Source organism: Dermacentor andersoni, chromosome 9 (genome assembly GCF_023375885.2).
Source record: "Dermacentor andersoni chromosome 9, qqDerAnde1_hic_scaffold, whole genome shotgun sequence".
Classification (NCBI taxonomy): Eukaryota; Metazoa; Arthropoda; class Arachnida; order Ixodida; family Ixodidae; genus Dermacentor; species Dermacentor andersoni.
This window is the reverse complement of record NC_092822.1, coordinates 85,401,467-85,543,814: the sequence shown is the minus strand read 5'-3', so window position 1 is coordinate 85,543,814 and position 142,348 is coordinate 85,401,467. Positions and strand designations below refer to the sequence as shown.

Genomic DNA, 142,348 nt, shown 5'->3' with positions numbered 1-142,348 from the left:
TAAAGGGCTACCAAAGGCAAATATTAAGTTAAGCTAAAGTGATAGATCAATGTTCGCGGACGCCTAAGGCATTAATATTATCGCGAACGATGCTTTAATAATCGAGAAATTGAGGTAAATGCAGGACACGATTTGCGACACACGATTTGCGACATACCAGGCCGCGGGACATTCAAGTATACTAGCCCGATGACGAAGGTACTCCTCATTTTATTTCTGTCGACTCAACTTCTCGTTCTAAAAAGATAATTGCAAATATTCCATTATCAGACAGAAGAAAATGGTACTTGTGCGGTTCTATTCGATGTTTCGAAACAATAACTCATTGACGTTACCCTTGACAACAATCCATTCTGTAACAACGAGGCGGGCGGCCGAAAGGTTTCGTTATCGCTCGACTCAGCACCGCCCGCGCCTTCGCGTTTCAGTAGCTTTCGTTATCGCGCAGTGCTGCGCTGGTTTTGCTGGCTCGCGAAACTCCCACAAAATGCAAGCAGCAGATACTTTCACGTATATGTGACGTCGCGGGATGCCCGAACGGTCCACGCCACTTGAGCAAAAGCAGCCGCAGCGGTGAGTCCAACGCTCTGTTCTGGCTTGGTTTCTGCATGGCCGCGCGCTTGCGTTTTGCACAAATGACCGTAGCGCCGTCTGTCGGGTGACGTTTTACTCACAGACGGCGGTAAAGGGCGGATATAGTATATGCAACGTCACCACTCTCCTGCTCGGGGGCGGGTGATTTGAATTGCGCTAAAGGCATCCGTACCCGTCAGACGCGATTTTCTCTTAAACGGAGCTTTGGCACGAAACAAGCACTGCAAGGTTTCTGCTATGGTATTTTAACAGTACACGACTTAATATTTGCCTTTAGTGTCCCTCAAAAGTCTCTCTATCGACGCTCTCCCGAAAGGGGTTGGCGGAAAACGTCACGGAGGCACTGCACGTGTGCTGCTCTGGTCATTATATGGCTGAATCAGCGGCGCAGGATAGTCCAGGACATCGCGTAACTCGGAAGACGATCAATTTTTCGTAAGTACCAGTTTCACTTGCTTCGACTGTTAATATTTCTATGCGCTCGGTCGCTTCGATTGTTTTAAGTCTGACGTCGTCTTGAGAGAGCCTGTGAGACGTGACACCTAAGGCTTACATAAGCTAAGGTGAACCACTTCCCTGATAAGACCACGGTATCACTATTCTTGGAAAATTGAGTTCGCGTAGCGCGGATAAACTGGTCATACAGGATCACAAACGACGCGTACACGGGCACTGTAACGCACCAGCTCTCGTGTACGTCGTTTGTGTTCCTGTAGGACCCGCTTGTTCGCGCTACACAAATTCAATTGTCACGAACAATGTTTGAATATTCTAATGAAGTCCATCAGCGAAGGACTCACGGTCACCCTGCCCTTTATGTCCGTGTCACGTGCAGCCCCTTCCTCCTTCTGATGGATCCATATGTTGTTGCCCTTTGTGCGGATTTTGGATTTCTATTGGATTTGGATTTCTTTCCAATTGGATTTCTTACACTAATAAGACTCTGTAATCACTGCGTGCGTTTTCGTTTTTATTCGCTGCAATGCATGCGGCCTCAACTCATCAAAAACAAAACAGAAAAACTGCTTCGCGGAGAAATAAAACCTTCAGTTCGTCAGTGGCGTGCACCGCGTATATACGCCAGTCCTCCATGAACCTCTGGGTGCCCGGTTCGTTCCTGTAACTATCGATATGCTTCACTGCAACATACAAGATACTTTATCCTCATAATTCCCCTGATTCCCGGAATCCTCACAATTCCCTGATTTTGCCAGGCTCCTCCAGGTCGCTAGACCATCCTCACAATTCCCCGATTCCCGCATGTCCTCAAGATTCCCTGATTTCGCCAGGTTTTCCAGGTCGCCATACCAAGCTATATAAACACCGTGCGAGTCATGCTGTTGCAACATCTGGCAACTGCAGCAACAGTGCACGGAAGTCTTCGCCTCCCTTCGGGGCACATGAAATGCATTAGCCGCGCGACGGTTCGCAGCTCGCATTTGCTAAACAATGAGAGACGGAGAAGTATTCAGAGAAAAGGAGACTGAGTCGCCGCGAAGGGCTATCGCCCATCCCCTTGTGCGACAGTCTCTCTGGCTGCATACAGGAAAAGTATACTCTCGAACAGCTCCGGAAACATTCGCACAACCATGCATGCTTTTGTCCTGTCAAATGCTCATGTGCTGCCACCTAAAGCACGTGGCATGTTGCAAATACGCGCGCAACTCTATGGTTCAAACCGCCATTCCTCGCGAGGCTCGGCAAACGCAAGGCGCGCTGGCGCGAGCTTTCGCACGGTGGCAAGCGTACGTGCAGTTTGGTCTCAACAGAAATACACGTAGCTTTATCACGACACACACAGGCAACATGAACTATAGCTCTGGGGACAATGTATATGCCGAAAGTAAATGAACTGGAGGCGAGCCAGCTGTGTGGTTAACGTCACAAGGAGACGACCAAAGGACTACACACATCCCTTCTCAAGCACGCCCGCGCTAACATACCTGAATTTTAGTCGTATCATAAACGTCCGCCTTTTTCACAGCAAGAATAAGCAAATAAAGTGGTTACTCGTGATCACAAACGAAAAAGAAAGTTGGCACTGCAAGGAGTATCGCCCCCAGATGTTAAAACTGCAGCGTCCTTCCCCTTGCACCCCTTCCCCCCTTCTCAATAACACTGCTACCCTAAATTCCAACTACTGCGGTGAATGTGCGACAATTTAACTTCTTGAATTCAACGCTCTGAAAGTGAGGGCGCAGTACATGTAAAACGTAAGGAAGCGGGCGTGATGCAGGAGCATATTTAACCGAAGGCCGCAACATTTGCTGGATGGTACGTGGTGTCCGAATCCATGCCCCCAACCAACGTTAGCCCAAGCGACGGCTCCCTTCGATAACACAAGCCAATCTCGAAGGCTATGCTTTAAACGGAGACGCGTCATAAACCACACGTTTTAAAACGTAATCTAATGCATCTGTTGTCTATCACGAGTTATACATACGCGGGATAAACAAGAATAAGAGTTATCTCCACAAGAGCAAGAGCGGTATGTGTGATGTCATGGATGTTATACATGCTGCGTCCGAGAACCGAGTCAGAGAGAGAGAGAGAATAAACATTTTTATTCGGTGAATGAAGCTTTGGAGAGGCGTCCTCATTCCAGGATGCCTTGAGCTCGGGCCGCGTCCTGGGCCCTCGCAATCAGCCGTTGCTGATCCTCGAGGTCGGAGCTGGCCAAGGCTCTCTAGCTCGTTAGTGGGGTAAGGGTTCGGAGGATTCAATGGTGCCGCTCTGCAACCCCCTACTATGTGCCTGAGGGACCCGGGCTCTGCGCAGAAGCGGCATTGCGGAGAGAATTTTGTAGGGTCTATGAGGTGATTTCTGGTACGCAGTATGCATTTTGTACCATGCATGGCGTGCCAGCACCGGATGCAGATAGTAGTTTAAACTTGCCATTAGAAGTTCTGTAGCAAATGTAAGCACCTTTACATTAATGCCCGTTTATCCAGTAAAATATATGCACGAGCGCGCTCCCTTCTCGCAGCAGACGAGACAGTCTTTCTCTTTTCGTTTCAAACAAGCACTGACAATAACATCAACCGACTGATAACGTGGCGCCACTACAGCGGACCGCTGACACCCATGTATTCTACTCCCATGCATGCATCCCGGCACCACTGGTACCACTGACGTGGCCGCAGGATAGAAATGCTGCTGGGCTGCCATTGAAAAAAATACGTATTCTTTATTGTCTATGGTCAAATCCTACCCGGCCAAGTACAAGCACAAGCCAATCATGCGAATAAAGCACAAAGCAAAACAAAGAATAAACAGGAAAGTTTCAGCTTTCCCATCAATCCGCCTCTCCTCCGTGAGCGCCTTAGCAACCTCCTGGACACCCCCGGCCCTTTTCGACACATCTTCGGTCGTGCTCTTTAAGCCCTGGAGGTCAGTTTTGGACGCCGTGACGCTCTTGCGGCGTCTTTTTACGGCCGAGGCTTCCATCGGGGGCGTCCGGCTGGCGCTGCGGGATACCGGGCGCGCGAAACCTCCGTGGCTTCCCTCGAGCAATGACCTGATGGCGGCTACGATCTGAGGCCTCTCCGCCGCCTCGTCTTCGGCCAGAGTGGACTTGCGCGCGCCGCCGCAGTCCTCGAGGTGGTGGTAGAGCATCACACTGTGGAGGACGGCCGCTCCGCACCGCGGGCACTGAACCGCGTTGTGGTCGCAGCGACCCGCGACGTGCTCCTTGAGCTCCGGCAGGGCGCCGACGAACGTGCAGCCGCTGGACGCGTTCGGGCAGCGAGCGCGCAGTCGATTGACGCCGCCGTGGACAGAGTCCAGCGTGTCGACCGCTTCGTCCGCGAAAGGGGTTTGGTCCAGCGGACAGCGGTGCTCCCGCTCGGCGAGCATCTCGAAGCACTGGCGGCAGAACACGTGACAACAGGGCGTCAGCCGCTTCGTGAACGTCGGCAGGACTCCGCACAAGGTGCAGCAGAACACCTTGGGCACCGCGTCCGCGAACTCCAGCGGCTGCCAGTCCAGGAGCTCGCCGAAGCCCGCCAGTTGTCGCCTGGAGGCACGCAAGCTCATCGCGACGTACGCTGATATATGCCACGATGACACACGGCAAAGGCGCGTCTCTGCAGCTGCAGACTTGCGCGAAGCTCTCCTCCAAGCCGAGAGCTCTACTACCGCTAGATATCGTAATGGAGGCGGCGACGCCAGCACGTTTCGCCCGCTCTTGCCGCCTCGTGCAGGACAATTTCGTCTTTCTAACTTCCATCCACAAGCGCATGTTCTATACTGGCCATTATAGCGCAGTCAGCGGGCGGCTAAATGTCCGCGGTGGTCCCACAAGTCGTCGTCGTATAACTCAGAAGACGATTACTTTTCCACAACCTCTTGTTCCGAATAATCTCATTTCTATGCTCTCGCTCGTATCGGCGGTTGTAAATCTGGCATAGTCTTGTAACAGCCTGTAAGACATAACACTCGAGATATGCCTAAATTAAGGTGAAGCACCTTCCTAAAGGAGGACGGTATCATTGCCAGGGAAAACCGAGTTTGCGCAACGCGAATATAGAGGACATCTGGGTACGCAAACAACATACACGGGCGCTGTGATGTCAGTTCGCGTGCTCCCCGTTTGTGTTCCTGTATTCTCCATCGCTCTTGAGGCACAGGCCTACAAGTGGTGACCTGGGACGAACATAACAGAGTTTTAGATTAGAGGACGCAAGCGGCTTGCGTACGCAAGAACCAGGGGCCACGGTACTGCGCATGCGCAGAGCCCTACATCTGGGTCTGCGCATGCGCAGTACCACCGCGCCTAGTTCTCGCGTACGTGGACGCCAATTTGAGTCCTCCCTGCTTGCTTGCCTTAATCGCATTCTCGGCGCCAGACATTGCCTTACCACTGCCTATCACCCGTGTGCCAACAGGCCGGTGAAACGTCTTCGACAACTGAAGGCCACCCTGACTACCCTAAAGCCCCTTAAACTTCGTAAATTAGCGACACGCTTTGAGGATTGCCGCCTCCTCTTCGCGCGCTTTGGCCGACGCCGCGTCGCTATTGGCCTCATAGCATCACGTGTGCCCTCGCGCGTTGCGTCAGCGCCATTTTCGCTCGAGAAGCGTCTACGGAGTGGCGAGGAGCGCATGTTAGCGCCGTTGCTACGCTCGAGCAGTGTAAGTGCCGCCACGGTCTGGAAGGGAGCATGAAAGAGAGGAGAAACGAGGAGTGAAGGCGGAGGAGGAGAGTGTCGCGTTTACAAAGTTTAAAGGGCTTTAAGCTACCCGCCTCAATTGCGCTGTTCCTGGGTTCACGCCTTGCCCCTTGTGCGTCTGGGTTTACGGGCCGTCCTCCGGGCAAACCTACAGTGCTCAGCAGCAGAGCTGGTGTGCGGTAGTTCTCTGCGTCTCTCCGGAGACTTGTTTACATCAACGCAGCTACCAGCCCAGCCACAAGAATCCCTACAACGCCACCTGGACCGTGCGAAAGACCTCCGGCGCGCTCCGCGCCGTCCTTCCCGCCACAATACAATCTTCGTGCACCCCGACCTGGCCAATTCAACACACGCTTTTCGTGCGCCGCGATACTGTCCGACCCCTGCTAACCCCGGCCTACGACGGACCAGTAGCGTCCTCCCCCGCACCCCGAAAACCGCCACCCTACAGAACGGCCGGGAAGGGACAGTCAGCTTAGGCCGCCTTAAGCCAGCTTACGCGGAGACCGCGATGGGAAGCCTAGCTTCGCCACCTGACCTTGTGCTAGAGTGCCACAGCCGGCCCTCAGTGCGGTTTCGACTTGCAGTCTAGGCGGAGGACCTTGTACCGCCCTCCCTCGGGCGGCGCCTAGAACCAACACCCTGTTGCTGGAACCCGGATAGGGCGCGCGCCCGCGTGAGAATAAAGACGGCGCCTGGCCGTGACACGTGAGGACACAGCTCGCGGTTCCGTTCTGGCGTCGATTCGGGTCGGCTGTCTCTCTCCTGCGCTCCTGAGGCATAAGCCTACGAAACCTACCCTTTTATACGCGTGAAGAAACCGAAGGGCTTTTTACGGACGTGGCATTTTCTGAAGTCGAAACAGGGATAGGTAACTACGTCCGAGATTGCCTCTACAAACACGGCGTGACCATTAGAAAATCCGAAATTGGAGGCGTCTTACAAACAATACTGTCCCTTCGATGATCACCTTATATATATATAAAAGAGATGAGAAAGGCAGAGAGGTTAACTGGAAGACACATATCCAGTTTGCTACCCTGCAACGATCAGCTTAATGATACATGAAAATATAGTCGGATTCTCAAGACATCACCAGGATGTTCTTGTGTGTCAACCCAACAAACAAAAACCTTGCAAGAACCCTCGGATCATGATGATCATGATGCTCTTTGAAGCGGGAAATAATCCCGGTCAGATCAGGCAGGCACGATCTGTTGCCAGACAATGCAAGCACTAATACAGGCGTTAGCACACACGTCACAAAAATCTCTACAAACGTTAAATATGGCCACTAAAGACAGATGGTACTAACGTGACTGTGCGCAAGCGCCAGTCACGTGGTACTTTTTAAGAGGTTAGCGAACAATACTGAATTGGCTGCATTCGCGAAGCACACACCATTTTCTTTTTTTTTTAATTGGAAAACGTTCCCTGAAACGCGCTCATCAGGACGCCTTTCACACACAAGCTGATCTAAAAAACAGATAAGCAGTGAAAACCATCCCGGTGTCGTTTAGCGCTACCAGCAGTGGTGGTGAGTAGTAGCAGAGTCCTTCAATGAAAAGCATTGAAGGACTCTGGTAGTAGAATAGTAGCAGTAGCGTAATATCATTAATTGCAAATCATCGCCCCACGGCTCCGGTGATACAGATCTCCGCTGCCGGACACGAGACCATGGGTTCGACTACCGCGTGCACTCACGCGTATTGTTTGACAGCGAAGCTGTTAAGGGCTAGCTCCCCCAAGATCGTGTCCGTGTAAACACAACACTATCATCATCACTACTGGCTCCGGCGTCGTCTTTTCCACAGCTGGCTCGTTGGTGCCCCTCGGATCTACCGCGCGCACGTACCACTACTCCCGCGTTCGTCGTCGTCATTAATTAATTAAGAAACAAAAAGACGTAACCAATTTTACAGCGAAGCCGTTAACGGCTATAGTTATCCCAGGGTCGTGTCCGTGTATAACACAAAACTCATCACGCGTGGGCCGATCCCGAAGATAGTGCAATGCCGAGCCGACCCGCGGCGGAGGTGCAGTCGGCCATTAATTAAGATGCCCACATACACAGCTTCGCTGGTCACCCTTCTGCACAGATTGGAAGGGAACAGAGATTATTTTCTTGCGGGGCGTAAAACCCAATCAGTTTTGCGTTTCTCGTACGACGGGCTCGGTAGTTCCAAACCTCGTTCCAGCCGGACCCGCCGTGGTTGCTCAGTGGCTATGGTATTGGGCTGCTAAGCACGAGGTCGCGGGATCGAATCCCGGCCACGGCGGCCGCATTTCGATGGGGGCGAAAACACCCGTGTACTTAGATTTAGGTGCACGTTAATGAACCCCAGGTGGTCGAAATTTCCGGAGTCCTCCACTACGGCGTGCCTCATAATCAGAAAGTGGTTTTGGCACGTAAAACCCCATAATTTTTTTTTTTTTTTTTCCGTTCCAGCCGGCAATCGTTAGCAAGGCGCGTGTTCTCCAGTTGCCCTCCGAGGCCACGCGCACGCATGGCACGCCGATCGAGACAACCTACGCGGTCGCCCGAGAAGTGACGTGCTCCAGATAGCCTCCGCTTTTCTGATGCAGTCGCTTCTTTTATTTTGGCTCTCGACGTCAGTCTGCCGGAGCGCGTGCCACGCGCGCAGCCTTGTACCGTGCTGTGTTTTCTTTCGTTCCTTCTTTTTTTCGCCCGACGAACATTTAAACTAGGCGCGCTGGCGCGCGCGGCCGCATGCCGGAAGGCGCGAAAGCGGGCAGCGTAACGGCGCAACCCAAAGGTAAGAAACCACCGCACAACCCAAAACAAAAGTAAGAAACCGCCGCACTCTCTCAGCACGCACACACAGACATACACGCTCGAAGGCGCGTCGATCTAGGCTCCATCAAGGCGCGCGCGTCAAAAGCGACGGCGCGAGAGCCGGCTGGCGGCCTCCGCTTCTTCCGACAGGCATCACACAAAACCCGCTTCCTCGTGCGCGTGCGTTAGTAGCGCGTGCATACGCCGGGCTGATGATCTTTCTCTCCCCCTTCAGTGGAAAAGAAAAGACATCGACAGCGCAGGCTCCGCACCGTCCGTCGCCCCTGGACGTTACTTTGCTTTTTTTGCTTTGTATGGGCTCCAGTGATTCTAAAGTGCGCTCTCCATTTCTTTAAAATCGTCTATTCAAAAATTCTGCGTCTGTAGGAGACCGCGCAGGAGGTTTCAGTCTCCTCGCGCGTTCATTTTCGAGCGCCGAGCGACAAGGAACGGCAGTGACATCCGCTGACTTACCTTCGCAGGTTTGCGATTCATTTCTGTGCTTGGTTACCTCTGCGTACGCGGTTGGCCGTGTGCGCGTCTTTGGTGGGAAAACGGCGGCTTCGAGAAGGTTGCAAGGTCTTTTCCTTGAAGAAAAGAGCGCAGAGGTGTTGGGTGGTGCCCACTGTTGAGATAGCAAGTCAAAAAACACCACAAGAGAGTTCACCACAGAGAAAACTTGGATCACCATTTGGAGTTGACGGGAGACGACGCCGTAGAAGAAGCAATACAAAAATGCAAAATTCGTGCGCGAATGAACGTTGCCAGACGAAGCTTTTGATTCTGCTAAGAGTACCAAAGGAAACATAATTTTAACACGCTCTTTAATTATCGGTCTAAAAGGCTAAACAATATCGCCATAGCTACAGCAACGTTAAATAAAGTTTTTGAAACGTAAAATTTTTTAGAAGAATTTTGAGAAAACGAAACAAAAACTGATTTCGAAAAAAAAAAACGGGTATGTTCGATTTTCGCCTGCTTCACGGATTCGGTACCGAAAACAAAAGGCAGTGCTGGCAGTGCTGGTGCAGCACGTAATTGACGCCTAGAGTGCGTATCCCTGCTTATGCAACACGTTGCACGCGCTTTTTAATTGAGCGCCGAAGTGCAGGTTCTGTCGTCTGCTCGGTTGAATCGCTCAGCGGCGTGGTACAGCCGGCCGCTTTTTCGGTTCAACGGGAGCTTCTTGTGCCTTTTACTGAAGTTTAGAAACACTTCAATGATGCTGCACTAAGAACGACGTCGTTTCCGTGTTCTAACTGCGCAGATAATCAAGCTGATTCAACAGGAGCTGAAAAAAAAAAAAAAAGAGTTCACAGTGAATTTCGATACGCTGGACACTACTTTCGTTATGTTGAAACCACCCGCATCAAGTTGGCGTGTCCGGTAGTGTTCACAGTGATTTCGCGTCTGACCATTGGCCAGAAGCGCGACATCGCTAGGGAACAGGGAAGAGAGACGTTGGGGGAGGAGGAGCTGATGTAGTGGCTGCCATCCCCATTGTAACGAGTAGGAGCGGCGATAGAGTTTCATACACTACTTACAGAGGGAACTCTGTCGCTAGTGTCTACGGGAGCTGCAATGGAAGCGGTTGAGCCAGCATGGGAATTACGGGAAGTACATGGATTTGCGTAAACTTCGTCCTGGCTTCAATTACAGCTTCGTGACTTTGTAGACTCGTCATTTTCAACAATCTATTACGTAACAAATTATTATATGAAGATTATTAAAATTGCGCGACGGCAGGATTCGAACACAGGACCTCTAGCGCAGCAGCTTGATGTCGAAACCATTACGCCACGGATACACGCACCAACAAGCGATGTGAAACGCCCTTCTGAATTTATCGCAGGCATGCCCATGCATGCCTATAGACGTTCGGCATGTTTCGATTTGGCCACCTCTACAAGCTAGATCATTACAATTAGTAGCGAGTGTGCGTGTTTGCAGCATGTTCTGCACATCGAAGAGTACAGATTGCTCTGAAACTTGTGACTATGAACGCATATAAAGTGTAATACACAAAGCCACAAGAACGTCTGAATCCAGAAGCACGAAGATCAGACAAATCCATGTACTTCTTGCCACATGACTTCCCATCATTCCCATGGTGGGTCAAGGAATGCAGCACAAGAGTTCCCTATATGGTAGCGGCCAGCACCACCAATGCCACCTAGCTCTTTTCTAGACAGCACTAGCACAAAGAACGACAGAAGCTGGGCTAGTTGGCAATGATTCATAATGCAAAGAAGGGGTAAGGCATGCAGACATGAACACAAGAGAAGTGGACAACACGAACGCCGAGCTTCACGGTGTTTGTGTTGTCCAGTTCTCTTCTCTTGTGTCCGTGTCTGCATGCCTTACCCCTTCTTTGCATTATGCTGGCATGTAGTTTGTGCAACGCTTCTATGCCATGATCATTCAGCTAACATGGGAATTGTGGGCACTACATGAAGTGGCTTCAGACATTCTTTGACCCTTTATTTTTCTAAATTTCAAATTTTTTTTCTAAACCCAAAAGTAACAAGTTTCTGTGCACATGCATATATTTGCAAATTGTTGCATGTGTAAAGGAATGTTTTGTTGAAGATGATCGATTTGCAAACCCACAAAGCCATTTGAAGAAAGGATGAAGTTTAGGCAGATCCATGTGCTAATCATCAGTCACATGCTCGCTTAACCCCCAAACTTGCAAACAATAGCGCTAGTATTCCCTCTAGCAGTTTTTGTAGCTAACTTTAAGGTTGGTGCAACTGGCAGTGCACTTTCGTCCTGCCTCGCACAAAGAAAAGTAACCAAATATTTCGTGAAGCACTGGTGGATGGAGGAAGGCACGTAGAGATGCATGGTGGTGGAGGGGGGGCAAGTAGTTGGTTCCCAACAGAAAAAAAAGCCAACTACCTTCCACTGGTACAAGCTGTACACATATTCATTTATGAGCTTTCGCCAACTGTATATGTATACTACTGTTCACAGGTTACTGCGGCACATTACTCAGCAACTAGCTTGAGGAACATCATGTCGCAAAGTCGGGGTGAAATCTCAAGCATCTCACTTTCCGAATGTTCGCTCTCTCTCTCTCGCGATTTGCTGGGTGCCAATTTCTTCAGCAATCATCATTGTAGGGAAGTGGGAGCGCAAATTGAACGCCATCTACTCAATGACGTAGGAAGAGAGACGAAGGTTTGGAAGGCGAGACGCTTGCATGATTCCACCTCTGCTCTCGTCAAAGGTTTCAAAAACTTGCACCTCCAAAGATCTACCCCCCAACTTCGCAATGTAGGCCGAGGGTGCAATGGCACATGCTTTTCGTCCAGTTCCTAGCCCAATACCTTGCTTGTGACTGTTTAGAACATTGAAATTGCCATTAATTATATTTAGTGGATTTGAAATTATTTTTAGCGGATATGGAAACATTACGCACAATATATAGATGGTCCTAGACAGTCTTGTGAAAACTGAAATAAGATGCGATGCCCTAGCTACTACAGTCATGCAAAGGCAGCTACTAAAGCAGGTCAGTAGGCCAATGTTATAATCGAATGAGTACAATGATGCAACAGTGACGGAGACAATCCTCACCGTTGCCTTAGTGGCTCCCCACTGAACCGCACACGTGGAATCCCTTTCACTTGCCTCACTAATCTGGCAAGCCACATGACTTTGCACCAGCAGTAACTGGATGGAGTAGCAAAAACGTCTTTCCTTAAAATTTAAATACTGACCTCTGCACCTAGGTTCGTCTCAAATCTCCATGATATAGGAGAGGAGTGTATTAAAATGGGGACCGTGAACCAACGCCCAGAGCTAGGCTATCCTGATCTGCAGACAATAAGTCCTCGAAGGCCTTCTTCAAATGTCTTCCGTGGCAGAGTACTTCCAAAGGAAATGTGTCACATCAGCCGTTTCTTCTATGCTGCTCAACTTTGAGCAGCCTAGCATTTCCACTCAATGGGCAAAAATGACAAAGCTCAGTGTCTTTCACTTGATCTACCCTTGGGCAATTGGCAGGTTTCATTTTCAATCGCAAAAAAAGAAAATATTTCGATATTTTCCTGTGCTACCTTTAATGCAACCAGTTCAAACTTTTTTTTTCTGAAATAGGACAGCAAGGTTATATGATGGAGCTTTCTTTAGCATTTTGTGTACGACACTCACATTTCACTGTGCCAATCTACATGCTAAAACCTTAGGCAAGCATGTGGCAAACATGTCGGTCAACCAGGTAAGATTTCAATGTACACACACAATAAAGGGACAGTAGTCAGGGGAGAATGCAAATGAGTAAGTTTTTACTAAAAATAGCATGAAGTACATCTTCTCTAAAGAAAAACGCTTTCAGTGTTGTCACAGAGGTAGTGACAAAGCCAATTTGGTGTTTCTGCAGCACCCAATGCATCATCAATCAACTACAACTAGCTTGAAACTTATTTACACAGCACTGCTGCATGAGAGCATACTCAAGCCAATGCAGCTTATAATAAGCCTGCATCATTAAAATACCTCAGATTTTTTATCAATACAAGAGACTGTATATACGAACAAAGATGCTTGCCACAACCACTTGAGCAATGTACGGCGCAAGGCATTTTAATTTCTTTTGTAAATCAGCTCGTAGTAACAGAGATAAGAAAAAGAAAAAGTTGTAATGTAGATATCATATCACATTGTCTGCCACTGGCAAAAGAAGAAAACCCTTGGAATCTGGAGGCTTCCTCAAGTGGAGGAGTGCAAGACGAAGCCCTTGGATAGGCCTTTGGACTTTGTTGATGCTCTTGTCACAAAAGGAACAGAAAATACTGCACCACCATTGTCTTCGCTCTCATTCAGCATTTACACCTATATTACACTGTGCCAAGATGTGAACGAAAGTGAAATACGAAAAATGACGCTCTTTCCTGTCCTTGTCGCATTTCACTTTGGTATGCACTTTAACACATCATAACCAGAAATAACACTTCCTCTCTTCACTGGGCCAGACTGATATACACACAATGTCACTGTACATAATGTCTGATCGTGGACTCCACCAGCTTAAGCTAGTTGGCGATGAGATTTAATGGGCTTCTTACCGTGTCACTCACAATGTCTTTCACGTGATAGGAAAGTTGACCTGACAAAACTGAACCCTGGGCATTCATCCCCGTAGATGTACATTGTTGTTCCGAGCTTACAGCACCTTCCCAACTTTGAGAGCCCTCAAATTGTCCAAGGGGAGACAATACCCAAGCCACTTTGGTTAGCGGCACAGCCAAAGCAGACTGCCACACTCTATGTCCTTTGCTAGAATAAAATTTGCCTCATTAGAAGAGAAGTAATATGAATGAGGAGTTGAAGTGCTGAAGGTAAGGTCCTGTGCGGGTGCAGAACAAGAAGTACTAGTGTTAATGGCTAAGCTATCCACTAGCTAACTACATCGTGAACAGTTACCTCACGAACAGTTACCATCGTGAACAGGTACCTCTCAGATACCTCACGCACATAGCAATAAAAAAAAAAGTTAGAAAGGAATTTCCAACATAACGCCGCTATCTCTCTGGCCAACCACAGGTTACCGACAAAGGTTGATAATACTGCTACACAGGGGCTGCCTTCTCGGTCAGTAACCTGCAGGGAGACTTTCATTCTAGCACAAAGTAATAACACTGAGTTCAAAGCAGTGCTGCAGCATTGAACGTCCCCTTGATAGCTTAGTGGGTGTGTAATGAAACTGAACACTAAGATATGCAGCCCTTGCATGAAAATACATATAATTTATCTTCAACAGAACCAGAAAAAGAAACACAGCCAGTTATGAGCTATCAACACATGGTTAACTATACAGGAGAAGTACACCACATGGCTTGTCAGTTAAAAAAAGTTTCATTGAAATCCAGGTAAAAGAAATTTTGTGAGAAATTGATGTTCTCATTGCAACATTATAAAAACAGCTGGATTTCAGATTTCTTACCCCAATAAAATTGTGGTGAAAAAAAAAATACAGTTGCACAAGAACTATCAACTCTCTGACCACATTAATTATATCACATTATCTACAAAACGAAATCTAGGAATTGGCATATGTATCTCTTATCAGGCCAAAACTCAGATATGCAGAAATAGTCTGGGATCCACACACCAAAAAAGACATCTCAGAAGTGGGAAAAGTGCAGAAACGTGCAGTGCATTTAATTTACAACAGATATCGAAATACTGACTCTCTATCTGCACTAATCGTAGTTAACCAAATTCAGCTCCTCCACATTAGGCGAAAAATTTCTCAATTACACTTTCTTCGCATCACTGCTTCATAGGAAATTTGGAATCTCTCCATACCCATACATCACGCACTCAGTTACATGGAAAACCTACCACAAACATAAATACACCTTAGCCCCTGCCTACTTTTCACAGATAAACCAATATAAATATTCATATTTCCCCTAAACAATCATGGAATAGAATTTCATTACCAGAAGAAGTGTTTGAAAACGAAAATTTTAGAAATGCCATTGCCAACACTGTATATTTGTCTCCTTCTATTCATGTTCTCCATACTCTGCCTGTCTGCTGTTAGTGACCATCACCGTACTTTACCAACTTGCACTACTGTTTCTTGGCGCTCTGAATATTGTGTGTTTTAGTTTTGCCCTTTCTGCTTGGACCACATGTGGTTTGCAGTATCGTGTAAACAAATAAACAAACGTTGAAGCATTTAGACAATCTCCACGCCTGTACAGTCATATTCTGTATAAACTGTCTGTGGTCGAAGGGGCTCCAAGACGGCATAGTGGTGCTGACATATGAAAAGTTGGTTTGATAAATACCAGTAATTAGAAAAATGCTTAGTTCTCCTTTTTTTATTATGTTGGCGTTGCCGTGTGGTCTTAGAGCCCCTTTGACCATGGGCCAGAGTGCTGTAGCTCAAACTACTTTAGGTACAAAGCAGTTACAGACACGATTTAGAGTAGCTAGTTTCATGGTGTGGGCCCACGAATGGACGGACACATCGAGAGCTGAAGAAGAAACTGACAACATCTATCACTGTAAGAAGCATGATCCCAGAAGGCGAATGCAAGTTTATCACCCATGCCCCGTGGAGTCATAACATGAAAAAAGTGTTAAACTACTTTCCACCACTGATTCAGCACTGCAGCAGAAATGAATGTGCCAAGTCGTTCTGTGGATTCCTCTTCATTACACTCAATGGTGTCAGCTCGACAAATGCAAGTGAAATTAATATATTTATTCTAAAGCTCAGCATTGCCAAGCTGTGCAAAAGTGCACAGTTAACCCCCTAACTAAACAGTGCTGAACTAATTAAGTTGCACAATTAGGAATTTGAAGAGGCAACACTAAGTTAGTGTAGTCTGGAGAAGCCCAGTCAAGCCTTGCCTTAGTGAAGTCACATCTGACGAGAAAATACCTTCATGATATATCCGATAAGTCGTCACATTTGTGCGTGTCATATCAAAGTTTGACAACGTTTCCTGAAGGCTTGATCTGCAGTTATTTGACCAAGAAGGGTTCGTTATTAGCAGGGCGAATGAAAAACAATCCTTTTTGAATCACCCGCCTGCACTGCAGCATCGGTAGGGTAGAACAACATCGGAAATTCAAAGTACATTTATGTGTTTTGGCTGTTTGTGCTCGGAAAAAGTTCCCAAAACTCCCTATACGTTGTTCCATATATAGCAGGCATCGCTGGAAAAGCTACGAAAGTACTGCAGTCGTAGCGGTCTCATTCCACACCTTTTGCAGAACAGTTTTGGATCTGCGACATTTTCTACGGGAGATTTACTTCACATACAACAACTACCACTTTTGGATGCAAGTTTAGATCAAATCACTTATTACTTGAGCGCATTTGTGTTTCCATTATAGGTGACACATCATACATTCTGGTCGCGACTGCAGGTGATGCGCTGTGGCCACTTGTCACAGAAACATGTCACTCCACTCGTTTCGTAATACTAAATAGTTTCAGATGTCTGATCCCTTTCAAGTAATAAATATGTCATATTTTGCAACACTGAGACTTATTTTTATAACGTATTAGACTGCACATACCTACATAATCACCTTTCATTTGTGGCACACAATTTCTTGGTTGCACATGCAAGCTGTGAGTGAACTCTCTAAGAGCCTTCGTAGCATTGTCTCCTACGTATTAAAGTATAGATTAGTGTTTTAGTTTCTTTCAAATGCAATACAATCCTAACTCATTGACAAAACTAGTACCAAGTAGACCCTACAAATATCTTGACTTCCTGAGAAGCTGGCTTGGAAACCTTGAAAAACATCTTTGATTTTTGCTTCCTTGCTGGCTTTACAAAACTCAGCTCATGGTGATACTGCTATTTCGGGCATTCCCCGAAAGTGTAATTTAACAACCCAGCTCAACCAAACACTACACTTAAATGCCCCTTCATAAGCACATGCCTCTTGCGACTGCAACAGAAAATGCATTTAAATATGCATTGTGATTACATGTGGCATGCTGGTCATGCCCTCTGTTGTTGGCATGAGTTTTCATAAATGCAATGACTCAACAAGACCAAAAAGAACTGCAAAAATCCAAGGCAAAAACTATGCAGATACTGGTTTCAACAGCAGGGCATTTATATTCAGAGTCCGCGAAGCGAGCCTGTGAAGCAATTACAGTCAAGACTCAACATTAAGGAACTTAGATATAATGAATTACTGGACATAACAAACTTAAGCCAAAATCTTCTTGCTGGTGGTATAAGCATATAGCGAATATATGCATAGAACAAAAGGAAGATATTTTCATGTCAGATATGACTTCATTGTAAGTGAGATCCGACTGACATTGTCTCTAAGTAGCCATGCAATTTCTGAAGGGGCAGCTGCACAATTTACACACCCCTGACTGTGAAAGACTAGGTGGCGAATCCAGAAGTCTGTCTGCATTTTCTTTCCTTTGAATTTTCACTTTGTTATTCAAAGCTTGCCCACAGGCAAAATTTTCGTGAAGTACTCAAGTGTTGGGTCTGGTGACAGTACATCGGATGTACCACGCACCAATTACACACCGTTTGTACTGAGAAGCAGAGCAATGCTCTTCAAGACAGCAATACAATAGCTTGTTGGACAAGCGCAAACCCTTTTTATCAAACAACACAGTGGTGCTGCTGCACACCACAAAAATTTGAAGGCTTCGCAGCATTCACTCATCATTCACAGAAAACTTCCATGAGCGACAAAAAAAAACAATAGTAAACATTTGTGAGCAAATATCACTTGCCGCGTGAACAGTAATAGCACAAAGTCCTATATGTAGGCACCGTCCCACAAATCAGCACTGCTCCTGTTCATCCGGACATGTGCCAAGTAGGTTGCTTCAGTACATAATCTTGCTTGAGGCGACGCAAACTCGCGTGAAGCTGACAAGACAGAAATATCACTTCTGCCCTCCATGGCTTCCACGTGATGCACAAAGTCGTAGCAAAGGCATCAGATGCATACTTTAGTTGCACATGACCTTCGTGATTGGATAAATGGTGTTTGGTCAGTGTGAATTAGACTATCATTAGGTGCTCTTGGACAGAAAATACGTACCGGTTGATCCAAGTAAGCTTCAGTGAATCTCATTTCAAGTATTTCTGTTCTTAAAGTGTTGCCGCTCACAATTATCTTGCACAGCCTCGCTGATCTCACAGAGCCCTAGCAGATGCCGTTCGTCACAATTGTCGCACGAGTCATCACATACCATAGCAGAGCAAAATGGAAAATGAAGAATGCACAAGTGAAATATAAAAGTACGCAATGTGTTTTGCCACAAGCTGTACTCTTAACAGATCACTGAAAGAGACGATTTCACTTTTTCAAGGCACACCTTCCAGAATGACACCTTGCTGTAGCCCACTGGCTCAGCTAACTGGCGCCAGCTGGAAGTGATTTATTCTCAAAACTTGTCAATCCAGAATAGAGCCTCAGTGCAGACCTATCGATATGAAAAATAAATACTATGTAACGAGTGGTGGAATGGGAAATGGTAGCTAACATTAGGAGACTGTTAGGTGGCATTACTGATAAGATTAGAAGTGAACAGCCAACAAGGGCTATCATAATCTGCTTGTGATTAGGGGAGCGAAACGGAGTTATACAGGTCTTACAATGCATAAAACAAAACTGGTGGTCTATTAGAGTTGCTGTACGGGTGCCGAAGGGAAGCAAACACAGTTTATAGAGGCAGAAGATAAGATGGAATGTTGAGATTAGAAAAACATGCAGAGCGGAGAGTGGCACTGCCTGAGCAAACCCAGATAGATGATAGGAACACATGGCTGAAGGTACAACAGCTGGCAATCTGAGAGGCAAACACGAGAGCTGCCTCCAACTGATTTTTACATGAAGAAAGCACTCGCATACATACAATAAATGGGAAGAGAGATCAATAGTATAACACGACATTCACAACCGTGGATGCAGCTACCGCAATTTTTATAACAATTAACATACACATGGATACTGCTGAACCTCGATAAAATAAACGCATATGTATATAGACAAACATCGAAAATATGGTCGGCCACGGTTTGTTTTGGAGAGTATTCTACTGCTACAAGGAAACCAAATTGCAAGTCTCAAGACAATGTTGGTTGAAGAGAAACAAACGTTTCCTCACCAAGCATCTCAAGATAGGTATCGTGCTATTAAAAATTCAAGGCAAAAGCAATTCGAAGCAGCACATTCTAGACACACCTGCACATTATGGCCAGTGTCGTCGATTGGCTTACTCACAGATAGTAAGCCAATATGACAATTTGATGTTGTCAAACTATATTTCACCCTCATCATCATCATCATCATCAGCCTGGTTACGCCCACTGCAGGGCAAAGGCCTCTCCCATACTTCTCCAACAACCCCGGTCATGTACTAATTGCGGCCATGTCGTCCCTGCAAACTTCTTAATCTCATCCGCCCACCTAACTTTCTGCCGCCCCCTGCTACGCTTCCCTTCCCTTGGGATCCAGTCCGTAACCCTTAAAGACCATCGGTTATCTTCCCTCCTCATTACATGTCCTGCCCATGCCCATTTCTTTTTCTTGATTTCAACTAAGATGTCATTAACTCGCGTTTGTTCCCTCACCCAATCTGCTCTTTTCTTATCCCTTAACGTTACACCTATCATTCTTCTTTCCATAGCTCGTTGCGTCGTCCTCAATTTGAGTAGAACCCTTTTCGTAAGCCTCCAGGTTTCTGCCCCGTAGGTGAGTACTGGTAAGACACAGCTATTATACACTTTTCTCTTGAGGGATAATGGCAACCTGCTGTTCATGATCTGAGAATGCCTGCCAAACGCACCCCAGCCCATTCTTATTCTTCTGATTATTTCCGTCTCATGATCCGGATCCGCCGTCACTACCTGCCCTAAGTAGATGTATTCCCTTACCACTTCCAGTGCCTCGCTACCTATCATAAATTGCTGTTCTCTTCCGAGACTGTTAAACATTACTTTAGTTTTCTGCAGATTAATTTTTAGACCCACTCTTCTGCTTTGCCTCTCCAGGTCAGTGAGCATGCATTGCAATTGGTCCCCTGAGTTACTAAGCAAGGCAATATCATCAGCGAATCGCAAGTTACTAAGGTATTCTCCATTAATTTTTATCCCCAATTCTTCCCAATCCAGGTCTCTGAATACCTCCTGTAAACACGCTGTGAATAGCATTGGAGAGATCGTATCTCCCTGCCTGACGCCTTTCTTTATTGGGATTTTGTTGCTTTCTTTATGGAGGACTACGGTGGCTGTGGAGCCGCTACAGATATTTTTCAGTATTTTTACATACGGCTCGTCTACACCCTGATTCCTTAATGCCTCCATGACTGCTGAGGTTTCGACAGAATCAAACGCTTTCTCATAATCAATGAAAGCTATATATAAGGGTTGGTTATATTCCGCACATTTCTCTATCACCTGATTGATAGTGTGAATATGATCTATTGTTGAGTAGCCTTTACGGAATCCTGCCTGGTCCTTTGCTTGACAGAAATCTAAGGTGTTCCTGATTCTATTTGCGATTACCTTAGTAAATATTTTGTAGGCAACGGACAGTAAGCTGATCGGTCTATAATTTTTCAAGTCTTTGGCGTCCCCTTTCTTATGGATTAGGATTATGTTAGCGTTCTTCCAAGATTCCGGTACGCTCGACGTCATGAGGCATTGCGTATACAGGGTGGCCAGTTTCTCTAGAACAATCTGACCACCATCCTTCAACAAATCTGCTGTTACCTGATCCTCCCCAGCTGCCTTCCCCCTTTGCATTTCTCCCAAGGCTTTCTTTACTTCTTCCGGCGTTACCTTTGGGACTTCGAATTCCTCTAGACTATTTTCTCTTCCATTATCGTCGTGGGTGCCACTGGTACTGTATAAATCTCTATAGAACTCCTCAGCCACTTGAACTATCTCATCCATATTAGTAATGATATTGCCGGCTTTGTCTCTTAACGCATACATCTGATTCTTGCCAATTCCTAGTTTCTTCTTCACTGTTTTTAGGCTTCCGCCGTTCCTGAGAGCATGTTCAATTCTATCCATATTATACTTCCTTATGTCAGCTGTCTTACGCTTGTTGACACATTTCACCCTCAATAATGACGAAAAGTATGTGTTTAATTTAGCATTGTGCACATGCCATGTATCAGCACAGCAAGCCACCGGTGGGCTATAAAAATCAATAAGAGCCCTTTGCCGGCCCACGGGAAACACGATGCTTACATTGCTTTTGCATATATATGCAATCACTAACTTTTTTTTGCCAGCACCAACATGTACACTTTTGATAATAACAGGATAAAATTGAAACATTTCGTGTTTGATGTAACTTTGTCACAACGAGGTTCAACAGTTGTGGCCAGCACAAAGTCATGAACAGGCATTCCCTTAGACATTTCGATGCAAACTGTCCATTATGATTTCACCTTACCATAAAAGCACAGTCGTCAACACAGTTCAAGCACCGCTCACAAGCTCAGCACCGGCCATTGCGGTGCTTTCGGATGTGCGCCAACAAGTTGTCCTTGCGGGTGAACGTCCTCGGGCAGAGGTGGCAAGGGAAGTTCTCCGAGGCACCGTGCACGGTCCGGACGTGGCGCAAGAGGTTCTGCTCGCTCGCAAACTTTCTGACGCAGAGGAAGCAGTCAAAGAAGCCGGTGCCGGTGTGCTTTTGTAGATGCACCATCAAGCGGTCACGATGCGGAAATGAGACTCGGCAATAGTGGCACTTGAACCAGTTTCGGTTAGCAGGGTCAGCGTGTAATGCTCTCTTGTGCTCCGCAAGCTCAGAACCACAGGGGCATGTGAAGAGGCAGATGTCGCACCTGAAGGCCTCAGCGCCGTTCTCCACGCCGACTTCGTCCGCAACCCCGTCGATGGCCTGGCTTGTGGTGGGAGCAGTGGCTTGTGGCTGTATATCGAAAGTGTTGCCGTGTCTGGTGGCTTTTTTTTTTTTTTTTTTCCAGGCACAGGAAGACAAAGAGAAATAAAGAAGGGTATCATTATAAATGAGTAGCACCAAAAAAGCACCAGCATATATGTGAAACCGTCAGGTGCATTTCTGCACACACCTAGTCTGGCCTAGCCAAGGAGGTGAACCTTGGGCTAAAGTTGTAATTAAGGTGCCAACATGCGGATTCGCGACATCATTCCTGCCCAGTCCCCGCACAGTCCAAGCTTTCAAAAACAACGTATAAGCTTTAACAGTGCCTCTAGTGGGAATGCAGACATCTCAAGGCAAGATAGATACATTGGAAAGCCTGCCTACGAAGTTTCACATATCGTCCATTACAAATTGCAACAAATTTTACACTCAGTGGAAAACGCAGATCAGTGTTGGTTCCTCAACAGCTATCAGATATCAGAATATACCAGCACCGACTTTCAACCAATAATTTACGCGTGCACTGCAACCGCATGAAGCCTGCGGTTCCTTTTGGCAAGCCCCACAATTTTTATTTTGCGAGAATATAACTAGCAACTGTAGTTGCCATCCTATTCAGCATGCTTTCTCACGCTAAAGGAGCCTTAACAGGCTGGGACCATGTGAAGTCAACAGACAGGCGGCCATAGGTGTGACCAGCTTATGACGCAAAGAAATCGTTCTGCACACATGTGCAAACACCATTCGCTTCATGTTTTTCATTACAGCAGTTCTCAGCAGTTGTCCTCCCCTTCTTGGATGAACCCATACACTGTAACCCTAAGTTATCGAAGATTTACTGCGAGAGCAATAGAGATATTGCCTCAACCAACATTGAAAAAGTGTCCCAGCCTGGCAGCTTAGTACTTGTCCTTCTCAATCTCCAGCACCCTCCTTCTGCTTGTCTCCAGCAAGTGCACAAATAGAACAGGGAAGAACTTCCACTCTACTCATTTATTGCGTGCACCACACGCGGTAACATCAATGAATTTGCAACTAGTCTGTACATGGTGGGATGACGTGCTAGGCATGGCTTTAAGGAACATTTGGCTATGTTCAAGACCTCGTGAGCTTGCAACAAAAATAATCTGGCAAAATTAATGATTGCTTTCGAAGTCCAATGTGCTTGCAAAAATTGTGCCACAACATACTCAGCAGCTGCACTTATTGCAAAGCAGACGAAGACTGCTCTAGATGGTACAGCTCATTGCAAATATTATAGGATCACAGACAAAAAAGTTGTGCGTATGATGTAGCATTCCTCTGCACCTTTCAAACCCAGGGTGGATGTACTAGATGCAACAATTGAACTTCTTTTTAATGCAATAGTGTTAACACATCTCGCGTCTGACGTCCGACGTCACCTCAGCAAAAAGTATTTCGAACTGAATTTCTAACCATGCGTACCCAACCCTTCTCTACCACCAAAGTTGTTAATGCCTTGTCTTTCATTCTTTATGAAGTTATTCCTCTGAATTTCGAGAATGGCAGCCCACAAACAATTGTAATGGAAAAAAACACCGACAGTGCATGTCCTTTGTGTTAGCTCTTCTCAGACTGAAATATTAAAAGTGCGAAACAATAACAGGAGATTGACCCATGCAAGAGGCCGCGTTTCTACCACAAAGCTTGCCTTTGTGTGCTACGTTTGCAGCCAGCATTTCTTAGTAAACGTTACAGTTACATAAGCTGCAGTTGCCGGAAAGCATGAAAAGCAGTAAGCGTCTTTGAACGCTATCGCATTCCACTTTTGAAGGCAAAGCTTAAGCGTCCTCCATATATTTTGTTGCTCTACACTAAAATGTTCTCCCCTTGTAATTTTGGGTACACACTGAAAGGTTTAAGCCCGGAAAGGTGCGAGTCCTTTTTCTTCCCTTGCATGCTGTACTTAATGTACTGGTCCAAGCCACTGAATGTGCTTGCTATGTATTATTATGTAGCCAATGAGATCATCGCTCTCTCAGTACTCATCATAATGAAAAACTACACTGGTTCATGTCAAGCGTGGATACAATTACACACTTGTTTTCTGCTGGAAAAAACAAAAGAGAAGCTACGTTCAGCAATATTTGATGATAAAGGAAATGAGGTCCTATACCACAATCACTAGATCAATAGCAGCAGAACAGAAGTAAAAAGAAAAAGGTATAAAATTTCATGTCTCTGGTCCTGTTAAACATCACAGTTCAAAACAAGCAAATTCATTTGTCCCAATTCATACTAAGCTATTGGCCATTTTATTCATGCATAAATGTGAGCAGAAAAAATTTTCACACTTAACCATCAGCTGCTGCTTCAACGACAAGAAAGCAACAGCAACAAAATTGATTTCATACAGGCAATACTCACACACAACAAAGCAGCTCAAGTAAGACCATAAAAGCACATCTTGTTGGGCTAGTTGGTAGCTGTTCATTATAAAATATGAAGACGCCAAATAAACAGACACACACAAGAGAAGAGAATGGGACAGGGCGCCACTCGCAACTGTTTTATTTAGAGAACACAGGCACATATATACTGTCAGTGAACACATGCGCACAGAGCAAACATTCATTCACGCATCTAATCAAGCATTCATGACACACCACGCTCAAGAAAACTCGTCTCGGCCTTATATAATGTTATGGAAGTATCGCTAACGCACAAGCTGCCTTTCTTGCCTATGTGATAGGCTTCAACCAGTTCCCTTGCTCTAGTATCTTTACTTCGGGCAAGAATCCGCAAGTCTGAAAAACGTGGTTCACAAGAGCCTGAGGGACAGGTCCCAATGTGCTTAGGCAAATTTGGGCCCTCTTTCATTTGCTCAACATTTCTTTCATGCTCCCTGACACGCTAATTAACACAGCGCCTGGTCTGACCTATATAGGAACGACCGCACGAAAGGGGGATCTCGTAGATAACCCCTTCGGCACGCTTCATGAAAGGTCGCCCATGTTTGGTTCCACAGCCTTTTTCACTTCTTTTTTCTTTTCTTTTGGCGATTTGGGAGCAAAGGCTTCCGAGCTTCCTTGGGGCTGAAAACGCTAGCGGGACGCCAGTTGCGAGTGCCGCCCTGTCCCGTTTTCTTATCTTGTGTGTGTGTTTATTTGGCGTCTTCATATTTTATATCAAGTAAGACCATTTTGTTTCTAAAGTAAACTACACTAACACATGGTAGACTAAGAAGATGTCACACACGCAGGGAATAACTTCTTTTTTTAATGTATTCTAGTAGAGTGTAAAGTGCTAAGTGTAAAGTAAACTGTGCTATTTGAACATGCTCAATGATAACGCTAGCAATATGAGAGTTTTAAGTTAGGCCAGTGCTTTATTGTTTGATGCAGGTAACAGTGCAGACAGCAGGACAGGAGATAAGAGTGTTTGTGTCCCAGTCTTTACTTCACTTTTCTTGTCATTTGTGCTGCTCACATAATCAACATAAGCACTTCTGGGAAACATGGGAACGATCAGCCATGTCAATGCTTGGCAATGTCAGCCTGGTGCTTCCGAATGTGTGCAACAAGGTTGTCCTTGCGCGAAAACTTGCTAGGGCACAGGTGGCAGGGGAAGGTCCCTACTCTGCTGTGTAAAGTCATGACGTGACGCACAAGGACCTGCTCTCTCGAGAATTTCTTTTCACACAGGAAGCAGTCAAAGGATCCCGTGTTCGTGTGCCTCTGAAGGTGGCACAGCAGGCGGTCATGGTGCGAAAATTTGGACGGGCAGAACTGACACTGGTATTCTGGCCACGGATCACTGGTACCAAACTGATGGACCACTCGCCGGTGCTCTGCAAGCACCGCTTTATCATGGCCTGTGAAGCCACAATCGCTGCACATCAAAGCATTGGAGCCGCCACCTTCCCAGGATACAACACTGGCTTGGCTTTCAGCAGCATTTGTGGCAGCCCATGATTCGTAGCTGTTGCTGTGGGACTCTGCGTTGCGGAGGCATGCGGGTAGAAAGGAAAGAAACACTGTAAATGTGTTGTGCTAAAAAAGAGTGACAAGACATGAAGAAAGACATATATAGAGCTTGATTAAAAAGCAAAGTATCCAACGACAACAGAGTTCTCTTCACAGTGAGTGGCGGGGAAATGTAGCCCACTGCTCCGGTTCGCCAGCAACCACTTTGAGGGGGGAAACTAAGCAATTATAATGGTCAATTTGGTCAAAAGTACTCAATTTCTTTTCTTTTTTCTTGGCATTTCCCAGGTGTTCTTTATCACGTAGGGAATGATTACAGAGAAATCTGAAATGTAATCTGAGAAAAGCACCCTTTTCTAATGTGCTATTGATGAAAATCGCATACAATATACGGCTTCAGAAAGTGCCATCTTATCACTGATTGCATGGCGTTCGCTTCAGACAATGCCGCCATTTTAGCACTGTAGTAAGAAGGAGAAATTGCAACTTCAGATAGCCCCAGCATTGAAGTTTGCCGTGCAACACTAAAAGAAAACGAAGCAAGGAAAAAGAGGAAAAGCTGGCATTGTGATTAGATAATGATGCCGCATTTGCATGGAAAGCACTCCTATTTGTTGACTTGGATTTCAATCACCAGTGTTTCATGCACAATTTGACAATGGCAAGCTTTATATTTCTTTATCCTGAAGTTTCGGGATTGCGGTAGGCTAAGTTGCTGGCTCGTGTGTTTTTCGTTATGCGTCCAAAATGCAAAATTATTAATTATTCAGAAACGTGTTTAAAACACCGAAAGAAGAAAAGCTTATGGGCTTGGTTACCTCATTTAACCTCATTAAAACAATAGCAACCTATCGTATTGGATAATTTCACTGTTTTGCACAATAACTTTCAAATGGAATAAAGAACCCACCAGAGTACAAACTAAGAACAGCATAAGCAGTTTTTGTTTCCTGCTCCATTTTGTTGAAGATACAATAACTTATTGGACATAATGAAGTACACATAATTTTCATGCAGGCAATGCTCTCAAACAACAAACACAATCTAGCAAATACAGCTGGTACACAAGCTACAAGAGTACGTCAAAAATCAATCTGGTAGCTCTTCAGAGGCAAAGCTTCGTATTACACCAAAGTGTAGCAACCGGCTCTGTAAAGAAAAGTAGGAGAACTAATATCACACACAAACATAAAACCAATGGAATCTATGTCTATGCTCTGCAAACAATACGTACAGGTTAGTCTCCACAAACGCAAGCAATAGCAACTGTTTGAGAGCAATCAGCGATTCATTTGCACTAATTTACTGCTTGCCGTGGCAGCATTACACCAGGGACAATCATATATAGTGTGCACAATTCCATGGCAGCACTACAACCATAGAATGTAATTTCCATGGCTGTGCCACACCGATGACTATCGCATTCCATGGAAAAAGATGCAAAGGACAATCGTGCAATGTGTTAGTTTCCTTGGCAGGCACTACACCATGCATATATCCACGCAGTGTATTAGTTGCCATAGCAGCACTACACCAAGAACAACCAAATTACTTTAAATTGCAGCGTTTTACGTGCCAAAACCACTTTCTGATTATCAGGCATGGCATATTGGGAGACTCCTGAAATTTGGATGACTTAGGGTTCTTTAAAGTTCACCTCAATCCAAGTACACAGGTGTTTTCGCATTTCGCCCCCATCGAAATGCGGCCGCCGTGGCTGGGATTTGATCCCGCGAGCTCGTGCTTAGCAGCCCAACACCATAGCCACTCAGAGACCATGGCGGGTTCAAAAAGAACCATGTAGTGTTTCAGATGCTTGAAAACTACACCATGACTGGTAACTGAACATGTTAGTTCCCATGGCAGCACTAAAGCAAGAATGATCATGCAGTGTGAGTCGCCATGGCAGCAACTATGCCCAATGTGTAAGCACTTGGGTTTATCGTCTCCATCACAGCACTACATCAAGGACTATCATGCAACCCACTTGTTTCCACTACACCAAGGATGCTCACACAATGTTAGCTGCCATGGCAGCATTACCCCAAAGAAGACCACACTGTGTCAGTTGCCATGGCAACAACTATGTCTTATGCATAAGCACGTGGATGTATTAAACTCCATCACAGCAGTAAACCAAGGACTATCATGCGGCCAACTTGTTGCCACTACACCAAGCATACTCGCACCATGCTTGCCATAGAAGCAATACACCGACAACCGTATAATGTGTTAGTTGCCATGGCAGTAATAAACCATGAATAATTGCTTTGAGGCAGACAGTGTGGCAGAGATTGTCATGTGTCAAAAAGAAACAGCTATTGAAGCTAGCACAGCATAACCAACAAGAAAGAGGATGCAGGCCCTGTTGTGTTGCATCTCGTCGCACCTTTTATCTGGCTAGTGCAAACCAACGTGTGCATCAACTTGCCATTTTAGGGGAAACCAGTGTCAGAGGAACATGCATTCAGCTTATTTGATGGTAAACACAAACATAATGGCATTGTTGAAACAAGGGCGATGCCATATTAGGTTATCTTTAATGAATTGGATAGTCAGGCAAAAAAGATGTGTTGGCACCATATACTTAGACACAACTTGACGTTTGTTTCATTGCTTCACCTGTGAAAGCGGGAAAGAAGTTGGCTGAGGCATGCGAACATATAACAACGAATGAAAGGTTTCAATCATCCTAAGGCTTATAACTGAGATCAGGAAGACAGCCTAGTGTCTCTTAGTAAACTTTAATTACTCACGGTCACTTAATTTGTATGGTCACAACTATTCTTAATGCAAGCACACCTTAATTAAGCACATTTTGTGCTTCTCATGTAAAGGGTGCTGAAGAGTTCTGGCTGGGGTGCTCTGAATGTGCTAGCTTAATGTGTGTTCCTTCCAACGTGTTCAATGGTTACTTCTTATAGAATATTTTAACATACTTAAACACATAATGACTGCACTAGCGTAATGGTCTCACCCACCCATGTCTTCTGTCATCAAATAATTTTTTTTTTTTTTTTGCCATCTCTCGCAATGTTGGCACCCTGAACTACAGTGCTTTGTTGCCATAGAGAAAAAAAGATACAGGAGGAAGCATGGCCTCGGGCAATCAGCCTCTGCAAGGCAACCTTCTCTGATGTCATTCTCTCCCTGCTTTCACTTGAAAATCAAGAAAGGAATGATGGAAGGATGGCTGTTAACAAGAAAATTAGACAATTTTCGCTGATGCAGCTTTGCCGAAACTGCTTTATTAAGTATACTATTCATAAACAGTTTAGCCAAAGTGAAAGTTCATTGCAGCTGTCCTTGAAGCATAGGAAACCAAGACTTAGGAATCTTTCTCCCAACACCTCTCTCAATGCACATGGGACTGCTTTCTATGAGAGTTTAGCCTGAGGTCATGTTACACCGTAGTCCGAGCACTTCAGCGAGACCTGTAAATCAACCCTGCATAATGCCTAAGTGGACTGCTTTACTGGCACGTTAAAGTCAAACATTTGATATAACAAACATTATTGTTTTCCGTTTCATATACACCGGGCTCAAGGTACCCTTGGAGATATAAGGGCTAAATGCAAACTCCTTTAACACATAGCTTCTTTCCACTAAACTTTTGTTCATGCACTCATGTTAATGGGAACATCCTACTTTAGGGCAAGGAATCTTTTGGCTACAATGACTGGACTTTTCAGATTACTTTCGATGAGCTACAAGAGTTGTTTAACACAGCAACTAAGCCTTGCATAACAAAACTAAGAAGACTGATATGTGTGCAATTGGGATTGATTATCACTGCTAAAGCATGCTTATCCTTTAAAAAAGAGTTACAGTGCAGTCTGACATGAATTTGTACCACCTCCTCAGCAATCTGAAAGAAGGGAAGGTAGCCATTAATGTCCACATGGAATTGATAACAGACATTTTTTTTTCTTAGACAACATGCAGAATTATCTCAAGTCACAAGAACTGTTGTTTCTCTGGTGGACATTACCATGCTTGCTGCTGTAAAATTACTTGTTCCTTTCTTATAAGCAAATATTCCATGTTCAATTTTAGATTAAAAGATCACTTGTTTTGTCGCATTTATTTTTGATTAGATTAAGAAACCGTGCTTTTCGAGCACCCTCAATGATAATGCTCCTGATATGAGAGTTCCAAGTTGGGCCGGAGCTTTATTGTTTGACACAGGTAACAGTGCAGACAGCAGGACAGGAGATAAGAGTGTTTGTGTCCCAGTCCTTACTTCACTTTTCCTGTCATTTGTGCTGCTCACATAATCAACATAAGCACTTCTGGTCAACATGGGAACGATCAGCCATGTCAATGCTTGGCAATGTCAGCCTGATGCTTCCGAATGTGTGCAACAAGGTTGTCCTTGCGCGAAAACTTGCTCGGGCACAGGTGGCAGGGGAAGGTCTCTACTCTGCTGTGCAAAGTCATGACGTGACGCACAAGGACCTTCTCACTCGAGAATTTCTTTTCACACAGGAAGCAGTCAAAGGATCCCGTGCTCGTGTGCCTCTGAAGGTGGCACAGCAGGCGGTCATGGTGCAAAAACTTGGCCGGGCAGAACTTGCACTGGTATTCCGACCCCGGATCACTGGTACCAAACTGATGGTCCACTTGCTGGTGCTCCGCAAGCACAGCTTCATCATGGCTTGTGAAGCCACCATCGCTGCACATCGAGGCATTCGGGCCGCCACCTTCCCAGGATACGACAGTGCCTACGCCTTGGCTTTCAGCAGCACTTGTTGTAGCCCATGATTCGTAGCTGTTGCTGTGAGACTCTGCTTTGCGGAGGCATGCGGGGAGAGAGGAAAGGAACACTGTAAATGTGTTGCGCCAAGAAAGAGTGACAAGACATAAAGAAAGACCTGTACAAAACTTGATCGAAAAGCAAACAACAGAATTCTCTTCACAGTGAGTGGCGGGGAAATGTGGCCCACTGCTCCGGTTCACCAGCAACCACATTGAGGGGGAAACTAAGCAATTACAATGGTCAGTTTGGTCAAATGTAGTGAATTCCTTTTTTTTTTTTCTTGGAATTTCCCAGGTGTTCTTTATCATGTAGGGAATGATTAGAAAGAAATCTGAAATATAATCTGAGACAAGCGCCCTTTTCTAGTGTGCTATTGATAAAAATCACATACAATATACAGCTTCAAAAAGTGCCATCTTATCACTGATTGCATGGCGTTTGCTTCACACAATGCCGCCATTTTAGCACTGTAGTAAACAGGAGAAATCGGAACTTCAGATAGCCCCAGCATTAAAGTTTGCTGTGCAACACTAAAAGAAAACGAAGCAAGGGAAAAGAGGAAAAGCTAGCATCGTGATTAGTTAATGATGCCGCATTTGCATGAAAAGCACTCCTATTTGTTGACTTGGATTTCAATCACCAGTGTTTCATGCACATTTTCACAATGGCGAGCTGTATATTTCTTTATCCTGAAGTTTTGGGATTGTAGTAGGCTAACCTACTGGCTGGTGTTTCTTTCGTTATGCGTCCAAAATGCAATATTCTTTATTATTCAGAAACATGTTGAAAACACAGAAAGAAAAAAAGCTTATGGGCTTGGTTACCCCAACCACTTTATTCCGGTCAGATAGGCACTTCTCAACAATTTCTGGGTAGAACCCTGATTTACCCTCATTAAAACAATAGCAACATATTGTACTGGATAATTTCACTGTTTTGCACAAGAATAACTTTCACATGGGATAAACAGCACACCAGAGTACAAACTAAGAACTGCATAACTAGTTTTTGTTTCCTGCTCTGTTTTGTTGAAGATACAATAACTTATGGGACATAATGAAGTACATATAATTTTCATGCACGCAATGCTCTCAAACAACAAACACAATTTAGTAAATACACCTGGCACAAAAGCTACAAGAGTACGTCAAAAATCAATCTGGCAGCTCTTCAGAGGCAAAGCTTCGTATTACACCACAGTGTAGCAGCCGGCTCTGTAAAGAAAAGTAGGAGAATCAATATCACACACAAACATAAAACCAATGAAATCCATGTCTATGCTCTGCAAACAATACGTACAGGTTAGTCGCCACAAACGCAAGCAATAGCAACTGTTTGAGAGCAATCAGTCATTCATTTGCAGTAATTTACTACTTGCCATAGAAGCATTACACCATGGACAATCATATAGTGCTCGAAATTTCTTGGCAGCTCTACAACCATAGAATGTAATTTCCATGGTTGTGCCACACGGATTACTATCACATTCCATGGAAAAAAATGCAAAGCACAATTGTGCAATGTGTTAGTTTCCTTGGCAGGCACTACACCATGCATATCCATGCAGTGTATTAGTTGCCATAGGAGCACTACACTATAAACAACCAAATTAAACTAAATTATGGGATTTTATGTGCCAAAACCACTTTCTGATTATAAGGCACGCCATAGTGGGAGACTCCTGAAATTTGGATGACCTGGGGTTCTTTAAAGTGCCCCTAAATCTAAGTACACAGGTGTTCTCGCATTTCGCCCCCATCAAAATGCGGCCGCCGAGGCCTGCATTTGATCCCGCGACCTCGTGCTTAGCAGCCCAACACCATCGCAAATAAGCAACCATGGCGGGTCCAAAAAGAATCATGCAGTGTTTCAGGTGCCATGAAAACTACACCATGACTGATAACTGAACATGTTAGTTCCCATGGCAGCACTAAAGCAAAAATGATCATGCAGTGCGAGTCGCCATGGCAGCAACTATGCCCTATGCATAAGCACTTGGATTTATTGTCTCCATCACAGCACTACACCAAGGACTATCATGCAGCCCACTTGTTTCCACTACACCAAGGGTGCCCAAACAATGGTACCTGCCATGACAGCTACTCCAAGAAGAACCATGCAGCGTTTCAGATGCCATGAAAGCGGCAGCATGACTGGTAACTTAACATGTTAGTTCCCATGGCAGCACTAAAGCAACAATGATCATGCAGTGCGAGTCGCCATGGCAGCAATTATGCCCTATGGGTAAGCACTTGGATTTATCGTCTCCATCACAGCACTACACCAAGGACTATCATGCAGCCCACTTGTTTCCACTACACCAAGGGTGCCCAAACAATGGTACCTGCCATGACAGCTACTCCAAGAAGAACCATGCAGTGTTTCAGATGCCATGAAAGCGGCACCATGACTGGTAACTTAACATGTTAGTTCCCATGGCAGAACTAAAGCAACAATGAACATGCAGTGCGAGTCGCCATGGCAGCAACTATGCCCTATGGGTAAGCACTTGGATTTATCGTCTCCATCACAGCACTACAACAAGGACTATCATGCAGCCCACTTGTTTTCACTACACCAAGGATGCTCACACAATGTTAGCTGCCATGACAGCTACTCCAAGAAGAACCATGCAGTGTTTCAGATGCCATGAAAGCGGCACCATGACTGGTAACTTAACATGTTAGTTCCCATGGCAGCACTAAAGCAACAATGATCATGCAGTGCGAGTCGCCATGGCAGCAACTATGCCCTATGGGTAAGCACTTGGATTTATCGTCTTCATCACAGCACTACACCAAGGACTATCATGCAGCCCACTTGTTTCCACTACACCAAGGGTGCCCAAACAATGGTACCTGCCATGACAGCTACTCCAAGAAGAACCATGCAGCGTTTCAGATGCCATGAAAGCGGCACCATGACTGGTAACTTAACATGTTAGTTCCCATGGCAGCACTAAAGCAACAATGATCATGCAGTGCGAGTCGCCATGGCAGCAACTATGCCCTATGGGTAAGCACTTGGATTTATCGTCTCCATCACAGCACTACACCAAGGACTATCATGCAGCCCACTTGTTTCCACTACACCAAGGGTGCCCAAACAATGGTACCTGCCATGACAGCTACTCCAAGAAGAACCATGCAGTGTTTCAGATGCCATGAAAGCGGCACCATGACTGGTAACTTAACATGTTAGTTCCCATGGCAGAACTAAAGCAACAATGATCATGCAGTGCGAGTCGCCATGGCAGCAACTATGCCCTATGGGTAAGCACTTGGATTTATCGTCTCCATCACAGCACTACAACAAGGACTATCATGCAGCCCACTTGTTTTCACTACACCAAGGATGCTCACACAATGTTAGCTGCCATGGCAGCATTACCCGAAAGAAAACCACACCATGTCAGTTGCCATGGCAACAACTATGTCTTATGCATAAGCGCATGGATGTATTAAACTCCATCACAGCAGTAAACCAAGGACTATCATGCAGCCCACTTGTTGCCACTACACCAAGCATACTGAGTTGAGTTGAGTTGAGTGGTTGTAGGCTACTGGTGGGATTAGCCTTGCAGTAGCTGCCGGCAATTGCTCCACCGTAGCGACACTTAAAATACATAAATCATATAAATCAGACACAGACCTCACAACTACACTACACATAGTCACACCTAAGGTCACCATGTGGAGGCCAAATCCGTGTCCTGCAGGTAATTTAAAAGAAGGCGAGAAACCTCCTTCCTATCTAACCGGTTCCCGCGCGGGAAAACAATGTCCTGTATAGAACTGTGGGGAATTCCTGTCCTCTTGAGGGACCCGAATAACACGCTCCTTTCCGAGTATGCTTGGTAGGTAGTGGTAAGCTCCCTACCAAGCATACTCGCACCATGCTTGCATTAGAAGCAATACACCGACAACCGCACAATGCGTTAGTTGCCATGGCAGTAATAAACCATAAATAATTGCTTTGAGGGAAACAGTGTGGCAGAGATTGTCATTTGTCAAAAAGAAACAGCTATTGAAGCTAGCATAGCATAACCAACAAGAAAGAGGATGCAGACCCTGTTGTGTTGCATCTCGTCACACCTTTTGTTTGGTTAGTGCAAACCAACATTTGCATCAGCTTGCCATTTTAGAGCAAACCAGTATGAGAGGAACATGCATTCAGCTTATTTAATGGTAAACACAAACATAGTGGCATTGTTGAAACAAGGGCAATGCCATATTAAGTTATCTTTAATGAATCGGATAGTCAGGCAAAAAAGAAAATGTGTTGGCAGCATATACTTAGACACAACTTGACGTTTGTTTCATTGCTTCCCCTGTGAAAGTGGGAAAGAAGTTGGCTGAGGCATGCGAACATATAACAACGAATGAAAGGTTTGAATCATCCTAAGGCTTATAACTGAGATCAGGAAGACAGCCTAGTGTCTCTGGGTAAACTTGAATTACTATCGGTCACTTAAATTGTATGGTCACAACTATTCTTAATGCAAACACGCCTTAAGCAGATTTTCTGCTTCACATGTAAAGTGTGCTGAAGAGTTCTGGCTGGGATGCTCTGAATGTGCTAGCTGAGTGTGTATTCCTTCCAAAGTGTTCAATGGGTACTTCTTACAGAATATGTTTATCATATCTAAACATGTAATGACTGCACTAGCATAATGGTCTCACCCACCCACATCTTCTGTCATCAAACACTATTTTTTTGTTTGCCTTCTCTCACAATGTTGGCACCCTGAACTACAGTGCTTTGTTGGCATAGAGGGGAAAAAAAATACAGGAGGCAGGATGACATCGGGCAGTCAGCCTCTGCAAGGCATCCTTCTCTGATGTCATTCTTTCCCTGCTTTAACTTGAAGAATGTGACCGAACCCAGTTTCTTACTATAATTACTATAATTATTCATTTTTTTATACCCTGAATTTCTTCTTTAAAAATTTTACCCTGCAATATGATTGCACCTGAAAGTGCAATAACCAGCAACTGTAGTCGCCGTCCTTTTCAGCATGCTTTCCCATGCTAAAGAAGCCTGAACAGGCAAGGACCATGTGAAGCCAACAGACAAGCATTCATATGTGTGACCAGCTTTTGATGAAGAAATCATTTTGTACACCTTCACAAACACCATTCGCTTCAATTTTTCATTACACCAGTTCTCAGCAGTTGTCCTCCCCTTCTTAGACGGACCCATACACTGCAGCCCTATGTCGTCAAAGATTTACTGCAACAGTATTAAAGATATGGGCTGAATCAACATTGAAAACATGTCCCAGCCTGCCAGCTAATACTTCTCCTTCTCGATCTCCAGCATGCAATTCCCTCCTCCTGCTTTTCTCCAGCATGTGCGCAAATAGAACAGGGAGGCAATTCCACTCTACTCATTTACTGCATGCAATGCAAATGATAACGCCCATGCATTTGCAATCTCTACATGGCAGCATATCGTGTTAGGCATGGCTTTAAGGAACATTTGGCTATATTCTAGACCTCATGACCTTACAACATAAGTCATCTGGCAAAATGAATGACGACTTTTCGATGTCCAGTGTGCTTGCAAAAATAGTGTACAACAAAATCAGCAGCTGCCCTTACTGAATAGCAGTCGAAGGCTTGTCTAGATGGTACAGCTGATTGCAAGAATTATCGGATCACGGAATTCACAAAAGATGTTCTGTGTATGGTGTAGCATTCCTCTGCAGTTTTCACACCTAGGGTGGATGAATTCAATGCAACAACTGAACTTTTCTTTTTCTTCTTCCCCTCCCCCTTTACCGTGCACTCAAACATTCTCACTTTATAATTTTGGGTACACACTGAAAGGTTTAAACCCAAAAGGTGCGAGTCCTTTTTCTTTCCTTGTATGTTGTATTTATTGTGCCGGTCCAAGCCATTGACTGTGCTTACTATGTCTTAATATGTAGCCAATGAGATCATCACTCTCTCAGTACTCATCAAAATCAAGAACAACACTGGTTCCTGTGAAGGGGGGGGGGGGGGGGCACCATTAAATATTTTCCGCTGCGGAAAATCAGAGAGAAGCTATGTTCAGAAATAATGAGGAAGGAAATGAGGTCCTATACCAGAATCACTAAATCAATGGAAAACAGAAGAACCCCCATCCCCCCCTAAAATTTCGTGTCTCTGCTCCTTCTAAACATGACAATTCAAAACAAGCAAATTCATTTGTCCCAATTCATACAAAGTTATTGGCCATTCTAGCATCTACAAAATTGAGCAGAAAACATTCTCACACTTAAACATTAGCTGCTACTTCAACAACAAGAAAGAAACAGCAACAATACTAGATTTCATACAGGCAATTATGATACACAACAAAGCAGCTCAAGCATGATGATATTGTTCCTAAAGCAAAGTACACTGACACATGGCAGACTAATTAGATGTCGGACACACAGGGAATAATTTTTTTTTTCATGTATTCTGGTAGATTGTAAAGTCTACCCAGGCAAAGCTTCAGATTTCACAGAATCGTAGCAACCAGTTCTGTAAAAGATAAGCAGAATTAATATCAGAAACAGACACCAGCACTGTGAACTTCATGTATATCCTTTCAAACAAAGTGTAATGCAAGACTTGAGAGCAGCCTAGTTGGTATTTCATGACTAATAAACTTGAAGCACCAGGGACCACTTGTCCATGTCTGTCCTGTCATCTCCCTTGTGCTTCAACTTTATTAGTGGAAGTGCACAGGTCTGCAACTATCAGTGCATAAACATTACACTGTTTTCGTAAACACAAACAATGGTGGCTATCTTGCCAGAAACCAGCCATTCACTTGCATTGTGTTACTTGCCATGGCTGCACTAGAGCATGGACCATCACCTAGTATGCAAAATTCCGTAGCAGCTCGTCACGCATAAAATGGCATATATTAGTTTCCATGGCCGTGCAGCACAAAGGACTATCATGCGGTGCATTAGCTGGCCATAGAAGTCGCACCGAGGATGATGACGTAACTACCTTGGTAGGACTACAGAAAGCATGATCACAGAATGTATTAGTTGCCATGGCAGTACTACCCTACGCAGTAGCACAGAGACATATTAGTTTCCATACCAGCATTACACCACGGACTACAACCCAGTCTCTTAGACGCCACTACACCAAGGATGATCAGGCAACTTTAGTTGCCACGGCAGCACTACAGCAAAAGATGACCATGCAGCATGTTAGTAGCCATGCTAATACTGCACTATGCATGGGCATGCAATGTATCAGTTCCATGGCAGCAGTACACCAAAGATGATCACAGAGTGGGTTGCTTTGAAATAAGTGCACTAAGGACAACCATGCAGTGCATTAGCTTCCATGGCAGTAGTATTACACTGCTAACAATTACTTATATAGACAGGCAAATGGTGTGGTAGAGAATAACACGTAGAAGAAGGCAACTGGTATTGAAGGTACGAAAGCAGACAGCGCAGGAAAGTGGGTGTAGGCCATGTTGTGTTGCATGTTATCACACCTGCGACTGATTACAACAAAGGAGTGTGCCCTCAGCTTGCCATTCTATCACTAGCCTGTGTCCAAGAAATGTGCATCTGGCTTACTTGAATGTAAGCACAAATACAATGGCCTTGTTGAAATTAAGGCAATGACACACAGCCTACGCTTGTTACTGCGGACCCACGTACAACAGACTTTCAGATATAATGGACCATAGTTCAGCCTTAGTTTGGTCTACATATTTTATTATTGCAACAAAGTTCACATTTAATGGACTGCGCTACAATGAACCATTGGCTACAGTGGACGAAATTAGTGGCAATTATTTTCATCATCGGGCGTATAAAATGTGATTTTGCCGTGTCGACACGGGCTGACAATTGACTTGTGAGGGTCAGCTGACGATCGCGGCTCAATATCGCATGCCTGAGGGCGAAGGCGGCGCAGAAACGCACCATTTTTTTTCGCGCACGAGGCACGGGGGAGGGGAAGGTGAGAGAGAGGAAGTTCTACTCCGGCAGCTGCTGCTTACGGTACGGCCACCATATCTTGAAAGCGATCTGCAATGTGGATAAAGTGCACCCAGTTCCAGTAGCTTCGCATGCGCTGTGCTTTCAATGTTTAGTTTGCGTGGAAGCGACAGAAAGCCCGAAGGTCTATTCGCTCGCTGCTGCTGCAGCGCTTATCTTGCTTAATTTGCCATCACCATCGATGCTTTGCCTTTCGGGTGAAACTGCGACTTTTTGGCTTGTTTTTTTACTTTGGACACTTGTCACTCACTCTTTGCTATGAAGTTGTTAGACATTGCGACGAAAGTTTCGGAAGTCAGGCGTTTAAAATATTACAGAATTTGGAAAAAACTGATGTTTTTTGTTGAGTTATCAGGATCCATTGCAACGAGAGTCGACTGTACTGTATTTGTTTTCCTTTAATGAGACAGACAGTGAGGCAAAAAAAGTCTTGGCAGCATTATTGTAAACTTAGATACAGCTTCATGCTTGTTCATAAAAGTGAAGATGGCTGGGGCATGTGAACAGATGTCAAGCATTAGCAGGTTTTGACATCCTGAGGCTACGTCTGGGATGAGGAGGACACCATAGTGAAGGGCCCTTGTTAAGTTCTATTTACACGAAATCACTTAAAGTCCACAGTCACCAGCAATCTCAACCAAAACATGCCTTAAGTGAATTCTTGCTTGTCCTGCAGATTTCTGGCTGGGATACTGCAAATTTGCTAGCCTAATGTGTCTTTCTTCCAAAGTGTTCAATGTGTGCTCCTTACAGAATGTGTTTATTAAAGCTAAACAACTTTAGGCATTTAAATTTTGGTGTTTCATGTGCCAAACCACAATCTGATCATGAGGCGTGCCGTAGTGGGGAACTCTGGGTTAATTTTGACCATCTGGGGCTCTTTAACGTGCACCCAATGCATGGTACGCAGGCGTTTTTGCATTTCACCTAATCAATATGTAGCCTCCAGACCCGGATTTGATCCTGTGACCTCATTGTTAGTGGCGCAATGTCAAAGCCACTAAGCAACCATGGCGAGTCAACTATAGGTGCGTCTTCATTGTTTGGGTCAGGCCCGATGGTAGCTAGCTGTGCAGATATCAGAACAAGAGTGTTTCATTCTGTTCTTCCATCATCAGAATGTTGGCCACTGCAGCCAAAAGTCCAAACTGCACACTGGCTGGCTCCAGTATGTAATGAAGGCAGTACTAAAGCGTTTCTGCTTGCAACTAGTGAATTATGCTCTATGGCAAAGGACTGATTGCATTTGAACATAGGCCGTATATATTTTTAAGGGACAGTATGTAACAAGCTGTAATAAGCTTGCATTAGTTCCTGCTAGCACACTGTGGCATGAACAAAAATGCACAAGTGGTTCTCGAAAGCAACAGCCAATGCAACATTTATTATCACACAGCATCAATCACACATTCCCTGGCAGCACATATTTGATCGTGCCATGTCAGTAACGGTGTAGCTGCTTCACATTGAATGCTTTTACAGCTAATTTTGATAGCACCGCCAAAAGAAAAGAAATGTGCAGTATAAGTACGCTACAAAAATATTGCAACTCATTCTGCATATGATACTGTACATGTCAACAATAGCCAACAATAGCCAACATGTCAACAATAGCCAACAATAGCCGACCATCTGGCATGTTCCCACAGCCACTTTAGCCATAAAACATTGGCAAATATGGTAGTTTCCTCTGCGAGCTTGAACAACATTGTTCCACAGTCAAAAGTAAAAAAAATAGAAAAGGTCAACGGGCAGTTTCAACTAGCACAGAAACATTGAAATATGCTGTACTGTATTTGTTAACATCTTACATAATGAAAATTTACAAGAAAGATGTGTTCTTACTGTCGCAGCAATTACATAAGGCTGCGGCAGCGTTTCTCTCTTTTGCAATAAGTTAGCACAGAATGTTAGAAAAGCACTACAGTAGCAAGAGTTGCACATTGGGCGAGTCGGTAACGTTTCATCTTGAATGTGTTCACAGCACACACATGTGAACACATTCAAGAGACTACAGTCTAACTCACTTATAATAATACTCAACTGCCAAGAACATCCCATTTTTATAACCCATAACTGTTGTTAACTGGATTGCATGAACAAAAAAAGCAGAGGGCACAAATATCCAAACAATTTAATTAAACAGAAACCGGTAGAGTCTAAGCCACTTATTTCATTACTGGTTTTTAAAGGGACACTAAAGGTAAACAATAAATCAGTTTAGACTGATGAAGCATTGTTTGAGAACCCTGCAGGCAGTCATTTCAAAAAAATAGTTTGATTATTAGGTGAGAAAATGAAGGTCCAAGTATTAGTATTTGAATTTCGCGCCAAAACCCCAGCGCCGGTACGTCAGCGTGACGTCAGGGATTCCAAAGTATGTTTTCTCATTTGGGCCGTGTTGGCTGAATAAAGGTTCCTGAAACTTGCCATGTTTAATATTTGGTTCCTTTAGAACACAATGTAGTCAGTCTGTACTGCTATATATAATTAGTAGGCCCTAGAAGATGCCATCAAAATCCAAGACGTCACAGCCCCCAGGTGCGGGAACTCAAGTAGGCGTCGCCACCCGTATTTCGTTCTTGCGCTTTTTCTGGCTTACCAAACGTCTTATCGTTGTAAGAGTGGTGTTTTTGGTGTTGTAGAACGGTAATTTACTAATGCAGAAGAAATCATTTTTCACTTTACTGTCCCTTTAACAATGACCAGCTGCCACACCGTGAACTTTCATGTGCATTCTCTGTATAATAAACCACTTACTACGATGTTGCAAAAATGGCATTTTTGGCTGTAACAATTAAATCTGGCTACTGGGTCTTTGTACCAAATAAAACAAGGAACTCGAAATCCCGGCAAAAAAAGAAACAACAGCAACCAATAAAGTGAGTTGCCACACCTGCTTGTATGCCGCAAACCTTCACCACATCCGCCGTTGTTCCGCACACCCTGCACGGCATGCCCTCATCCCATCGCCCCGCATGCACGCATAGCCGACACTGCTTACCCATCTCCAGTCTCTCTTTATTGATTGACTGACTGATTGAAAACTTTAATATTCCACCGAGCTGGGGTGCCCGCCTCTTACCCTACACGCAGGTAGGGGGGGGGGGGGGGGGAGGGCGAAGCAGTCCCCGCGCGTTGAGGACAGTGAGTCTTCACGGCCTCAACGGCCAAGCGAATTGCTCGACGCTGGTCGTCTTCGGCTTCGCTCTGGTATGCTCTGATACACAAGTTGACTGTGCCAACGTAGGGGGCAGGGGGGAAGAGAGATGAGAGAGGGGTGCGTGAAGCAGGCGTTGCGATCGAGCCCTGCCAGGTGAGGTGTGCTTCACAAGGATGGGTGTGGCAAAGGTACTACGCAGCATGTAGGTGGGCTGAAGTTTTCTTTACTATATGTTTCAAAGATTCTGTATCCTTTCCATTTTGTTTTCTTTCAGCGCGCAGCCTCAGACACCCCATTTAATTGTTGTAACTGGTAGCATAGCATAATAGCGCAGTAGTAAGCAGTTTATTTCGCCGCAGGAGACATACAAAAGTTTATGATGCATCGGCTGCTTGTTTTTACATTAGATATATTGCTAAAACCGGTATCATTATAAGTGGGTTCAGCTGTGTACGTTATAACTGGAACCTTGAGTTACATACTTGCTTTTATAATGGTGTGCCAAACAGGAGAAATGGCACAGTCAGATTTGCACAAACATGGTAAACACAACGTACCCTTACAGAAACTGTTTTTCCACACACTGGTACACAACAATCAAAGCATGGAGATTCTTCCATGATCGTCCTGTACGGAAGCACGATACAATGTGTACATCAAACCACACTATGCCTTTCAGGTGCCTCTCTGTCTTTTTTAACAGGCATTTGTCTTGTCTCAACACATTTAAACGAAATGAGTGCACTCATGCCAAAAAGAACTGTGTGGCAAAGCATACGGTATTGGAGCTCTTTGACCATGCCTGGATTTTGCACCAATAAACCCTATATATCATCATCAAGCATAGGGTGCACAAAATTCCATGTGATGCACAGTACACAAGAAAACGAAAGCTCAGAAGTTCGGTACAATGCATTAACTACCAAGCAGTAATTGAGATTCTTATGGATTACTTCTGAGCAGACATTCAGCTGCCGTATGCTTAGCATATGCTTACGCCTTATTTGTAGCAAGCATATGCTTTATGTTTGGCCAGCCTTCGCCAGCCCATGTAGGCTTCTTTATTGGCACTCTCACATCACTACTGAAAATATCAAAGTGACTATACCACTGTAAAGAAAGAGGTAGTTCTTATGTTGAATGAAGATTCAGTTAGTTAGAATTGTGAATCAATTTCATCTATGGCATCTGTGGCTAGCATCTTTGACCCTACAATCCTGCAGGTTGAATTGCTGGTGTATTTTTACCATGCTGTCAGAGTCCTTGATGCATACCTTTCTCATTTCTTGATAACAACACTATTTTCTTAGCATAAATGCAATATATTCTGAATCCGCTTTACTCACTAACCATGCAGAATGAATTTCACCCATGATTACAGCACAGTCATCATTTGGTATGAAATGGACACAGTGACGTTCAGTGATGCAATGAATAAAGCCCCAATAACAACTCCGGTGGGAACTAAAGCCTCCAGACATGTTCCCGATGCTTGCATGATGATCAAAAAACTCAGTGCCTGTAAAGGCCAACAGCAACTAAGTAATTGATTATGTGAATAGCCTACTTTCAGGCAGTGTACATACAACAGCCTCACCATAAAATTTTACCTTTGGGATACCAAAAGTAGGTGTGCCATGGAAAGCATGAGAAAATAGACAATTTAAATACTGAAACTGAGAATAAAAAGAGCTGCCGGCAGATCCCATGCCCTGCGGGAATCGATGTTATGCAAAGCAGTGTGCGGGAAGCCTACCAACTTAACCTAACGACCATGAGAGCACCAAGACGTAGGCAGCTGTTTCATGATCTACATGACATGCATGTCATGACCTGCTATGCCAATTTTGCACATAGCAAGTTGACGAAACGACCATGTGAGCACCAAAGCGCAGGTGGCTAGATAAGTCAATGTGGCAAATTTTTGTAAAGGAATGCTTCACATTTAAAATTCCACCTTTACCAGTTCTTAGACATGATGCAGAAGCGAGAAAATTGAGAACCAACGCAGCTTCTTGGCATGATCTCCAAGGTTAGGCAGTGCCTCTGCATCACATCTGCTAACCACCAGGTGCCTGCATTGTCTGCTTAGATGCTACTTAATGGCTGTTAACAAGAAAATTACATGATTTCCAGCCCTGCAGCTTTGCCATGATTGCTTTAATATTATATACTACTCAGAAACAATTTAGCCAAAGCGAAATTTCATTGCGGCTGACCTTTAAAGGGACACTAAATTGAAAAATGATTTATTCTGCATGAGCAAATTACCGTTCTACAACACCAAAAACACCACTCTTACAACGATAAGACATTTGGTAAGCCAGAAAAAGCGCAAGAACGAAATACGGGTGGCGACGCCTGCTTAAGTTGCCGCACCTGGGGGCTGTGACGTCTTGGATTTTGATGGCATCTTCTAGGGCCTACTAATTATATATAACGGTACAGACTGACTACATTGTGTTCTAAAGGAACCGAATATTAAACATGGCAAGTTTCAGGAACTTTTATTCAGCCAACGTGGCCCAAATGTGAAAACATACTTTGGAATCCCCGACGTCACGCTGACGTACCGGCGCTGGGGTTTTGGCGCGAAATTCAAATACTAATACTTGGACCTTCATTTTCTCATCCAATAATCAAACTATTTTTTTCAAATGACTGCCTGCAAGGTTCTCAAACAATGCTTCATTAGTCTAAATTGATTTATTGTTTCGCTTTAGTGTCCCTTTAAGCATACTAAACAAACACTTGAAGAAACTTTCTCCCAGTTCCTCTCTCAGTACACATGCCATTGGTTTCAATGAGAGTTTAGCCAGAGGTCATGTTACATCGTAAAACAAAACACCGTACACCATAAAACTGCACACCGTAAGAACAAACATTTTGAATAACAAATTTTTTGTTTTTTTTTCTGTTTCGTATCCACTGGGAATAAGGAATCCTTTCAGTTATATGGGCTAATCGCAAACTCCTTTGACAGAGTGCTTCTTTCAACTAGGCTTTTGTTCATGCACTCATGTTATAGGGAACACCCTATTTTAGGCCAAGGAATGTTTTGGCTATCCATACAGCAACTAAGTTTGTGTAGCAAAACTAAGCCAACTGCAATTTGTACAATTTGGGTTGATTATCACTTCAAAAGCATGCTGATCCTTTAAAGATACAGTTACAGTGCAGCCTTACATGAATTTGTACCACTACCTGAGCACTATGAAAGAAGAAGTCAAGGTTGCCATTAATGCCAACATGGAGTTGATAACAGGCATTTTTTTTTTTTCCTTAAACAACATGCAGATTTATTTCAAGTTACATGAAGTACTATTCCTCTGGTGGACGTTACCATGCTTTTCTCCAGTAAAATGACTTGTTCCTTTCTTATAAGCAAATATTCTATATTCAATTTTAGATTAAAAATCACTTTTCTTTACAAACATTTATATTTGATTAGGTTAAGAAACTGTGCTATTCGAGCACCCTCAATGATAGTGTTAGTGATATGAGAGTTCCAAGTTGGGTCAGTGCGCTAGTGTTTCAAGCAGGTAACACTGCAAACAACAAGACAGGAGATAAAAGTGTTTGTGCCGTAGTGTTTACTTCACTTTTCTTGTCATTTGTGCTGCTCGCATAATCAACATAAGCACAATTAGGTGTGTCAATGCTTGGCAATGTCAGCCTGGTGCTTACGAATGTGCGCAACAAGGTTGTCCTTGCGTGAAAACTTGCTCGGGCAAAGGTGGCAGCGGAAGGTCTCGACTCTGCTGTGCAAAGTCATGACGTGACGCACAAGGTGCTGCTCTCTCGAGAATTTCTTTGCGCACAGGAAGCAGTCAAAGGATCCCGTGGTGGTATGCCTCTGCAGGTGGCACAGCAGGCGATCATGGTGCAAAAACTTGGACGGACAGATCTGGCACTGGTAGACTGCCCCCGGATCAACGACACGGAATTCGTGCATGGCACGCCGGTGCTCCGCAAGCACAGCTTCATCATAACCCATGAAGCCACAATCGTTGCACATCAAGGTATCGGAGCCGTCACCTTCCAAGGACCCACAACTGTCTACGGCTTGGCTTTCGGCAGCGCTTGTGGCAGCCCATGCTTCGAAGCTGTTGCTGTGGGACTCTGTTGAGGCATGCGGGGAGAGAGGAAAGGAACACTGTACATGCGTTGCGCTAGGAAAGAGTGATAAACGCAAAGACAGACCACTAGAGAGCTTGAATGGAGAGCCAAGTATGTACTGACTCCAGGGTTCTCCTCACAAGTGGGTGGTGGGGAAATGTAGCCCACTGCTCCATTTTGCCAGTAACCCCCTTTGCAGGGAAACTCTGCAATTATAATGGTCAATTTGGTAAAACGAGCTTATTTCCTTTTGTTTATGGCATTTCCCAGGCGTTCCTTTATCATGTGGAGAACTATTAGATAGAAGTCTGAAATATAATCTGAGAAAACCATCATTTTCTAGTGCGCTATTGATGGAAACCATGTAGAAAATAGGGCTTCGGAAAGTGCCACCTTACAACAGGTTGCATTCCCTTGACACAATACCCCTATTTTAGCATCGTAGCAAAGAGGAGATCGGAGCTTCAGGTAGCCGCAGCACCGGAATTTGCAGTAGGCTGAGTCGCTGGCTCATATTTCTTTCGTTAAGCGTCCAAAACGCAAGCTTCTTGGCTATTCAGGAAATGTCAAAAACACAGAAAGAAAGAAATCTTATGTGTGTGGGTTCCCCCAGACACTCATTTCAGTCAGATGCACACTTCTTGTTAATTTCTGAGGAGAACCCCGACTAACCCTTCTTAAAACAATAGCAACATATTGTGTTGGATAACTGCACTGTTTTGCACAAGAATAACTTTCAAATGGGACAAAGCACACACCAGAGCACAAACTAAGAACTGGATAACCAGGTGTTGTTTCATGCTCTATTCTACTGTGGATATAATGACTTATCAGGTATAATAAAGCACATTTAATTTTCACACAGGCAACGCTCTCAAACAACAGACACAATTCTAATAAAAACAACTGGCACACTACATACAACAGAACATCAAAAAGACAGAAAATAATTTTTTTTATGCAATCTGGTAGCTCTTCATGGGCAAAGCTTCATATTGCATCAAAATGTAGCAACCAGCTCTGTAAAGAAAAGTAGGATAATTAATGCCACACACAAACACAAAACCAATGGAATCCATGTCTGTGCTCAGCAAACAATACATGCACGTGATGTATGTAACTATATCCATTTATGAACATTACACTCTCTAAAAAAACACAAGCAGTGCAACTCTTTCAGGGCAATCAGTCATTCATTTGCACTAACTTACTACTTGCCATGGCAGCATTACACCATGGAAGACCTTTTAGTGTGTGAAATTCTATGGCAGCTCTACAGCCATACAATGCAATTTCCATGGCTGTGCCACACCAAGCACTATCGCATTCGATGAAAAAGGATGCAAAGGACGATTGTGCAATGTGTTAGTTTCCTTGGCAGCACTACACCACGCACAAGCGCACAGTGTATTAGCTGCCACAGTATCACTGCACCAAGAACAACCATGCAGTGTTTTAGATGCCATGAAAGCAGCACCATGACTGGTAACTTAACGTGTTAGTTCCCATGGCAGTGCTAAAGCAAGAACGATCATGCAGTGTGAGTTGCCATGGCAGCATTGCCCCAAAGAAAAACCATGCTCTGTGTCAGTTGCCATGGCAGCCACTATGTCCTATGCATAAGCCACATGGATGTACCATTTCCATCAGAGCACCAGACCAAGGACTATCATCCAGTCCATTAGTTGCCACTACACCAAGCATAGTCATGAAATGTTATTTGCCATGGCTGTATATCCCCAAAGATAACCATACCCCGTTTTAGTTGCCATAGCTGTATTACACAAAAGATCACTGAGCGATGGGTTGCCATGGAAACGTTAAACCAAGGACAATCATGTGGTGTGCTGGTTGCTGTGGCAGTACGCAAGTATGCAAAAGCATGCAACGTATCATTTGTCTTGGCAGCACTACACCCAAGACGATCATGCTTTATGTTGCCATAGAAGCACTGCACTAACAAAAACACAATGTGTTAGTTGCCTTGGTGGTATTACACCATAAACAATTGCTTATACATACAGGCAAATGGGGTGGCAGAGATTACCACATGTCACAAAGAAACCGGTATTGAAGGTACCATAGCAGACAATGCAAGCCAACACGTGCATCAACTTGCCATTTCAGGGCAAACTGTGTAGGAGCAACATGCATATGGCTTATTTGACGGTAAATACAAACACAATGGCCCTGTTGAAACAAGGGCATGCCATATTTGATTTTCTTTAATGAGCCAGATAGTGAGAGAAAATATATATATGTGTTGGCACCACATTCTTAAACACAACTTCACATTTGTTCCATTGCTCCTCCTGCAAAAGTGGGAAAGAAGTTGGCTGGAGCATGTGAACACATAGCAACAAATGAAAGGTTTCAATCGTCCTAAGGCTTCTAACTGAGATCAGGAAGATACCACAGTGGAGGGTCCTTGATAAGGGTTAATTGCTCAGGGTCACTTGAGTTGTACGGTCACCACTATTCTTAATGCAAACACATTTTAAGCGCTTTTTTGCTCCTCGTGCAGACGGTGCTTAAGATTTCTGGCTGGGATTATCTGAATGTGCCTTCTTTCCAATGTGTTCAATATGTACTGCTTACAGAATGTATTTATCATACTTACATGCATAATGACTGCACTGGCATAATGGTCTCATGCACCCACATCTTCTCTCATCAAAAATAATTTTGGGGGGGGGGTGGCCTTCTCTCACAATGTTTGCACCCCGAACTGCAGTGCTTTGCTTGCATAGAGGAAAGAAAAAAATAGAGAAGGAAGCATGACGTTAGGCAGTCAGCGACAGCAAGGCAACCTTCTCCTACGTCATTCTCATCCTGCTTTCACGTGAAGAATGTGACGATATATAGTTTCTTACTAAAATTACTGCAACAAATGAAATCCTCCATACCCTGAATTGTTTCTTAAAAAATATTACCCTGAGTAATGATTGCACCCCAAAGATTGGATCAGCTTTTAAGAAAAAGAGAAAGCTATCTTTAAGAGAGTAAATCGGTATTGAAATTAGCCACTATAGGCATATCTTTTCGTTGCTTGGGTTAAATGTGACAGCAGCTGTACAGAGACCTCGGTGGAAGCCTGTTTCCATGTTCAGCCGCCATATAAATTTGAGCATTACTTCCAGGAATCAAGCTTGTGACACTGGTTGCCTCCTGTATGTACGGAAGGCTGTAATACAAAGCTAGGGTCTTGAATCTAGCAACATTGATGCCTTCAGGTACCATGTGTGGGTTTAATGACCAGTTTCCTTCACCCAAAAAGATCACGTTCTCATGACGCCTGCGGCAAAAAGGACGTTCCACGTCCGTCGCCAAGGTCTGTGAGTGGTGGCGCTGGCTAACACTCCCAGGGTTCTACTGGACACAAAAATACCCAAGAACGTGGATGGGGAAACAGCGCCGCGGTAGCTCAATTGGTAGAGCGTCGCACGCAAAATGCGAAGGTTCTGGGTTCGGTTCCCACCTACATCAAATTGTTTTTTCATCCACTTTAATTTCCATTAATTTGTCATTTCTTTATGTCCTTTATTAAGCACAAGTAATTTCCCCTATGTTGTCCTTGGTGTCAGTGTTTGTTGGCCTCTTATGATAAAGCTTTTGCTAGCAGCTAGTAAACTCAGCACTACTGCAAGCTATTTATTTGATTGAAGTTGAATCTAAACCCTATTTGCTTAAAGAACACTGTACATAATGGGCTTTAACAGTTCCTGCTGGCACACTACAGAATCAACAGATATGCACAAGTGGTTCTCAAACACAACAACTATGTAACACAATAGTCGTGCATTTATGCGCTTGCATATTATCAAATTATGTTAGCTCCACATTATGTACTCCCACTCCACATTAATAGAGTCCACTTGGGTTATTTCAACCCTGGTGGGAGCGATGAAATCGATTGAATTATCAGGTGGGTCGAGTTAAACAAATTTCAAATACCTGGCGAAGGCCAATTTTAGGGCCAAAATGATGAAAGTTCGGGCAAACAGAAATGCACCGGCACTGGCCACGTTCTTCGGTCAGGATTGCACTAATCGAAAAATTGAATTAGCAGAAGTCTGCTGTACTCTCGCTTGTTCTCCTACGCTGTAGAATGACCCACAGAATGTCCTGTCTTCATCGTATCATCACTTCCATTTCTACTGCATCCAAATGAAAGTGTTACATATGGTAAAGAAACACATAAATACATAATGTGCAGGTAACTAAATTTTCTGATAAACAAGTAATACAAAAATCCAGAATATGGTGTTTCAAAGTTTCTACAGCGTTTCCTGTCCATTTTTCTCCGATTTCTGAATAATGCTCCTCCATCTGCATGGCTGTTTTTCTACCCAAACTGCGTCACACAAAACAAATATTGCATAGCGCATCATTGTAAACATTTACTTTGACCAGGCTACTTTTTGGAAAAGCGTGGCAACCAGCCCGACACGTACCTAAACACAGGTTATTCAAGAAAAACCCTAAGTAAAGCTAGAGCAGCAGATGACTTGAAGTATCTGAAATTTGAGGCCAGATTTATTGGAAGAAGCTCTGAGAGCAGTGAAAGAAATGAAAACAAATATCCACTTCAAAGTTCGTCATTCATCATCAGTGGCAGGAAATGTGTCCAGAAAAACCACAGGCGAAACAAATCAGCCCATTACCTGGCATCCGCCACAAGTCTTGGCAGCAGAAAAATGGGGCCAAATGTATAGCAACAGGAAGCCTCATTCCATTCTCATGGGTGGTGGCAAGGGATGGAGCAGCAGCTCAGATTAAGCATAGGGAAAAGACTGGCGTTGGCCAAGCAGCGACGGAAGCGTAAGAAAGTGGTAATGTAAACGAGGTTCTTGGTGAAAGCTCTCAAGGCATAAGAAACCTGGGTTCGTGCGACATGCTGGAGGTTTGGAGGCAAAGACTACGCTCGTACATACCAGGTGGTAAAGTAAACCTCTTCCCAGACAACATTCTTGATCTTGGCTAGCAGCGACTGTTAAACGCCAAGGCTGGCCACAAGCAGCAAGTCTGACATAGAATCGGACAATGTGTATGCTTGACATGCGAACCGTTGCTGGCGCAGCTCATAAGCACTCTTGTACAATCATCATCACAATCAAGGCGTGGACAAGCTTCTTGGCCAATCCTTCTATGAGGGTGTGTGTCAAAGCATGGAAACCATAATGATTAACACACGGTGATTATCTGAAAGAGATAGTTGGCATTGTCACTATATATACTGACCACTTCTTGGCCAATCTCCCACTGTGGGCATTTGCCGCTGTACCGGCTGCTCCTTGGGTATGCGCCCTGATATCGATATCATCACCAACACGTGGACATGCTTCTTGGCCAACCGCCTGTTGTGAGTACGCACCATAGTACGGAAATCATTACCATAATGAAAATGTCAGCATCCTTCTCGGCCATCACATTTTGTAGATATGTGGCATAGTATGGAAAACATCATGAACATGCGGCGATCATTTCATAGAGCTAGTTGGTGGCACAATATGTACTGCCCACTTCTTTGCCACTTTCGCGTACAGGGTATGTGCCCATAGTATGAAAGTCATCCTCATAATCGGCATGTGGCGGCCATCTGAAAGAGCTAGTTCAGGTTGGCATAAGAAAAGCGTACATGCGTTCATGGCCTAATGGTTAGAGGACTGGTCTACTGTGCCGGTGGGCTGAGGTACAAATCCCAGCACCAGAAGAGCGTTTTTTTTTTTTTGAAGCAAGGAGGAAACTACTTGGCGAGACTACGACCAGCAAAAGACCGACCGCTGACTAGCCCAGGCCAAACCATGGGATGGTAGGCAAAGAAAGCTTTGCTTTAAAAATTATGCACATCCTACGCACTGTGGGAATTGGTTTAAGCAAAGGTATCATTGATGTTTGCAAAGAATGCTGTTCTTGATTCGCAACCATTTGCAAAAATGAAGCATACAAAGAAGTTGGACACGTTTTCACCAGGAACCACCACGCTAAACATAAACTCGTGGTACACCATCATGTGGATACCATGCAGGACGATGAACAAATAACGATGACAGAACGACCACGATTGTATAAGGACAGCCTGACAATGAGAAAATGACTATGACAGAGTGACGAAGGGAGCATAACAACAATGGCATGACGACACTGGAAACATGACTTCGAAATGATGATGGTAGAACAACCATGGTGGCAGAACACTGACTCCACAAAGACAATGCAATGATGACCATTGGGATAGTGATGATGAAATCATGATGAATAGCATTATGAAAATGGCGAGGTCATTGACAACAACATGATTTATTTATTTAGTTATTTATTTATTCATTTGAAATACTCTCAATGCCATTGCAGCTTTACAGAGAGGAGTGGTGCAGTTGTGGTACATTATTGCAGATCTACGTCTTGAATGAAGAGTGATCAGGGCTGCTGGCAATGGAGGCGGGGAGGAGATTCCATTCTGATGACGTATTTGGCACGAATTAATGAAAGTACAAGTTGGTACGGCAGCTTGGCACTTGAACTTTAAAACGACGATCATAAGGATGAAGGAACGATGACAATCGTATAAAGATGATGGTATAAAGATGCCAGCATGACAACAATGGGATCACACTGCAGTGACGACAATAACATCCCACACATGATGGCAAAGGAATTGCGACAATGAAATAATGATGCCAAAATGACAAAAAGTGGATAATGGTACTGTAGTCATGATGCTGCATGCTGAGATGGCGTGGCAACATGTGCGCTTTCTTCCCGCGTGTTTAGTACAGGAGACTGCACAATCTTGCGTTTCGGAAACATGTCGAAGCAAAAGGCAGACGAAGCATTCACTCCCCACTGCTGGCACTTTCATGATAGCATCGTCCCACTGCAGGCGACACTGTCAACTGTGGCGGCTAAGTGGCCGCAAGAAGCGTGTCTGGTTTCGCTTCGTACCGCGAACGTGAAGATCTCATCGACACAGAATGAAGTCGTACCGACTCTCAAGTTCAACAAAACAAATATTTTTCTCGTTCAAATTTGCTTTTTCTGATTTTCCAATTATTCGGAAAATTTTGTAGCCTCTTCCATGTAACAAAAATTCATGGGTGACTGTATTATTCGCATAAAAGGTCGAATTTCAATATACAGTTAAGGTCCGATTTTTCAGACTGCCTAGAGGCCACGAAAACGTCCGAAAAAACGAATGCATGTCTTTACAGCCCCCAAAGGCTCAAATCGCTACAGGCACGTCCGAAATAGCTCTAAATGCCCGCCAGTACACTTATTAGGCGTATCGGCGCTCGTACTGTGACACGCGTGCACGCGTGTTTAATTACGGAATAGATACTGTGTCCCGTGACAATCGCCCCTTCTCATTCTTGGTATGCTTCACCGCAATACTCAATTTATGCTTCACTGCGAAACATTCCTGTATTGAGGCGAAGATGACTTTCAAAAACCGGCACTATGCAACGCGTTGTGCTTTCCGAGCCTTGAAGCCATTGGCGAGGATTACAGAGGCGAAGTCGGCGTCATTGCTAACAGCGGCGAATTGTTTTAATGAAAACCAAGGCACCGAGCAGCAAGAAGCTTGGCAGCGAACGTCGAAGTAGCTTGTCCTAGTAGTCCTAGCGTTGCCGCGGTGATGGCTACGGCTGCCACCGGATCTGCGTGCGAGAGCGCCTGTTCGAGGCGGCGGGATAATCGAAATGGCGGCTGCGGTGGTGGCTTCTACCAATGCCGTTTCAGGACCTCCGGTCATGGCAAAAAATCCGGAAAATCGGACGGCGAAGGATTTTTGCGTCCAAAATTTCAGACGCTTTTATACATTGACTCTATGTGGTACGTGGCGGTGCCACGAAGGCATTCGAATTATCGGGCATGTCCGAAAACTCCGGCGTTCGGAAAATAGGTCGTTGACTGTGGCGAAAGTACCAATATAACGATGCACGTTGCAATTTTTACCGACTTCAGTATATAGAGGTTTAACTGTATAACAATGACAACGCGAGGATGACAGCATGAAAACAATGGGATGACAATTCTAGAATAATGAGGATGGTATGATGACAGCGGCATAACAATAGGGCAATGAAGCTGGAATGATGGCGATGGTATCACGACAACAGCATGGCGACAATAAGATGATGCTGAAGTGATGAGAATGATATGATGACAATGTGACAATCACACAACGACAACTGTCTAGTACAACTGTATATGATGGTGTGACATCAACAGCATGACAACAGATTGATGATGGTTAAAATGAAGGCGGTGAATTGACAACAAAGGAATGACTGCGACAACATGATGCTGAAAAGTGCATTTGCATTGGAGGTCTCATGTATGCTCGCACACATCACTTACAGCGCCAAACCACCTATCTTCACACTATATCTGGCACTGGTTCACACTGTACCTGGGACGGCAATGATGCAAGACAGCAAGTAGCAGCCAGTACGTGACACATATACAGTGGCCCATACTCTATGGCCCAAGTTTTAGTATATTTGAGCTCGTAGTCTAATCAAGCAAACAAGTATAACAAGAGTATTTAAATATAACTACAGAGCTGTCTTACATGAATTTGTAAGACTCCCAGAGTACTGCAAAAAATGCAGTCAAAGATACCATTTGGTTTAAAGGGACGCTAAAGCAACACACTAAATCAGTTTAGATGTATAAAGTGTTCTTTGAGAACAATGTTGTCATTAATTTCAAAATAACAGGTTGATTAAGAGAAGAGAAAGTTTCGGTTCTTGAATTTTGCAACGAATCCCCAATGCCGTACGTCACGGTGACGTCACAGATTTCCATGTATATTTTTTTTCGTATTTAGGCACCATTGGCTTAGCAAAATGTTCTTGAAACTCGTTCAATTTTTGGCTCCTTTAGAACACAATGACTATAGCTTTACTGCTAAAGAATGAACCAGGCCCTAACAGACGGTGTCAAAGCCCATGACATCATAGCAAGCTGGTGTTGGAAGTTCAAGGAGGTGTCGACACCCGTCTTTGGTTGTTGCGCTTTTTCTGGCTTGCTAAGCCTCTTATCGTGGTAAGAGTGGCGTTTTTGATGTTGTAGAAAGGTAATTTACTGATACAAAGGAAATCATTTTTCTCTGTAGTGTCCCTTTAAAGGACTTGGAAACTGTCGATGTGGCAGAGGTATAAAATTCGTACTTCACCACGGATGTTTCATTCTTAGACAACAGGCATATTTATTATGTCAGTTTACACAAACAATAGCTTTTCTTGGTGAACATTAACATGTCTTATCCGGTAAAATTGAGCTCTTCCTTTCTTGCAAGCAAATATTGACCATTCAATCTGATATTCAAACTCACCTTTTCCCAACATTCATATTTGATTAGATTAAGAAACTATGTTATTTGAACAAACCCAGTGACAATGTTAAGGATATGACAGTTCGAAAGCTGGGACAGTGCACTTGTGTTTGACATAGAGAACAGTACAGACAACAGGGCAGGGGATAAGATAAGGGTGCATTAGTCTCATTGTTTACCTCACCACTTGTCCTGTCGTTTGTGCTGTTCACCACAGTCGCAATTTCGGGAAATGTGGCCATGCTTCACCGTGTCAACACTTGGCAATGTCGATCTGGTGCTTCCGAATGTGCGCAACAAGGCTGTCCTTGCGGGAAAACTTGCTTGGGCACAGGTGGCAGGGGAAGCTCTCGACTCTGCTATGCGTTGTCTTGACGTGGCGCACGAGGTGCCTCTCGCTCGAGAACTTCTTCGCGCACACGAAGCAGCGAAAGGAGCCCGAGCCGCTGTGCCTTTCCAGGTGGCACAGAAGGCGGTCATGTTGGGAAAACTTGGACGGGCAGAACTGGCACCGGTAACCTGCCACCGGATCAGGGAGAGGGACTGTATGGACTACCAGCTGGTGCTCCACAAGGACAGCTTCACTATAACCCATGAAGTCACAATGGCTGCACTTCAAGACATCGACCCTGTCACCTTCCAAGGCCCTGCCACTGTCTGTGGCTTGGCTTGCGGTAGCACCTGTGGCAGCCCAGGCTTCGAAGTTGCTGTGGGATTCGGCTTTGTGGCGGCATGCAGAGAAAGAGAAGACGAGCATTGTTAATGTGTTGTGCTAGGAAAGAGTGATAAACATAAACCACTAAAGAGCTTGAATACAGTACTCCTAACCCTTATTACAACAATTGCAATGTATACTACTGGATAAGTGCACTGTTTTGCACAAGAACGACCTTGAAATGGGACGTAACACACATCGTACAGAGTGCAAATGAACTGAACAACAAGTTTTTCACTCTCTGTTTCTTTGAATGTTCTGTCCTGTTGTGAAGGCATTCTTGTTAAGGAAAGCTCATTTATTTAATACAATGTATAACCAACTGCTCCCAATTGTGGCCCTACTAGCGATAGCAAACATGTTTCATCACTAGAGAATGAACCTTTAGGCATTAAAGGGACACTAAAGGCTGATGCTGGACCGACACTGACTGTTTAAATACCCTTCCAGAAACCTCGCAACGCTTGTTTTGTGCCAAGAAAAGACTTAGTTTATGAGAAAATTGCATCTGAAGGGACCTTTATCGCAATTCAACTCTCCTGCCACCCAGCCGGGGCAGTGGTGACGTTGCACACACCATCATCACCCTTTGCTGCCATCAAAGAGTAAAACAGCGCCTGACAGATGGCGGTAGCGAGTCAAGACAGAGCAATGGATTCGCCGCCGCAGCGGCTTTTTGGTCAAATAGTGCAAACTGTTCGGGCATCCCGCGACATCACATGGAAGTTGAATTCTCTGCTACTTGCAGTTTGTGCGAGTTCGCAAGTTTCACAAGCCAGCAAAACCAGCGCAACACTACAAGATAACTAAACCACTGAAACGCAAAAGCGTGGGTGGCGCGGAGTCGAGTGAAAACGAAACCTTTCAACCACCCGCGTCATTGTCAAGGGTAATTTAAACGAGTTCTTTTTTCTAAAAAGAAACTAGAACTCGACAAATAGAATTTTATTTCGTCTTATAATATAATATAAGGATGTTTTTTGCAACGAATGGTTGAGTACAAGCCACAGAAGTTAATTGAGAAGTGCTTTCGTCATTGGGCAAGTACTTGAATGCACTTGCCCAATGCCCATCATTAGAGACTCATTATTAGACTCATTACTTGCCCATCATTAGATACTCATTAGGAGTCTGTAATGATGTCCTGCATTTACCTCAATTTCTCTATTATTAAGACTCTGCTCGCAACAATAGTGATGCCTTAGAGATTCTCAAGCACTAATCTATCACTTTAGCTTGACTTAATATTTGCCTTTAGTGTCCCTTTAGGCACTAAGAATGTAGATTTTAGGTGTTTAAAACAAGCACTTGCCTCATTCTAGGCACGGAAAGGGACGAAATGAGCACTGTAAGATGTTTGCAAACCACGACCTGTTTTATGCATCGAATGTGTGTAGCCCTTTTCATAGTGGGAAACTAACGTAGCATTTATTTGCGAGATCCGACAGACAGCAACCATAGTGCACAAGCCATCACTTCACAGGGTTTTGCCAGGAACACAAGAGGCCGCATTTTCTTTCAATCCACATACTGCACCCAGTACGCATGATACATTTGTTGACACTATGAGCATGTATAGTGCACAGGTTTAATAGTCGGACTTTTCTGCTTACAATGATGCATCTAGCATAGAAAGCACAATAAATATAAAATACGCCAGAAAAGCTGCTGGACGGTTAATGAGTTAAGCTAAATTCCATGCATAATGGATTGAAGTCAACAAATGTTCTAGTAAGAAACAAAGCATCGAATAATGTACGTTTACCAATCTAAAAATTTATAAGAACAGTAACGCATGATTATCATCTCTAGGTTTTGGGGATCAACATTGTGCCCCTTCTCACTCAAAGTGATCTTGCCAGCTGAAAATGAGTGCACAATACCGAAAGAGGTCGATGGAGCATGTTAGCACTTCCGCGAGTTTGACGGTTACACGCACTCTGCCTATATTCGCCTGTATGAATTTGCAAAATTTCTTTCAGCAGAAAAAAATTATTGTTTTTGTCTAAGACAGACTACACCTGTGCATAAACTTTTTTGTCATTTACTGCCACATGCATGAGATGAATTGGGAACACTTCATAAGAACTCTTATTTAAGTGCTTTTTGTACATTGCTGTGGCTCGTTTCTTCGCAAGATGTTTCTCTTTTGTCACACGCATATATACACACGAGTATATATCACCTCATATACTCAAGTGAGCACATGAGTACATATCACCTTGCATACGCTTATTCAAATGATGCATGCAGGGCAGGGTGGTGTGATAGGCAAACTTTATTGCATAGGAGCAAAGTTTTGTGCTCATGTATTGCAGATTTCAGGTGAGCCACCATTGGCTGGTGTATTTGTACAACCAGAAAAGAAGCAGAGGAGCTCAAAAAAGACAACCTAAACTACAGTCGACGGCAGTTCCAGCGATCTTTGCACAATTCTTTGCACACACGCAGCACAATCAACAGGATATCCAAGCTCCACTGCTTGGTACACCTTCCCCAAAACGTTATGCCTTTCGCTCCCAAACAATGCCCGCAGTGTAAAATGGAATTGCATGTTCCCTGTCAAAGAAGGAAACTTATCTTTTTCTCTGGCATCGCTAGCCAGTATCAGGCAGATAAAGAAAGGCCCTTAAAGGTTCAAGTAACATTGACAATGCAAGTGCTTATTTGCTTGGTCACTTTGGAAGGGGCGTTGCCATTAGCAACAGCATTCGCCAGTGTTGTCTCATCTCGCAGAAAGAAGTCACTTAATGTGCTTTCGAAGTAAAAAGAGCACCGCAGAAAGGAATCTTCAGGTGCTAAAAGCAATAATAGGGGTACATCGACACAAAGTATAAAAACAGGCAATTATGATCACATTAAAGTCATTGCTAAACCATACCTTAACCTGTAATTTGTGCTCATACACCATATGGGTGAGGCCCTGGTTTGCAAAAACAACTGGGCATTTGCACATAATATTTCTATATATATAACATAATAATATTCTATATAATATAACAAATATAGATATAACAAATTATCAGATTTAATGAAGTAAATGTATATTTTACAGCAGGCAGTGCTCCCAACAACAAACACAACTCTAATAAAAGCAGCTGGCACACTGTTTACTGACTGATCATAAAATAAAAAAAATATATTTTTTCATGCAATCTGGTAGATGCACGGTCTTCAGAGGCAAACCTTCATATTTCACAGACATGTAGCAAACAGCTCTGTAAGGAAAAGCAGGAAAATAATTATCACACAAGAAGACAAAAGAAACAGAATCCATGTTATTCAAACAATGCGCACAGCTGATAGTCTGTCTATTTGTAAACATAACACAGCCTTTATAAACAGAAGTAGTGATGACTGTATTGAGGGCATATCAGCCATCTCATTTTCACTGTTACTTGGCCATGGTACCAATACACCGCGAACAATCCTTTATAGTGCCAAATGCCATGGCAGCAGTTACCATGGAAATTGCACCCAGGATTATCACAGCAACACTTCACTATGCATGAGCACACAAAATATTAGTTTTATGTTTCCATACCAGTCATGCAGTATGCTAGCTGCCACAAAAGCCACACCAAGGATGATTACGTAACTACAATGACAGCAGTACAGCAACTATGATCACACAGATGCACTGATTTCCATGACAGCACTACACCGAGGACTACAATGAAGTTCATAAGAGGCCACTACACCACTACATTAAGGATGACCGTCCTATGTGTTAGTTGCCATGGCAGCACTACACCATAAATTAACACACAGTGGGTTGCCATAGAAACACTGTATGAAGGACAGCCATGCAATGTGTTAGTTGTGATGGCAGTATTACACCCCGAACGATTGCTTATATAAATGGGTGAACGGTGAGTTAGAGAAATACCACATGCAAAAAAAAAAGAGGAGAAGAAAAGGTGGTGTTGAAGTTATGGTAGAAGACAATGCAAGAAAGAGAGCATCTCGTCCCACCTTTCAATTTAATTAAAGCAAACCAGCACACCCCTCAGCTTGCCATTTTAAGCCAAACAGGCGCCACAAAAACATACATCTGGCTTATTTTAAAATTGATACAGATGTAGTGGCCTTGTGGAAACCCGGACAATGACAAACTGGGTTTCCGTTACTGAAACAGATCGCAAGCAAGCAAAGAAAAAAAAAAGAAAGCACATGGTGGCATCCATGCAAATTAGATCACAACTTCACGTTTGTTCCATTGCTTCTCCTGCAAAAGTGAAAATGAAGTTGGCTGGAGCATGTGAACACACAAAATATATCTTAACAAATGACAGGCTTTAACATCCTAAAGCTTACACCTGGAATGAGGATGACGGCATAGTGAGTAACTCTGTGTAGGTTTTAATTGGACAGCATTGCTCAAAGTGTACAGCCACCACCATTCTTTACCCAAACACACTTAAAATGCTTTTTTTGTTTCTCCTGTGGAGGTCCAATGATGCTCTGAATGTGTTAGTTTAGCACATTCATTCTTTCAATGTGCTATTTTAGTGTCTTCCTTCCAAAGTGTTAAAGGTATGCGTTATACAAAATGAGTTTACTGTATTTACATGCATAAATGACTGTACTGATGTCATGATCTGATATCCTCTCTGTTGTCATCAAAAAATTAGTTTTTGCCCTCACTCATAATGTTCTCACCACAAACTCCAGTGTATATCTGCATAGTGGGAAAAAAAAGATACAGGAGGCAGCATGACGTCAGGCCGTCAGTGAGCCTTCGCAAGGCCACCATCTCCTCTGGCACCTTTCTTGCAATCTACTCTCACATGAAGCATGCGACTATATGTAGTTTCGTACTAAAATTACTAGAGCGATTCGATTCCTGATTCGATTCCTGATTCGATTCCAAAGCTTTTCTTTCAAAATTTTACCCTGCGTAATAACTATACCCCCAAGTTTGCATCAGTTTTCTTTCTTTATTTTAGTTATTTATTCATTTATTATACCCTCAAGGTACAGTTGTACATTACAGAAGGGAGTGGCAAAGGTATATGGAGAGGCGAATAACACATACTTGATTACAGATAAAAAATGCAAATACGCAAAAAAAAATACTTTAAAAAGAAGGTCTGAGACAGACATGTGGAAATCAATAATGAACAAAAAGAAAAAAATAATAATTTACCCAATAGTATTAGGTAATTAGGTCATACGATAATATGGCAAACATGGCATGCAAAATGGCACGAATGGTTTAAAAAAACATGACAAGCATAAGAAAAATACATGGCATAACATAAACACATACGATACGAAACACAAGGCATAACTTTAAAAATATGGCATAGGAACAGTTATTTTACAGAAGAATCTGTCAGTCATAACATTAATCATAACATTAAACTTTGAAGTGTGGTTTTAAAGTTATCGGTGCCAGTTATGCTTGTAAGTGATGCAAGTAAGTTATTTCAATGTTTGCTCGTTTCGGGAAGAAATGAATATGAAAAGCCGATGGCGTTGCCGTGCCAAATGTTTACCTTTTGGCGGTGGTTAACGTGAGATGAAATTTATGGTGGTGGTTGAACACAGACCGAACGTAAATATCAGTTGTGATAGTAGATTTTTACAGAAAAAGATAGGTGAGATAGTTATCTGCAGGCTGATAACAGTGGAAGGTGTAGGAGAGCTTTCGTGTTAGTAACACTCACAGAGTTCGTTGGTAGCTGCTTAGAATGTAATGGGCTGAGCGATCTTGTACTGCCTCTAGGCAATACAAAGCATTATGAGCGAGGGCAAAAACTAATTTCTTTTACGACAACATAGAGAGGATCACATCATTTCGTCAGTGCAGTCATAATGCATGGAAACACCGTAAACACATTCTGTAATTCAAGAGAACAGACTGGTGGGCTATTTGGTACTGCATAACTTGAGGCAAAGCCAAAAAGAAAAACATGAGGACAACAAGAGGGAATGAAGAGACAGCATTGTGTCTTCGTTCCCTTCTGTTGTCGTTTTTTTTTTTTTTTTTGCACTTTGCCTCAAGTTACCTCAGACATTCTGTAAGAAACACACCTTTAACACTTTGGAAGGAAGACACACTAAAATAGCACATTCAAAGCATGAATGTGTTAAACTAACACATTCAAAGCATCATTGCACCTTCACAGGAGAAACAAAAAACCGTTTTAAGTGTATTTGGATGAGGCATGGCGGTGACTGTACACTTTAAGCAATGCTCTCCAATTAAAACCTACACAAAATTCTTCACTATGGTGTCTTCCTCATCCCAGCTATAAACTTGAGGATTTTCAAACCTGTCATTTGTTAAGATGATGGGTATAAGGATGTCATGTCCATTGTTCCATACTGATGATGTGTACTCAGGCTGTGGACGAATGTGAGTTGTATACAATGATAGTTTTAGCGATGATGGAGCTAGGGGAAATTTCTGGCAAAAGAACCTTAGAGGTTGTGCGGTCGATATGAGTTTTCAAGTATAGGTTAGCGGCAATGTGAACTGCCAAGTATCGGTATGATGTTACACATTCTCGTGGGATGTTATTAAGCATGTAGGTGGGACAGACCACATTAGTATGGGAAATGCTCATAGTCTTGCACTTTTTCTTGTTTAATTCCATGCGCCACAGACGACAGCACTCAATAGTGTTACTGAGATCCTCCTGAATTGCTAGAATATCCGAGGGATTAGAGAAAGAGCAATAATTATGTGAGTAAATACAGCATTAAAGTTGAGCCGCAATAGGTGTGTTTTTGTTATTTGGATTGAGTTTGACAGAAGCTGCACAGAGATCTCAGCACAATGGTGTTTTTGTGTTCTGCCGCCATCAAAATTTGGCCGCTCCCATCAGAAATGACACCTGCGACACCGGCTGGGTCTACTATATAACTGAAGGCAGTGTTACAGTATTTTTTGCTTGAAACCAGTGAATTCAGCACTATGGCTAGGGATATGAATGAAGTTGAATCGAGGCTACATTTTTTTTAAACACAGTACATATAGGCCTTGCACAAAATCCTGTAGGCCCACTATGGCACAAAGAGAAATGCGTGCCTCCAAGTGGTTCTCGAAAACAATTATTTTTAAAGACACCATATTCTGGGTTTATTGACTTGTTTATTACCATACTATTTGTTTCGCTGTGCATTATGCATTCACCGTATTTACTCACATAATGATCACACTTTTTGTAAAAAAAATTGGTGCAAATTCAGGGGTGTGATCATTACGCTGGTATAATTTTCTGCGAGAAGAAATTTCTGCGGGAGAAAAACAAAATTTTTCATCCCGCGTTTATTCTGGAATGACAACAGGGGGAATATTCTGCAAGAGTCCACCTATTGGACTGTCTATTTCGGCCGCTGCTGATTGGCTAAGCCCGCTCGTCTCCTCCTCTCTCGAATGGCTGCATCCAATCAGCAGCGGCCGAAATAGACGGTCCACTAGGTGGACTCTTATAGGATACCCCCCCCAGATCAACAAACAGGCGGCTGCCACTGTAACAGTGTGGGACACCAAAACAAAAATGGCGGCCGGCAGAGCAAGCCGAATGCGCCAAACGTGATTTTTTTTTTCTTCTCGTGAGTACATTACTTGCATTGAAACAGTTTGTTCCATGTCAGTAAAGAATAATATTGTTAATATTGCCAAGCTTGCAGCAATAATGCAGCCATGTCCACTTTGAGGGGACAGAAACAGAGATGGGCACACTTAGCTGCCAGTGACCTAGAAACACGTGGCGGGCATGCTTCAGAAACTGCTGCATTTGTCTTCACTACTATCCTAATATGGCATGTTTCTCCTAAGGGGTGGACGAATATCTTAGCTGTGTTACAAGCGTCGGCGGATGAATAGGGTACACTTCCAACATAAACCTGTGTAAACCTGACCTGGCTATCTGGTGTAAATCAGTGTAAACCTGGCTACTATCGTTGCTGCTCGCAATTTGTTGTGTGCCAACGAGTGCAGACGAGAGGAATCGAAAGGCACCTTTTTGGTTGTTGTTGTTGACCACAGCCATTATAAAGCCTACAAATAATAAAGCCAAGGCAAGCTTTCTTTTTTTCATGGAAGTGCGGAAAGTGATGAAAGGAATGAAATGGGGCATCTGCTTAAGAATGTCTGGTGCGTGCAGACCGCTTGGTATGTCTTGAAGAGTCGTTGACGTAGCATTCGACAGCATTCGACAGATGGTAAGTGCGATCATAATTAGCTAGACTTGGCATACGACATATCGCTGTGGTAAGTTCGGGGCGCGATCATTACAGAGGAAAGAAAAATAAAAGGAATTTCAATGACAAAATTCAGGGGTGCGATCATTATGCAAGTAAATACGGTATGTATAACGACAACGTATGTAATACTCCTACTGAGGTCTTTAGCAGATGAAAGTCAAGGTATGATAAAGACAGGACATAGTGTGGGTTGTTACTCCACACTGTAGGTGAACACGAACTACCTGGCCACCTACCTCACATGGATGCCTACCTCATAGACGGAATTGCTGGAAAATGCCATAAGTTTTCCCAGCCACAGTCATACAAGCTCATATTTCACCACCAACATAGATATGGTAAAATGCAACGTGAGAAGCAATGATTATGGATTACTGGCTAAAGAAATCGCACAAAGGACTTGGTCCCAGTGAGGTACACGCAAGGCAACTTTTATTTAATCATTATTAAATAATTACATTTTAACACAAGATCTTAATTATGGCCCACACGCAGGCTGCATTGCAACATCAAGGAGTCAGTTTTCACCATCAGAGCCTGACAAACTCCTAGTTGACCGCCAACAAGCAGCTGGTATAATCCAACATAAGACTCCAAAACAATAAATTAATGGTTAAAAATCTCTGCATATAAGTTGTTGTTTATTCGAATGAGATAATCTTTATTTAGGATTCATTTATTATTACATTTCAAAGCACATTCGTGGTTTCGACACACGTTGGCTTGCATTTACATTTTATATTGACCACACTGATGCAAGCCGGCATTCACTGCCACACGAAACCTACTGCGGTACTCGCTCTTAACAGCTTCGCTGTACTGTCGCACAGAGCACATCTTGGATCACAATGTACTGTGAGCTGACAGTGCTGAACACTTGTCCCGAGAGTGAAATAGCCAACTACTTTTACCTTGCAGCATAGCTTCTCACACATTGCAGAAACAGTGGTCATTATGTCAACATGTACTAGTCCGGCAGTTCCTTCAACATTGACATCGATAACATTGTAAGGGAAGATGCCTCGACATCTTGAATCGCATGCATTTCTTGCTTCTGGAACTATGACAATCAGTTTCTCTCTTCTGCAGGAGGCCGGTGACACATGGCTGACAGAGAGCACCGTCGCAAAGGCAGCGAGCGACGAGTGTCAAAGGTTGGGTCATCCACAGGAATAGACCGTAACATAGCACGTGCCACCGAGGAAACAAGAGTGCTGACAGTACCAAAGGCACACGGAGGACATCGGCAACAGTGGTGGGCAATATATTCAGAAATATCACAGGCGAATCAAATCGGTCTGCTGTCTGCATTTGCCACACGTCCTGGTGACAGCAAAACAGGGTTGAAGGTCTAGTGACAGGAAGCGAGGCCATACACGAGGGTATCTGGCGAGGAATGGTACGGCAGCACAAGTCCAGCATAGGGAAGAGACTCTGGCACTGTCCAAGCAGTGATAGCAGCATAAAAAGAAAATTCATGCAGAAACTCATCAGGTAGTTGTCTAAGTATGCTTAAGCATTGTGCCACTTGCTTACCTCCACGCAGCCTGGTGTCATTATCAGTGTTATGAAACCTGATTGGGCCAATACAAACAACAGCGCTGCAGCAACATGAACTGGTGTGGACGGCGGTGCAAGGTGCATTGATGGTGCAAGCAAAGTACTGCAGGCGGTGATGTCCAATGCGCTGATGACGTTCCCATCATTATAAGCCACTATTGCTCTTTAGCGCCTTATCCATCCATGTTGAGCCATTGTGAACTGTGATCAAACGTGCCCTGGTGGCAGCTGCATAATGGCATGGCCGCATGGGCCATATCTTGAAACCGATCTGTGATGCGGACAGAGAGTGCTGATAGCTCCCGTTTTGGCTGCTTCGAGGGACGCACGGACCTATATCTTGAAAGTGATCTGCAACAGGGAGGGGGGGGGGGGGGGGGTGCGGCATGTGCCAAGAGCTTCGTGAGCACTGAAGCTACAGGCAGCACAAAGGTTAAGTCGCTCGCTCCTGCGGGCTCTATCCTAAAGAAGACCATCTTATGGGACAGACAGATGGAGGGACAGATGTTTTTCTTGTTGGGTAAGCATAGGAATGCTTATGCAAGTAATAAGCGATGGGGTGATAGCAGGTTGTTGGAAAACAGGTGGCCGGGCCTCAGCAACCCGAGTTTAAATGACATGCTCAAGATTCGGAGCTAAAGACTGCCCGCGTTTCTGTGCAAGAGGTAGTAAATAAAGCTGGCAGGCGACCTCTTCACAGAAAAAATCCTTGCTCTTGGCGAGTAGCGCCTGTGGATGTTGGCCAAGGCTGTCGGTAAGCATGGCAGCAGAATCAAGTGACGCAAGTGCTTGATGTGCGATCACACATTGTCAACACATCTTGTCGAAACTCTCACCAAACGAAATAAGGGCAGCAATGGAGGTGGGACATTTTGGCCAGCAACATTTAGAAAGCGTTGTCCCCGATTCTCGTAAGAATGAGCTTCAGCCTCCGTCATGGTGGTGCTAACATGGTTGCAGAGGTACAGTACAACTCCTATATAGCTGGCGCAATTCTCGCTAGCAATTCTCGCCACAGAGCTAAGTAAAACTTTGGGATAGGTCCCGAGGCTTCAGAAAATGAGACAATTACCAGCCCTGAAGCTTTGTCAAGATTGCTTCAATAATGCAGTTGATTTCCATTAAATCAAGCCTTATGAGGCCGACGAAATGTGTCCAGTTAAACAAGGTGCAGGAAACATGGCAACACACACCATTGATCCATTTGGCGGTGTTTGTCTGATCGCAACATGCCCCCAAATCAAACGTACATCCACTTTCTATGTGTCTGAAGTAGAAAACTAATGTGGAAATAACATCATAACTCCTAAACAAAGCAGAGATTTGGCATGCGCCTGAATTTTTAGCAAGAAAAATGGGCAAAGGTCTAATATGTGTTGCACAATGGTGCCTGGTTTCCTGAAGTCAGCTTCACCGCAATACAGCCGTGTTGTGAGATAAAGCACATGAATGCTTTGAACATTGTTTTGATTTTGCGTTTGATTGCAATGTGGAGACAATTTTCGTCCCAAGTTTCTTGGAAAAAAGAATGAGTGCATGAAATACGAAAAACACACTTTTTCTTTCACATTTACTGGGAACAAGGAACCCTTTCAATGTGAAAGGCAGAACACAAACTCCTTTGATGCAATGTTGCTTTCAGCTAGGCTTTTGTTATTGTACTCATGTTACAGTGTGCATTCTGTTTTATGGCAATGAATCTTTTGGCCTCTCTGACTTTCATATCACCTCAGCAATTCAACAAAGGTTGTCCAATGCAGCAGCTACACTCTATATAACAAAACTAAGCCAACTGCAATGCATATAATCTGGCCTGATTATCACTTTTAAAGCATGCTGATTTATCACTTTTAAAGCATGCTGATCCTTTAGAATACAGCTACTGTGTTGTCTTAGATAAATTTGTACCACTGCAAAAGCACCTTGAAAAAAGATATAAAAAATGCCATTTGGTTCAAAGGACTTTTGAAAGTGTCTACTTGGCAGAGGCATAAAATTCGTCCTTAACCACAGATGTTTCATCGTTAGACAACAGGCAGATTTATTATCTCAATTTACACAAACAAACTTTTGTTTTTCTGGTGGATGTCACCATGACAGCTCAGGCAAGGTAATCTGTTCCTTTCCCACAAGGACATATTCTATGTTCAATCTGATACTGAAACCAACTTCTTTCCAACATTCACATTTGATTAAATTGAGAACTATGCCATTTCAACACCCTCAAACACAATGCTAGCAATATGAGAGTTCGAAGCTGGGCCAGTGCACTATTGTTTAGCATGGCAAACAACACAGACAACAAGATAGGAAATAAAAAAAACACACGTCTCATTGTTTACCTCACCATTTTGTCCTGTCATTTGCACTGCTCACCATGCTCAGCTGATGCATTTTCGTGAAACATGGCTCTAGTCCACCATATCAATGCTTGGCAATGTCGATCTGGTGCTTCCGAATGTGCGCAACAAGGGTATCCTTGCGCGAGAACTTGCTCGGGCACAGGTGGCAGGGGAAGCGCTCGACTCTGCTGTGCGTCGTCTTGACGTGGCGCACCAGGTGGTTCATACTCGAGAATTTCTTTCCACACACAAAGCAGCGCAGGAAACCCAAGCCGGTGTGCTTCTCCAGGTGGCACAGCAGGCGGTCGCGGTGCGAGAACGAGCATGGGCAAAACTGGCACCGGTAACCTGCCACTGGGTCAAGGAGAGGCCCTGTGTGGAGGACTCGCTGATGCTCCACAAGGCCAGCTTCGCTGTAGCTCATGAAGCCACAATGGCTGCACATCAAGGCGTCGGTCCTGTCAGCTTCCGAGGGCCTGCCACTGTCTACAGGTTGGCTTGCAGCCACGCCTGTGGCAGCCCATGCTTCGAGGTGGTTGCTGTGCCAGTCGGCTTTGTTGAGGCATGTGGGGAGAGAGAGGAAAGGAACACTGTCAATGTGTTGTGCCAAGACTGACAAAAGGTTAAAAAAAAAAACACTACAGACCTTGAATAAAGAGCTAAGTACTACTGACCCTTATTACAACAATATCAATGCATAGGAATGGATAGACATGTTGTTTTGCATATTAACAACTTTAAACTGGAACAGACCACAAACCACAAAGTGTTTGAGCTCTCTGTGGCGTTCACACAGTTTGCACTCTTAAAGAAAACAGTGCATTCATCCAACGCAATGTATAACCAGCTGGCCCCAATTGCAGTCCTACTAGCAATTAGCAAGCATGTTTCATTACAAATAAAACCAAACCTTAGTATAACAAACATGGACATAACAAATTATCAAGCATACTTAAGTAAACATAAAAATGTGTGTTGTTAATATCAGCATGCAACAAATATATGCTTATGATGAATATCAGATATGACAATGTTCAAGTGCACTTCTCAACCATGTTTACTGGTCAGCAGCACTAATGAAACACAACATCCTCTACAGGCAGTGAGCACCAATACAGTGAGGCGCCCCTAGCAAAGGATGCTCGAGGTACTTCTGTTTGACAGCTGTAGCAGACGACATGGAGCAAAAGCCATACGCACACTAAATGAAGCTTTGTTCAAAAACTCAGGGCAAAGTGCGCAAGTATTTTTTTCTATTAACGCATACCCAGAACAATATATTCATCCTCATAAGAATGACCTGGAACTGAACCAAAGCAAGCAGTGTTTATATTACATCTCACTTTCAATAAACTTCAAGCATCAATGCATACAATGCTATATTAATTGAGCTGTGGTGGCAGTTGTCCCAAGTTGAGGGGCACAAAGCCCTCATGTGCAAAAGCATACCAAGTGCTTTTCTACCATCATTAAGGCTCTTGAATGGTAATATTCAACTTGCCATTGTAACTTGCACGTGCAAGCATCACCACTGTACCCTCCCCAGATGTCACATGGTCCCTAGATCACACTACCTGCTTCTCTCTGTAATCCATATCAAGCTCACTGCCACCAACATTGCCCTTCTTACTGCTTTACAATAAACTACTAGCGCCTTCTTTCACTACTGCTAGGGAGATCCCTTATTCTGGCTATTTCCTTGTATAAACACTGACAAAATTAATTACTGACTGCAATGCTTGAATGACTGACTGAATGCCTCTTAAGTTCAATTCGTTAAAAACACGACAATGTCTCTTACAAAAATCTGTTTTAGTTCACCCAGTGCACTGACACCAATTTGGCTGTTTGCTGAACAGTAGATGATAGACCAGGAGCAATGCAGCTTTATGTAGATAAAAAGGGAAGAAAGTGACAAGAGTTTGGAAGATGACAGGAGTTTACAACCAGTTACACTTCTCCAGATATCTTATCTACACCTCAAGCTATGCGACTTCCAATTTGTTGTCAACCACCAAACAAAGAGCCGAGTTGGCTTGCTAACGAATGTAGTGCATTGCAAATTTTGTTTACTGATATCTAATTTATTCACATTATCGCACAATTACTTATGATTGACCATATGCTGCTACAACCGGCAAAATTACAGGGAGCTGGTGCAGGAATTTTACTGAGCAATGACTAGCTGTTCTTCGTCTTTAGTTTGTTGACATGTCGCACTACTATGCTCAGTACAACAGATCCATTCCAAACCTTGAAATTTTATTTTAGAACCTCACCTTATTATAATTAATTTACTATCCATTAAGAGCTAGACAGATATCTGTGTAAACCAATAACACAACAAATTATCAGTAGCACAGTGGCGTCTGTGTACATCACACATTTTATTTATGTGCTTGTCTTTCTAGTGCTGTTAAACATCGACATACAAAATGTGCCAAGCAGCCCACATGAAAATGTTAAACCTTACAAAATCTCAAAAAAGAACAACACATTTTTCCACTCAATTCGCTGCAGATAATTGAAGTTAAGCACCATGCATTTGACAGGTTCATATGGCTTGAGATAAAACAAACATTACCATATTTATTTGATTATAAGGCAAGGTTTTTCACCCAGAATCCTAAGCCTCGAAGTCACCTCCTCCCCCACCTTAAAAGCAGAGCCTGGGCTATGTGCTAATTTTGCTTTAGGTGGGGAAATAACGGCAGCATATGGCAGAATGCGATAAAGGCACACTATAAAGTGAAAGTCGCGCTGCTCTGAAGCCACACCTAAAGGCAAAATTCACATATAACCTGTACAATACATTTTCAAGCTAGTCTCGGCACGTTCAAGAACCGAACGTGCCGTGCGTGTGATGCCACTGCTCTAGACATTTTACACAGTAACAAAACCGGAAGCAGTAGAAGGGGGGTAATGCCATGCAAAAAGCTTACAAGGTATCCCAGAGCTTGCTTACTGTTGCTTCAACAGAGTCCCAAATGGTTGCATGCGACATTACAAAAGCTACGACATCGCCAATATTGACAATATTTTCATGAAAGGCCTCTGTTATGTCATTGCCTAGTGCCCCCTTTAACACCAAGCAGCAATATTTTCATGCCCACTTTGTTTGTTTTAAGTATTTGTCTTGCATAGCACATAAGTTAGCACTGTCAATTTTATTGCAGCGCATCACACCATTAAACGGCACTCATTAAAGGCAAACTCCAACGAAATTTGGGACCACATAAAAAGCCTAGTCTCACAGAGTGTAGACACAAAGCAGCCTTTGTAAAAATTTTCCTTTAGAAATATAAGTAGATGCTTCATAAAAAAGATTGCAAAAAGAGATACTTTTGATAAAGGGCAAGGGAAAAAATAAAATAAGAAACAGAACAACATTATACTTGTCAAATATGATGCAGAACCCGGAAGGCCGAGAGACAACAACGCAGTGTCTGGGTAACACCTCGAGATCAAGTGGAGCAATCGGCACGAGGAAGATATGGGAATCCGTGTTCTGGGATCTAGCCACCGAAGCCTGCGTAATCTTCTCAGACACTACAAAAGGGGCTATTAATAAAAGAAATTAGACAGTTACCAACCCTCAATCAGCTGCACCATGATAGGACGTACTAGTCATTTATAACCAATGCATCTGAAGAGGAATTTCATTGCAGTTGGCTGTGGCTCTATATTTTAACATTCGCTGAATTCAGAAAATTACCATGTCTCTTGGGATTTAAGCAGCTCCTGATCTAACAAAACAAGATGGGAACAACGTAAGAAACATTTACACAGTGCAAAAAAAAAAAAAGAAATGGCAAGCCACAAACAGTTTAGACACAAAAGAACTGACTTGAAAAAATAAAAAAAGTAGATTGAAAAGCAAATAAATGCAGCACTCTCTTGTTTACCCAACCACGTTCGAGCCTTTTGCACAAGCTGTAACCACAAAGGGTGTACAGAGCATAGACAAAACCATAATGAGCAAACAAAAGCATGTAAAAGATTTTTTCATCATTGGCCAAGTCGTCAATTCTTCCAATGCAATGCTGCAGGCCTCTTGGGAAGACCGCAGCAACTTGTTCTGCAATGGAAAGCACGACAATTAGCAAGACAGCAAGACCTGTTTTAGCTCTAGCACTGCTTCATGAATATCCAAAATCTTTGTCACCTCGTCACACAAGGGGAGGGCCAATGAAAAAAAAGAAAGAATACCCTGCGAATACCCTGCTCAACAAGTTCATGAGCTGCTTTTTCCGAAAAAACAAAATCGTGGGGTGTTAACGTCAGAAGGACACACACACTATGAGAGACCTAGTCGGGGGGCTACCAATAAGTTTCTGCCAGCTGGTTAAAAACATGTACCAGCTACCAAAGTTAAAGTACAGTTGAATGCAAAAGTTTACAGACCACGCAGGCGTGTGCCAAACGACCTCTCCGCAATGCTTCCGGTGCGTCAGCTGGCACTGAGCTAGGCTTTAACTGTGTCCCTTCTGCTGTCTGATGGTGTGTCAATGTTCTTGCTTGGCACCAGGTTTTTTTCCGTTTCTCTCTTTCTCATACAATGCATTCTTCCGCAGCCATGGTGACGCGCTCCTGTCTTTGCAGCAGTATTATTGGAACCAATTTAAGTTGCACGCCGCTGGGCTGATATCAGTGCGTATCACTGGGCTGTGGACGAGGTTGAGAAAGTAGAACAGCACCATGTCGTACAAGGATATTGACGCACCGACAAAAAACAAGAGGACTCATAGGACTCATTTCCAGCCCAACGCTGCTGCAGGTGTTGCATCGCTAGGTGGTGCAGAGAGGTAGTTTGGCGTGGGCTTGTGTGGTCCACAAACTCTTGCTGTCGACTGTGCATGAGCCTCTTTGCACTTCACTCCCATACAAAATGCAGCCACTGCAGTCATGAATCGAATTCATGACCTCCTGCTCGTGGTTTTTTGCAAAAACAGTAGCCAGCAAGAATGCACAAAGCACAGACAAAACGATATTGAGCACACAAATGGCAGTCTGTATTGTGAGACAAGAACACGCAAGAAATGACCCATAAGATCAATCACACAAGCCTGCCAAGCTACACCAAAGCAAAAAGATGCACTGAGTGTAAATTATCAGAAGGCTCCTGAAAGAAAAAAAGGTTATTTTACCTGCTATTTTACAGAAGTGCGGTGTCAGCTAGGAGTACCGATTCTATAATCTGTTATTTTTGTCTTACAACACCGTTTTTAAATTAATTGAACAACAATTTTTGAAAAACACTGATCTTCTCAAACGATCTCTTCCTGCTTTGGCAAACAGCATCTGCTACTTCTAGCAGGCACTCGTCTATGAAGATGCCCTCTGCACACAGTTTGGAAGATTTAATTATGACCTGCGAAATAGCAAAAGTTGCTCTCACTGTCATCGCTTGTCAAGAGTTGTTTTCTGGAAAAACTCTTCCTGTTTTTCAAGGGCAGATTTCAAGCTGTGCCGAGCCATGCTCTCAGCAGGCCTACAGGGGCCACACTTGAGAGCTCTGCAGGCCGTGTGTTTGCGATTCCTGCATTATCACATCATGGACTACCTACCCATTGACCTAAGTTGGCGAGAAAACTAGAGACACAGATAGATAGATATATAGATAGCCAGACAGTAAGGCAGACCCCTAAAAGTGCAGAAAGTACCCTAAGGGCACCAATCACATTAAAAAAAACATCACATACTCGTCTCCACATGCTTTTCCTGTTCATTCTTCACACATTGCGACACAAGCCGGGTATGGCGTGGCCAGAGTAAAAGCTGGCGTGGCCAAAGTAAAGGCCAGCCATGTATTCTGAAAAGTGTTCTGAGAAAGGCTCTGGATGGACTTGGTGAGAGCACGTGGCAAGAAGGAGAGAGCACCAGATCGAAAGGCAGCGAAGGTGAGAGAGAAATTACAGTGGCCTCAGAGTCGTTCATTGAATTCCCGCAGCTTTGCCATTCACTCCTCGAGTGTTCTGGACAAGCACAGCTCATCAATGCGATCCTGGTTAATTTTTCTCTGGACGAGTTCCACTCGTCAACAGCAATAATCCCATTTTTTAAAGTGATTTGGACGAACTCGACCCATGCACTAAGTCTTTATTATACTAGATAGTCGGTTGCAGTGCCAGCATTTGAAATACACATTTCGCTCTTTTTTGTTTTACTACATAGGTGTCAGTACTTTTTCAGCACCTGGAAGGTCGTCGCAATGATTAAGTTTTCGTTACCTACAACGTGGATGCCGGCCATTTCGTCAGTGCTGGAGCAGCATGTTTATTGTGGTCTTTGTTTTCTACTACACAGATGGCAGCACTTTGCCCACATTCAAATACCGCATTTTTGTAGTCACTCACGATTTGTGCCTTTTGGCAGATTTCGAACGATGGCGTCTGCTACTGACAGCTTGCACATGAGTTGCACGTGCAAAAGGAAGCCCCTGCTCAATTCTGACAGTGAAAGTGAGAGTAAAAGCAATGCACTAGAGCTTTGTTCTTCGAGCGAAGAGGACGATGATAGTTTTTTCATCGCTCCTTCTGCCAAAAGTGATCTACCATCTCAGCTCCCCCAACATTTGCACCCACCACAGATTACCTCCAAGACCAGGTGCACAGCTACGGCCGAGCTAGAGGAGAAGATGCGCACCCACCTGCCCTCTCCCTCACAGAAGCGCACGACCTGAACACATTACCGAGACGTGTATGGAGTATTGATAGGACAGTACTGGATGCGTAGCATTAAAAAGACGCTGAAGAGCAAAATGATAATAGACTGGCAAAGTGTTCTTTCAATACCCCATGTTCATTTGTGGGAAGAGGTCTATAATTACTAGAAAGGATGAAGGCAAAAGTTCCCATCCCTGAATTTGATGCCAAAACCTTAGCATCAGTACAACAGTGTAGCGTTTCAAATATAAGTGTACTTTCTCGCATCTGGCCCTTTCTGGCATGGGAAAGATTTTCAAGACTTGCTTGGCTGAGTGAACTGCTATTTTATATTTAAATCTAGTACTTCATTAACAATTAAAATTAGCTACACCTGAGGGGACATTACAGAAATCCACAGTGTCACGGCAAGCCAGCGTGGGAACGTCATTATAGTGGTATCACCTGCTGTTCGTTTTTTCACCTTCTGTGGCTTTCCGAGCCTCCTCACATGGGAATAGTGGCTGATTTGCTCTTCCAGCAGCATTTGTTAAAACAGCTAGTTTTAGACTGCTGCTTAGTACCCCAAAGGGTGTTACGAGTTCTTCATGTGCAAACTACTTTTTGAATACCCAACTCACCGAGGTATATATACTGTCCATCTCTCTGCTCTTATTTTGCCTGCACACCAACCACTCATATATGCTGATGCAGGCTTGTTGACTGTGCTGTGTTTTGGGCTTGCATTAGCTCCTTTAACACTGATTAGTATCCACCTGTGTGGCAGTTACCTATGCTAGTGTAAGTGCCCTCTACACACACGCACTCAGCAAAGCCCAGATGTCCTTGTGAAACCCGAATCTACAACACTTCTTATGCTAGCTACAGCTGGAAAAAAACAAGAAGCATGCCGAATGTGGACGAAGTCAAACTAACGGGTGGTTTAGCTTAGACCAGACACATGTTTATGGAAGGGGTAAACAGCACTGAAAAGTGAGAGCAACTGCTCTCAAAATTTAAAAATTTCCACTTTAGTGATGCACACAAATGCCAGCACAATAAATTAGAGTTGGAGCTCTGTTAACGAGCATTTCATAGTAAATAACTGGGGCAGCAAATAATTCGACACAGTGAAGCAAATTTAAAATTTGACACACCAAGTTGTTTGACATCTGCCGCTTTGACTGCTACACCGAAACAAAAAAAATGCAATGTTGGTCATAGTAAAGCATATTGAAGTTTCCATGCAACCCAAATGTGTTATCAAGCAGCAATTACATAAAATCACCTGCAAAAGCAACACTTATGTTCAATCTCTCATATATTCAAATTGATTGACGCACCAATGTTTGTATACTCTGGATGCCTGCATGTATTCTGGCCAGCAGCTTAGTATAGCCAGCTTGCAAGAAGCAACAGTAAGCAACAAGCATTAACACTGAGATCGTATGGAGTCGCACCAACTCCATAGCTCAAAGACAGCTGCAAAGCAAGAAGCAGCTTCTCAAGGAAAGAATTCAGGTCCCTTGAGAATAGTGTACAGCAGTTGCTAGGAGAACATAATTACTGTTATTTCTCGATGAAGCTGGCATCTTTCCAGAAGCAATGAATGTTATAACGGACTCCTTAATTTTATACACACATCTCACTTTGGTCTAAATGTACTCAATCATTGTACTCTTGTCACACGTTAGAAATAACAAACAACTTCCTCCTCTTTTGTGTGTGTGTGTGTGTGTGTGTGTGTGTGTGTGTGTGTGTGTGTGTGTGTGTGTGTGTGTGTGTGTGTGTGTGTGTGTGCGTGTGTGTGTGCATACATGCGTGCGTGCATGTGTGTGTGTGTGCAGGGTGTGTGAAGTAGTTTAAAAGCAAAGTACCCAACACAACTGAGTACACATCATGTGGCAGGCATTTATGTTAATACCTGAGCTGGCGTAGCCCTTTAACACAGTATTACCGCCTACAATTACCATTATTGTTTCTTCTTCAACTGCACATGCACAAGGCAGTTGTAATTGTAACAGTCAATGATTACATCATGCTAAAATAGTTTAATAATATTAATGCCTGGCTACTAGGCAGTTCGCAACTCAAGGACAAAATACTTGACATGAGAAAAGAAGCAGTGAAAGTACTTCACAATGCTTTAAATGAAGAATAACAGGATTCGGAGAGAGAAGATATCCAGCCATCATGCCTGAGGTCACACAAGGCCAACCTATAGCAACAGTTCTAGATTGTGCTTTTTGTACAAAATTTATTAGAGGAGACAATTTGCAAACTTCTAAGCAAATTTTTTTAAGGATCACTACAAGTGACAGCAATATCACACCATACTGAGATCATTGTGTAACACACCATGTAAAGTCTATAAAGGTTTAATATGAGTACCACTTTTTGCAACCTCATAGCAACGGCGTGAAGCCACCTTTCAAAACCCTTCAAACAACCCTTCAAAAGTGGGGGTCAACTTGTGACACACTATTTTTGGTTTAGTTTGCTGTCTTGGCAACACAAGTTACTGCAGAAAGAACGACAGAAGATGCGTAAGTTTGCACTGGCATGGCTATGCCATTCTAGTGTGAGCTTCTGCATCACCAAAGCAGCATAGCAAGCCAAAGTATAAAGTTACAGAAAGAAAACAAACATAAATAGAGCACAACAAGAAACTAAAACTTGAAGAGCTGGAAAGAAATACGCAGAACAGTGTGCACGAGCCAACATCATTACTCTTACCGATAACAATGCTTTAAAAGTAGCAATGGCTAATACTGTATAAGTAACAGCCATTTTTGTACTCACCAAACATTGTTACTGTCTAGTGAGTGAGCTTCCCTGACCTGAGTTCATGTGCCTTTCTCTTTGTGCTTTAGCTAACATTGTATAACAGCAGAAATAATTATTTCCTCTTTTTATTGTAACATGCTACATTCTTGTAACCTTTTGATACTGTTCTTACCACTCCCCTCTTCAATATCCCTGGCCTTGAGGGTAATACGAAATAAATAAATAAATAAATAAATAAATAAATAGCTTGAAGCACACACTACCCATCTGTTGCGTTTTGCCTCAAACACACACACAAAAAGACGTTCGGAGAACAGAACCCCAAGCTAGTATAAGATAAGGACTCACAATATAAGCACGAAAATGATAACTCAACAAAAGTCAGCCTAATGCCTGCTCTTGGTGCCTCATCAAATCTTCCTTTATACTGACAGGCAACTTTCTATGGCTGCACAGGCAAAGCTATGGAACCGAAGCACATGTTTAAGACCTCAGCTAGATATATCACCAAGTTTGACTGGTGCTCTTAAAGTGCTAACCTTAGAATACAATTTCATGTAATCGCTCTCGGCATTTACAAAAAAAGAAAGAAGTATGCATAAGTGCTCACTTCCGTTTCAGGCTGTAACCTAATGACGTTGAAATTATAAGTGCATTCAAAAAACAAGCATCTCAAGGAACATGGTGGTGCCTGTCCTCTCCTGTCTAACCATAAATGTGCGGTCGTTCTCGGGCTGCGTATTAAGTTTACAATAGATCAATGGCGCAACGAGACTTGTAACCTCGGCCATGAAGTCTGAACAACAAAAGATTTCTTCTTTTAAGAGCATGTGATTTCCAGCATCCCTAAGCCAAACAGGACACAACACCACAGAAACACCCAGTCTGAAAAGAACTAAGCATTCAAATGTGTATTTCCTTTCCTCTCAAAACAAGTGAGATAAAAGCAGTGTTATGTAACATACTGTGTCTTGTCGTACAGTTCTACTTGGCTAGTTATGCAGCCAAACAGGCAATCCTACTGGAAAGTTCCTGCCGACGGCTTTGGTTTTCAGTCATGGGTAAGCTGAAACTGGAAGCGATATTAAATCGGTCTGGGCTACTTACCACCCTAATATAAGCAGAGAATGACAACCCCTGTAGCCTTGCCTGCACAAGCACAGAAAGGTGTCTACTAGTGTTGTAAAAGTGCATAAAATTATGCGCAAGAAAGTAGAGGTCCACCTGTGTCTGGCATCATTCTTCAAATGAAAAAAAGGTTTTTCAAATCCTCGTATGGTTGAACATTAACATTAGAGCAACTTGTGGCTGACTGGATACACAACACTGTGACAACATTTAGTGTAGCAGTTAGTGCAAACTTGAAGCACTGTAAGAAGCGACTTGGAGAGACTGACTGTCGCTCGAAAAGCCTGGACAGCATGGCAAGTACGACATTGACGAGAGGGAACTTTTGATAGGGCAGCCAGTGGCCATCAAAAGCAAAATTTTTCACCAATCTCACTCAAAGGCAAATCAGATTGTGAGGACAAAGGTACGTGTTTGCAGTGAGACTCCAGCTTAGAAGTTGTGAATTTCGGAAAGTCAGCATTGCTCGCACATGCATGGGCAGCAGTACCCTTTTGCTTGAACCTGATTGCGAATTTCTTAGTGATGATTTCTGTGTGTACTTTTAATGCGAATAATTGGTACAATGGATACAACTTTTGCTTCAAGCACTGCTTCATTAGAAAGAAGTCTGACTAGATTTTTGAAGTAATGCTTAACTGCTTGGCACATTGGATTCGCAATATATACAGCACAGCATGACAGACATGGAAGTACCGCTAACATGAGAATGAGACAACACTGAGAATTTTAGCAGCCTTTTCCACTGACAGAAAGACATCAATGTGCACGAGCAATACCTACGCGTCTCTTTCACATCGGGTATTGCACGCGCCAATTCCCGCCTAACTCACGGTTTGGCCAAAAGTGCAAATGGGTGACAAGCAGCACAGCATTACACCCGATGCAGAAATATTCACAGTATTAGCTAGAGCTAACGTTCACAGAAGCGTGCCTCTCTTCATACCTCTCGCAGCATGAAGTGATGCCTTATAAGTAGCCAAACCGTGTGTCGTTGAGGCGCTTAAGTGTGGGCCTATACCAAGCCACGAAAGAACTGTACAAAGTCCATTGACGAGCTGTAACATGCCCCTAAGACAAACTTGCAGGTCAGTCAAAACATACACAAAAAGCATGCATGCACATAAACTTGCTTCCCAATACTGCACAGCCATCATTTTTTGTTTGTGTTTCTCCACAATTCCATCACTGAAGTATTTTGTCGGAAAACATGAGAAGTGCACTACTGGCAACATATTTACTCCCTGCATATTGCTTTTAGCCTAATTTTGCCGACTGAGAACTGAAAACTACAAGATGGGTTCGTTCTGCTCAGTATGAAGAATGGCATCAGTTTCTACAGCTACAGCAATGGCAATAGTGACCACGCATTTGAAGCTCGAAAATGTTTACAGCAACCATTCCTGCAAGACTATGGCACCGATGTACACCCAGTGGCTGAGCACTCCTTTTTTTTAAGCGTGCAGGCCACATCAACTATGCTTCAGCAGTACTCTCGCAAAGTGCACCTTTACTCACAGCGCAAATGTGCCTACAGGGACAAAGGGACCGTAAAGTAAAGTAAGAACAGGGACAGTAAAGTGCAGTATATGATGCCAACTGGCATCATGAAGCCTAGGATTGAAAGTCCAGTAACAAAGTGAATTACTAAACAATCTCAAAAACAAGTGGCCAATGCCGACCAACCTCCAGGTTCAGAATATGTGTTCATACTTGTGAACACGCCTTTGCAGCTGCATCTTCTGCACAGCTACGCTCACAGAGTAGCGCTGCCGCATCCCTGGCGAAGGCAGCACACAGCATCATTGCTTGGTTGCACCGCTGTGGCGACTCCGAATGTGCCCGAGCAGGTTGTTCTTGCGCGAGAAAATGCTCGGGCAGAGGTGGCAAGGGAAGCCCTGGGCAGTGCCATGCTTCGTGTTGAGGTGGCGCGTGAGGTCCCGCTGTCGCCCAAACTTCCTCTTGCACAGGGAGCACTGAGTGGCAGCATGCTGCTTCGACATGTGCGACAGGTAGTGCTCTTTCTTTCCGAAGCTGGTGCAGCAGGACTCGCACACGAACCTCGAAAAGGGAACGACTGCATTGGCCTCCTGGTGGCTCGCGAAGCTGTCGGCATCGCACGGCACGTCGGAGCCAGCTTCCGAATCACTATCATCCTCGATCTCTTCCTTGACAAAAGTTAGAGAAGGGGATACACCAGCTTCCGTGCAAAGCATGCCGCTGTAGCAGTGGGCTTTGTTGAAGCACAGGGAGAGAGAGAGGGTGGGAAAGAGAGAAAAAGGCACCATAAGCGTTTGGCAGTAGAAAACAACAACAACAAAAATCACGGGAGACTTCCTTAAAGATACACCCGAAGACGCCTTGAAAATGTGTTCATCAAAACTCCGTTTCCCACTTTGCAGGCAGTGCTGCAGAAGCTACACCACCAGTGCGGCCACGGAAGTGTCATTATGTGGATTTCGCAGTGCAGTTGTTCTTATCCCGGAAAGGTTCTATGGAATTTCTACGGAATAACTGTGGAGGATTCCTATGGAATAACTAGTTCACATAAGAGAACTGCAACTTGTGGGCATTAAACTATGCAAAAATCCCATATTCTGAGTGCATCTTTGTGCCTCCGATATGTGACATGCTGTGTTTTGGTTGCAAAGGTTAGCAGAGCGCTGTGACCACTGGTCACAGATCACACCTCGCTCATTTCGTGGCAAATAAGTTCAGATCTGCAACATCTTCCATGTAATAATTACATCTTGTTTTGCAATGTTAGAAGTACAAGAGTTAACGTTATACAGTTAAACCTTTAATAAGACGCAGTCGGCATAACTGACAATTAGCTTTGTTATATCAAAATTTCACTGCATAAAATTCGACCTTTCATGCAGATTGGTATGCAATGGCCGATTTTTCTTATGGACAGGGGTCGTCACCTTTTCCGAATTATGAGGCAATCCAGAACAGGGAATTCGAACTAGAAAAAGAAATTCACTTTGTTGACAGTGGGTGACAAAAGATATGGTTTCATGCCATGTCAATGAGATCTTCACATCGGGGGTACGAAGAAAAGCCAGCCACGCCTGCGGGCCTTCTCTGCCCCACGGTTGATAGCGTCGCCCGCAGCGGGACGACGCTGTTGCATCAAGTGCCGGCATTGGGAAGTGAATGCTTCGTCTGCCTCTCCCTTCAACACGTCTCCAAAACTCGGAGATTATGCAACCTGAAGTACTAAATGCGTGGGAAGACAGCCCACTTGATGACATGCCATCTCGGCACGTCTTATCAGATCTTATCGTAATGACGCTCTTGTCGCTTTTGTCGAGGGCACGCAATTTGAGAGCAGCGCTCACAAGCAGACGCTTGGAATTCAATCGTTTGACCATCTGCGTTCGTGGAAGTTTTCATTTGTTGTGTTTGTATTCCATAGCGGCAGCAGTGAAATTTCTTTATATTGAAATTGTGTGTAAAGACACTTTGTTATATTGAGGTTTAAATACAGGGTATTCTAGGGACAATAAGTTATGAAAAGTTAAATACTTTGTTACATCGAGGTCTAGGTGAACCAAATTATATGATGCACACCAGTATCTTTCTTTTATTACTTGATGCGCTACTTTTTGGTGTTGAATGTAAGCAGTATGACATATCTCTCTAGCCTCATGAAACAAAGCATAAGTAACTTTGCTTAACCAAAACACATTGATCCATGGTAATGAAGTACATAGTCCCTGAACTCTTCAGCTCAACACAGAATTTGGATCAAGAACTTCGGTTGTAATGTACAAATGTTGGATTTTACAATCAACTCTATGGTGCATTCTTAACAGATCACATTCCAGAAAAACGAAAGCATCAGTTAACAAATGCTTTCGAGGCACAATGAGCTATTCCATTTTATACACAGTTCCTTAAATATATATAAGTAATTTTAGTAACAGTGTTATGTTAGATATGCAGATGTGCTTTCACAGATGTTTATGTTCTTCGCCAGACAATTTCTAAAAATAAATCAGCACATGCATAGCTAACAGAATTTATTATTACCTTTTAGAATTTTTGCAACTGTGGTATATGCTTATACGAGAAACTTGAAGACAGTCATATCTGAGGACAAATTCATTTTGTTGAATTCTTCTAAAGCAGTTGTGTTCTCAAGTATTCATAACCAAATTTCACACCAAAACCCTAATTTCACACTTTGAGGCAGGAGTGTCGACACAAAAGACAAACCCTCTCCTGTGATATGGCCGACTGCAAGGAAGAATATGCAGCTGCTTTCCACTTCACTGGGCTTCTAGCCTGACATGCTATAAGGAATCAGTGACATCACAAGGTGGCTTACCTATCTATCTCAAGCAAGATAGACAAAACATGATCAATAAAGTTAAATCTATTTTGCCACAAGCTTCTACAAAAAAGATTCTTATACTTCGAAAATGGCCAACTACTAGTCCAACAAGGAAACGAGGGGGCATTAGTGCAGAATTTTTACAACATGCAATAATAAGCGGGACTGCACCAATGCATGTTTGGCTTGGAAATAGACAGATCACATGCTACAGGTGCAACCAAACACAAACGTCCAAGGGCATCTGACACTCTTGAAGAGCAAAAAGAAAAAAAAAATACAGGAGTGACAAGGAAAGTCACAGATGAAACATTGCTAAGGTGCACGCAATCATATCTTCCTTGCACAATCTTGGTGGCCTTCTAGGCACAAATGTGGCAGCCCATTCTGCAAGGGAAAGCATGAACATTAAAGAAAATGAACATGAACGAGCAACAAAATCCACTGAAGCATGCACTGAAAAGATGTAAAGGTGATTGTCTGTTTATATGTTTGTAAACAAGTTTTTCTGCTCCTACTGTTTAATCACAAAAGTGTAAAGAAGGTTGCACTCTCACTGTTTTCGCATGTTCTCTTCGTCAAAAGCATACAAGCTATGTTGCTTGTGACCACTAGGCTGACCGCAGGCAGTTCAACCCCTTCCATGCCATGGGCGAGCTGGGTTTGTCCACACGTTTCTGGCAAAATGGCCAAGAACAAGCATAGCTGGTCGACAACAATTTTCATTTTCAAGCAATGCCATGGACAAGCTGGTTCCGTCTCAGCGGTTTTGTCGTGCCTCGGGTAGATGGTAGTACATAATCCGTGGGGCACTGCAACCAGGAGCAAGTTTATTCAAGTAGAACAGTTGGCAACTGGGGTCTTTAAAAATAATTGAGATATTTTGGGTCAGTATTCGGGACAAAAGTGTGCTATGGAAGGGGCTAATTGGATATGAATATAGTATCCTGGTGAATTTCAAGAATGTCCTTGTTCATCTCCCTGTGTCCTGCTTTAAGTTCAACTGTCAAAATTCCAGTTTAAGGGGTTCCTTTTGTATGCAATAAGTTCCAAATCCCTCGGAAATGAAAAAAAAAAGCTTACTTGCTGTCCACATGTCTCTATTGCTAATAGCGCCACAGCAACTGCATCACCGGGTGAAAAACATCTAGAGTGAAGCCGCAGAGCAGCCCGTGCATTTTCGCAAAAGGCTGTACGCGAGCAGTAGTACACTGCGCAGTACAGTACAGTACAGTACAGTACGTACAGTAGTACTACAGCAACATGAGTGTTGCTGCACTAGGGAAGGTCTACGATGACTAATGTAGGTGTTACCACAGTTAAAGAATAAAAAGGTGTATGAGGTGCGTGGGTCCACCCCCCATGAAGAGAAAGCTGCTACAACTAGCTATCGTTCCTTGCACCAAAAAAGCCGAGGAATGGCTAAAAAAGTTATGAATTTGGTGTTTTCTGGCGCAAGGGCCAAGTGTTGCCAAAGAGTGCCAAGCTAGAGCTAATAAGCTAGCAATGTAGTGATGAAATGTGAGCGGTAGATGTGACACGGCTGTATAGGGGCCTTAAAAACAGTCGCTGTAAAGTGCGTAAAATGCATGCGTTATAAAATTATGGCAATGGCTAATGAAGTATGCTACGAATACAAAAGAGAGATTAAGGATAGATGATATACTAGAATATGTCATTAGTGAAAATTACTGAGAAGCACTACTGCCTTAAGGGTTCAACTGTATTTTGAGCGCTTTCTGTAATACAAAGAAACGGAAGCCACTCTACCGTAGATGTACTCTAACGAACCTTTTAACCGGCCTATTAGACTTGCTGAACTAAAAGCATCCTTAAATGCATGTCAGAGGTCTGCTCCGGTCCCAACAGAGTTATGTATGACATTATTAAACACCTTCACAGAGACACACCAAATAACAATACTTGCACTCTTTAATACTACAGTTAAATCTCGATATAACGAACTTCAATATAACAAAATTCTCGATATCACGAAGTATTTAACTTTTCATACCCTCTTGTCCATAGAACACCTTGTATTTAAAACCTCAATATAACAAAGTGTGTATGTGATTTCAATATAACGAAATTTCGCTTATGCAGCAAAGGAATGCCGAGACAATAAATGGAATCTTCTGGAGACGCGCCAATGGTCAAATGATTGAATTACAAGCCTCCGCTTGGGAGAGGCCAATGTTCTAAAGATTGAATTACAAGCCTCCGCTTGCAAACCCACCTCTCAAATCACGTGTGGCGCCACAAAAGCAACCGCAGCAGTGGAGCTGCATCATGTTCCCCATAAAGTCCAAGTGGGATAAGATCCTGAGCGGCCCTGATAAGACAAGACATGGTGGCTTCATGAGTGCCGCCTTCTGGCACGAGCAAAGGTTAAGACGGGGAGGGGAGCTCGCTCCCGGTAACGCGATCGAGTGCACACAGGAGGGGCAGCGTGGAGGGGGAGAAGGAGGGGTAAGTTGGCGCAGATTTCTGGCCTGCGTATCGGCCGTGGGTGCATGGTTGTAAGAGCGGCTGAGTGCATACGCAGCCACTTACTGTAACTTAGAGGTAATCTGCCATGTGTGCAATGAGTGGGCGTGCGAGACGGCGTGGCATCATGTAAGCTGTCTTCGTGCGCATTTAGTATTTGTTGTTGCGTAATCTCGAGTTTCGGAGACTCATTGGAATGATGAAGCATTTGCTCCCTGCTGCCGGCGCTTTTTATGATAGTGTCGTCCCAGTGCGGGCGATGCAGGGGTGGAGTGCAAGCGAAGGCGTGGCTGGCTTCACTTAACTTGTAACGCTGATGTAAAGGCATCGTCCATGTGGCATGAAACAGTATCATTCGTTGCCGACTCCCAAATTCATGAAAATGAATTGCTTTTTTAAGTCAAATTTGCTTTTTTCAATTGCCTGATGACTCACAAAATTCTGCAGCCTCTGCCATGTAAGAATAAATTGATCGGCGACTGTACTTATTTGCATAAAAGGTTGAATTTCAATACAACAAAATTTCAATATAACGAAACAAATTGCCTATTTTACCTACTTCGTTATGTCGGGGTTTAACTGTAGTGGGTAGAGCTAGAAATGCTCTCAAAATGCTGACTAAGCACATCAGCCTAGGGGAGTATTCTGTAAGAGTCCACCTAGTGGACTGTCCATTTCAGCCGCTGCTGATTGGATGCAGCTGTGTTTAAAAGAGAAAGCTGTGCTAGCCCACAGGGCCCTTTCCGGGCTCCGTGATGGAGGGTTTGTCTTTTTTAGCATGCTCCTGAGAGCTGCACCGATCCTTCGGCAACGGGGACACCAATACCCTTGGTGATGTATCAATCACCACCACTGAGGCCCTGTATGCTTGCTCGTAGTGTATGCTCATGGGTGTTTCAGGCTTTTCTGTGAGAACAGAGGTCTTAGAAGTCCTAAAGCCTGCAAGCCCAGAGGACTGCTGGCTCTTCTTGCTGGGTGGCGGAACAGCACTAGCTGATTCTGCAGTGGGGACAAGTGGTGCTACCACCGGTTCACTCTGCACGGACCTAATGGTTGCCAAGAACCGTTGTGCGCTATGCCACTTCAGTGAAACGAGGTCCTACAAATGAGAGGTGTTTTTGCACTTCTTTGAAAGAAATGCTTTCTTTTATTTTGAGCGTGATGATTTCTTTTTCCTTATTCCATGAAGGACAAGAGCGAGAATATGCCAGGTGTTCTATAACACAGTTTGCACAGTGGCATCGGCCATTGCAGTTGTCAGCAGGGTAGCCATGCGATGCGTACTTTGCGTAGTTGGTATGGCCTCGGCAGCTCTGAGAGCCATGACTGAATGTTTGGCACTTAAAACAGCGCCATGGGTTTGGAATGTACAGTCTGACATTTGTTTTGATAGCCTGTTTCGATGCGTTTGGGCAATGTGCTTGTACAAAAGGTAAGTATGAGGTGTTTTGTCGGAATTCTTTGTCATCTCGTCGGATCTTAATTCACAGCACATTTGGGACATGTTGCTCTTTCCAACCCTCTAGGAGCTCTGTATCAGTCAATTCCAGAAAGTCTTGATCTGATACTACCCCTTGTGTACTATTCATTGCACGGTGACAGCTTACAGAAATTTGGGTGCCACCAAATGGGACGAGTTTTTGGCAGACTTTCATGCTGAGCTTTATTACAAACTTCAAGGAGAATGTCACCACTGGCCATTTTCATGACTTTGTATCCAGAGCCCAGAGGCAGGCATTTGCAACAAAAGGTGATACTGTTTTTGCAGTCTTTTTGGGCAATCCATTGTGAATCACATGGAAACATGGGAAAATTTTGGCGGACTAAGTGAAAAGTTGATTCATCAGTGTGCCCTCTTCTATGAGAGAATGATCAGCGAGTTTCACAAATGAAGAAGCCACACAAATTGGACTGATTTCGGCAGTGGGGCCAGCCGCCAGTCGTGGAGCCCAACAAGGGAACGCAACAGGATATGTATACAAACGAGACCTGCCAGCACCATCTGTACACAACTATTATAACCAAATATGATATAATCAAGGTTGGTTATCTCACACAACGTTAACCCTAGCAGCCTGGGTGATCAAAAATTCATAAGTGAGAAGACAGGAAAGGTCGAAAGTGAGAGAGAAAAATTAAGTTATGGGGTTTTACGTGCCAAAACCACTTTCTGGTTGAGGCATGCCATAGTGGAGGACTCCGGAAATTTTGACTACCTGGGGTTCTTTAACGTGCACCTAAATCAAAGTATACGGATGTTTTCGCATTTCGCCCCCATCGAAATGCGGTGGCCGGGATTCAAACCCGCGATCTCGTGCTCAGCAGCCCAACACCATAGCCACTGAGCAACCACGGTGGGTGTGAGAGAGAAAGACAAAGGTTGAAGAGGAGGATAAGAAAAAGCTACTACTGATTTCCCCTGGGTGGGTCGGTCCGACGGTGCCACCCATGTGAAGCAAAGGCCAATGAGGTGCGTTGCCTCCACCAAGGGGCCATAAAGGTCCCAACACCCAGCATTGAATCAATCCCCAGGTTCCCATTTGCCCTGACACAGTTAAGCCGCACACAGCTACATGCAGGAGGGCCCAACCCTCATGTGCTTGGGTACAGGGTGTCGCAACGCACCAAATGCCTGCTGCCACAGACACCCATCCAGGGCATTAACGATGTGTGCTGTTTTCTTGCCTCATTTCAATTTATACCTCACAGCCCCATAAAAACAGGGCAATCATAATGACAAGTTAAAGCAAAATGCTGTAGAAGCAAGCAACTGCAAGAAAGCCAAGGAATGGCCAACACTGTTAAGGCAGCACATTACAAATTTTTTGTCTGTGTGCATTCTTTTGGCATTGGCGTGATGAGATCTCACCGCACTTGGACTTTATACTGAGTATGACAGCACAAGGGTCTTGCAGCTATGCTGCTCCACTTCAGCAGTCATTATCTGTTGCGTGGCGCGCGATTCGATTTATTCCTCAGTACTGCTTCATGGCAACAGTGAAATTTCGTGATAGTGAAATCATGTATGAACACACTTCATTATATTGAGGTTCAAAATACATTGTATTCTATGGACAAGAAGTTTTAAAAAGTAAGTACTTTGTTATATCAAGGCTTAATTGTATATCATGTGCCGTGAGAACCCAGAAAAATTATCTTTTGGAAATGATGCAGCCAACCAAATGATGGTAGGCTGGACAGGGAACTGACACGAAAATGTCGAAGCAGTTGCCAAAGTGCATTCTAACATTGAAAAGAGACTCTGCTGACACACTTCAGCCATGAATAAGTTTAATCAGGCCTCAACAAGCCTGCAATAAGAAGCACTACATCTGAATCTTGGAAGTGCACTACTTCTTATACAAAGGTGAATGCAAGAAAACACAAGCTACACAAAAAAGTGAACTATCAAGAACATGCATAGTTGAGCTAGCTGACAGTTGTATTAGTGGGAAACTAGAGCGCAGGAACGAGGAGACAAGAAGAAGTGACATAAAGAAGTGCTCTACAACTGAATCTTTAGTGCACACAAGAAAAAAATGTACACAGACACACTCTGCATGTCAACGTTTGCTAAAAATAAACAACAATCAAAGGCACGCGTCTAACAATGTTCAATGTAGCTTAACTCTTTATCATGCAGTGACAAAGATAGCTGGCTTACACGTAGCGCCTGTGTGTTATTTTCTTCGTGTCTCATCATTCCTGCACCCCAGCTTTCCAATAACGCAACTGTCAAATGATTCTGCTTCCTGCCTCAACATAATTTAAACTGAAGCAGCAGTGAAATGTCAACTTCTGTGCCCCCACGTACACTATGCTCTCCCAACAGCGAGGAAAGCGAAACTCCAGAAGTTACAGTTCCGCATCTGTTAGTGCTATAGTGCTTCCGATCAGTGTTTTAAAGTGTTTTGCTTTCCCTAGAAACAAACCCTGATTTTTTTAGTCGAACCATTTTCATGAGCTGATGATGCCGAGGATAGTGCATTCTAACACAGCGGTAAAAACCACACGATGGTACTGTACCACCATTCGATGGTACCACTGGTACCATTAGTAAGAGGAGCATTCTTGCATTCTTCCCTCATGAAAGCTAGTGCTTTGAAATGCTGTCATTGACATGCTGCGCCTCTGGTCGAACATGCAGATGCTGTTGTTTGAGAAGTTGTGCCTCTGGTTGCAGTGTCTACAACCAGTTGGCAACTCGCATACAGGTAAGGCATGCCATCCATAAGTGGACCAGCCGTACCACCCATAAGTGGTAAAAAGTGCCACCCATAACACATAGTGCTATACAGTGCCAGAAATTCGTCGTAATCTTTATCTCTTTCCATTCACGGTGCCTGTGCGAGGTATTATGCCAACAATGAGCCTCATTGATCACAGCAGTAAACAAGGAATTGCACTGGAACCGACACTTCAGCAAGGAGATTTGTCTTCATCAACCGTCCTGCTGAAGGCTAGGTAGCCCCTAGTGAGAAAGGTTGACTCCAACCTGACATATTCCTTGTTCGAACACCGTTGATTATTCTAAGTCACCACTTTTACATGAACTACTGTCTTGTTCAATGAGCCTATCCCTCTACTGAAGTAGACTTGCAACAATAAGCGAGCAAATGCAAACGAAGTGAAAAAGACAGTACAATATCACTTTTGCACACACACTTTTGTGATTTATTGAAACCCATAACCACTGTTGTGTAACTACTACTGCCTCCTATGTATCTCTTCGCTGCTTACATAATAAATGCCACTAACAACATGGAGTACGCCAGAGCACGTCAACCATTCACCATGACATCCGCTGTCTCTCGTCTCATCTTTCCTAATCTATAGCCATATAGATATAACATGGTGTCAGAAGTATGCAATTTAGCAGCTTTTCGGTGCCTCAGCGATGCAGCACCACAGTATTAAGCATGGAACTCCTGCTCATTCAACCAGCTAAGCATTTCGAGCCAGGCAGAAATCTCGTGGAAGCATGGTCGGACTGGAAAGCGGTCTATCAGCTTTATGAAGCAGCACGCAAATACAGCACAAAGCCAGAAGCAACAAGGTGAGCACTGCTACTTCACGTCATAGGCCCAATAGCATGAAAAACCATGGAGACATTCTATTTTCCTTCGCCAGCTGACAGTGAGCACAGAACAGACACGGTAACAGCAATTTTTGCCCAGTTCAGTGAGATACACCTTTCGTACAAAAATGTGATGCAAGCGGCAGCTGTCTTCAACTGCATGTAGCAGAAATAAAACCAGCTGATTGACAAGTTCATGGCTGAGCTTCAGCATCAAGCAGCAAGATGTGACTTCGGTGACAAGCTTGACCGCCTCCTATGCGACAGGATCATCGCTGGGATTCATGACGCTGTACTACAAGAGAGGTTGTTCCATGAGAGAGACTTGACATTGGAGAAAGCCATCACCATGTGTAGAGCAGTCGAAATTTTCAAGCAGCATGTCTCTTCACTATTGTAGTGCAAAGATGTAATTTGATTTAATTCATGTGAATGTGGACTTTGTGAGAACTTCTGAGGGTTTTGATATCCGAGTCAAAAAGGATGAAGAAAGAAGACACAGAAGCAGGCAAGCCAGGGACAGCTTGAGCGCTTGGCAGCATCAAGAAATTTCAACAAGGGAAAAAAAAGGAAGAAGAGGCGGGTGCCGAACGAGCAGGCAAGGTGCTCGTAATTTGGAAGACGCAGCAGCAGTGTGCTGTTCCGGGAGCTCCTGCTGCGGTACCCGAGGCGACCCTGTGGACGCGCCTGCCTGTTGGTGCAGACACGGAGAGGCGCCTGGTGTGACGACATTTGGAGCAGGCCTGGCTGTTGCCTGCTCGTAGCCGCCTGTTGAAGCAGCGTAAGGCTGTGCCCGGGACGAGGCCTAACCGATGCCTTTGCTTTGAGACTGCCTCTTGCGTGGTGGCACGTGGAGTTGTGGCAGTGCAAGCCACCAGCCTGACATCCGTTCGAGTGTGCTGGCCACAGTAAGGCAGCCGGGGCCCGTCGCTTTTCTCATCTGATGACCAGTGCCATCATCGCATCTTGGCTCACCTCCCACAAGAGTTCGTACCTTGGCTCGCCTCCCACAAGGGTCATCGTGTCTTGGCTCACCTCCAACTAGAATCGTCATGACAGTTTTACCGCCGATTGTTGTCACTATCGGAACTGAACCTGTGAGACATTTTTACTCCTTTCCAGAACACTGCGCGTAGGACATAGTGTAGACATGTTTGTTTTAGTGACTTTCATTCCATACTATGTGTTAACTGCTTGTTTTGCTTTAATTCTAACATCTTCGAAAAATGTTGGTTTATGCCTGTGTGCGCGTCTCTGACATTCATTACCGCTTGACTGCACACAGACATACGTGACGAACAACCGTTACATTTCTGGCGTCCGTGACAGGACAAGCTCTATCATTACACTTTAGAGTTGCATGTAGTTTGTGTGCGGTAGACGATAATGGATGAAAAGAGAATGCTAGTTGAGTTAGGTAAGGAGATGGGACTAAGTGGAGAGGCTTTGAAGGCATGGGTGAGTGCAGAGCAGAAGGACATGAGAGATCAGCGAGCGAAGGAATGAGAAGAATCAAGGATAGCGGCACAGGAAGAACAAACGCGAGAGTTAGGCCGCATGGAGGCTGAACGAGCGCTCCTTGAAGAGCGACAGCAGGTAGTAGAGGCACAGTGTTCCCATGCAAGTGGTGTAAGCGATGAGACCGGTTGTGGTCATGGTTTTCGCAGCCCTCATAAGGTGATTCGGCCCTTTAATGAGGGTAGAGATGAACTAGACGCCTATATACAAAGGTTTGAGAGAGTGGCTGTTAGTCAAGGCTTGGCACAAGAGAAGTGGGCCTTGTCATTAGGTCTGTGTCTGACTGGTGAAACGTTAACGGCAGTAGGTCAGATGTCTGCGGAAGACGCCACGGATTACGCGAAGTTAAAACAGACGCTGCTGCAGCAGTTCCGCTACACGGAAGAAGGGTATCGCCTGAAGTTTCAGGATGCGAAGGCCAAGAATGCTGAGACGGCAAGACAGTTTGCAGGACGTCTTCTCGGCTCCTTTGACCACTGGTAAGAGTTAGCCAAGACACCGAAAACGTATGAAGCGTTGCGAGAAAAGATCGTGTCTGAACAGTTTTTACGATGCTGCGAGACAAAGCTGGCTATCCTTATCAAAGAAAGAGGAGGTCATGATTTTTACACACTGGCAAAGATAGCCAACCAGTACCTGGAAGAGCAAGGTATAAGAAATCTTGCTAGAGGCAAGGAAGAAAGGAAAATGAGAGGAAGCTTCTAGCCCACAATAAAGCAGTGGCTACAAATGAAAGCAAAGGAACACTGCTCTGCTTTTTTTATAACAAACAGGGACACCGAGCTTCCAACTGCTGGACTACATCCAGAACTCCCAAGGCATCATCGCCCAGGATATGCAAGAAGACAGGCCATAGAGCTGATGCTTGCCCTACTGGCTCTAGCAGACGTGGCAAAGTTTCATGCTCGCTTAAGACCGGAACAAGTCGAAGGGGAACAAGAAATACAACAGGAACCTGGTCAACAAAGTGCGGAAGATGGTCACAATGTTCTTTATATTGCCCAGAGTGGTACAACGTTTGCAGGTGTGTCGAAACCGATGCCGATGGTAATGGGTTATCTTAAAGGGAAGAAGGTAACCATCCTGCGAGATACCGGCTGTAACACAGTTGTAGTGAAACGGGCACTCGTTTCGAACTCCAAACTCACTAGTGGTACCCATATTATATGCTTATTCGACCGGTCTGCAAAGAGACTGCCAGAGGTGGAGGTGTACATTGGCTCGCGCTTTTCAAGGGACACGTTCGTGCAGTTTTCATGGAGGACCCTTTGTACGAAGTTGTACTTGGCAATGTTGAAGGTGTCCTCCCGATTGACGATACTGTGTGCAAGCAATTGTCAAGTCACAGTGCAACAAATTCATGTAAAGGAAGAATGGCAGCTGCTAAAGGGAAAAAGAAAGAGCAGCAACAAAAACTACCCACACTACAAGTCAACCCGTTAAACATCAGCCCAGAGGAACTGCGAAAGTTGCAAAGCACGGATCCCACACTAGAAGCTTGTTTTGCAGAATTGAAAAAAATAAGCACATCAAAGAAGCAAGCTGTAACAGAGTTTGTGTTGGTTCTTGGCATCCTCTTCTGGCACTACCAGACTGCAGAACGGTGGGACTTGGAGCAACTTGTGGTTCTGAAGAAGCTCCGGAACACAGTAATGCAGATGCACATGAAGGGTTACTTGCTTGTCATCAGGGACAAAAGTGTACAGTAGACCGTATCCTTGAGGAATTTTATTGGAAAGGAATACAGGCGGACGTTACATGTTTCGTAAAATCATGTGACATATCCCAAGAAGTGTACCGAAGCACCTTGTAGGCCTCGTGCCCTTGGGAGGTATGCCCATCATCAGGACATCATTCCACCGAGTCGCAGTCAACATTATTAGTACTCTGTCACCAACGTCCGATAAAGGGAATAAATATGTGCTGACACTGATCGACTTTGCTACACACTACCCCAACGCAGTAGCATTACCAAGTATTGAAACAGAGTGGGTAGCAGAAGGTGTTGGTGTTCCACGAGAGATAGCGAGTGATCGTGGCAAGTCTTTCACATCCAGCCTAATGCAGGAACTGGGACGACTACTGTCAACGCCGTACCATCTAATGGCGAATGGTCTTGTGGAAAAGTTTAAGTAAATGATCAGATGTATGTGTCAGGAATGCCATAAAAAATGGGATAGATTCTTGGTCCCATTGCTTTTCACCCACTGAGAGGTCCCACAAGCAAGCGTTGGGTTTTCGCCATTTGACCTCCTGTATGGAAGATTTGTGTGGGGACCAACGTCCATACTTAAGGAACTCTGTACAGGTGATAACCTCGACACAGAGACCAAGAGGACGTACGGATGTGTCGTAGAGCTCCAGGAAAGATTACAGGACACCTGTAAGATGGTTCATGAAGAACTACAGCAGGTAAAAGCTTCCCAAAAGAAGTACTATGATAGAAAGTCAAGAGCTAGACAGCTTTTTGTAGGCGATAAAGTGTTACAGATAATCTTCACATGGAAGGGCCCCTTTACAGTTAAAAAACGCAACGATTATGACTACCTTATAGACCTTGGTTCACGAGTGAGCCTATCCCACATTAACCTTCTGAAAAGATGTGAGGAAAGAGAAATGGAACCACACAACCAGAAGTACGACGCAATTACCATTGAGTCGGATATTGCGGAAGAACATGAAATAGCTTCCGTGACTCTACACCAGAGAGACAAATAAAAATGCTGCAATAGATAGTTGCTATCATGACTATCAGACAGATGGGTACAGTAGCATACAAATCATGTTTGCGTATGTTGTTGAATTGTGTGCACTGTAGACAAGTTGTCTCCCAAACAACTTTCTTAACTGGCGGGCAACAACTGCGGATGGACAGGAAGTGACTGTGGACAACTTGAACAGAAAAGGCAAGCAAGTTTGACAACAAGCTGACAAGCAACAGCCAAGAGGACAACTAGTGTTTCATTGAAGGAACGGGCAACCCAAAGAAACAGTGCCTCAGTGTACAGGTGGCATGTGCAGAACCATACACCAGTCCCAACAGTGTCCCACCTATGGCTCTACCTGCTACACATGTGGGAAGTTGGGACACTACGCAAGTGTTCGCCATCAGAAGCAACAATCGATGCAGAGGAAAGTTCGGATGCCTGGTGCCAACCAAGGTCAAGAATCCAACCAAGAGTTCTTCTTGGGAAGCCTCACGGCGGACATTGTAAAAATGCATCATGAGACTGGTTCGAAAGGGTCAAAGCAAATCGACGTGACGCGAACTTCAAATTGGACACAGGGTCTGATGTGAACACTCTCCCTGAGCAGCTAGTGCTGAAATGGAAGCCTAAAAGAATTGTGTCAACCAAAGCTAAGGTTACAAATTACCTAGGTGAGCAACTCAACATTGAATATGAATGTGCGCTCTCTTGCCCAGTGAAAAACAAGCAAAGCTTTCTCAAATTCTTGCTAGTCAAAGAAAGCCTATACTTGGAGCAACTGTATGCCCAGAGCTAAACTTGGTGCACAGAGTCAGGAAAATCAAGGCAGTGGAAGAGGCCTGCCCTCTAGCCTCTCAGCAGATTGAAGCCGTGCTCCAAGAATTTCATGTGTTTAACGGCACTGGCAGGTTACCAGGAGAGTACAGCGTACACCTCCAGACAGATGCAAAGACTACATTCACTGCCCCTTGCCTTGTGCCAAGTGCACCAGAAAAAAAACTGAGAACGCTGAACTCGAATGAATGGAACAGAATGGCATAAGCAAGTGCGTGATGCAACCAACAGAATAGGTGTAACTTATTGCCATTATCAACAAGAAAAATGGAAGTGTACGAATTTGTCTAGGCCCAAAGAACCTAAATGCAGCAGTGAAGCGACATCCCTGTCTCATGCCAGTTCCAGAAGAACTGTTTGGGCGACTAAGTGGGTGGACTGTGTTCTCAGTTTTGCATGCTAAAAGTGCTTTTTGGCAGCTAGCACTTAAACAGCTCACAGTTACGCACATTTGCCTAATCATGGGGACATTACAGGCTCCTCCAGGTACCCTTCGGCCTCAATGCAGCCCCTGAACTTTTTCAGCAAGCAACTGGCAACATCTTTGAACATCAAGGCCTTGTAACGCCATATTTTACCCATATTTCGGTCGCATCAAGAATGCTTGAAAAACATGCAGCTCACTTGTGTAACGTGCTCAGCATAGCACGAGCTAACAATCTCAAACTGAACTATGGCAAACTCAAACTGGGTTTGCCATCAGTCACCTACCTAGGATATCAGTTGACACAGCAAGGCATCACTCCTGATCCCAGCATGAGCAAGGCCATCAAAGCTATACCAGCACCAACTAGCAAAGCTGAGCTTCTTTGCTTTCTGGGAATGGCAACATAGCTCATGAAGTTCATCCCAAATTTCTCAACAAAGAGGAGCCCCTTTGAGAACTTCTTAAGTCTGATGTTGCACGACACTAAGACGTCAGGTGCATTCAACAAGATCAAGAGCAAGTGGACAACAGCACCAGTGTTGCACTACTTTGACCCTGCACAGTCTATTGCCATATCCGTAGATGCAAGTTCCTATGGAATTGGCAGCATCTTCCTTCAGAATGGCCACCTGGTAGCCTATGCATCTTCAGTGCTCATGCCAGCACAGCAACACTATGCGCAAACTGAGAAGGAACTGTTAGCTGTTGTGTTTGCCTGTGAAAAGTTTCAGTAGTATATCTGTAGTCACAGCATTATGGTTGAGACTGATCGCAAACCTCTTATCGGTCCTCAGTGTAAGGACTTCCACGAAGTCTCCCCCACGCTACAACACCTACTACTTTTCCACCACAATGGTGTTACTTATTTGTTTTTAGTGGACGACTATTCTAAGTTTGTGGAGGTCAGGAAAATGTCAACGACCTCAGTCTCATCTCAGGGATATCTATGCACACTTTGGCATACCTTCAGAAGTTGAGAGTGATCAAGGTCCTCCATTCAATTCCACTAAGTTCAGAAACCTCAAGGAATGGGACATCGTCCACAAACCCACATCACCTGTTTTTCCTTGTTCAAATGGACAAGTTGAGAAAACTGTCCAGATCATCAAAGCAACAATGACAAAAGCAATGTGCAAAGGCAAGGAACTCTCAGTGGCGCTGATGAACCGCAGAGCAAGTAGAATTAATGGATGCCTGTCCCCAGCAGAGATGCTTATGGGAACAAGAAGAATGTTTATTCCAGCCCATCCCAGTACTTTGTTACCGCACTACCCACATAAGGTGGTTCAGAGAAACCTTCAAAGCAGCAGGCTCAACACAAGCACTCTGACCAGCTTGCTCAAGATCTGCCTCCATTAGGCAAGAACCTGCCAGTGTGGGTTTAGCATGGGAAGAAATCGAAGAAAGCAGTCATAATGCAGGTAGGTCCAGAGCCATGGAGGTATACTGTTACAGCAGCCAATGGTCGAGCATACATGCACAACTGACACCACCTACGAGTGCAACGCTACTCAAGGGATCCCCAGACAACACCTGAAGACTATTATCCTGTTGAGTCAACGAAAGAAAATGAGCCACACCATTCCTCACATCCAAGAGTTCTGCATGACCGTCCCTCAGACCTGATAACTGTGCCACCACAAGCAATCCCTAAGACACACTTGGGAAGACCAGTGAGAATTGCTTCAGGATTTCTCGTGATTCTCTCTTTTTGTCAGTTCTTGTGGCGGCATGTTATGTAATCATTATTGCCCCCTATGCACCTCTTCGTTGCTTACATAATAAGAAACACTCCCAACATGGAGTAGGCCAGAGCACGTCAACCACTCACCATGGCATCCACGGTCTCTTGTCTCATCTTCTATAGTCCATAGCCATTCAGATATAACAATCACTACAGAGCCCCATTAGCTTCCCCATGGCAAGCTCATGCAAATGAGTCAATCAAGCTAGCAGATTTCAACAGCCTTTGAATGCATGTGACAGTTATTTCACACACACACATACCCACACATACCACTGTCAGAATCACATAAAGTAGAATCTTATTGAAAAAAATGTTCGAAGCCACGGCCATGAAAACACTGGCAGCATAGTAGACTGACCTTGGGGAAGCGCCATCTGTAGTGTCAGTGCCCGCAGCCCTCGTCGGATGTGCTGGGACAGGGACAAGCAAGGCTGGTGTCCTCCAACGATGTGCTCAAACAAACAAACCTGGCCCCGGAAGGCTCTACACAGCTGCACGTCACCTTCACCACACTGTAGCACACAGGGCACCAACACAAATGCCACTCGCAACAATGCCAGCACCACTGATCACACACTTCACAGAAACCCTGCTTGAAGCATCACAAGTTAGCTTTGGCAGTGTTGCTCCAGTGCTTGCAGATGGGCACCTTCAGGGCGTCCTTGCGGGAGAACCTCCCAAGGCAGAGATAGCAGCGTAATCCGTCAGCATCGTCATTGTGCACCGTCTTGACATGGCGTACAAGGTTCTGCTCACTCGCAAAGCACCCAGCGCACAAGAAGCAGTGAAGGTTCCACGACCGGTGTGTTTCTGGAGGTGGCAACAGCTAGCAGTTATTGTGGTGAAACGCAGCTGGGCAGAAACGGCACGCATACTGTGAAAGGCCAAGCCCTGGATGCTGCAGCTGCTCATGCTCCACTAACAAAGCCTCAGAGTGCAACACGAAGTCACACTGAACGCACTTCCAGACACTGACACCATCCTCTAGAGTGACTGAAATGCTGTCCCTGCTTTTGACTTGACTTGTGGCAGTTGCTATGGCAGCACATGCATTGAAAAAGAGAAACCAAAGGTGAAGTTAGCTTATTAAGTGTAAGTCACAGGAAAAGAGGAAAAGGCAATTTATTTATTTCACCAACCAAAGGGTGAATGTTTACAGTTAGCTTTCTTGCAGCTCACATTGTACACATTTATGCACATTTCACATATGGTTGCTTTTACATATTGCAAGCACAGTTGTTTGGTTGCAAGTGACTTATGCCCCACCATTCTTATGGCAATCTTTACCAGTCCTAGTACTGTCTGGTACATTTTAACTAATATATTGTTACGTAGGAAGACGCAGACGAAAAGCTATGTACAAATATATTTACAAGGAAAATACGCTGCGCTTGGCCAAGAGGCAACAGCCCGCGCTAGCTTCTAATCGTCGTCGTCGTCTTCACACTGCTGGCCTTTCGTGATCGCGCATATTGTGCCGTAGCAATATTGTGACACGCTGATGAAGACGTTTTAAGCTTGGTTGGAAAGACGACGCTCTGGACTTCACGCGCTGTCTACCATCTTGTCAACTGCTACAATTATTGTAAATATCCTGTAAATACCAGATGCCCTGGTTCTCCTTTGGTCACCGCTGTGATGCGTTGGCCTCTTGGAGAAGTTACTTTCACGCTACTCTGGCCCTTACCGTGTCTTGCATCAGGTAACTGACGTCACGTACGAAATCGCCCCTTTCAGCCAACCGTGGCTCAACATCACTCCGATGTGGTCCACGTCGCACGTCTTAAGTCGTATCACTCGCCCGCCTCCTAACCAGCACCGAGCCGGTGCTTCAGCCATCAGGCGTTACGTGACACGCTGACGAAGAAGACATCTTAAACTTGGTCGCAAAAAGACGATGCTCTGGACTTAGCTCACTGTCTACCATCTTGTCAACCGCTAAAATTATTCTAAATATCCTGTAAATATACTTCTGACTACCTTTAACCCCGTAACAATATCTTGAAAGGAACGAGTAATAATGAGAGGGAAGCTAAACCATTTTTTTTTTAAATAACTGCCATGTAACAAACATTCATTCAGATCAATTTGGCGTCGGAGACTCCAGCACACAGAAATTCCGAATAGCGAGCACAGTTCTCAGTGTGCAGTATCCAGGGCCTTGTTAGAATTTGTGAGCCAATGGGCTGGTTGAAGGTGTTGCCTATAGTCGCTACTGTGGAGTAAGAAGGCAGTGGTGAAAGATACTCAGGCAAAGCTTGAAGTTTATTTGTTTCACCACATCTGTAGTTAGTAATTAGACATCATGCATACAGAATGAGAGAAATATGCTTGCTACAAAAATGCAGTGACATGAAATCACAGTCAATTTGGATGCAGACCCTAAAAATGCAAGCATTAACCCTTTACATTATTTACTCCTGAGGCCCAGCAGTTTCTGTGAGCACTGATGGAGTCATTAGCACTGTCGTGGTTGCTCTGGTCTATTTTGCTACATTCCAAAAAACTTTGAGCTCCAACTTGGCGGACTGGCACAGGTTACAAATCAAGACTCGTCTTGACTCAATGCCCAAACCTGGCGGCTCTCACTCTGCAATCACTGGAGACTTGTGGTGTCGCTGTTTCTGTGGCCTGCTCTTCATGCTCCTCACAGTTTTCACTACGAGCTGGCTCATCGTTGGGTCTGAATAGGGCACTAGATGCACCCTATTATGCACAAGCACGGCGGTGGGTGTTTCGATGGCGTACAAGCAGGGCTTGGACGCTGGGCTGAGCGCACACACCGTATCCTTAATGTCTCGAACCTACACTGTATGTCCCGGCTGCAACAGAGGAAGGACAGCTGTGGCATCACGGCGATCAAAGTCTTTCTTCTGCTGCCTTCTCACCTCCTCTGCCTTGGCACTTGACATCGTCTGGCACAGGCCAAATTGGTTCCAGGTGGTCCACTGTCTTGGGAAGCCTGGCTCGCAGGCTGCAGCCCAGCAGTACCAGCGCTGGGCTGAACCCTGTGATGCCTGCAGTGTCTCTGTACGACAGAAGAGCCGGAAAAGGATTGTCTCCTTTCACAAATAATTATTTGATTGCGCGCATTATCTTTTCAACTTCCCCACTTGACTAGGGGTAGTTCGGACTTGAGGTGATGCGTTGGAAGCCACAGTGTTTCACAAAACCTGCAAAGCAATGCGAAGCAAACTGCTGTCCATTTTTGCTTTGTACTACTGCGGGAATGCCAAAACGAGCAGAAATGCTTTTAACTGCATTGATAACCGCCTCAGAGTTAGTTCTTCGCATGTACATGACTTCAGGGTAGCAAGAAGGATAATCAACTACTAGCAGGTAGTTGTGTCCCTGGTAACAAAACAAGTCCTTTCCTACTTCTTGCCCCGGTTGCACTGGAGTCTTCGCTACCACCAACTCCTCACTTCTTCGTGCTCGTGCACACTGTCTGCAGTAAGCGACTCTTTCTCGTATTTGCTCTTTCACGTACCACCACATGCAATCCTGAGCCGTCAGGCAGCATTGGTTCACTCTCTGGTGGCCTTCACGGATAAGTTCGAGCATATCCTACTGCAGCAAAGCTGGGATGGCAAAGCACGACAAGCGACTTGTGGAGGTTCTTCAACGTCTGAGGAGAGCCGGAGCTAAACCCAACAAGTCAAAATGCTGCTTCAGTCAAGACAATGAAGAGTTTCTGGGTGTGGTCATCGATGCCAATGGTATATCATCATCATCATCATCAGCCTGGTTACGCCCACTGCAGGGCAAAGGCCTTTCCCATACTTCTCCAACTACCCCGGTCATGTACTAATTGTGGCCATGTTGTCCCTGCAAACCTCTTAATCTCATCCGCCCACCTAACTTTCTGCCACCCTCTGCTACACTTCCCTTCCCTTGGAATCCATTCCGTAACTCTTAATGACCATCGGTTATATTCCCTCCTCATTACGTGTCCTACCCATGCCCATTTCTCTTTCTTGATTTCAACTAAGATATAATTAACTTGCGTTTGTTCCCTCACCCAATCTGCTCTTTTCTTATGCCTTAACGTTACACGTATCATTCTTCTTTCCATAGCTCGTTGCGTCGTCCTCAATTTAAGTAGAATCCTTTTCGTAAGCCTCCAGGTTTCTGCCCCGTACGCAAGTACTGGTAAGACACAGCTGTTATACACTTTCTTCTTGAGGGATAGTGGCAACCTGCTGTTCATGATCTGAAAATGCCTGCCAAACGCACCCCAGCCCATTCTTATTCTTCTGATTATTTCAGTCTCATGATCCAGATTCGCAGTCACTACCTGTCCCAAGTAGATGTATTCCCTTACCACTTCCAGTGCCTCACTGCCTATCATAAACTGCTGTTCTCTTCCGAGACTGTTGAACATTACTTTAGTCCCTGCCTGACGCCTTTCTTTATTGGGATTTTGTTGCTTTCTTTATGGAGGACTACGGTGGCTGTGGAGCCGCTATAGATATCTTTCAGTATTTTTACATACGGCTCTTCTACACCCTGATTCCGCAATGCCTCCATGACTGCTGAGGTATCGACAGAATCAAACGCTTTCTCGTAATCAATGAAAGCTATATATAAGGGTTGGTTATATTCCGCACATTTCTCTATCACCTGATTGATAGTATGAATATGGTCTATTGTTGAGTAGCCTTTACAGAATCCTGCCTGGTTCTTTGGTTGACAGAAGTCTAAGGTGTTCCTGATTCTATTTGCAATTACCTTAGTAAATACTTTGTAAGCAACGGACAGTAAGCTGACCGGTCTATAATTTTTCAAGTCTTTAGCATCCCCTTTCTTATGGATTAGGATTATGTTAGCGTTTTTCCAAGATTCTGGTACGGTCGAAGTCATGAGGCATTGCTTATACAGGGTGGCCAGTTTCTCTAGAACAATCTGCCCACCATCTTTCAACAAATCTGCCGTTACCTGATCCTCCCCAGCTGCCTTCCCCCTTTGCATAGCTCCCAAGGCTTTCCTTACTTCTTCCGGCGTTACCTGTGGGATTTCGAATTCCTCTAGACTATTCTCTCTTCCATTATCATTGTGGGTGCCACTGGTACTGTATAAATCACTATAGAACTCCTCAGCCACTTTTGAACTATCTCATCCATATTAGTAATGATACTGCCGGCTTTGTCTCTTAACGCATACATCTGATTCTTGCCAATTCCTTGTTTCTCCTTCACTGCTTTTAGGCTTCCTCCGTTCCTGAGAACATGTTCAATTCTATCCATATTATACTTCCTTATGTCAGCTGTCTTACGCTTGTTGATCAACTTCGAAAGTTCTGTCAGTTCTATACTAGCTGTAGGGTTAGAGGCTTTCATACATTGGCGTTTCTTGATCAGATCTTTCGTCTCCTGCGATAGCTTACTGGTATCCTGTCCAACGGAGTTACCACCGACTTCTATTGCACGCTTCTTAATGATGCCCACAAGATTGTCGTTCATTGCTTCAACACTAAGGTCCTCTTCCCGAGTTAAAGCCGAATACCTGTTCTGTAGCTTGATCTGGAATTCCTCTATTTTCCCTCTTGCCGCTAACTCATTGATCGACTGCTTATGTACCAGTTTCTTCCGTTCCCTCCTCAGGTCTAGGCTAATTCAAGTTCTTACCATCCTATGGTCACTGCAGCGCACCTTGCTGAGCACGTCCACGTCTTGTATGATGATAGGGTTAGCGCAGAGTATGAAGTCTGTTTCATTTCTAGTCTCACCGCTTGGCCTCCTCCACGTCCACTTTCGGCTATCCTGCTTGCGGAAGAAGGTATTCATTATCCGCATATTATTCTGTTTCGCAAACTCTACTAATAACTCTCCCCTGCTATTCCTGGTGCCTATGCCATATTCCCCCACTGGCTTGTCTCCAGCCTGCTTCTTGCCTACCTTGGCATTGAAGTCGCCCATCCGTATAGTGTATTTTGTTTTGACTTTACCCATCGCCTATTCCACATCCTCATAGAAGCTTTAGACTTCCCGACCTGTACAACCTTCTTTTTGTACCTCTTATTAAGTTTCACAACAAGACCTGCCACCCTCTCGTTAATGCTATAGAATTCCTGTATGTTACCAGCTATATTCTTATTAATCAGGAATCCGACTCCTACTTCTCGTCTCTCCGCTAAGCCCCAGTAGCACAGGACGTGCCGGCTTTTTAGCACTGTATATGCTTCTTTTGGCCTCCTAACTTTACTGAGCCCTATTATATCCAATTTACTGCCCTCTAATTCCTCCAATAGCACTGCTAGACTCGCCTCACTAAATAACGCTCTAGTGTTAAACGTTGCCAGGTTCATATTCCAATGGCGGCCTGTCCGGAGCCAGGGATTCTTAGCACCCTCTGCTGCATCGCAGGTCTGACCGCCGCCATGGTCAGTTGCTTCGCAGCTGCTAGGGACTGAGGGCCGGGGTTTGATTGTTGTGTTCATATAGGAGGTTGTGGCCAAGTACTGGCCACAACCACTATATGGAGGATATATATAACCACTATATAGGAGGTTGTGGCCAAGTACTGGCCAAGGTGCAGCGGTGGCGTAGAGGTAGAACACCTGCCTCGCATGCAAGAGGTCCGTGGTTCGAATCCCGGTGCCGCGCAATTTTCCACTGGATTACAAAAAAAAAGTCCGCGTGTTGATAAAATTGCATAAACAGGCCTGGAGTGTGGCCTGATCCCGGTGACCAGAACCGGTAACCCACTCCCTCACCAGAGCAGGATTGGCCACCCTGGTATCTCATCAAGCCCCAGCAAACTCAATGCACTGTGCAACTTGGAGACATTCAAGGGCATTGCTGGGATTAGACACTTCCTCGGCATGACTAATCATTTGGTGACTTCCTGCCCAACTTTTCACAGGCAACCACACCGATTTGCACCTTGCTAGGTGAGCAAAATGCACGGCAATGGCTGCATTTTGCATGGCTTCAGGAGACCACTTTTAATCTGGTAAAGGTGATGCTCACCTCAGACCTGTGCATCGCGAAGTATCATCCCGGTCGTAATACCACTGTCTCATGCGATGCAAGCTCATTTGGATTGGGATCCGTTCATCTGCAGTAACAACCATCGAGGGAGCAATGCATGGTAGCATTCGCATCGAGGTCGGTAACTGAAGCAGAACAGCGCTACAGCCAAACAGAAAAAGAGGCGCTAGCGGTAGCATGGGCTGTACACTATTGTGACCAGTACGTGTGTGGCCTAAACTTCACGGTAGAAACCGATCACCAGCTGCTGATAACGGAACTTGGACAGAATGCCCCCACATATTGAAAGGCTTCACATCAAACTTGTGCACTACCAATTTAGCGTGGTCTACGTTCCTGGCAAACAGCTAGCCACTGCGGATACTCTTTCAAGATCTCCTGATGAGAAGCCGTCGATCAGTACGGTGGATGTGGTAGACAGCAACATTGCTGTGAATTGGCCAGTTACTTTCAAAGGATACTTTCCTGGACCAGTGAGATGACCCGCCGGTTTTTCGAGTCGCGACGGTGCTCCCGAAAATGTGCTTGGAACGATCATAACTTCTTATTCGTATCCGAACCTCCTCGGTGCTCCTGAGTCAACCTGGAACTCCATTCACGCGGACCCAAACGAACTTGTCGTTTGCCTGATGACTGGTCTTGACCGCATGCATTTCGATGGCACGTGACTGTCGGCTTTGCGAGCTTTGTTTAGCTAAGCAAACTGCTTCGAAGGCTCCTTTCTTTTTGCAAAACTTGCGAACAGCTTTCTTGCCAGGGCAAAATTGATAACCACCTCAGAGTTAGTTCTTCGCATGTAGATGACTTCATGGTAGAGAGAAAGATAATCAACTACTAGCAGGTAGTTGTGTCCAGAAGAAGTTGTGTTAGAAGTGACACAATCTGTGCGTGCCAGCAACGAGCGTTTCTATTGGTCCCAACGCTTGATTACCTGTTACCTTCTCCCTGGCTTGTGTACCACTGCATCAACGGCGACCGGTCCACATAACTGGTTTTCTCGCTCGGTATCTTTGTGCAGCCGTGCATGCAGGAGCGCTTTATGAAGCACCAAGTCAGAAGTGTGGCAGAGTTGTTCCAATAACCGGCTGTCCAACAAACCAACGATAAAGCGGTCTCGAACGAGCCTGTCCTCGACGGGCGTTGAACCGTAATTGCATCTTTTCACCATGTTTCGCAACGCGGAATAAAGAGTATCCTTGCTGCGTCCACTTGTGAACTTCGTTTAGCGGGTGCACGAAATACGAGGTGAACTTGCTTTTCACAACGCTGTGCGACTGAACTTCTTCGGCCCAGAAGTTGAGAGACGCCAGCACGCGTTGTGCTTGAACACCGATGTAGTAAAGAAGCATTCGTATCCGAACCTCCTCGGTGCAATCCTGTAGCGTAGGCATTGCCCTCGAACTGCTCCATTCAGGTAGACCCTGCACTTGTGTCGGCGAAGTCGAAGCTCAGTGGCTGCTGAAGTCCAGGTACTACCACGGGAAACGCAGCGTTCCAGTTGTTCACAATTACAGATACCGAAAGGCGGACACCATGTGCGATGAGGGGCGTTGACAGACGCGTCTACACAAGCGACTCGGAACCGTGTTGACCGAATAAATCCCCCCTTTATTGGACGCGATCACAAATATAGAAAGCATGGTACGTGACACCCTCTACAATCTCCACCACTACGGCTGGTTTTTGATAATGGGTACGGTTCCATGGTCGTTCTTGGGAGTGTAGCGTCCCATAAGCGCACCGACAGAAAAGGCGAACGAGTCAGACCAAGACTAGGCAACGTTTCTCACCTCGGTAATCAACGACGCAAGCTGCAACATTCAAAAGGTTGTCACCTTACCACAAACTTGCCAACAAATGACAGCGGGTTTAACACTTCAGAGTGGTTTGTATCGTAGTGGAGGTCGTGGTAGTGGACACTTGTCTTCGTAGCGCTCGCGCGGCGCTTTGCTTGACGTGACGTTCTTCGGCACCGTAACGAAGCTGAAGCACTTTCGGGGGTCCGCGCTATGGCTGATGGCAATACCGCCAGAGGCTTCGCTTCAGGCAAGAAATATTAAAATAGATCCACTTTCGACGGGAACATGTTACAGCAACACATAGCGCACGCGACCACAACAATCCGAGCGGCGCTGATCAACGGGGCAACTTTCAACTCTCTCCCCTACTACGCTCTTTCCCTCGATACTGATGTACAACGTTGCCAATGCAAATGCTGCGAAGGCACCAAACCACTCTGTCCTAAGTTTAGTGAATTGCTAACTTAATAAAAAATACGCGCAGATCTTTATTTAATATTTTAACTATATTGAATTTATTATGTGGTGTTTTTATTGCATTATTAAACAGAAAAAAATTAAAAAAAAGACTAGGTGACGTCATGACTGCCATGTTTAAACATCGTTAATTAAAAGAACATGTGACTAAGTCGACGACATTGGTAGGCAAACAAAGCGGCGAGGTGTGCGCTGAACCAGGTTCACCGGGTTACCTGCATACCTTCAGAAACAGTACAAGAACCATCTTACTAACAGAATGGTGACTACGTGTTGCGTATTGGGATGTGCTACTCGCGCGAAGACTGGAAGTGGCATCGGTTTCTTTCGATTCCCGAAGCATGATCCTGAACGACGCCAACAGTGGATTCGCGCTGTTCGAAGGCGAAACTGGGAACCGACTGAGAACGACCGGGTTTGCGGCGAGCACTTCTTGCAGGGTGAGAGGGCATGATGATTCATTGTCATTTTCTGTGAAAGGTAGTATCGATTAACCTTAGTGGACAACGAACCCGCCGCGCGACGCGATTGCCTGATTGTTTCAGAATGACAGCTAGCTTGTCATTTTGATTGCGTTCATGGTGTGAGCTCTCCGGCCATACTTTGTAACGATCCAGTTAACTTCCAATCACCTTATCCATCTCGCCGAATAGCTTCCTGTCCTTAACGGTGGCATTTCGATCCCAAACGAATTAAAGTTGAGGGTGATTCAGGAAAAGCGGCAGTCATTATTATTTTGTTGTTGTTGTTGTTGATGTGCCGCGACTCCACATCTCATGACAAAAATTGCGAACAATTACTTCCCTTTGCACAAGGAATAAAGTCTGTATTTATGAACAGACAGAACTAAATAACAACTGCTCTATACTTAAAATTTGCCCTCCATATATACACTAGCAAGTCAAATCCATGCTCAACACGTGTATACACACGTGCAAGGTGTATATCGGAGCTTTCATATCAGCTGCGACGATTAGCATGATATTGACGCATCTAGATAATTTACACCTGCTACAAACAATTGGTTGAATATGTACAAGCACATGCGGACACTTTGCACATCCCACGGCCACTCACTCAGTATAACTAAACTAGTAGAAGAGATACAAACTAAGACATCTACTTACTTCCATCTAATAATAAGCTAAACCACCACAAATATATGTGCACATTCGCAACCACATTCCAAACAGTTGCATCTGCCAAGGTTTCCCATCACTTTCGTGAGAAAAATTGATAAAAAACATGGTCATTGTCTGTGACATCTCGAGCATCTGGCAGTTTCGGGCCTTTAGCGGTAATGCACAGCAGCTCATTCACGTGGTAAGGGAGAAGGCAGCTTTTTTCCGATGACAAAACCCAGTTGAGGGCCGAAAAGGAACGCTCAATGCTGTGCACATGGTGGTCGGTAGGAGCAAACGATGACTTGGGAAACATACAGCAATGATTGAAGTAGGCAACAATGAAAAGCAAACATAGAAATGCTGTGCCCGTCAAATCCTCCTTCAGTTGTTGGACGATGTGCCACTCCGCATTTAAATTCTTCCCATCTTGCTGCATGCTTCCCATGCTTGCGCCCTGGCCCTGGAGCTTTGAAGCCCGGCTAGTCCTCATATTTGCCGTGCTTTCTTTCGCGTGGAAGTCGAGGTTTCTTCCACCACAAGCTAATCATGGACAATGTGTCCCTTCAAGTACATGCCCTTCTTCCGACGCTGTTGGACAAAATTCCCCATCAGGTATTAAAAAAAATCGTTATGAATTAAAGGGCGTCTTCAGAAAAACAAGGAAGTGCGTAGGAAAATCAACAGTGGCCACATTTACATGAATACTACACTGGCGCATCGCATCGTATTTCCCGCACATCGCATTCTTGTAAATGGTGGCGACGCGCTAGGAAAAAGATTAATGCAGATCTTACATTGAGATGTTTGCGTAACTATGTTACATTCAATCAGCGAAGGGTGGCTGATGCATCTACTTGGTATTCCATTAATTTTGTTTAAAAAGCATGTATACTGTGCTGGGAATCAGTAAAACAACTAAGATGTGACAGGTCTAAGATGGGCACAGAAATTACCCTAATGCATATGATATAATGTACAGTCGCATTCAATATGAGCTAAGCATGGTCGAAGGGTCTACAAGACTGCACGGTAGTGCTGACACATGAAAAATTGGTCTAATAATTACCAGTAATTGGGGCGGTGCTCAGTTATCCACCTTGTCATATGTTGGCACTACCGTGCAGCCATGGAGCCCCCTCCACATTGAACGCAGCTATTTGTGAAAAATGGTTTGTAAAATAAGGAAAAGCATCAGACCTCCTGTGGATTAAGCATGCTCATGTGTGCTACGTTTTGTTCTTTTTTCCTTTGTTTAAAAAGTGTGGAGAACAAAGCAAAGAAGGTATTGCCAAACCCATCCTTGTTGTTTTTGTTAATGTGGTTTCTGCCTGACAATGAGGATTTATAGGCATGAGCTTTTCCCCATGATTTGCAACCCATTACACGTTCCTGCGAGTGATTTTGGTTGTTTAACTGGGATGTCTTTGTCCAAAAGGAGATCATTGCTTGTGTGAATTGTTTCTTAAAACTATAAAAAAAAATCCAGAATTTTGAGTTGCCTTGATAATCCCCATATAAAAACCCGTGATAATTCTCATCATTTTTTCATACACACAACAAAACTCCTGATTTCTACCTGGTTTTCCTATATAACATTAAAACCTGACTTTTATCCCCTATTTCCATGAAATATTAAATCCGAAAACAAAGGCTCCTATATATATATGTACTACCGTGACCTCTTATATATAGCCTGCCGGTATTTTTTGTGTAGTTTAGAGGGTTCTAACTTTCATTTAACACAAAAAATGACAAGTTAGAAATCTCATGTCAGTACCATTTTAGCCCTACAAATCCAGAACACCATTTCAACCCAAAGAAAATTAAAACAACCCGTTCACCTCTACTTCTGGCCAAGGAGAGTACATTTGTGTAAAAAAAAAGTACTTGAGTTGAGGGAAATAATTGTACAATAATTCATCATTTTGTAATTGGTTTGCTCAGCTATATGCCGCTGAAACATAATTTGCTTCAGCATGTCAAAAATGCTACTATGGATTTCCTGCACTCACGTCATTATTTTGAGGTACCAAACTGATCAGTTTATCAAAAATGTTGCATAGGGCATTTAAGGTTAACAGTCATTCCCACTGCAAATTTCAATTTTGTAAGCTTACCCTGGATGAAAATGTCTGGCACCCACCCCAATGCAGGACAACCTTGTCACACGCACAAAAACCATCCAGACTGGATTCCCTCCCTGTTTTCTTTCACCCAACGGAACCGAGAGCTTGAAGCCCGGAACCTCAAGCGGTTTGAGAGGAGTCTGAAACGGCTGCGGCGTTTGGGTGAGTCTTCTCTTTTCCTTATAGGTGCATTTATAATTAATGTATTCACAAATGGTGTGGCACAGTCATGACATGTGGGACTGTTCATCACAGACCGGTAGCAAGTACGCTGGACTGTTCCCATTTCTAAGTTGTAGGTGCCATACCTCCGTTGCATGCCACACGAATTTATTTTAATTAGTGGCCAGCTTCTTAAGGAGGCTGGTAAAGCAATGTCTGCTGAGCTGCCCTATGAAAAAGAGAACACATACAACCCGGCCACTAGCTATAGCACTAACAATCATGCTCATTTCCACTGCAATTTGCGCTCATGCTCATGGGTGATCATCCACATCAGCGCACAATCACCATTTGTGCGTACACTCTTACCCACTGACAGTCATTATCGTTCAGTTAAAGTAACCGGCATTCATTCCAGTTTCTACTCTTGGCCTCTCACATACCTCATAGCCAGTTACTCAAACTTACTCACACCTGTGAAATGAGTGTTTGAGTGAGCGGGTACTCGATCACGAGGGGGTATATGCCCACCTACGGGCCCTGCACTCTCAACAACAAAATTTTGGTGACCTATGACACTACGTCATGAAGCAAACCCACTTTTGTTGCGGCCACCAGTGCTGAAGTTTTTCTTTTTTAATGCCTTTTGTACGATTTGTCAACAAAGCTCCCACACCTACAAGTGCCCTTAACTGAGCTCGACACAAGGTGCGCAGACATGGCATCTCAGCACGAGTCCACTCAGCATAGAATGCAGGGCTTCATAACAGAAGCTGCCAAACATTTTGGCACCAGCAAATGCTGTTAGCATAGACAATTGACGCACCAAGGAACGTCCTTGCACATTTCCCCTTCATCCTTCGCGTGCAAAACAAACAAACAAAAACTTTGCAAATGTATGCGAATTTGACCAGCTACCAACCCAACTTTCCAAATGCACTATTGGCCTTGTGCACCACCAAGGGCAGCACTTCGAACAGTGCCTGTTTGCAGCAGTGCCCGAACATATAAGAACAGTGATGACAGAAAGATTTAAAGAACAAAGAAACGTTGCATGGACTTTGTCAGACGAGGATAGACTGGTTAGTGTAGTGCCTCCACTTGGAACAGCAAGAGTGGGAAAAGGCAGAGAAGGGGGTTCCGAGTTGCACGTCGACAGGCCCTGATGGCACCCGAATTATGTTAATAAAGACATTGGGCCCGAAATGTAAGCAAACATTAACAAAAGTAGAGAGCAAAACGATAATGGAGGGTAAAGCCCCTGCTGGGTAGAGACTGTGCAAGATGAGCATGATATATAAGGTAAAGAGGGAAGAAGCCGAAATAAACAACTACCGTCCCATAACACTGACGTCAGTGGTTTACAGGGTGGTGATGCAACTTATAAAGGACAGACTGCAGGCATGGTTGGAGAGTGGGGAGGTGCTGGGGGAACTACAAAATGGGTTCTGAAAACAAAGGAGGTTAGAGGACAATCTGTTCTCATTGACACAGTGTATCGAAATAGCAGAAAAGGAACACAGGCCCCCATGGCTGGCATGTCTGAATATTAAGGGAGCCTATGATTCAAGAGTATTTCATATTCAAGGGTATTTGCGGGACAGACTGGGCACACTATATGCAGAAGCTGGAGTAACTAAACTTTTAAAAGGTATCTATAAAGGTATCAAGGTGCTTATAAAATGGGAAATAAAAGGTATCTGAGCCTATACAGATACAGTGAGGGCTTAGGCAAGGGTGACCTCTGTCACCTTTGTTGTTCATGGTGTATCTACGAGGATTGGAGACCAAATGAGAGAGAAGCGGACTTGGCTTCACCCTTTCTTTTTTTCAAGCAAGGAGAATGAACTGAACAGTCATTACCAGGACTGATGTACGCGGATGATACGGTACTTATGGCTGACAACAAGGAAGAGTTGCAGGGATTGAGGGACATCTGCGGTAAGAGGGAGGTAGATTAGGTTTGAAGTTCAGTAACGAAAAATTGGCAGTCATGACTTTTAATGATAGTGGGGGCCGCAAGCATAGGATAGAGGAGGTTAAACTGAAGTTATTGGATAAGTGCAAATGCCTTGGTGTGTGGATAAACTGACTACCTAACAGAACATGAAAAATATATAACTAAAGGTAGCAGGAATGCAGCTGGGATGAAAAATGGGCCCTGTGGAATTACAATAGATACAAAATGGTGAGAGGGGCTTTGAAAGGTGAGAGGGGCATTGAAAGGGGTGACGGTTCCTAGTCTGATTTTTGGCAATCTAGTCCTGTGCATGAGATCAAAGATTCGAGCAAGGTTGAACAGTAAGCAACGTGGGGTAAGTAGGCTTGCTTTGGGAGCACATGGAACTACACTAAATCAGGGGTTACAGGGTGACATGGGATGGACATCATCCGAGGGCAGGGAAGCTAGCAGTAAGACAGAATTTGAGGAGCAATTGAAAGAAATGGCGGGAAAGCGGTGGGCTAGGAAAGTTTTCCATTAGTTGTATGTACATGAGGAATGTTGACACAATATGGAGAAAGCGACCCAGAAAATTTTCAAGCAAATATTTGGGCAGCAGCGAGGGGGAGGGGGGGGGAAATAATTAAAAACATATTTAAGGAAATGGAGAGGGGTCTGTGCAAAACAGGGATGCAAACGAAATTGGCACTGGTAGCATACATAACTTTCACGCAGGGAATTGCCAAAAAAATTATGACAATTCTAGGGGCACCTCTTTGTTGTTTGAAGCCAGGACTGGAGTATTGCGGACTAAGATGTACTGAGGCAAGCACCAAGGTAATGCCTCCTTTAAAAGGTGCCAGCCACATGAGCCCAGGTCCTGGCTATAGTCCTGGCCCGTCTTTCCTCCTCTCCACCATGGTCAGCTGCGAGTGCTAGTGGCAGCGGCTGCTACAAAATTGAATCACATTCCCCTGCCTCCGACGTTATAGCGGCGCCTGTTGTGATCCCGGAGGCAGGACCCACGGTCTCTGTTCAAGCTATTGGTCATGTGTGCTGGTAGCGAGCGCCGTCTCTCCGTGAATACCCTGAACCACTGGAACCTCCGCTGTGCAGTGCATGTGGGGAGGAGTAGGAAACAGCCGAACATCTGATACTTTTCTATAAAGGGTTTCGTCCTACGGTTCAAAGCAACGGGGCTGTTTTTTTTTTTTTTTTTTTCATATCATCGTGGTTTAGTGACAGTGACGGCAAAATAGGCTTAAGCGGGTAGGAATAACCAAACGAAGGTTGTCTGATTGGTGGCTAAAATTAAGGCTAGAGTGAAATTTCACCCTCCACTATAGTCATCAAATAACTTCTTAATTATGTTGTGCTAATTAAGCATTATGTTATTACAACGGCTCTGTGCTCAGTAATCAACAATTAACTATTTCTTACATCGCATGCATAGTAGTTAGAACATGAATGACATTACTTGCAATGGCCTTGTACAATGTAATCAACAACTATCTATTTCGCAATGGCATGCTAATTAAACAAACATTAGTAGGACACACTTTGCATTCGAGCACGAATATCAAAATCGGTGTTACATTAGATTTATGCTAATTAAAGTAAATGCCTGGAACACTGACTGCCACTTCAGCAATTGCAACAGATGCCCTGTAGTAATTACCTAAAATGCACTTAGCAAATGCTGGATAGGTAATTAATTGGTGATTAGCATACTTACAGATGTTCTTGTGATACCCAATACCAAAAAGTGTTGGTAATGTTGCTGAGAAAGGGGTTGGCTTTAATTAATAAACATAAATGAAATTGTTAGATGGCAGGATTCAAACAGAGGACCCCTAGCGCAGCAGCCCGGTTTTACTTGGTCAGCTTACATTTACTTCACTTCATACTGCCACTACAGATACAAGTTTTACACTTCGTGTAATATTCCAACATGTTGCTTTCACATTCATTGACTTTCCCTTATGGCAAAACCGTAATATTTATGTATTTTGCTTAATTACATAATTCATTGTATGGTTAGAAGGAAGCAGCTGACAGAGGCTGCAGAAGACATCTTCCAGATGTCTTCAGTAGCACGGTTTGTGAACTCTTTAATAGCCATCTCCACATGCATGTAGCCACGCTCCACATGCATGTAGGAGCAGCGACGGATGCAGCGTGAGTGGAAGCAGAAGTATAGTCTTAAAATGGTTCCCACATGTTGCTTGTCCAGGCCACTGGCTGAATGGAGTTTGTATCCAGTGCTTTACTAGCATGGATGCATGCCATTAACTGTGCAACATGCAGTGAGCTTTCCAACTTGGGAAAAATGCATGCTTACTTCATGTCATGAGGCAGAGCACGTTACAGATATTCCTTAATTGACAACTTTCATGAGAATTTTGTTGCCATTTCTGATAGCTATGCAACATCTGAGAACACACATCCCTGTGATGTCAGCTGAAGTATTTGAAAGCATGTGTGAAATATCTGGGTTTAGTGTCAAGCACAGTATTGAAATCTTATCAATCATTTTTCACTTGCAAGTGGTGAGGGCAGGACATTAGTTGGTGAAATTTATGTACCCTTTGCGTAAATGCCGGAACAGCCGTTCCACAGGTTACTCATAGTCTGTCAAAAATGCAATGCAGAAATATTGGTGGCTACTCACCAGATATCTTTTGAACATCCATCATAGGCATCCTAGTATAACAGGACTTAGGAGGACATTTAAAGCTTTGAAGACATATAGAGAAGTGCTATATAAGTATAACTGATGCTGTGAAACACAATACAAGGGTACTCCAAAACAAGAGAGTGGTTAAGATGGAGGTTCGAAGTGATTAACAGTAGTCCCCTTGTCGAAACGTTGGCCTCAGCGACATTCCTTGTTCTACCACTGTCAATCAATATAGAGCTAAGCAGCATACATGAAACCTGTGAGAGACACGTAAGCACAAAGGCAAAGAACCAAATGGAGAAATGTCGAACTTTGTGCTTGTGTGTGTCTTGATGCTTCTATCTGTGCCATCATGCCATCAACTTGCCCAGCTCTCCACCTTTCTACAAAATTGAGCTGGTGTCGCCACCTGCCAGCTAGAAAGAAAAGCTGATCTTGTGTGTTCAGGCTTTTATCAATAGGTAATGGTGCACATGCCATCTGTGTAGAATTTCCAAATCGCTGCTAGTGTGCGCACTACGGAAAAGAAGTGAGCGTTAGCTGACATTGGAAGTTGGAGCCTTGAATGCTAGAACATCTGATAAGCTAGGATTTGCTAAGGCATTGCACTGTCATATTTGTCTCTGCAATGTCATAAAGTCGTCTGTCTTTATTATTTTTTGCTCCTTTCAGCTGTACGCACCACAAGCTCTCCTGCGCCCAACAGCGTACCATCAAACAGCACCAGCAACTCAGGTCGGCCCCACTGCTGAAAACAATTTTAGTGTTTAGTAGCATCCAAAAAAATGTATTTAGCGGGCTGTCTGTAAACTCTGTACCTGATTGAAGGGATATGATGTAAGTTGTGTCTTGAGATACAGGTTGCAAGTAATCTTGAGACAAGTGAACAGCATAAAGCCCCAACACTATGTGACTTTTTCTTGTGAGGCAGGCAACTAAAAATTTAACAACACAATAAGCAGGGACGAGTACATCCTTTGACTCGTCTCTAACATTCTGTCACGGTCCCTTCAGAAATCTGTGGAAGCTGTGCCTACAGTTTTTCTAAAGTGGAACAGCAGTTTATGAGAAAAATATATATTATAGGCAGTGAACCCCTCTATAACTGAAATTTTTAGGGAAATATTTGTGTGCTAATAATTCTATTCTATTTCAGAATTTTCTTCAAAGCCTTCCAGTATGCTTCCTGCCCAGGGCTACACTGTACGAGGTATATAGTTTTGTATTTAAACCTAATAATGATTGAGTAGCATCAAAGATTGGGCTAGTAGCTTCTGTGTGATCCAAATTCTAGCAGTGCAAGTTTGGTTGATGACATAAATGAAAAAGCAGACAAGGACGGTGCTTGTCCTTGTCTTCTCTTCAGCTGATAGCCTTGTCAAAAGGTTGCATTGTTTCAGTTTGATTAATGCTGATACTATTAATGTTAATGAATAAGACTGATTAGTCAACTTCTGAAGGGCACCTCGTTATAAATTAAAGAAAGAGATTCTTGAAGGTGCATATGATGAACAAATTTGTTGGTGGCAAATGGGGTTTGCCATGGCCTAGTGGCCTTCCCATACTTTTTAGTGATCTAACTGTATTTGAGTCTGTGCTACCAAAGTTCATGTGGAACATTGTTCACCAATGCCCACATTTTGCCATCGCACACCATGGTATCATTTTTTTTTGCTATTTAACTATTTTCTCTTACGTGTTGCTCTCCCAGGCCACTTTCCAACTTCTGCTATTCCTGGTATGCCTACTCCAGCGTTCGTGGTCAACAGCGATGGTGAGCTAGCAGTTATTACTAATGTGACTAGATTCCTTGGATGCCAAAGCGGGGCAGGAAGAGTGGCATCGGCGAAAGAAATGAAATTCAACCTTTATTCAAAGTTTTGTTTTTGTGAAGAAACACCTTTTTCCAAGTTCTTCAGAAAATTTGAGCTTGTGTTTCGACATTATTGCACATGCTTTCAATAACATAGGCATAACAAGCAAGAGGGCATGAACATTGCAGCGTTAGTCTGCTTTGGCTTATCTGCGGCTCATCAGCCAACCTATTGAGAATTCCATTGTAGGTGGATCGTAAAAAAGCATGAGCCATAAGGAGGCATGCATTGTGGAATGAGTGGGATTTTCTAGTGGTTCAGAAAGCGAAAGCAAGCAGTTTACAAGTCCTCGCGTGTTTGGGCAGAATCACACTTTTTGTCAGCAAAAGTGCCATTTTAACCAATCACGCAAGAGCAAGTGAATGGTTCAATTTCCGAGCCATTATTAGATCACAGGTGCGGCTTCCTCACTTCTAGCAATGTTCTGTTCTGCCCCCCTGCCTCCAAGTCTTTGGGCTTTTTCTTGGTCAGCTGAACTAATCTGGTGAATGAAAGTACACTGAATTCACCAAATTTTACCAGACCAGACCACGTACAAGGTGGTTCTTGAACATATATCAGTACACGCACTTTCAGTGAACGTGCTTCTATAGCTCACTGACAGAGAGATAGATGCAGATTTTAATGATTAGCTGGAGATGTTAGCCTGGCTGATCATCTGGCTGTCTATTCCAGGTGCTGGATAGTAATTGTGGTGCGCAGGGACTGCATAAACATGCCAATGGCACCTGTACTCATAGACAAACACATAAACAATAAAACTAGTCGCAGTTTTTTTTTTTCAAGGCCTGTGGATCTTGGGAACAGTCATTAGGGCATAGCATCTAGTAAAGCCTTCTTCCTTAACTTGTTGATGCAAGTTGAGGGTATGTTGCAGTTCCATTTCATGGTGACTAATCTCCCTGTATCATGCGCTCATTATGCCTTGCACATTTTGTGTAACTTAACCCGCACGCTTTTCTTCTAAGTGGTACTGTATTTCAAACTTGAATGAGTCCACTGGCGCATCTTTGCTGTCACGTTGCACACAAACATACTTTTTGTAGTGCATCTATTCAAGATCGATCATGCTAATAATTAAATGTTCATTTAAGGCACTGGATATGATCATCGAAATTGTAGCGCAATTTTAGAAACACCCAGTGGGAGCAATCTTTATGAAGTTTCTATTTAAGTAGTTACATTTTTCTGAGCTCTCTAGCCTTCTTCCTTGCAATGAGCAGGAAAGGTAATGGGCGTCTCTAACAAAACATGACAGACATTGTCAAAATCAATTTTATATTTTATTTTATTTAGAGAGTGGATGTTCCAGTTCAAATATATATTTCACGAAAAATATTAGCATATCTGTTCAAAACAAGCACTCTCGGTAGTTAGGTTTTTGCAAGAACAATAGAAGAATGAAACTGGCTCCCAGATGATGTCGTGAACAATATTAGTAATGAACTCTTCTTCGACATCAACATCAATAGTATTGACATAAATGGAATTATTCCCCAGAAGTGTCTCTATTATTTAGAATGTGTGTTTGTCATAATTTTTGTATATTCTGTATAATTCTGCATAACTTGCACATGGTTGTTCTTTTTTTATTATGTATCTTGTACAACAGTATATTGTTATTTGTGTTATGTTGTGATCCATGACCTCCCCTCCCCTTCTCATGCATTGCCTTGTGGTGATGTAAGTAAAGCGTCAATAAATAAATAAATAAATAAATATGCCCCTTTCCTCTCCAGACAGGTTTGTATTGAACAATAGACTATCACCATTTTCACCATAGCTGCTGTTGGCGCCATGCGCCAACATTAACTGTCCTGAACAACTGAATTCTACATCAGAGGCTAATTACAGGGTGCATCCTATCATCCTGTAAGACTGGTCTGTTGTGTACAAACCGAAATGCAGACTGTTGCGTTTGCGTGGGCTTGGTCAACGAACCCAACTTCTCTGGGACATGTTTAGATGTACGTTAGTGTACCGCTTTGATTGGTAACTAAGGCCGACAAACAGGAAACGCTGAGCAGGTTATGTGTAGAACTGCTTAATTCCGCCTCTTCTCTCTGAGTGTGCTTAGGTGACTCATGTAACATGAATATGTCTCATTTTCTGCAGGAAGTGTTGGAAGCACCTGCACCACAACAGTTAAGGGCCCCACTTTCTTGCTGTGCAGTGGCGCCGGAATTCCGAGGCTTGTGAATCAGGAGTGAGTTAATGACGTTTGTTGTCGTAGGTTGCTGGTTGAGGGATGCTGTTAGGAATGGAGCATCCTGATGCAGCCAGGGATCTGTCGAATGTTACTTCGGTTTATACTGCATTGCTTATAGGCAAAATTATATGTGATACACAAAATTTAAAAAATATATATATATAGGTCATACACCGCTGTGCAACTTTCAATTTTTTTTTCTATTTACAAATGCTCGTTGGGTATTTAAAATGTGGTGTACATCATGGACAACTGAAACGTAGCCAAGTTAGTGCGGATTCCCGACTATGTCTGGGCAGCACAGCATAACAAAGGCAAAAGAAGCGAGACAATCTAGTTCCCTTGTCTCTCTCCTTTAGTGTGTGTTATATACACGGCCCAGGCATAGCTATGAATCATGGATGGATGAGACCAATGGCATAGTGTTCGCAATTGTCTTAAGCTAGTCTGAATCCTTTTCATGAGAAACTTAGCTTAATTAGTTAGGATCGATTCATCATCATAGTTAGAATTGCTTACATCACGCAAATATTTTGTGCTCTAATACGAGTCCCCTTGTCAAAACATTGGCTCCAGCAACTCCCCTTGTTCAGCCGCTGTTCATCATTTTCACTGTTCATCATCACGTTCAACATCTTCCTGTGATTTCTTTCTTGTTTGTGTTTACACCAATATTTAAATGTTTATTTTAAGGCGTAATTTTTCGAAACAGTTGTAAAGTGCACTCAGGAACATCCACTTTAAAAATTTGCATTGTTGGTTTTCCAGGAACACGTTTCACTGTTTGGTCGTTTCTTTTGCTGTGTGCCATGCGGGTTCGAAGAAAGGGCAAATGGGATCTGTTATTGAGAAATGCAGTTAAACACGCTGCGCATACTTCATGCCCTGAAATTCCTGTGAGCCGTTTTCCGTGTTATCCCCTCAAAAGCTTTTTCCATGTAGTTTAGAGGGAAAGCACATTTTATTGCATGCACATTGCCTACTGAAAAAGTGCAGCAACAGATGTGTTGAAGCCGTCCGATACCAACCGTGTTGTAAACGCATTTGACAGGGTCGCCACTCGAATATTCCAACTGCCTACAAAGGCGTGCACTGTTCTTCATCTCATGAATTTCGATTCCATGCATTTTCACATCAAATTTGGGCCTGGCTAGCAGCGCCTCATGCTTCAAGCCATTTCCAGTACACACGTAAGGTCGCACCATGCAGCTTTAACTTATGCAGCTGTCGGTGATGTGTACTTATTCACTTAACGTTTATCGAACTCTGATTTGGATCTAGCTTTTCTGTGGACTAATTATAAGGCATCTGCAACGCAGGTCTGCAACCAACCAGGTTGTGATTCTTCTCGGTCCGGGAGTGTCACCAACAGCCATCGCACCAACTACGACTGTGATGTCCAACAATACTCCTATTGTGCACCATGTTGTGGGCAGCACACAGCTTGGGTCTTCAGGATTGCAGAGGTACATAGCACATTGCTGATGATGAAAATAATGACGATGACAATGTTTCCGTATTGCAAACATCTCAATGGGCTTTGGTGTTCTAGAGCTGTGTCACACAAGCTGATGATTACGATAAAACTTTCTTATTGGACACACATGTTCATTTGGGGTTTAATGTTTGCTGTTACGTAGTATGTGCTGATGAAGATAAGGTTTCGTTACTGCGCACATGTCTGAATAGGTTTCACTACTACATAGGCATATAGCAAATCGTACGGTGTCCTGCTTTTGTTGCACGTGAGGCACTTGATCGAGCACTATGGTGCAGCAAAAGTGCCTCAGGTCCGGCTGTTGTTCTAGTGTGTCAGACACCAAATCGTACCATGCATCTCCTACTTCATGGCAGCATGTTCAGGTTGCGATCGTTATGCGACGAAAAGAAAAAAACGCACACTTTTTGATTGGAAAAAGGGGGGGGGAGTGCATTCATTAGGTGAGTAAATACAATAAGTCCACCATTGCTGCAAAGCTACAGGCTGTGTTTGACACTGTGAGCAGCATTGTCATAGCAGAAGTGATTCAAAATCCCAAAGGGCTACATGTTCTTAAAATGGTGACACTACCTTCAAACATTGGCCGAGTAACAGGGTGTGCCTGCTCATGGGGTATTTTGTTGTACAACAAGCACCATCACCTCATTGCTTAGTGGGGAAATACGTCATTCACTTCTTTTGCGGCAACATTTTGCACGAACATGCCGCGTGCAGTGCTTAGAGTGTCGAGCACCGCAATCCGGTGACAGCCACACAAGTGAAATGAACAGAGGATCCCCGAATCTGCTGCAGGGTTGCACCAGCCTTGGAAGGCAGCGAGCAAGAAAGGGCAGCACCACAGATCCGTGTCACCAATGTCTGGAGCACAGCCTCAGACACAACCTTGTCTGCAACCGAGGAAGAGGATGAGCGAGCAGTCGTGGTAGAAGGCAACACCAATGAGCAAATTTTGCCAACAACAGAAGGGTGAGCTGTCATTATTATCACCAGCCTGTTTCATGTATGTGGTTGGCTCTTGTTAATTCAACCCTTGCGGGACTGTAAGGTTCAATGAAATTACCCATGAGGTTGAACTAACCAATGCTGGCAAAATGAGTCAATTCAAATTTTTTTTTATACCTTGAAGCAATTTGTAATGTCTTCTTTCTTTTTGCTCTTGAAGCATGACTTAGTCAGCGTGAGGCCAAGACCACCAAAACATGTGAACACTGGCTCAGGGTGACAGGACATGAAGCAAGCCGGTTGAACGACTTCCTGGGCGAAAGAATTGTAGGCCACTAGAAGATCTAAGTAAAATAGCTTCACACGTAAAGGAGCAGCAGCACTATCAACTCAATTTCTTGCGTTTTCGAGCTTTCAATAATCCCTATGCACATGAGGAGGTGCCGGTTGGGACCGAATTAACCAAAGCGGCATGCTTTCCTGTTTGGACTAAATCAGTTTTCCTTCTGTAGCAACGTATGATTTCTTGCCAGGACTTCAGTGCATTTGAAATAAGAGAAAAGCAAAATTAAAGTCGTATCAACGAGAGCTGGACTGTATTATAGGACAGAGGTGCCTCCCAGTTATCGCCAATCAGTCCTATCGTTCCTCAGCCAACTAAAAAATTTCCCGTCTCATCGTACAGCCCATTGATGACATCTCAGCCGTCGTCAACAACATTGTTTTTTTTTCTTGCCATCGGGTGTGTTACTCTGGTAGACCAATGGTCATCTGCTTAACACAATGCACCACCCATCCTATTCCATTCCTTGTGCCTAGCCTCAAATGGAATGCTCTCAGCCATCCACATTGCTTTTTAATCCATACAGCTGCCTTTCTCTCTCTTAACATCATGCCTATCAATTTCTGTTCCATAACGCTCTGCAAGGTTTCTAGCTTCATGCCAAGTTTGTTATCTTGTGAAGTGAGCTCAGGCGTGTATCCAGGGGGTCTATCCAGATGACCTTAACCCTTTCCAGCTTCCCTCGGTCCCATTACAACTCAGCCACAACCCTTACGCCTGCCTTTTCAGCTTAAAACAGAAAATTCCTTGGTGATTTTAACTCTTCTTGCTGACCTTGACTCTTTGCTCGGATGGCATCTGCGGGAAGCACTGTGCAACACAATGCTATGCTAACATTTAAACATACCTTTAATGAATTTATCAACATAACCAAAGTCTTAATTCAAGAAAGAAATGACAACCTCTTGATTACCAATTGGGTGTATGCAGTCATAGCTGATGAAGTCACCTAACCTTACTCCAGTTACGAATTTTTTTTGTTTTGTGTTTGTGGTTTCGATTTCTTTGAATGTCGAAGAGTTCTTGACATGGAAGCGTCAAATTGTCTATTGAACGAAAAAGGCACCTGTTGTCTGAAACAGCGAAATGGCACCTAAATTTCCATTGGCTGTGATGCCACGTCACCAGCGCACCTCAACAGAGCAGAGTGGGCGAAATGGAACACCTGCTGCAGCGGTAGTGTGCCAGGTGTTGCGTGAGTGGAGAGGGCTCTGGGAAGCCGGCGTGCGGTTCATATCTCTCTCCTTCACCCCCACTGGGCTTAGCCGCTGCACATGCCTGCCGTCCTCGCTGCTGCTTCCTCGGTCCCTCGTGGCGCAGGACGTCGGAGGCATGCAGCATTGGCACCGCAGGCTGCTGCTGCTTACTAGCTCGGGCAGCACGCATCGCTATGGTACATTACTTGCAGTGCGAAACTCGAAGGACAGCTCGGCCACTTCTATTAGACCTAAATGCTTTTACATTCACAACTCATAAGAAGTACTTAGATGTCCTCGGATTTCCTTTGTACATCACTGAATTGCAATGAATGATGGGAGAATCAAGTGCTAATGCAATATACTGCACTTTTTATCAATTGCTGATGCGATATACCAAAGTCTTTGCCGAAACGTTAGCTGTGTGTCATGTTGGTGTGTATGCAATGGCATGATGGCGCATTAACGATGTCATCAGCATGAATGAGTGCATGAAGGTGTGCCCGATAGTCGTCAGCCAGAGCCTTATGGTACCAGCACTGTCACGATCATCTAATCAAATCACATGCTGCTGCATGCCACTTTATCAGCCCAGAAGTTCATTTGAAACAAGAAATTAAGTTTTAATTTTTTTTATGCCTCACTAAAACATACTGCATTTTTTAGTTTGTTATATCCCGTTTTTGTACTAAGTTCGCTAACAAGAGGAAAGGCATAACGGGTTGAGTAGCAGATTGCATTGGAAAGTTCTTATTCCTTGTCCATGCCAATAACTGATTGCCTTAGCTGCCCAGTGGAAATTGAGTTTGGTCTTGTACTTGCTCTTGACTACTGAATGCAAATTGAGTTCATATTTGCTTTTGACTGCTGATGATTTTAATGGCAAGTAAGGACATCCTGTATCTATTCACCATAAAGAAAGAAAACCAGCGAGGCTGCATCAAGGTGCCCTTTTTCAATTTACAATGTAACGACACTCAAAATGAGGGTAGTCTTGATGAAATCTGTGCTATAGGCATTAAAGAGAATCATTCCCTCATCATTACTAGCGTGTAAACTGTGAAAAGAAGGCAAACACTTCTGCATAAGCAGCTGCACAAACTTGCTGAATTATGCAATTAACCACTCAACATTGTTAACTAATTGACTGCGTGGCTATGTTATTGTAGACTGGGAACATTGGTATGGTTTGTGGCAATACTTGTGTAAGCTGTTTAGACCTGAAAAGTAAAAGTAAACAGTAATCTTTCCCTTACCTGTCTCACAAGTGAAGTCTATCCACTATTTATACATGTGTCTGTATACATACATTCCATAGTAATTGCCGCTGCTCACATTCGAGAATGAACACCCACGTTGCCTGTGCAGTCTGATTAGACAGGTCTCTTTCTTAATAAAATTGGTGACAACATTTCAAGAAGATTTGGATACAGTGTGCACACATCTCGCACCAAGCAATAACTTGATAGCACCGTTAACTAGGTGAAAACAGTCACCTTTGAAAAGTTGAACAACTTGCTGATGGCATCGTTTATCGTCTTCACGCAACTGACTGTGCAGGAATGCAGAGTGCCTGCCAGACCCGCTGGACACCGACCTGGAGATGGCAGTGAGCGAAGATGACGACATGGAAGATGCAATCTCAAAGGGAACTGCGCCAACTCGTCAAATAGAATGTGCCACAATGCCTTGGAACTCGTCAGAACAGAGGTGCGGCAGGTGATTTTCGTTAATTACGTGCCGTCATCGATACGAGGTAGCGCAGTTGCTAGCAACAGACCTCTCCTAGGGTACGTCGCATTGTGCTGGGGACGTCATGGCATGACGTTGCCGGCGCTCGTGCAGTGACCCTGGTTGGCAAAACACAATTCCCGCCAGCTTTCTGTGGGATGCGGTCACACAGTGCTTGGCATTGGCGAGCGCCATGTGGACACGCATTTCAACGCGATAGTGTTAAGGGGCCCGTGTTGCATAAAATCCACCGGCCGAGAAAAATGATTCAATACCGCTCATCCTGAACCATGCAGGCCCTCCACGTGGTGCATAGGAATTACTGAACTAAGTGAATTTCTCAGAGTGAAATGCATCCGAAAATTCGTAAAGTACGACTTGCACACAACCTACAGACATGATAGTGCTGGATTGTAATTTGAATATGCGAGAAAACATTCTTTTATGCGAAAACTGAAACACAAACCCCTTTTCCAGCTGCCGTTTGATGTATGTCTCAGTAGGATCAGTGCGGCCTGTTTGGTTCCTTCAACACCATCAAAAAAAAAAGGAAGACCAAAAAGCTTGTCTTCATGCGTAGCGTTCGCTGTGAGCATTTCCACCAAAACATTACAGCTATACAGGGTGTTTCAAGGAAGACTTTTAAGTAATATTAATTAATAGGCTTTCAGAGGTATAATTGTCGTTCTTGCGCGAAGTAATTAGGTGCCATGGCAGGCACTGTCAAATGGGTTGCAAGTGCTATGCCGAGGTATAATTAACTAGAATTCGTTAAATAACTATTTAATTATTCTAGATAGGTGTTTAATTATAATGAGGAAATTGTAGTGGATTATGAGTCCATCCGCTATCGATTGTTAGATTTGCGAAATTGTAATTGCGCAGAGCTACAGCGCTCCGAGCCTCGGCTCTCCAGACGCACGCAACGGGCTCCGTGCGGCAGCTGAGCGCCGCAAAGCTACGCCCACGCGCTGATATCACTCGGAGCGGTGCGCATCATACACACCTCGCTCTTTTTCTACAGCCTGTATTGCCATGTAAGATTAAGTTATAGCAATGTCCATGTATTTATGTGGAGCGGGTGGTCACCTTGAAGTACTATACATTTCATAGCGTATTAGGTCAGCCTGCCATAAAATTAAATTACCTTTTAATGATGGCACACATAAATACCTGGAAAAAATGTTTATTTTATATCTAAACAGATACTCAGGGCTCTGATAACTATTTCTTTTTCTAAAGGGGCCCTACAAAGCTTTCTGAATGTGGTAAATAAGTTTGCTGACTTGCTCAAAGGTAGTGCTACAACTGTCTGAGCCTAATACTGTTTGTGAAGCTGCAACAGAGGTCTTTGATTATAGGTGTACGAATATTCAAAACTTTCAAATAACTAATCAAACAGTGTCCTATTCAATTCTGTCTTCCAATTGAATAGTCACTGTTCGTAAATGTGAATATATTAGAACGCAGCCCTTTGGTGCCCGTTCCCGCGTTTCGCGTCACTGTCGGCCTTGCCATAACCAAGGTCATCATCCCCGTGCTCCTACTGCCATCTCTCGCGCGCGGCACGTGTCTTGCTCTCCCCTTGTCCTCCAAAGCCGGATCACGTGTTCTCGCCTGTCCTCTTGCCCCCTTCTTCCGCGCAGCGTCGTTGCTGTGACCCTCGCCACTACCATCCACTCCGCCCTCGTCGTCCCTTCTCCCGCCGTGGCGGCACTGCTGCGTTGCTGGCTGTGGGCGCTCCTTGCCGCCTCGCGCATGATCCACGGCTCTCAACTCCTCCGTCTCCACGTCGTGTGGCTGTACGGCTCTCAGCTGTGTCTCTCACCCTCCCATTTGCGGGGCGCGTTCCTCAGTGGCATTTGTCGTCTCGGGCAGTGCTTGCTTCTGGCTGTCCTTCTCCCGCCTCCACTCTTGCCCTATATACCTCCTGTTACCTGGTGCAGTGCCGTTGTGGTGACTCGAAAGACAGTTATAGTGTCTTGTCCCCTTACTTCTACTTCCCACCCCAACCTTGTGCGGGCACATTGAGGCCTGTCAGTGAGTGAATGAGTGTGTGACCTCTACTCAATACCCCTGATCTCCACCCGTTTCCTCATCCCACCTCAGAAGAAACATTAAATAAAAATTGCTAATTCCCCCCCCCCCCCCCTCTTCGTGGCAGTGACCCACTATAAGATGGCGCGATGGCGCATCGCCTGAGCGCCGGCTCAATAGCGGCGAATTGCTGTGTGTGCTGCCCAATTCAAAATGCATGACTGCCTCTGTTTGGCACTGCGTGTTCTGTATGCGGTTGCCTGTTGAAATAAGGCAGCAGCTGCGTTCAAAGCTCGCGTTACCAAGAAGCGTAATCGTCGGCCAATTTTTTTTCTAATACCTTTTGAATATTTCAACAGGCAAAATAAACCTAAGATTAGAGAAAAAGTGTGGCTAATTTGCACCCCTGTGGCCATTAAACATAAAGCATGATAATTTGCATAGTGGGACAGGCTGTGTCACTTAATTAGCCATACTTTATAGGCTGTACAGTGATCATTTGCACTCTGTGAAGAGCCCTGTGTATGTAAAGAAACTACTTGTTTGCTCCTAATGCTCCGTTTGTGCTAGTAAACAATGTTTCATAATGTACTATGAAATTATAGAAACTTGCTGACTAGCTTTAAAAATACTGGGATGTGAACAGCATAATATGTTGCGATAATAGCTATTTATTACTTGAAAACTATTAGAAAAGTATTCAATATTCGATTAAATTCGATTCTTTTTTGGAACTATTCGATTCATAACCAATTCAGTTTCAGCGATCACTATTCACACACCCCTATCTCCTGTAGCCTGGTACAAAATGGTAAAAGAATGTCCATGTACATTTGCTTTCAACTTCTCAATACCTCAGCAATTTGCATGTTATAGTATAGCCTACACAATTCACAAGTGCTTGATGGCTATTGCTGGGACTTTTTTCTTTGTCACAAATAAGCTGGGCTTTCAGCAGAACAAAAACTGGGAAATCTTATGATAATAATCGCTAATAGCACTGTTTCGAACTGGGATGGTGGCAAATACCATACACACTTGTGCAACAGAAGGGCAGCACCTTTTTTCACAAACTTGATAAGGTGCGACTACACAGTAGAGGGTAATTTCAGTCCAATTTTTTTTTTTTTTTTTGACAGTGCATAATTTTTGTGGTCCATTTCTACCAAGAAAAACCAGCACTATTCTTTTTGTAGTGTATTTTAGCTGTCCCCACATTAACAGCGCACACCTGACGCCCATCTAGTTAGTCCTCATCAGCGGTCACTTTTGTCGCTGTTCAGGCTTGGTTCGGCCACGCACTTGTCGATACGGTTGTCCGCCTTGCGTTACTTATGCCCCCAACTTTAGATCTGTAAACAACTGTGCCCAAGTACACCACACACCACGCATTCAGAATCCAAAAGCAGACAAACGTTATCGCTCTATTTCTTTCTCAAATTTTGGGCTGCCAAGTTTGAGGTGCGGCTCTTAAGCAAGTGCTGGGATTACTGAAGTGCATATGGAAGTCGCTCAGCCCTTGTTAGTTACTTACATGTTACTGCATCTAGCATCCTAGATATCTCTGCTTTATCTTGTAAAGTTACTTACACCTGTTACGACTCCCAGCTCTGTCATTCTTTTCCCATCTTTTTTTTCCATTGCTACCTCCCTTGCTTATTTCCACCGCTAGATTTCAGTAGCGACTACAAGGTGTGTATGAGTGACAGTAATCATGTCATGGAGGCCAAATTGTTGATTAAAAGTTGTTATCAAATTTTGTTTGGATATTCAATTCAAGGCTCTTCATAAAATAGTCAATGACCTACTGCCAATAAATGCCGTTCGAACCTGAAGCCCGCTAACGCATTAGTTAGAGATTTAATTGTAGTAGCTTTGGAAAAGCCTCTGGCACCCAACGAATAAGAATGCTTGAAATTCCCTGCACTCTTAAGCTGGAAGGGGCCCCGTTGAGATCACTCGAGATTCACTGAACCGTCAACATGCAGGGCCGAGCTGCCGATGCCAGGCAGGGAGCAGCTGGAGACGGCAGGTGCGTTGGCAGAGACTTCGCCACGGCCACGGATCGTGGATGTCTGGAGCGCTGCCTCCGACTCCACCCTGACTGCAAGTGAAGGGGACACGGAAGCCACAGGCCCTGCGGTGCATGGGTGAGCCCTCCCTGTCCACCTTCTTGCCGAGCTGTCAACATTTGAAGGCGGGAAAAACGGAGCACAAGTTGCACGCATTCGACTCCGTTCGTATCGAGAAAACGAAACTTGGAAAATCAAGACGGGGACAAGTAAGACAGGCAACGGAAGGGCTCAGTCGCACACACAAAGCCAGCACCCATGCCGCACTGGGCAGGGGAATGCCACGAGGTGTCCGGTACAAGTGAAGTTGCTGCTACAAATGCATTCTTCAATGACATTAAATCTCACAATAATGGTAGGTGCAGTGAATGCAGTAAGCTGGTTTGCCGATCACAGTGTATTATAAAAAAAAATCTATTTTCCAAGCGGAAGTATGGGAATTGCCACTAAAAACAGCAATAGGCATATTTTATGTGTACTTACTCTGTGTGTCTAGAAAACCCAGCTCTCTTTGGTTAAGGAAATTTACAGAGTGGTCGTGCAGCCTCCATGCAAGATGGTTATTTACGACGAGGCTTTTGACAATCTCGCTTGTGAGCAGATTTCCAATTCATTGGATAACCTTTCAGCCGTGTAAAATTTCATGCGCAGTCGTAATCTCTGCGATGTACATCAAGACAGCCATTGAGAGCAATATGAATGTATTAGTCAATCACCTGCCTTACGCACCCTTTACTGCAGTATGCACGCATAGAATACACGACAGCCACTGTGCAAGTGACAAGCTGTTTATGGTGTTTTTCTGTGCATACATGCTTTTGATCTGTGCCTTTGTTGGTAATCCTGCAAAGGCTGGCCAACTTATCTGGGGCAACAGAGGCCACGTTTATGTCCACACCATTGGCTGTTTTCTTTAGATTGTGTGATGCCATGTTAATCCTTTCAGTGACGTAATTAGAGCCCAACCATGAGTTTCTTGCTTTTGACCACAGGCTCAGAACAGGGAGTTCACCCTTATCCTTTTCTTCGATTTATTTTTTAATCCTTCGAGTCAGCCGTCTTGAGCTGCATTTCTTCCGTGTCTTGCATTCACGTGCAGTTCTTCAACGTACAGCCTTGATGAACCAGACTACATCCTGCCTTGCACCGAGATGCCAAACTAAGGTGGACTGAGGTATGCATCAGTGCTGCATTTTCTTTAAATTGCATGGTCTATCTGTTCCATGTACCTTTTGCAGTCTTCATTGTCAAAGATTCAAATTAAATTATGGGATTTAATATACCAAAGCAATACACAGGCTATATAAAAACCATTGTAGTGTGGGGCTCCGCGTTTATTTAATAAATAAATAAAATAAAATCACGGGGTTCTCAATCTGCACATGCATTTGTTGCATTCCTCCACCGTCGGAATGAGGCCAGCACAGCCAAGAGTTGAATCCGCAACCTCATGCTTAGCAGCATAATGACATAGCGACTACGGAAGACGTCAAGTCTACTCATCAGCAATTCACCAGGCAAAAAGTCATTCCAGATTTATTTTAGGGCTCGCAATAAAGAATTTTAATAAAATTCGGTATGAGGAAATGTCTAATGGCTCTATTAATGTAGGGATAGAATTGTGTGGCATGTTACGCTGATGCAGCTAGGCGCAGTAGACTTCCATTAATTCGACCCTGGCAGGACCAACGAAATTGGTCGAATTATCCGACGGATCGAATGAAACAAGGTGCGGAAAGAAACATCAACACACACAGCTGATTCACATTGCAGTACCGTATTTATTCATATATAAGGCAGTCACAATTATGAGGCGAGGGTGCCATTTGGAGGACCCAAGAAAAATAAATTTGGTGGACGGTTAAGCTTTATCTTTAAAAGTGGGATGTAATAGCATTCAAAGATCCCCGACTGCTTCCAGGCAACTGCATCTTTCTTCCGGATGTGTGGAGGCGAGTGTGATAGTCAAGGAACCGAGCTAGCCGTGCCACTCTGTAAAGGGTACAAATGGTGGGAAAGGGGCTTGTGTTTCAGTTTCCACGTAAGAGAATTATGTTTTCTGGTATATTCAAATTAAACTGATGATGATGATGATGAACACACAAATGATGTGTGTTCACTGTCCCCTAAGCTCTGTTCAGACATGCTGCCACTAAAGGAGTCGCTGTTTAGATCACCGTAGGAAACAGATGCGTGCATGCTCACTGCTCAAGCTTGTATTGTCCAGCGAACATCAATTTTGTGGTCGAAACGACAAAAGCTTGGGCCCAAAAAAATGCCTGGGTACCAGCTGGGACCTTTGGTCGAGATCGGATTAACCGGAGTCAATGTAACAGAAGTTTACTGCATATTTATCTTTCCCTATTAATTCCCCAATTCCCCATCAACCATCGCAAAGTGGATTTCGGACGCTTGGAAGCGGGTCCAAGTGGACGTTGTGGTCAAATCATTCAAGAAGTGCTCAATCACAGACCACTTTGACGGAACGGAAGACGACCTGCTGTGGGATACCGAGAGCGGTGGTTCAAGCGGTGCGACAAACTCGAGTGGCAGTTATAGTAACTGAGCATCCAACACAAGCGGTGGGTTCACTGTCTGCACCGAGTTTTCTTTTGAATGTTTGCAAAATAAAATGTTATTTCTCGCACCCGTCTCGTCGTGATGTCGCAGCGAAAAGAAGGAGGGGGGGTCATTCTAGATTTTTCTAATCTAAGCACCCCCCCCTCACTTTGGGCATCGCGATCATGAAAAAAAGGGGGTACTTAGAATCGAGTAAATACGGTATATATAGCATGTTTTTACTGTTAATGAATAGATTCATTCCCCAACTTTGCAGCATGTCACAATGTGCTTCATGAACCTAGGATGTAAATTAGAAGCGCTTTCCTTTCTTCCATCTTTTGCAGGGCTACCAGCAAGGCAGTCAAAACAGTAGAGGACATGGAGCCGAGCACATCGTGCCAACAGCTTCAGTAAGAGAACAAACAACTTCAAGAAGAAGTGGCCAGGCTCGTAGCCATTTCAAGAGCAGCACTTAATTGGCTGATGGAGCAAGCGAATGCTAATTGTGCCAGGAGCACAGACCTGTATATATTGTACATCATGTATAGTTTTCATCATTTTAATGAAATAAAATGCTTTCTGTTTTGACCACTTCAGCAATTAAGGGTCACACATCGGGAGCACCAAAAGGTAGTTTTCCTCTGGTATCCTCTGTATTTTTGATATGCGGATTGCACACTAACACAAGTGTCTTGAACAAAAGGAGGCATTGTGAAACATGTTAAAAGTGCTAAGACTCGAAAAAAAGGGTTCACAGAATGCTCAATGGACATAGACTGGCTTTATTAGCCTACAGCTGGCTGTTAGTATGTTTCGTAATGCCGGTAAGTAACTCCCCCAGTTTTCAGCAGCAGTAACACAGAGGTGCCTGAAGCAGACAACTGCAGAAAAGAGAGAAAGAGAAAGCCAGGGGTGTTGACCAGATGTGTGTCCAGTTTGCTACCCTGCACAGGGGAGAGGAGGTTAAGGCATGAAATTAGCGAGGATTTCCTTTCGTCTAGAGGTAGACGTGCACTGACTAAATTCCTGCAGTCTTTTCTCCACAATAGCCATGTGTGCCTTGTACTCTTGTTCTCTCTTGCACTTTACTGTGTGATTCAACTGTTCGATGCGTCTTTCTTCCCCCCATGTAGGGTAGCTAACCAGTACCATGCTGAACATCCCTGCCTTACCAAACATCTTTTCACAAAGATCAGGATGAGTGCTGCTGTGTACTGTGTACTGCTGTGGCAGACAGCTGCTTGTGAAGGCACAAAAGGCTTCCAAACACAGTTGTCACTCTGCAAAAACCAGGTGACCTGACTTTGTGTCACTTGCTGTGTTTCTACTTTGCTTTTTTCTCAATTCGTGGCTCATATCCACTATGGGGGATCGACCGAGACTCGGTTGGTTAAAGCTAATATAACCATAGAAATGAAACTTCAGTGGCAAATTTGCATTGCTGTCTTTTAGTTGATTTGTTCACATATATTGCCATCTCAGAAGTGAGACAGCAATTTTGGGTATGGTACATAGAAAGACAAAAATCGCTTGGTTACAAGGGATGCTCCATTGCAAAACAAAAACGAAGCTAATCGCCAATATATGACCTCAGCAACAGTCAATAAATTTCACCCCCTTACTGCATGTTGTATCATATGGAACACATCTAGAACAATGCTTATAATTTGATAGAATTAACACAACAGAAATCGGGGCATATTTATACAAAATGTGTAATTTCTTGTAATGAACTCTATAGTGGGTGTAGCTCTGGAAGCAATCTTAATCGTGCCATTCGAAATATGCATGCCCGCCACTCTTCACAATGGCCTAAAGGTTCATAAACAAGCAGGTTATTTTCATAATCCTTACGCTTGAAGTAGGGCGTAAAAATAAAAGGGTATTTGTTTGCTATTTATTAGTCGTCTGGCTGTAATATTTTGAAAGACAGACATTCCACGCCTCTTTTTACAAAAGACTACACCCTTTGGGGTGTAGTTTTCATGCTCTTTAGGGTGCAGTTTTTTTTTACTGCCAGGATTAACCCAGTGGCTATGGTGTTATTTCGCTGAGCTCGAGGAGGTTCGATCCCTGCCGCGGAGGCCAAATTTCGACGGAGGCGGAATACAAAACACTTACTTGGATTTAGGTGTTTGTTTAAAAAAAACACCACACTCTTTAAAAATGTTTGCACCTTTTGGGGTTGATCTTGTCACACAACAATAGTCATCTATCTTGCGTGCCAGTGTACTTCCAGGTCACGAGTGGCACATGCGTAATCGGCGTGGCATAGCATTCTCTACAGGAAAGTAGCGAGGGGGGAGCTTTCAAGAAAGGAAATGCAGGCAAGGCTGTAGATGACTATTATCGCTGTCGGACAATTGATAAGCCTCAATTGGTGCAACCTTTAAGCGTGTACGGCATGCCTCGTAACCATATCGCTATTCTGGTATGGAAAAGCCCTAAATTTAGTTATTATTTAAGGCGTAGTTTCGTTACAAATGTCGGCAGCATTTTCTTCCTTAACGTTTTGTGCTTGGCACAATTTCTGCGGCGAACTCGGGCGGCTATAAAGGAGGGTGAGAAAGGGGTAGCCGCGCACCCGATATTGCCCCGCCAATATGGTCCAGAGTAAGCGTGTGTTGGCAGCTATCGTTCAAAGTTTCGTTATTTGCCGTTGCTCATCGGATATCTCGTGGCATACCAGAGAAGTGCTAGTCTCCCTTCGCTCGAGGAAGGGCTCCGATGCGTACATGGACTGCTTATATGTTTATGTGTGTGTCAAGGAGAGAAGGGTGTCTTTGTGTAAATGTATTGCTAATCACTAGGCAAGGGGCGAGGATGCGGGGAGGGGGTGGGCATTAGAATTTGTGATGGCGGGTGCCCTTCCCCTCCCCCCCCCCACTTTCGACCACGACCTACAGTAGGTCGTGCTTTCGACATTGGGCTCTGCCCCAGAGGCAATGATGTGAAGGATGTTTTGCAAGCACTACTTAGCGTTTTTAATTCCCATATGGCCTGTGAGCCCGCAACATATCTCGTGACCAATGGTGGACAAGCTGAGGAAGCCTCAGCCTGGAGCCCTGAACACAGCTTTTCGATAATGGGGCTTCTCTTCGTGAGGGCGAAAGATCGCTTGTAGGAACTTTGGGTGATCCAAACTTCCCTCTTTTCAATGACTGTCGATCACCTAAATGTCTCCAGTTTCCCCTTGACACATCTCGCGTTCTACACGCACACATGCACATAAATTACACGCCTTTCACATCCAAAGCACCTTTTACATGCTTTCATTCTGTCAGTCTTTTAATGTTAAACATTCTTTGACTCATTCCTGGCACTTTGCGATAAGTATGTTCCTCGTTTCGTTTCGAACTTCAATAAAGAATGTGTCGCTGGCAGTGGAGTCGAATTCTTTCCTCGTAGCAGCTCGTGCTTTGCAATGCTGTTAGACTCGGCTACCTTTGCGATTGGTGCACGATCCCCAATCCCTCCCTCATAGCAGTTAAAGCTACACACAAGCTTTGCGACATACTGAATTGCCTTCATGGTCGCTTGAGGTCAGGGAGGTTTTAACGGTTCATCGCTGAAGTGAACATGCCATCGTCATTTTAGCATACACCATGTGACATATACATATGTTACATGTGACTGCATAATGCGCAGTCACTAATAACATCGAGACTCATGTGTCCCTCGTGTGCACTCGCCCAGCACCTATGTAAAACTAGGCAATCGGCATCTCGCATCGAATTGACAGAGCAGAAAGAAAGAAAGAAATCTTGGCCGTCACACAATCGTCGTCTTGCTGCTGTCGTCGCACACATGCTTAGTCACACTCATTGCCACTAGCCTTACGCAAATACGTTGGCCTGCTGGCGAACGGTTTGCTAGCCCTTAATGATGCTCGGTCTCCAGCTCCCTGCGAAATGTTTCGCATAAGATTGATTCCCACAGTGCATTAGATCAGCATGTCGTGTGTATATATAAGGAATACGTGTTACGAAGGCACATTTCGTATGCCACATCTTTTATTTATTTAAGGGCGTATGGAGTGCGTTGGCAGGCTATGCCCATCAAGAGTGACAGGGCTGGCATAGGGATGTTTTCTTTTTGTTAAGCACCAGCACCGAAAAGTGTCCACTGCATGATTTCTGCCAAAGTATTGTTTTCGACGGTAATTGATTAACAATGTGTCGCATACGTCAGCGTGGCGAATGACATAGATGACATGCAGTGTGTTTATAAGTACAAAGCACACAGCCGTTTACTGTTCCTACTGGTGACCATCGCAGGGTACGGCTATCGATGGAGATAACGGGCCTAATTCACAAAAATATTTGTTTGCAAGTGCTGTTAGCTGTTGGCCAGCCGCCTTTGCAATAATTTTCCAACTTGGCTCTTACAAACTGTTTTCATGTACGGACGTTTTTGTGAGTATATGGCCCACGTTTCCTAGTATGACATCTCACAAAGGCAAATGCCCATTGCAATGCTTGCCAAAATCCTAGTTATTGGTCATATGCCCTGATGTGCACAACTAATGCTGTATGGCGCTGCTATTTACACAATGTGTGGTGTAATGCAGTAGTGAGTATTATGATGATATGCCATGTTCACATCTGGATTTCGGCATATTATTGTGGATAAATGAAAGATGCCGAAAGGGGGCTCCTCTAGCAGATTGGGCCATTAAATATGAAAGCAAAAAAGAAACTTCAAAATAGAAAAAAAAATAAGAGGATGCATGGTCTGATGAGAGTCTGATGGACTAGAACTTCAACGTTTCCTTCAGTTGTATTGGCAAAACGAATGACCTCCGCATGACAAATCATTCGGAACAACTTACGCACGTTAGACTTTCACATTTTAGATCACAGTATACATGTGGTCTCAAAATATATGTAATTTTTAGTAAGCGTGCGAGCTTTTCTGTATTCCTATTTCTGTAAGAGAGTGTAATTGCGTTATTGCAAGCTTGGAAATCTGACCTTGCCACAGAGCAATCTCATCTAAACGTGTCTTAGCTTGCGACACATTAAGGAGGTTTAGAATAGGGTAATAGGGGTGCTTGAAGGAAACCATAGGCGTGTGCCTCCCATTGATCGCCTGTGACCACGTGACTTTTTGTACCATTTCCGGGGACGTCACCGGATTTTTCACTTCATGAGCCATATAATGCTTTTGCCATGGAGGAAGGAAATAACAGGCAGGCGCGTACCGCATCGCGATTGAAACCACACCTGTCAGCCCAACACGTGATCGCACATTAAAGTGCGCGGTTGATTTTAGCATTCCCACTCCGCAGCAGAGCCACAGTATGGCAGCTGAACAAGCGCGCACTGAACAAAAGCTGCTGGGAACCAAACATCTGAACAAATCTCGATTCTTGCTTCGTGATCTCGAAGCAAGAGGCCACGTGTTGGACCACCACTAAGCAAATGTATGGGCTTCGCGGGGCGTTTGCTTGCCAAGGCTGGCTGCTTGGCGTAATGCTCCCTCCTTATCTTTTTCATTCCTCCATGGCTTTCACAGTAAAGGTCACGTGGTCTGTCACAGAGAGAGACCACGTCGGTTACCGGCCCATATATAGCGCCGCGCGTCATGGCGCTGCCAGTCGGTGCGGTGATTTGGGTAAGTTAATTCTGTCGTGCGCTCCGATGGATGGACCTTCTACTTCGACTTCTCAGTCGATTGCTGTGCCCAGCTCCTTTGGATGCCCATGCAAGTATACAAACGAGGCCAAGGCAAGTGATGCGATACAAGGCAATGATACAGGCAGTGATACAAGGCAATGTGAAAACAATAACATTAGGTTTCGTAAAACGAGTTGTCATTGGGACAATGTTGCAATGCTTTCCCATTCAATCACGTAGGGATACCTAAGCGCCTTTGACATTGATTATTCGTGTGCTCCGCTCACCTTGGATAGACGTCGGTCAATCTCGCACAGTAAAAATTCTGGTAGAACCCATCTCACAATGTCTGTCGAGTGTCGACGTTAGTGCTATTCACATTCAAGAAATGTAACGACACACCATATTGCTGTAGACACCTTTGATTGAAGTCTGTAGCAGGCAAAGTAGGCTTAAAATGCTAATCGCAATAATATCAGGGCGTCGAACTGAAAACAAAAATACCGGTTTGGTTCGGGTCCGGGTTCAGTGCGCTTGAATCTGGTTTAGTAGCGATTCAGTTCCAGTTTGGAGGAATAAACATCTATAATGGTTCGCGAAGCGGTTGGGCGCAGTCCATATCCTGCCCCATGACAATATGCTGCATAGTACTATATCGACTTGTCCGCATGACGGATGCACAATTGACTGTCAAGAGGAGGCCGAAGTATATGAATCAAGATACGGGAGAGTTTTCATATGTATGCATTGAAGGCGGAGGTATAGTGAAAATCACTGCATCAGCATAAGGTCTGCATAGCTTCCAAACTCGTTACTTGGACAGCAGTGGAGTCAGTTAATTTTGGTTTTGCTTTAGGCTTTGCTAAAGGACTGGGGTGGGCGAACTGTGGCATGTGATGTATGGTGTTGGAGTAAGCGCGAATTCACAGTGTACTACATAAATTACAACTTTAACCTTCTATTCTGCAGCAAAGGAAGAAGCTAACATTTTACATTTTGCTCAGTTGGCTGTTTCTTTAAAAGCAGGTGAGGACATCAGTGCTTCTGAACGATGAACAAGGACGGTTTGCGCTGCACCATATGTCCATCTTTTTTGCGCATCTGCACGTGGAGCTTAGCGGACTAAAGGCATACAAAAAAGTAAAGAGCATGCGCATTGTTCCCCACGAATAATTTCTACAACTCAAAGAACTCCGTACTCTCCTTGGCTTAACACCGAACGTGCATTGAACCATGGCACACAGCAGAAGATTTCACGAGCCGATTACGGTCGCGGCTACCGCTCACTGAGAATGTGATGTTATTCATTAGCGACAGAAGTTTTGCAGTTACGATAAGTCATGCAGCTTAACTTGTTCATATCCGGCCTCGAGGACACCGTCTTGTCTGCTCTCCACGTTTATCCAGTTTATCTAGTTGTAGTAAGAGCTTGACCCAACGGTCGAATTTGGAGCGTCGCAAGATTATGTTGATTCCGCGGAGCCCCTGAAACAAGTTTTCGGCTACGGGACACAACCAGCATGGCTGACTTCAGAAGTGAAAGCATCTCTGCCGAGGTTCCTGGCCGTAGTTATAGCAGCACATACCTATCGTCGATCCCCATTCTCGCACACATTGCCACTCGTAAGTCGTAATCTGCTAGTAGGGTGTACCAATTGAAGAAGTAGTTATTCAAAGTATGGCTTTTTCAGCACTGGCTTTTGCCTCACATGTGCTTGAACCGTTTCGTGTTTTGGTGCCGAACGGAACTATATATATATTTTTTTTCCGGTTCAGGTCCCATACAGGTAAATTCAGGCACGTTAAAAAAAAAAAACATATTGCCGGATCGCATGCACTGTGGGAATGTAAATGAAGCTTTGTGTGCTGTTTGCTTTGATTGACGATAATTAGCAGTGATGTTGGCGGTGAATGTGTAGTTTCTTCAGTGTTTAGTCCAGTACGAGATTGGTGAGTTGATATAGAACATTAACTTGTGTGCACCACTGCTGTTTGCGTAGTACACAGAACACACAGGAGACGCCTTTCCTTGAGGCATGGTTGTGCGTCAGTGTTCGTGTTCTCTGAGAGTTGAGCATTATCGTTGCCTCACATGGCACATCGCGTCGCGGCAGAAGTGTTAAACCTTAGTTGAATTATGGGGCTGCACGTAATTCAGGTAATTATTATTATTGTATGTATTCATTGTATACATACATTCGCGGTCTGCACCACGTTTCGCTGCATAGCGAAGACGCCTGTTCCGCATGACGTTTCTTTCGGGCCTGGGTGTCCTCGAAGTTGAATGCACGCTTTGGAGTCATTTTGCTGGCACATGATTATACGTGTTCCTTCTGCATACGTGGTCAGCATGCTGTTGGGAGGCCAACTCAAAGCGCTCTCTTCAGGCTCTAGACGATTGTAATGTTTACACTATCACAGTCCAGCACGCGACCTGCACATCTCAGCGTCTGCGTTTTTGTCGGATTGGAAAGCAAGCACAGCATGTGCAATACGCACAAGCTGTGAAACACTGGCACGGCAGTGCCGGCCGGGATGTACGGAGGTGAGCACCACCTGGGGTTGTTGCAAGAGACCCAGCGGCACGCGCGGCAGGAACATTACAGCAGCGCCTCGGAAGACAGGAGAAGAGGCAAAGAAAGCTTTGCTTTGAAATATTGGTTAGTGTTCGGTTCAGTTCCGTCCAAAATTATGATTCAGGTACGGTTTTCAATTTGGAATCATTTTGACACCTTGATCAATACACCCATATACATAGCGTCTGCACCTTCAAACGACACAAGGAAAACTTAATTGAAAGCAACATCAGAAGCCATCGCAGCAGAGGGCGACGAGGGCACTGTTGCAGCTTTTAAGGACAACAGATGTGGACAGGCGGCTGTTGCCTGAATTGGTGTTTATGGTGCTACAAGTGCTATTGTGCTGTGCGGTAATAGTATGTGGTGACAGTCACCAACTGTCCTTGTATGTCTGTGTTCCCTTTCTCTCTCTCTCTCTCTCTTTCCACTTTCCTGTCACTTTACCTCCGCCTCCCCTCACTCCCCAGTACAGGGTAGCAAATCGGATCTTCCAGTCTGGTTAACTTCCCTGCCTTTGCACTTTCTTGTGTGTGTGTCTCTCTCTCTTCATTGAAAGCAGCCCCCAAACCATGGAAAGTAGTGCCGTTGGCACTGCAGAATTGAAGCACAGTATCTCCGACTTCATCGTTCTTGTCGGAAGATGGCTAGTGCTAATCGCATTAATTCCCAGTGACCCATATGGTCTACTCGGCAAGACAGCAGCCAGCACACGCCTAGTGGCCCAAGACAGTAGGCAACTTGGGCCACTAGGTTGGCGTAAGAGGCTACACACACAGGTGGATAGACTCAAAGTGCCTCAAGGAGGCTCGGAATGCTGATCACATTGAAAGTTGTCTTCTACGTGCCGCGCCAACTCCACCATCGGAGAAACAATGCTATTTGAAACTACCGCCCAACGAGCATCCCAGCAGCTGGAAGGAGTGGCCCACTTCCCCACGAAAGTTGGAAAAACTATGGCGGTTGCTTCTCGTGCAGCACGTCAAGAACGTGCTGGACCAGAGGGCAGGAGCCTACCAAGAGGCTCGGACTGGGGCCTTAGTTCCTTTAGGACTAACAAATGTTCCTAATATGTTACCAGTCCTAGGGTAGATCACACATTTTCCGGGGGCCAACTATCCATCTATGCATGTTTCTATCTATTTCCCCCCCTACCTGGGCCATGGGTAATTCATGGTAATACGCATTTGGATTGTGTGATTCATAATTGAACATTATGTTCCAACCCTGTGCTGAGGGAACAGGAGTGGAACAACATGAGTCACTAAGTATGTGGCAATGTGCCGCTCTTCAACGAACGCTGATGGAGTACTGGGTATGTGCCACTCGGTCTGTTCTGGTCTTCAATGAACCTCACCTATGCCAAATTTAGTCACTTGGTGTGTGTCAGTAAATGCGTGTGGCTCTTAAATGAGAGTATAGGATGGCAATTTGGGTAACTATAGGTATGTGCCGCTGGGAATGTGCTGCTCTGCAATGACGAGAAAGAACCCTCAAGATTATTTCATGCTGAGTGGAATCGAACCCACGTCCCAAGGGTTCCTCAAGGATAGCAGCCCGACGCATTTCAATGAACATCTTTCACACCAACAAGTTAGCGAGCTGTGTGTACATGAATGCACTCGGTATGTGACATTCTTCAGTGAACATCTAGCCAACTTTGATCACTGATTATGTGCCACTGGGTGTGCGACAAGTGAAGGAACAATTCTCAGCGTTCACAGGCACCGACACACCACGCTTCTCTCGGTGGCTGCACGCGCGATTCTCGGCCGCGCGACTAGATGGTGCAGCGTGTCGAGAACGAAGCGCGAGAGAGGAGCCCGGTCACCGCATGACGCGTTTCAAAGCGTCTGCACGTGCATTTCAGAGGCTATGCGCAGGCTTCGTGGCGGTGATGCTAGATGGCGTCCAGTGTTCTTAGGTAAGTGCGTGTATGAGGTATGAGGCGTGTATTTCTTATTTATTTATTTCCCAATAGATTACTCGCTTCGACGCGGTGGCAATATTTTGTCTATATTGATGCGATACTAAACGTGTGACCGTCGACAGTCATTGTGACATGAATTCTGCTTAATTCTTTTCTCTCTCTCCAAGTTAAACCAGGATGCGGAAACTCCCAATACTTCCCTTGGTACACGTGGTCCCATGCCGATACGCGGCGGTAGCGCCCCTTCTACCGCAGGCGGTTGCCGTATGTCCAACTGGAAATAATTCACGAACAAAACAATGCCTCCTAGACGTAACTGATGAGGTCAGAAGGTAGAGGGGGAGGGCGCGCCGTTGGGAGGAGGAGGCTTGCCGCGAAGCCCTCCTTTCCCACTTCGCATGCGAGCGGGCTTGTTCGTGCTCTCTTGCAGACCGTTGGCTAGATCGCGGAGCAGAACACGCTGAAGTATGCCCCTATTTACGAAGCGCGTTTTTACAGCGAAGCTGTTAAGGGCTAGTTTCCCCAGGATCGCGTCCGTGTGTCGACACAAAACTCGAGCCTTCTGGGGGGACGCTAGTTGGCGGCGTGACGTGCGGACGTGTCTGCATCAGCTCCGCCAACCGAAGTTGACCTACTTG

The 142,348-nt window shown here is 44.3% G+C and overlaps 4 protein-coding genes across 8 annotated transcripts; 1 reads left to right on the top strand and 3 right to left on the bottom strand.

Annotated features, from left to right (window-relative positions):
- Nucleotides 1-3,782: 3,782 nt before the first annotated feature.
- Nucleotides 3,783-4,693, bottom strand: LOC129384125 (uncharacterized). The gene has a single exon (XM_055069278.2). The coding sequence runs from the start codon at nt 4,627-4,629 to the stop codon at nt 3,802-3,804; it is 828 nt and encodes a 275-aa protein (XP_054925253.1). The 5' UTR covers nt 4,630-4,693; the 3' UTR covers nt 3,783-3,801.
- Nucleotides 4,694-30,044: 25,351 nt separating this feature from the next.
- LOC126528348 (zinc finger Y-chromosomal protein 1-like) lies at nt 30,045-80,454 on the bottom strand. 3 transcript variants are annotated; one of them, XM_072284246.1, is made up of 7 exons: nt 80,364-80,454; nt 73,517-73,657; nt 71,514-72,196; nt 68,119-68,670; nt 55,461-56,001; nt 45,510-45,944; nt 30,045-30,679 (listed from the first exon to the last, which is right to left on the bottom strand). In XM_072284246.1, exons 6-7 carry the CDS (start codon nt 45,838-45,840, stop codon nt 30,213-30,215), a joined length of 798 nt encoding a protein of 265 aa, XP_072140347.1. In that variant the 5' UTR covers nt 45,841-45,944; nt 55,461-56,001; nt 68,119-68,670; nt 71,514-72,196; nt 73,517-73,657; nt 80,364-80,454; the 3' UTR covers nt 30,045-30,212. The 3 variants fall into 3 exon arrangements, with proteins under 3 accessions (XP_072140347.1, XP_072140346.1, XP_054925252.1); XM_072284245.1 differs by having other exon boundaries at nt 68,153-72,196; XM_055069277.2 differs by lacking the exons at nt 71,514-72,196; nt 73,517-73,657.
- LOC129384124 (uncharacterized) lies at nt 76,794-107,075 on the bottom strand. Its single transcript, XM_072284247.1, has 3 exons — nt 106,600-107,075; nt 98,176-98,852; nt 76,794-80,910 (listed from the first exon to the last, which is right to left on the bottom strand). Exons 2-3 carry the CDS (start codon nt 98,189-98,191, stop codon nt 80,480-80,482), a joined length of 447 nt encoding a protein of 148 aa, XP_072140348.1. The 5' UTR covers nt 98,192-98,852; nt 106,600-107,075; the 3' UTR covers nt 76,794-80,479.
- Nucleotides 107,076-107,253: 178 nt separating this feature from the next.
- Nucleotides 107,254-132,177, top strand: LOC126528343 (uncharacterized). 3 transcript variants are annotated; one of them, XM_050176242.3, is made up of 12 exons: nt 107,254-107,525; nt 110,363-110,497; nt 115,792-115,854; nt 116,276-116,329; nt 116,831-116,893; nt 119,109-119,199; nt 120,522-120,668; nt 121,496-121,669; nt 124,745-124,894; nt 128,941-129,102; nt 130,124-130,198; nt 131,931-132,177. In XM_050176242.3, the coding sequence occupies exons 1-11, from the start codon at nt 107,345-107,347 to the stop codon at nt 130,185-130,187; spliced, it is 1,284 nt and encodes a 427-aa protein (XP_050032199.1). In that variant the 5' UTR covers nt 107,254-107,344; the 3' UTR covers nt 130,188-130,198; nt 131,931-132,177. The 3 variants fall into 3 exon arrangements, with proteins under 3 accessions (XP_050032199.1, XP_054925250.1, XP_054925251.1); XM_055069275.2 differs by having other exon boundaries at nt 124,745-124,903; XM_055069276.2 differs by lacking the exon at nt 110,363-110,497 and having other exon boundaries at nt 124,745-124,903.
- Nucleotides 132,178-142,348: the final 10,171 nt, after the last annotated feature.

Excerpts from the sequence above, each read along its gene's own strand:
- LOC129384125 (XM_055069278.2), bottom strand. The coding sequence starts at position 4,629 with ATGAGCTTGCGTGCCTCCAGGCGACAACTGGCGGGCTTCGGCGAGCTC.
- LOC126528343 (XM_055069275.2), top strand. The coding sequence starts at position 107,345 with ATGGTGACTACGTGTTGCGTATTGGGATGTGCTACTCGCGCGAAGACT. Across the intron at positions 110,498-115,791 it reads GAAACGGCTGCGGCGTTTGG|CTGTACGCACCACAAGCTCT; the intron begins GTGAGTCTTCTC and ends TGCTCCTTTCAG. Across the intron at positions 129,103-130,123 it reads ACAGGCCCTGCGGTGCATGG|TTCTTCAACGTACAGCCTTG; the intron begins GTGAGCCCTCCC and ends ATTCACGTGCAG.
- LOC126528348 (XM_072284245.1), bottom strand. The coding sequence starts at position 45,840 with ATGTGCAACGATTGTGGCTTCATGGGTTATGATGAAGCTGTGCTTGCG. Across the intron at positions 30,680-45,509 it reads CAACCTTGTTGCGCACATTC|AGTCTCACAGCAACAGCTAC; the intron begins GTAAGCACCAGG and ends TCCGCAAAGCAG.